The following is a 144,179-nucleotide window of genomic DNA, read 5'->3' on the forward strand; positions in this document are numbered from 1 at the left end:
GTGATCATCAGCTCCGGAACTGTGCTGGTCTTTGTTCTTTGATGTCATTCGTGGATGGAAGGTGATGAAGAAAGCAAGATGACGATAAGTTTGATAAGTACAGTCCGTAAAAAGGGAAAAGGGATGTTTTAGTATTTGACAAAATACAATCGTGACAGAAAATAGTGCACTCGGGAGCTTTGAAGCTTCAAGACTTTGCCTGGTTAAAGACGGCCTATGTCTTTTTGGGTGCAGACACCCTTAAACTCCTTCAGCGCCCAGTGCAGGAGTCGCGACAGCTCAGCAGTATCAGCATCCGAGATTCCGAGGGCCACTCCACTCCCTCACCCCACCCCACCCCACCTTTCCATCAACAGTTCAGTGCAGGACATTGTTTTTTATTTATTTCTTCTCAAAACACAAAGGTTTCATTTATGAAATTATCAAATTTCATCCCAGAGTGCCCCTTGTGCAAAACTGCCGCAGGGAAGCAACTCCCTTCTTGACGGGCGGGATTGTCTTCCTTGGTGCGCTTTGTGTTGTCTGCGGGTCCGGGTACAACAAAGTGTATACTTCAGTCTGTGCTGCCTGTGTCAGGGGGCTGCTTGACTTGGGGACTTGAGCGGTGCGTGAGAGAGACGGAAAAGCTCAGAACACTCGGTGCAATGGCCTCGAGGATGGAAACATACGAAGGGGGAAAGAACAGAGAGGACTGAGAGAGAGAGAGGGAGGGAATGTACCTGCTTGTCTGATTACGTGTTTGAGTGTTCGTGTGTTTGTGACTGCAAGACGAAATGTTGGGTGATTAAATGATAATTTCACAATGGATAATTTAAAGTCACACACGTGCTCTACTTACTTTACCGGTTCACATGTTTATATAGTCTCTCTTGAAACAAGAGCCTCGGGCTGTAGATAAGAATACAAGAAACAGGCAGACATGATTATGATGTGTACGACGGTGATTGATATATATATATGACGATGATGACCTTTATTTGTGTAAATATTTATCACACAAGCTGTACAGAACATTCTGGTAAAAGTAAAAATGCTTGAAGAGTTTTTTTTAAATATAAACTGTAACTAAAAATAAACGAGTTATAAAACGAATAGTAACGTACAAAAATCTAAGAGACATTAAATGATCTTTTCAAATTTTATCACAAATTAGACATTGCTAATGACTTTTTACTCCCTCCGAAAAAGACAACATGTAATTTCTAAGGTAATGACTCCATAATTTGCTCTTCCCCTCTCTGTAAACTACTGACTTCTCTGTCAGCTATTTCGCTGTTCATTCCTCACAACAAGTCTGCAGGGAGAGAGATGGAGGGGGAAGATAAAAGACTGACCGCCCAGGTGCAATGGGGGAAGACTATGAGACAGCACTCATAAACTATCAAAGTATTGCACACAGCAAACTTGTCAACAGTTGGAGATTCAACTTAAAGGCACACGAGGGACATCTCATGGTATGAGCAAGTGACAGACATCAGTAGCTCTGACCACTAAGACTGGCTCATGTCGGGTCTGTGACTGTTACAATTCTTACAAGAGAGACAACCATGAAAGTTTAATGAGTCCAGGCATGTATGGCATCTAGTTGCAAGACTTCTGGAAAAAAAAGTCCTCGGTTGTGTGGCACTTCGGCGATGTCTCACCAAGCCAGTGCGTACTCACCCACCTGGCTCCACCTCTCTCTTCACAGTCAGAGAAGAAGGCGGCCAGGTCTCAAGGTCCTTGTTATCGTTATCAAGCTGCTTTCTTTGGCTGGCAGAACGTGCGAGTTGCCTCTCGCAGGCTCCCTGTCTTCAAAAGAGTGCTGCCCCCTGGAGGCAAGCTCCTGCGCTCACTTGCTGTTGACTTTTGGCTGGTCTCTGTGTCGGCGGCGTAACAAAAGTTGTTGTGTTAGTTCCCTGCCCTGCAGGTGTTTGGCTAGCTGCGGTCTCCACCGGCGAACCTATGTATCCACCCTGGCTGGCAGGCTGCTGTCGTCAACTTAGAAGCTTACCTGATACTTATTTCATGCTCGAGTAGTCATATTTATTTTATTCACACATCGTACATGCATCACGTTTATTCAATACATCTTTCTGAGTTAAAATAATTTGTATTAAAACACAATATGTTTCCACGTTTGCGCACAGATGACAGCAAATATATATATACTATGTAAATACTAAATACTTTAGTTGTGTTTGCATGCCACTGTTCTGACAGTTTTCCCGAGTTTGTGGCCCGTTGTTATCTTCTTTGTCATCTAACGGTCGCAAACGTCGTATCTGCGTCATTTCTTTTTTTCCTCTTTGCTAGATTAACCGTCCAGTTCCCTGCAGGTGTTCAACGTTTTCTGCTCTACAGTTCGTTTTCCTGGCCGACATTTTCCCCACTGCTTTAGATTCTGGATTTATGTAAGTCAACAAGCATAGACTTGACCCTCTGACCTCTTGTAATAATCCTAATAATCCTGCCGCCTGCTTCTTCATTGTCACTGCGTTGATGCGACCTCCATGAGTCACGTGTGGGCCAAAAATGGACAATTATACAAGTTGTCACCACCACCACCACCACCACCACCACCACCACCACCACCACCACCACCACCACACCACCACCACCACCACCACCACCACCACCACCAATATTACTACTACTACAAATCACAGCCACAAGTCAAAAGACTGTCAGAGAAGAAGAAAATGCTAGAAATGGATATTTTGGTGGTAATACTCAGCAGTAGTGACTGCAGCAACACTGATGGCGTTCAACTTTTCAGCATAAGAACACAATGAGCTTTTAGTTTTGAGATGACGACGACGACAACAACGAGACGATGATGATTATCTGCGTGTTTATTTATTTATTTTTGTATAGCGCTTTGAGCTAGCCTTTGAAGGTGGGGTATGGCTATAAAAGAACATACCCTTCCTATCACAGGAAACAATAAACTTCAATGTACTTCCTGTCCTTTCCTCACATGTAACCACATCATAGAGGTAAATTGAGCTATATATAATAAATACAATATATAGGTATATACAGCACCTAAAAGAGGTTAATCAATATAAAGGGCAGGTAAGAACAATGACACAGACAAAGAAATGTAGAGAAAATAATATAAACGTGAAAAAAATTTGTAAAATTTTAAAAAATACATAAAATTAAAATAAAAATAAAATAAAAGGACAAAACAAAAGCTTTTAAAACGAGACATTAAAAGTTTCACGAGAAGAGGACAGAAAGCTATCGGACCAATCAGTTTGATAATAAACTCGACGACTAAACGATCTCTGACGAAAACTGAAGGATGCATGGAAAGGGAGATTTGCAAGAAAAAAAAAAAGAAAAGAAAAGAAAAAGATGGGGAGAACAAGAAGAAAGAAATTTCATTCACAAAAAATCTTGCTCAATGATCTTTATGAAAGTTCTAACCCTGATTTTTATCAGCCAGAAAGGTGAGTGCGCACTGGAAAGCTGGCCAGGCGCTTCCACACGAAAACAGCAGCAGCACCTCTCTTCCTTTGTCGCATCCTGCCCATCTCTTTGATGTCGCGCCGCGCACGCCAAGGTGCAGCCTCCTTCCTTCTTTCGCAGGAGTTTGCTCTTCATCCCCAAACAGATCGCCATCGCAATGATGAAAAGACTGGTCCAGACCGCAACAGCTACGATTGACAGTTACTGCCAGAGTACTCCTTCATCGAAAATAACCCAAGTAGTGCTCTTACCTACAAGATGCTTGTTAACCTTTCACTTCAGAGGACTTTGAAATTTTTAGTTTTAAAATTAAATATAGCAAACTGCTGTAACACAATGTTGATGTCTTTATTTATTTTTAAATCATTAATTAATTGATTCATTGACTGCGTAGTGACTGCGCTATGTTTCCACCGGCTGTCACTCCAATCAGTTGGTCTCCCATCTTTCTATCTGGGGTATTTTTTTATTTTATTTTATTTTTTTGATGTCTCCAAACCGCTTTTTCTTGGACCACTTTTTCTGACTGCTTTTGTTTTTACTGATTTTTCTCGAAATATGTTTTGCTTTCCAGCCTCCCTGCTCCATGTCTTCCTGTTCCATACTTGATGACATCTTCGATGGCATGAGACCCAAGCAAATCATCCAGTTGTTCATATTTGCCTAGATTATCTAATCACTCACATGTAACAGCTTAACGATGAATGGCTCATCTTCTAAAATACAGCCTAGCATGTGATGCAAAAAAAAAAAAAAAGAAAAAAAAAAGAAATAATAGTGCACCACGTATATTAAATGTTAAAGGACTAGTGGGGTGCAATTTTTTTTCGAAGGATTATGTAAAGATCAGTGCAAGATACTATTCTTTCAAATCATGAGGACACGTTTAGCTACAGATACATCTAATTAGCATGTATTTCCAGCTCTCTTATTGGTTGAATCCTTCACCACGTATAATTTTCGTGTTGTTGCCATTGACCATATGCACGGTGTTGTAAAAAACAGAACAGTTTTCTTTAATCACAGCAAAGAATGACTAACAATTTCAAGCAATATGGAGATAAATGGGGAGCAGGCCGAGCGATTAATTACAGTCTGATAAAATATTAAAGCTCTTTGCTTCTGCTCAGTTCAGATAAATTACCAGAAAACAATGTTCAATTTGGCGACAATACTTTTACAGGACATCGCCCGCATAGCCCATCACGTGAACGGGGGGAGGCCGGGGGAGCCCGCACGCTGTCTGCCCGTGTTAGTATGGTAAGCACTGGCGCCAGAACACAGCCAACATTTATAAACACACTCGCCTGAACCGGAAGTCGAAAAGTGCGGAAGTGACGTTCAAGATCCGGGAACCCGGATGATACACGCAGACATGCAGGGCAATCGCCTTTGAAGATTACCGCATCTCATATTTAATACTGTACACGTGTGTGAGTGATGAGTGGCTCGTCTGAAACATCGGGGATTCATTCCATCTCTGAAGTTCACACACGGTGAAGGGTAGGAGGGTGGCTGTGGGGGGAGAGGTTGGGGGCCGGGGTGAATTCGAGAGGTCTCCGACTGCAGGCGAGTGTTGGCAGCGCGCGCCAGAGAGAGAGAGGAGCCTCCCGATCTCCGTGGGTCTGTGAGTGTTGCGTGTGGGCCCGCAGCCCGTGTATTAGTTCTTTATGTGTTTTTTAATAGTTAATGACTTAAACCTGGCCCTGCACGAGATTCTGACTTCCCTCACTCCGCCACGCCAGACACGCTCTCGCCTGACTTCCAGCCTCAAGGGGAGACTACGCTGGGCAACATGTAAAGAAAAGACAAACCCAGATGAAGAAAGATAACAAAAAGATAACGTACATTGAGACAATGACCACCTGCTTCATGTTACCTCCCTCTCTCGCATGCTGACAGAACTAAGACGCACTGTTTACATCACAACGAAGCATTTGCAACTGGCGGTTTATGTTCTAATTAGCTCAAGATGAAACTGTTTTTCGGAATTAATAATAGCAAGAATATCAAGAAAACGGGATGTCATACAGCGGAATTTCAGAAATACAGTGAAAATGACAAAAGAACGGTAAGAACTAAAAAGAATGAAAATAAAGAATCATGTAAGAAGGTAAATGACAGCGCGAGCACGCACTCCCCAAGGGAGAAACAATACATGAAGAGTGACGCTGATTTGAAATACTCCAACAATGAAACAAAAGGAATGAACAGAAACAACAAACAAACAAATAAACAGCCCAGCAAATTTTTTTTCTACCTGTCAAAGCACAGAACAGCAGGAAGTAGTCTGCCCATGCTCTGCTCGTGGCAGATGGACACACGTCATCACAGCAACCGGAAGTCACCAGCATTTAAATGTTTTATTATGTACACGAGTACGCATGCGCGCAAACACACGTATTCAGGTACTTACACTTCCACGTCCCGCCCATTCCTTAGCATTCTGTGATGTTTTTAAGAATGACAGAACCAGTGACAAACCTGGAAATTAATTTAACCTCTTTAATAATTAACAAATTAATAATTAATTATTGTATATGAATGAAAATAAAATAAATAAAATTTACAATAAATGTTTTTTTTTTTTAAAAATTCATTTAAAAAGCTATTTTACGGTCCGCTGAAAGCCGACATTTTGTCTTCTTTTTTTATCGTCACTCTGTTTTGACGTCACCTTATTTTGACGTCACCTTATTTTGGCGTCATACCACCTTCTATCTTTTGTGAAGTGCCTTGAGCTGTCCACGTGCCAGGATAAGGTGCTGTACAAGAAGAACACATTATTATTATTATTATTATTATTATTATTATTATTATTATTATTATTATTATTATTATTATTATTATAATATTACAAAAGTTGACACAAGAGTATCTCTGAGCAGAAAAGTTTGAAAAGAAAAGTCTATTCAAACACTCGTGTGAGATGAGATTACAATCAACTAGTGGTCTCTGTCGTGGCTGAAACACAAAAACTGTTGTGATTGATGTTTAGCTGCGATGCTTGCTGGGAAAACATGTGAATTTCTTTCTGCTTTACTTGTAAGTGTGATGTTCACTGGCAGGACACATGAACAGCTGTGGCTGCTTTTCGCTAGAGCTGTCAATGAGAAATCATCATTTTTATCTTCACTGTCCTCGGCAGCTGTCTGCAGGACTGGCTGTTGTTTTCGTCATTACACAACCTGAGTTCCTGGTTCACAATAAAGGACCAACCACTGTCGCTCTCCCCCTAAGCCACACCAGCAAACACATAATTTATAATCATTTTTTTTATTCATGTGTGAATTCCTCTTTCAGCTGCATACTCACAATCGTCTTTCTTTATTTACTACAAAAATATTAATGGACTATAAAAATTACATAATGACATTAATTTACAGTCTTTTTAGTTTCTTCCTATCAGATGTGGCTCCTTTTTTGTGCTCACTTCTTTACTGCGAGGAAACATAAACATTAGATTGATTTAGTGCATTCTATCTCATAGAAAGAAAAATACGAGCACAAAAAAATAAATCTTTGTAAACAGTTGGATATGCTGATAAAGAAAAGAAAAGCAAAAGAAAAAGAAAAGAAAAAGACTGATGTTTGCATTTTTCGTTTCGACACTAAGTACACATAAGATTCGAAAATATGAAGACTGTCAACATTCTCAATTCATTTGACACAGACATACTATGCTGTTAAAAACAAATGGGAAAAAAATGAGAAGAGTAAAATGTCATAAGAAAGTTAATTTCGCAAAATTTATTTCAAAACTGGAGAAAAAATATCAGACATCGCGATGGATATAGTAAGAGAGTGATACTCAATATTTCAAAGAATGTTACAAAGGGTTACACAGAGAAGACTATCAAAGAATGTTAGTGAAAGCGTTACACGAAAAAAAAAAAAAAAAAATCAAGATGGGTACAGTGAGATAGCACACCCCGGGTGCTGGAAGCTCGGGAAGTATCTACTTTCAGCTTGGGGTGCGCAGTGGTATCTTGTTGCTTTTACAGCAAGATCAGATGCGGCCCTCGATACTTCTTGCCCCTCCGTTGCTGTGCCTCCTACTAACGTCCTTCGTGAAAGGTTTCCGCTCGAGTGTTTGCCCGGCGAGTCCACTCCCTTCACCACCAGGTGTCGCCAGCGGTTGCAGCCAACACGCGCGCCTTCTATCGCGCAAATCAAAGGGAAGTATGCAAGCCTGTTCACTTTGCCCATTGTGTCGCTTTAGATGGCCTCTCGATAATTGCCTTCCTCCCCTCCACATCAAAAAGTCCCGCCCCCCTCTCGCGAGGTTTTGTCTCGTGATGGCGACGTTAAAGGGGCGGTGAAGACAACTGGGCGGCGTCAACATCCCCTTTACTCACCAGCTTATTAGACAGCAAGTATGAATTAATATCCAGCGAATTAAACACATTACATGGTGAAACGTAAGAAATGGTGACATAATAACAGTTGCTGCCCTTAGAGTGAGATATTTACCTGCCGCGGGATCCAATGAGAATCGAACCCACTCATTTGTAAGCAGAGTCTTATACAGCAATTACATGTAATAGAAATACAGTGAGTGTATGAGTGTCGGTTTATGATTTTTGACATTTCTGCATATTTTTCTAGATTGTATATTGAGGAAAACACGAGAAAGAGGGGATGATGCATGTTATTCTTGTATGTTTATTTACTGGACTGATGGAAAGGCTGATGAGGGGTTATGTATTTATATCTTTTGCATAAATTCCAGAACAAAAAGGACCAATTAATCGCCCAAATCTAAGGGCCGAATTCGGAAAATTGTCAACCTTATTTATCAGTAAAATTTTTTACAGCTTTTTCTGGAGTAGAAAGCGTGTGGGAATAGGTTAAAATATTTTACAATAAATAACTGAACAACATTGGGTCAGCATGACGCATCTTAAACGTTTCCCGATTCCATCAGTTGAACTGTCATTGGGTAGACCGGCTATTTCACAAAAATGATGTGCAGCCAGAATGTTCGCAGCTGTTCTTTCAAATATGCTAAATCCTTCCTACCTCAGGCCATGAATTAAGGTAAAGAACATCAGGCCGGCCATTCAACCAGCCACCAACATGGCGACTCGGGCAGTCTCGCCTACTCCATGCGCCATGGTCTGGGTAAGTAAACAGTCTTGGAAATGAGAGCCCTTCGTTAAAAATATTCAACAATATCGCAAAACACCTGCTGACAATCAGCGACAGAAGGATGCGCATGAATACTTAACTGGCTGTGATGCCGCCTGACCACTCACAGCTACTTACCTACAGACACAGTGCAACCCTCGTGTTGGAGCCATCGCTCTCAGTGCCAGCCAAGACCAAGGAATCAGAAAGATATGAGAGAATTTTGTGCCCTTTGTAAAACCCTCACAAGGTTCTCGTTTTTTTCAAATGTCCTTGTCGTTGATCAATTCCAAACAACTGGCAGATGTTTGTTCAGCGGTGAACTTTCATCAAAAGTCACTCTCAGCAGAAGTGGAAAAAAGTCCAAGCGACCAAATGAAAAAAAAAACAAAACCTGCTGAATATTATTTGATTAAGAAATAGTTTTACAGAAGCAGCTTTGCATTGTACATCGAATTTTTTTCAGCATCACTTAATTGTTTCTCTGGACTTTGATAAAACAGAAACAGTACTTGGAGCCTGACATGGATCACTGATGATCCGCAACTGTCGTATTTTCTGATTCACAGAAAAGTTCAGATGGTTATGTGGGTAAAAATAATGAACATTTATTTCCTACTTTTCCGACGATTTGCTCAAAGAGCGTTACAGAAATGATATACAGACGAAAGCTGAATCACCAGCACTCGCCCATGTTCACACATAACAGACACGTTCACTTCTACAACAGAAATACCCGTTCATACACGAAGTGAACACACGTTAGGTATGCTAACGGTCAAGACAAGACCCTAGTAAAGTCGCTGTTCTGAAAAGATGGATAATTAGATAAACTTGCCGAGACTCCAGTTATTCATGCATAAACAAACTTGCAAACACGTGAGTGATGCAGTCATCAGTGTTCGCTTCCACTGATTTATTGTCATCGAACGAATTGAGTTACTTCAACCATTCCTTCCTTCTTTGTCACAATAACACTGCGTCCTTCTCCTCCCCCATATCTATCAAACATGGTTCACGAAGTCATGGCCGATTAGCCCCTCCGCTGCTTTTGTTTTTCTTTGTGACTGACTTTCCAGTAGCACCATAAACAAGCCCTGAGAGATGTCTTTCTCGGTCTCTGCCGTGCTCCCAATTAAGAGAGGGTACAAGGCAACAAGCTCGTACATTAATCTGATCATTAGAGGTGAGGGAGGGGAACAGGGGCCACCACAGCTCCACAGGCGTTAGACTTCATGACGTCACGACCGCTGAGCTGTGACGGTGATCAAAGAGAGGCTAAGTTAGTGAAGCGGACAGAAAAGGAGGAAAGAGGGTCTGTGAAATGTTTCAGCTGTTAGCCGCACTTCTGTGTGAAGAGAATGTGGGAGGTGACGAACCGAGACGAAGGAAAATCTCTGCTGACACCGGTCTCGAACAGCAGGCAGTCACGAAACAAGGACCAATCAAATCTTCAATGTGCTAATTTTATTCGTTCGTTCCATGCTGCTCCTTGAGTAATTTGCAAGTATAAAAGGGACACGAAGTAATGTAAACCACTCCGAGGGCAAAGATAACTACTTTTTCACTTGTCTTCTAAAAGCTTTGTTGACAGTAATGTGAGATTTATGCCTTGCGCATCGTCGAATATTAAAAGAACCTTACCGCGTGACATCACAGATTGTATTGTACTTGCCTTGGATACAGGACATGACATGATACCGTTATTGAAAAGTAGATGATGATGATGATGATGACGATGATGATAACGACGACGACGATAACAATAACAACACTAGCACGTCTTGGTTGAGTTTTGATCAGAGCACTAAGAGAGTTTCAGTTATAATCAGGTCTGACTTAACATTTTTTAACCCTCACCGTTCAACAAATCGGCAGAGAAACGTACATCCGGGCTCCTGGCACACTTTTGTGACGATGCGATTGTTCTTCGGGCCACGTACACGATGCTTTTAAATGTGCAGCACAGTCGTGGTGATAGTGAACTGATTGGCTTGTTACACTTGGCGCACGCGCCTGCTATACAAACATGACGTAGCTGACGGAAGCAGGCATGTGAAGGACACGTGACGACTAGAATAGTGAGTGTGGATTGGAGTACGGATGGGACTGGGACATTACCAACATAGTAGCTTGAGGCAGGAAAAACAGATTGTATATGCAGATCACCATTTTGCTGTCGTTCGTTTAATACATTTCATATTTCTTTTTCCAGAGAACTAGCTTTTCCCAGTTGGTCTCGCTTTCCAACAGCTCTCTTTCGGCTGGGAGGATCAACTACATATAAGAAATCTGAGGCGTTCTGAGAAGATAATAACCAATCCTGATCCTGATCCAAAGATTCACCAATCAGAGACCATCCATCCTGGATCCTGATCGAACGATTAACCAATCAGATACAAGGTGGATAGTGGATTAGTGGACAACAATACTTCATCCCTCTTACCTAGTCTCATACCCTCCAACTCAACAACTGTTCGTTCTTGTGGACTAAAATGACTTCGTAAGATGAAATACATTTTGCTCCATCTTTAAGCTTTCATCCAGTCGAAAATAAAGCAACAGACTGTAAACAATGTTTTAGTCTGCAATGGTAAAAGAACTTAACATAGACTTGGACTTAGGGCCTGCTATAGGTCACCGAGTTCTGTAACTGTGAGTCCTGTCGTCGAGTGGACACGCAAGTTGCTCCACTCGCAGGGAACTCGTGCTGTGCAGGTGTTTCAGACGACCATGCCTCGAGACACATTAATATTTCACCAGCCACTGATTGCGGCCAACCTCGTCGATGGCTGGAACAGAGGGTCGGGGACGGGGAGGCAAGGAGCTAGTCGTCCATGTTGGCATGGGCTGCAGACAAGAGGCTGCTTGCAAAACTGTCTTCACACTTTTCTCATCGGCTCTGCGCATGGTCGCCCGTGCTCTGATTACCAACATCGGACGACAACTAATGCGATAATAATACGTCACAAGCGACCGTTCAGCGCAGGCTCAACACAAGGCGGCGATGTTTCATCAACTGTCTTCGCAATAATTAAAACACGAGTCAATATTTTAGCACAGAATCTTCTGAAGGGCGTTATTTACCGATTTGCAGCAAGGTGTAATCAAAGTCGAGGGAATTAGGGGGAAGGCACATGAAAGTTTGTTCATCAATTGATGCTGGGTGAAGAGGTCAGCAAACCAAGAAAGAAAAAAAAAATAAATAAAAGGAAAACGAACCAAATAGATGTTAAATTAAAAAAATTACTGAAATGATGACGAGGAACAATTGGTTCAGCCTACAAAACTAATGGAAGGAGGGAATAAATTAATTATTTAAAAACAAAAGAGAGTTTGCAAGGATTTTGAAAGGGAAATGTAAAAATAACAAGACAGACTGAGTGATTTCATGCCAACCAGTAATTTTGACGATAGAAATATTCTGGAGAGCAGCTTATTATTGTAACTCATTTGAGTCCCTTACTTAAAATTCCTTACAACTTGATTTTCTTCTATAATCAACCTCTGACATCGTCAACCTGACCTCACGGAGAGGTAGTGAGGGAGACTTGCATAAGGCAGGTAGCGAATGGAATACATACACAAGATACACAAGATACTTCATATAGGCAACGGTCACCATTCTTAACAGTAAACATGATTCCTAGAAATTTGTATTCTTAAAATATTTTATATTATTAACATTATTACATAGGGTGTGTATGTATATGTGCGATTAACTTGCGACATATCGACTTCATTTTGCTTCAATATTATTGCGTGAGCCAAAGATATTTTGTTATGGATTTTTACCCATACAGTCCATCACCAACCTTAAGTCTAAATTATCAAAAAGACGACAATCACTGGAAATAAATCAGGAACCCAAAAATTGTCAGAAATGCTTTATCTGATGACAGGGGACTAAAAAGAATGTAACTAGGCGCGAGTACAAAGATTTAGGGGACGAGAATGAACATCTATGCAACCATTCTGCTTATTTGAAAGTTGCTAAATTATTAGAAATTTTGACGGCCACGACGACCCTCTAATAATTTTACAAAAAACTGTTTTAATTACATAACAGTCCATATTTTAGTTCATGAGTTTGAATCATGAGTTTTACTTCACACTTGTTGGTCCTAGTGATGAAGTTCACCAGGCTTTTAGGCTCAGTACAAATCTGTTTTTATTTATTTTTAGTTTTGTTTATTTCTCATCTGCATCAATCACTTGCTCCAAATACTGCATCCTCCATGTCACGCATGCTAATCACTCGTGAAAACTGCTCACGCCTCACAGGACTTTTCCATATCATGGTTGTTTGTCTCATTGTCTGCTAATGTTCAGCTGTTACCTCCAGTCTCTTAGAGATGTATCTCAATCTTACAGTACTTTCAGTTCGTCAAACGAGCCGAACAGCATTACCACCTGCAGTACCGACATTGTTAAAATGAGAAGAGCGGGAGCGAATCCAAGAAGGATTAAGGTGAATAAGACCCTCGAGAACACATCTATCTTTATTTCATTAGGGCAAGGAACACACAACTAGGATGGGATTGCATCAAAGTCTTTCTCCTCTGACAAGAGCGGAACAGAAAAAATAATTTTATTGTTATAAACGTGTCCACTGTAAGTACTTAGGTGGACTGGAAATAGTTTCTCCTCGACCTGCGACTAAGTAATCGCAAGGTCCGTCGCCATGCCACACTGAAATACAACCGCCCGCTAAATACCCGAGTGCGGAAGAGGGTGCATTGTGAGATGGCATTAATTGTCACAAGACACCATCAAATATTCATGCCAAACGTTTAGTTTGCTGAGCTGCCCTTCTTGCCACCATTGCAAGGACCGGATGTCGTAAAGGGGAGCGAACCCCGCTGTCTGTTAGAACTGCGCGAGAAGAGGCGCCCCGGAAATGAACCGATGAAAGTTTCATTACCGGGATGGCGACTATCCAGAGGAAGGACAAACTCCTTACAGACAAAAGTGATCATCTGGATTCACACTGCCGCGGTCAATTTACAGATCGACGACATCTTGGTGCGTTTGGTTGCCGTGGTTACGTCAGCGACATCTTTATCGCAAGAAATCGCGCACTGACACACAGATGTGTCAAGCCGTCTTGTGGATGGGGATGGGCTTATCACTTATTTCATTTCTTGTGCGAAGATTAACAATGGGTTGGCTATAAACCCAGCGGGAATATTAAATATTAGCGTATACGTGTGTTTTTGTTTTAACCAAGACAGAAAAAACAATAAAATGCTGTTGAGGCTCATATCAAGGAACGTTCGTGGATTCTTTTACTGCAACGTAGACATAGGGAGAAGAAAACAATGACAAACAATAACAAAATAAAATAAGAAATGCCGCTTCTATTGTGCCTGAGCAGCTGTCGTCATATGACTATGTGTGTATGTGTGGGAGGGAGTGGAGGGAAGCGGAGGATATTAAAGATTGTTTTCGGATGTATACGGGATTTATGCTACTTACCATCATTTTAGTTTCATTTAAAGACCAGTACAAGCGTTCCGAGGTGTTAATAGATTCTGGTAGAGACAATATAAATATATAATGTAAATTTCAGCACCTTAAACACAACGGTTTATTTATTATCTAACTTAAAAGTTGGCGATCTACACCTGTAATCAGGAAGTGTGAAAAATCTCGTTCCTGCGCGTGAATAACGTGCTACGTCATAACTGGTCCCGATCCCCTATAAACATGTAAACCAGGGGTGGACAACATCCGGTCCCATGGCTGTATAAGGACCGCGAAATCAGTTGGAAAAAGCAGCCACAGGTGGGACTCGAAATTCAGTAAATATCAGAGCTTTTTTCATAGCAACATACATTTATATTTATATATCAGTGTAAACTAAGTGAATCATAATAACGTAAATTGTGAGGGAGAAGCAAGAAACAGATTATGGGGTAGACAGGACACATGGCAGCTCACGACAGGACAGACAGGGAGGTTCTTTACGGGGTAGACAGGACACATGGCAGCTCGTCATTAATTTTGCTGTAGCAGTGTGCATAGTCTTGAACTTGAGGAATAAAGGGGTTCAGACACCCAAATACCAGATAAAAATGTAGAAGTAGCAGTCGACAAAGAACATTTTGAAACCTGATAGCTAACCTGCATGCCCCTCAACGCCGACATTTGAGGACAACCGTGGTACCACCGAAAGTGAAATTTCATTACATTTTTTTTTCTGCTGAATTTCCATCCATCATAACTAACTGCCACCCCAGTGTGTCCACGAGCATTGAAGGGTGAGAAAACTGACCGCTTACTTTTCTCATTGACTCCTAATATTCCGCCAGGTGGCGAGGCGACCTGGCCACACACACGACGACACGTGCAGCCCACCTGACCACGTGAGCAGAGCATCAAACGATTCTCATGGATCGGCAGCAGACACCAAAATGTCGCCTGATTTTATACAAAAAATAAACAGAAAGAGAAGAACAAATTCTGAAAAGAGAGGGAGAAAGATATGAATACAAGCAGACGTGTTTGCACGCGCAACCGGGAAAAGGTTATAGCCCCTGATATAAAGATAGGGTCGGGTGAAATCAAAGGTATTGTCAGCATGGACAGATCCAGCATCCAGCATCACCCTCCCCACAAACCCTCAGCGCACGCTTCTGGAAGTAGGAGCAGGGCAGAGGATGGAAGAGGAAAGAGAGGATGAGAAAACAGAAAACAAACAAAAGAAAAAAAAAAGACAAAGGCGTAAATCAGCGAACGAATAAAAAAAATGAGGAAGAAAGAAGTAAGAAGGAAAGAAAGATAAGAATAAAAAAAAATATATGAAGCAATAAGAAAGAAAGAGTTGTTATTGGGTTAGCAGAAATAAATACCTTTCACGTATTAATTCAGCTACCAATAGCTACTGTCTACAATTTTCTAGTCACCGATCCCAGCGAGAATGGAACCGGCGCTCTCTCAACTCTTGCTGACATTAAAGTAAGTTTACAACTGCTAAGAGCTCAGAGAACGAACAGACGACCAGCAAGTGAGTCAGTCTTCTCATTGTCCTGCCTGCCCCGGAAACGCTCGGAAGAATTGCACCTCTAATAGAACTGGCCAAAATGGAAACGGGCTTTCCATCATGACCTGGGGACCTGGACCAAACAGCACTTTTCTCAGAGATTTGCATGCAGAATGCGGGTGGGTTCGCCTTTTTATCCCACCTCGCACCAAACGACAAACTGCTTCTGGACAGTGTGAACCATGCAAGCAGCACTAACCAGCATCTCTAACTGGGAATGAAAACAATGCACTAAGAGACATCAGGTAAGCATACATACATACTAGCGGCCGAGATGGAGGCGGGGGAGGGACGGGAGGGATGCGAGGGCGGGGGATAGGGAGAGAGAAAAAGCAAGCGAGTGGAGGAGAAGTCAGCAATGTGGTTGCCATTTGGTCCTTGAGATGCTTGTTCCCACTTTGCAATGCGCGGGGCCCTGTAGCCTTTTCTCCTCCTTGTTGACTTGGCTTTGTTACGCTGAGCGCCGTGTTTACTTTGTTTAACCCTAATTCGAATAAACCCTGTCACCTACACACACTTCCACATCACTCTCCACTTTCGTCTCTCGGGTACCTGTGTGACTCGCTTTCTGTTGGCAGTTAGTCCATTTGACCTGGTAGTCACCTGTCACATGATTACTTACTGTTCCACCTTACCTTCACCATTCTTCATTCATCCTTTCTCGTTCCCCCTCTCACTAGACTTAGTATATTTTTTCTCATTTTCGCAAACTGACTTTTCATATTTATTTTTACTTGTTTTAAAGATGGAAATATTTTGGTACTCCGTTTTTTATTTTACCTTTTAATAAAATTTTGACTGCACAATATTTCAATGCTTTAATCCAATGGGAACAGAAAATGGAACACAAGTAAATGTTATTATATGTAATCTGTAGAATGCATTTTAATTTTATTTAATTACAAATATAACTATAAAAGTAGAATAGTGCACTCAATATACAGTTTATTTCAGAATTGCAAGACGAGTCTTGACATTGTCAAGATTTCAGTCAAACATATTGTGATTTAGACACTGCATCGATGGGTTTACTGTTTTGAAGTAGAAGTTTATGTCTATTACAGCTTAACAAAGATTATAGAAGCAGGGTAAAATTAAATGTAAAGATAATTGCACTGCAAAATGGCTTTACAAGATAAGTCTCATGATCCCTATCACAACTTTCCGATTATTTTTAAAGAAAAGACTAGAGAGAGAAAAATATTTAAAACTATATTTACGGGTAAGTTTTGTTTTAAGGAAAATTATCATTTTAACAGGATGTTGAACTTGCTGATATCTGACCAAAACTTCAAATTATTTAAATATAGACTGTGCAGCATTTACAAGAGCATTTTGCGTGGGGAGTGAGTGACGACGACGACGATGATGATGAAAGAGAAACACTCTAAGTTCTTATGCAAGTGTCGCGTTTGAAGGTAAACTATGATTAAACTCAGGGGACATGTCAGGGCAACCTAGAATACTCTCCAACAGGATACCCTGATGTGAGTTTTGTGAGGCCCCTGAAATTTTAATGAATGTACAATAATTGGAGATACAAAAGGTACTAAATTCATGAGACACGCTAGTAAACACCTTCTAGGTAAATCATATTTTTAAAACCGTAACTGATATACTCATTGCTTAAGCTACTGATTCCGGTGAAACATATTTGATACACATTCGAAGGAAGTAAACCTCTTCTTCTTTATCATTTTTATGGAATCAAAAGCAGCTAACAACTTTTAATTATCAATAGTATTAATAGCATTTTAAAGTAGGTGTATGTAAGAAACATGGGTTTGTTTCAAATATGTTTCATTGACCATTAATCAATGCAGATTAATCATTGTAGTAGTAGATTTTAAAAGCAATTTTATAAAGTTAGAATTTTACTGTTTTACTTCTTGTTTGCATCAGCTATTTTATTGACATCTTTATGTTTCAGTATTGTCGATATGGTCGACTTAACCATGCCATACTAACTCAGACACACGTGTATCCTTCTCATACTTGGCAATTTTCTTTTTCTAATTTCAATTTCTGTTATCATTGCTTTCTTCTTTCATGCACTGTTAGACTTTTATAAAGTTCTTGGGTGTCACGATGACCGCATGGAATACTTACTTACATACATCTAAGAAAAGTTTCATGAAATCGGGAACGCTTCCCCTCCCTTTTGTTTCACCCCAGAGCATCAGGGGTACGGGTGGCCCCTCCTACAAGGTTCCCCCCAGCAGGAGGGCGAGCAGCGAAGTAGAATTCTCTCGAAAATATTGGTCGGGGAGCGAAAAGTTGGAGCATGTTGCAGTTTGACTTCCAGGATACTGTTGTATGTATAATTCTTATCTACAATGAATGTTGGCTTATTTAATCACTGTCACAAATATCTAGACTCCTGATATAGTCACATTGAATTCTTTAGAAACTGACTAAACTAATTCATTAATAAACAGAACCTGTAATTAAAATACTTCAAAGTGATCACACATCAAATGTCTGCCAGAAGTCACACGTGAATTTAAAGCTGAAGCTAAATTTGTTTTCATAAAACCAATTTTACTTTGGGGAAACACACGTGACATACTTGTGAAACTTTCTACACAAGGTATATATGAAGGTATTTGGTTCATGTTAATTGTAATTACCTAGCACACCAGTGATTTCAGCAAAAAACCTCAATACAAACTTGTTAACAGTTCAAAGGAGTTATCAAAGCAACTAAGCACGAGCCACAAGAAAAAACTACTTTTATTAGTAAAAAAATATTACTTTGCAAACTAACTTTTATTTTATTTTTCTTAAAACTGTAAACACCGCGTGTGGTCTTCAGGAAGATATAGAAAATGTGGTGTGAAGACTTCATCCTTTTATTCGCAGACTATAGTATATAGCAATTAAAATAAGAGCAGAGGGCATAGAAAATTTTCATTTTCATATATATGACTAATATATAATTACACTCGTGTTTGTAATGGTAAAAATCTACATGAACTCGAGTGATATCCCTGTAACAAATAACAAAGATAGACCTGCTCTGTTATACAAATCATAGACTGAGCTAATGTTGTGGACTCACTTGGTTTCAGTGAAGATGGGATCATCTCTCTTTATCTCCTCTTTCTTGTCCTAAACCCTGATACCTCCATCTCTCTCTCTTCTCTAACCATTTCCTCCTCCATGTCGACAAGAGTGCAAGACGAACAAAGGAATGTGCGACTGGTGGATTTAGACAGGTAGATGCATAAAAGTTAGCCGTTGGTAGCATTAAGCAAGTATTTGTGGACGAAAGACGAAATTCAGGTTTCTCGAGTCATATCCGGGTGGGTGGTGGTGGTGTGTGGGAGGGAGGACAGAAAGTGAGTGAGAGAAATGGAGGAAGATTATGCTACCAGCAGGTTATTCCAGCTCTCGGGTTATTCAGCGACAGATTCACCCAGCCATACGCCTAATAAATATTAATCTTCCTCAGGCCCGTAAAAAGGAAAGAAAAAAAAAAAAAAAAGCTTCTGTCGCTCGCGCAGACCCTCTTCCCTCATTTGTCGACAGAATCAGCCAATCAGCAAGAAGCTAGCGTCCCAGCTGATCTGGCTAACGGTTCTAACCGTTATGTAACGGTTACCCTATGCTAGGATAGTCTTTGTCCTCAGTTTTTCTACTGAATTGACTGAAAAGTGAAAAAACTGATAAAATAAGTCTATGTTTGGAAGAATGGTGATAGAATAATGAAGAGATATCGAAAAGGTATGAATCAAAGGGAAATAACGTGGATGTTTCAAGAAGGGACGCAACTGGGATAGATAGAAAGGAAGGGGGGTGAGGACGAAGGGGACGGAGGATAGAGAGAAAGGCGCGGAAGGGGAAGGATGGAGGCTGGGGAAGCCACCGGAGAGAAGGAGGAGAGTGGGTGAGGTGGAGGAGGGGTAGGAAGAAGCCGGGCCGCGAATAGGATACAAGCTCGCCTCCGTCATTCACGCAGCTTATAGCGCACGGAAATGAAAGATATTCCGCAGACCGGAAAGCCGCAGCATCAGCAGCAGTCCCCTGGCCGCCACAGCACCTACACCGCCACCGGCGCCGTCCCACGACACCAGCAGCAGCGACTGTGACGAGCGACATCCTCCTCCTCGTCGTCGTCTTCTTCGTCTTCAAGGAAACGGAAACACTTTCGTCGCGTGGACTGCACGGGGACATGGGGGTATCCTCACCCACCCGAGGCACGGGAGTCAGGCGCGTGGTCTGACACGATCGTCATCACAAGGGGGGTGGGGCGAGAAGACAGGACGAGACGAGAGCAGGAAGCCAGGACTCGCGGAAAGATGCTGACAGACCGGCAACAGGAAAACGGACGGAAGAGCGGAAACGAGAGGTTTGTGAAAACAAAGGAATTGGTGTTGAGAGATTGTTTTGCTGTGGGCTTAAGGCTTTAGTGGAGGAGAGGTAGTCGTGGTCATGGTACCTGCGGTTTGTTCACGGTGCAACCATGCATTCAAAATGGAAATCGACTTCTTGTGGCCGCCACACCTGGCTGCATTTATTTCACTTGTTTGAACTCATGATAAATTAATCCACAGCAAGGAGAAAGTTTAAGTCTTTACTTCTGTAGCTGTGATTTCAAACCGGATTTTTTTCTGAGACATTTTCTTGTGGAGAAAAAAAAAAGCGTTGGAAAAACTTTCCGGAATAAAAAATTGTGTCCAAAGAAGAAAAAAAGTTAATTACTTATAGTTTATGTTTCTGAAACTTTAAGTGTTTGACATTGTAAGGGAGGAGAGAGAAAAAGGAAAACAAAAGAGCACAGTAACAGTGAACTAAAAAGAAAAATTTGCTCAGACATTTGTCTGCGTCATCCCCTCCCCTGTTTTTCAACTGACCTAGACCTGCTTTGGGCAGCTGTTATTTTTTTCTAGTTCTTTCGTCCATGTTTGCCGCAAGGCATCTTTGTCAGAAGGAATGATTCACTCGAGATGAGGAAAAAATAGAAAAATGTTGTACAGCAAAAAAACGGATAGAATTAATGATTGGTGCGGTATGTGCAGAGTAGCATCAACCTTTCTCTGAAAAAAAAAAATAAAACATTATTTAAAAAAACATTGGTGAGAAAACAATTAAGGCCACGCACCTCGATACGAATGAGGTCCTTCTCCCCGTACAGACGGGTCAAGATGGAGCCGGAGGCAAACATCACGATGATGGGAGGGGGCGCCACGGCAGGCTGGGGCTGGGGGCTCTGCCAAACCTCCAGCTGCCGTTGGATGGTCACGGAGTCTACAGTCTGATGACAGCGTCACTGCGCATGCGGCCTTTACAGCTTCCGGTGCCGGGGCCACTTTACACTCCCAGGCAGGTGCAAACAGCACACGCGGACTGTCGCCGCATGCGGAGGGTCACTTGGAAAAGGGGGAAGGGTTGGCCGCCATCACCAACGCGAGACATCCTGCCGGGTTCCGGGGATTTTTTCCTGCTGCTGCTGCAGCATCTGCCGCATCCATGCCCACTGCACACATTCGCTTTCATCCGGCTCACGCCATCCCCAGCAGAGACAGCCTCAACCACCGACTAGTGTTGTACCCTTCGCAAGACGTTAACGGCGGTGGCGAGCGGGACTCCGAAATCGCCGGAAGTGACGTGCGAAAGCCCAGCTCCGGTGACGCCAACCACAGAGCTCACGCCTCCTCCGCTACGTCACTTCATCGCCCCAATGACATCATGTGTGGTCTGACGTCATCGCAGGCGTGCGGTCAGCCCGTTCCGTCTCACTGTCCCCGGGAGTCCCCCAACTCGACCTCTGGTCTGCAGCACCTAAGCACCGCCCACTCGCACCCTGCTATGGTCGTCGGCGCTTTCTCTGGCGTGGGAGCTGGACTTAGCTTAGACTGTGGCGGCGTCGGCGCTGGAGACAATGGTGGAGGCAGTGAGAGCTCCAGCAGCGGCGGCGGTGGTGGTGTGAATGGATACGACAACACTAGAGGCGCTTTTCTGATTCCCTCAGGTAAGCTTACACCTGGGTGTTCGTGTTGACCTCTCACCTCGTTTAATTTTTCAAAAATTTAAATTCCGACAACACTCGGATTTTATCGAAACGTTGTTGAGCTGGACATCATAGCAGCTCGTGAGAAATATTGTCACATGTAATAAAGTAAAATTGTAATATTGTGATAACATGTAAGTAGGAAAAAACATACTAACAACAAAACAAAAAACATTTTTTAATTCTAAAGTTTTATGACCCACCGATAGACGCCGGTTGTTATAATATCGTCCTGAACATGGTTAGCTTGAGACACAGAGGTCTACTCCCACTGTGATTTCCCGAGTCTTTAAAGTCAATTAAAATTATCTGATGAAGTACGACTCAATAAAATATTTTATTACAATAAGATTTTAAGATCAAAAAAAACGCAAATCGTTATAATTTCAATCTGTAAAGATGACAGGAAAAATACTTCAGGATTTCTTGAGAAAAGACAATGACATGGAGTCAGTCTTCATGGTTGTTACAGACCAAGACTGTCCGAGCGAAACAGCAAAGGAGGGCATTAAAGTGAGAGATGAAGTAATTAGTTTACTTTGAAGGGATTACAGACGAGGGCGGGTGATCGCTACAATAATCGGTTCTTTTACGAAGAGAATGACTACACTCTTAACGAGAGATAGAATGAATCGGAGACTGAACAATTAACACAAAGACAACAACGATAAGCCTAAAGCAGAAGAAAGTTGAAATTTATTCAGGATAAATGAAATTATGAAGCAGTTATGAGTTAAGGAGAATAATAAGATACACATAACAATGCGTGAAAGTTCTTTATCATTATAAACCTGAACTGTAATACAGTGACGATTTAGTGAAGATTAAAACTCGGCCTCATATATAATGACAGTAAATGGACAGTAAATATAATCCATTAATAATACTTTAATTTATAATACGTTAGTGATGCACCCCTATACAATAATACGATGATAATTTAAACGATGATTAGTGATAATCCCAGCAACAGAAACAGTGGGGAAATATGTCAGGATCACATCCTGTTTTTAAAATTTCAAATCCAATCTGTAAAGAATACTGTCCTGTCAATAAATGATTCTATCTTTTAATGAATAATGTCTATAAAGTCAATAAATATTTTTGCGATTTTACAATAATAAATATAGTAATTGAGTTCGGTATCTCACAGAAAATTTCACAAAGGGACTTACATGAAGTAGATTGCTATATCACCTTAATAATTATCATTTAATATCATCACCAAATTTGCTAAAAATGGTAGCTAATATTTTGTACCACCGACACAGTTGATATCCGTTGACATCGGTGATGGAATAAAAATAAAAATTGGCAAATAAACGATGAAACGTGGCATGACAGTTTGTCCCGGTCTTTCTCAGCTGAAATCTTTCCAGAATCTCCATTTTATTTCGTAAATTTCCAAAACAATTATTTAGCTCCAAGAATGATAGAAAAGCTTTTTAATGTCTCACATGAACGTTTGATCCTTCGGCTTTGTCATCGTCGTGTTTTTCTCCTACCTTTCTGTCCTTCTGTCTTCATTCTTGGTTGTAACTAACAGTATCATTATTATATCACACTAATCAGCATCACTATAATAATGTCACATAAAAGTATTAATAATATTTCAACGATGATCTCGGAACAATACTTAATAAATTTTCTGATTATCTATACTCAATCTAATTAATATTGAACTGCTTTTCATTTGTTATAAAAGTCACGCAGCGAAATCCACTACAGTTATTTTATATTTCTATTACGAATTTCATCTTTAAGGAGAGAAAGTATCCAGTGGAAAATGTCGGTAAGGCTGTCATATTGTGTTTAAGATTTGGTTAATATTTCGTGTAATGCCACACTTCCTCAGGATATCGCTCCTGCGAAAGTTGATTGTCTGTACAGTCTGTCTTTCCGGTTGAACCTCATCTGTAAACACAAACACACCTGCACTCTTCCTCTATCTCCTTCTTTCATTCTCCTCACGCACGCACACACAGACAGATATATTCACGCATGTCAAGAAACTCTCTCCATATGAAAATCTTATTGAATATTTTACAAAATCTTGTGAGGCAGATGAACACGCCTCCTCTTGAGGTCTTGTGTAGAGCTTCACGTGCAAGACCTCATTATCTCACTCGTGGGAAAATAGCGAGATTAGTCAACAAAGGTGTGACACCTGCAGCATGCTCGCTGTCGCAGTGGTAAAGAAAACGCTTCATCTCCGACGTGCATTGTTTTCAGCGAGAACGCTCCCACGAGCGTTAGTCACTCATTGTGGAACTGAAATATTTTATTAGCTCTTTTCAATCTTTACTTCGATTTTACAATCAGAAGACTTAGCAGAGCTTTCTCTGTGTACAGACAGAGTTAACACACAGTGATGGCTGCATAATAAATTTGAGAACACACACAAACACACAAACACACACAGAGTTCAGAAAAAAGAGACACTACTATTGGAGTAGCCGTCACCATGACTACCAGTCATTATCGTCAGGTTGACTCAAACTCCAAAAATATGTGGAATAAGGAGTTTATATTAGTTTTAAGCTGTGTGTGTTCTCAAAACAAGTTCTACTTTCGTTAAATTAAACAAGATGAAAAAACTTTACTACTCCTCCTACTCCTCCTCCTCATCATCATCATCATCATCATCATCAGCAGCAGCAGCAGCTAAATAAAATTGTAATTTCCCAGGTGTTGGTTGTAAAGACACCCAGTGTTGACGGGTGTGTAAAGGGACGGGTGGACTCACTGTACTCCACTAAAGTACCCCGCATCAGAGATTGATGCTGTTACCCTCTAAATGTGTACGATGAGTTACAGACAAGTTTTAGGAAATTCAGGAACGGAAGGACGAAAAGAGGTTTTAGGTACGGGGAATGCTTACGTGTCTATCTGAAACATGTTTAAAAAATAATAATCTCAGTCAGAATAATAGCCTTGAAGCAAACGATGACAGGTGAAAAAAGTACATGCTAGTAATAACAATAACAATAGTCAACATTTATAATGCTTCTAACCTTAGGATCGTTCTATCGCTACACACACACACAAACAGTAAATTAATCATACGATGAGCAGTAACCATGAACCAACGGACGAGAGTTAATGAGAACAATACTCGAGGGACAGAAAACTAATTTTTAATGTAAAAAACAAAAGAGAATTCAAGGACCGAGGACCGTAAACACGGAATAACCCAACCTCTGGACAGACAGACAGGCAGAAAGAAAGACAGACAGACGGACAGACGGACGGACAGAAACAGCGCGCGCACAGACAGACAAGGAGAGAAGTGAAGGTGAAGAAAACAGGTGACATGTCATGATTATGTTTTGATAATTGTCACACCAGGGGCAGGGTTGGCGGGAAGCAGCCCGCTAGGGGGCGCGGTGTGATGAGGTTCAAACAACATTGTCGTTAGTTGATGTGGCGGCGAGGAGCAGGCGTGGGGGGGGGGGAGGTTCGTGTCCACTTGTGGTGCTGGGCGGAGCGGCTTTGCCACCGCGTAGGTCTGAACAGTGCCCGAGTGACTGCATGCAAAGGTAAAAGTTCACCTCGGCCGCGGAAATATAAACAATCCGCTGTTGGGAGCAGAGCACCGCGAGAACGAGCGAGCGTTAGATGAGATCCACATTTGCCTCCCTTTACTTCTTCAAGGAGCCAGCGGCTAACCCCGGTATACCTTTGTCCAAAACTGGCAACTTTTCATCCAAGTTATGGCGATTACTAACAGTTTTCCCTCTTTAACATGTCCGTTAATATTTCGGACCCGGAGTCTCAACGGTAGGCGTTCCGAAGCTGGGTGGTTTGGAGGGAAAAGTTGATTAATTAAATTTCGTTTCACCGAGAGATGTCTGTCTTGGCCCCCGTACTTACAACCTGAATTAAACCAAAAGTTTAACCATATAAAATATGTCGTGTGATTCGAGTGCCAAAAGGAGAAAGAAGACTGACCCCACTGCCACTGACCGACTGGCTCCAATGTCTCTTGCCTCAGTTCTACTGTATCACGTGACCAGTCTACCCGTCCTTTGTCTCCCATCTCTGCTGACCCACTGTTCCCAATCTCCTTTTATCAAGTAAGATATCGATGAATATGAACGGACACAGTCGCTGATTAAAATTCAAAAGTGTAACGAATTTTAGCCGTGAAGAAATTAGGAGCGATGGAATGTTGACCCTCAAATAATGAAAAAAGTGGCTGAGAAGCTTTCTTTACAGCTGTAAACCTTGCCAGCGGGCAACAATGTCAGTACATGTTTACAATCAAGTCTCATTTGTCATTAAAGTGTGCTTTTCTTGTTTATCTAATTTTGCCGACCACACTTCCACACCCGCTGCACATGAAGAGGACTGTAGGTGGTCCAACGGCCAACATTTCCAACAGACATCGTAGACGATGGCCACAACTGTGCCAACCTGGTTGAGGGCGTTGTGAATGTTAAATAGCATAACATTCGAGAACGCTCGGTACAAGATGGTGGTAAATGTTAAATAGGAAAACATTAGAAAACACAAAGTACAAGTTGGTGGTAAATAGTAGGTAGGCAAACTTTCGAGAAAGCGACCTGGGAGGGAAAAAAACCCTACAAAGGGGATTCTCTAGGGCGGGCAGAGTTGATGGGTTTGCTGGACAGATGAACAGTGAGAAGGGAACACTTTGGGATGAAAGTATTTCAGTTTACCTACAAGGTAAACAATGTAAGCCTCGTGTGCATTACCTTTCTGTCTGAAGTTCTTCACTTGTAAGTGTTTGACATAAGGAATACATCTCTTGACTATGTGTAAACACTGTTCATTGTTCACTCGTTTTCCTGAACTAGACGATCACGTGACATGTTAGCCGCTTTATTTACTTTCAGCGTCAGTGAATAAAACTGTAGGGCAAGGGAAGACAATTATAAGTTGTGTAGACAACTGTAGAGTTAGGGAAGACAATTATAAGTTCACCATGACCGAGAAAAAAGTACCAGAAAAGAGAAAAGTACCAGTAAGAAAACCTTTTCTTAGCGCGGAAACAAATCAGACATCTCAGAACAGGTTTGAAGAAGTAAGATGCTAAATACAAAAAGTAAATTTTTTCAAAAAATTTAACGAATTTTTTTCTAAAAGAACAAGAGCACTTGGCTGACAAACTCCACAAAAAAAAAAAAAAAAAACAAACAAAACAAAACAAAACAAAAAAACTATCAAAAAACAAAAACAAAAAAAAAAACAAAAAAAAAAAAAAAAACAAAACAAAAAAAAAAAAAAAAGCAAAAAACAAAACAAAGAAAAACTTCTTCTCCAGACTTTTTACTCCGTCAATCATAACCTGTACCGCCTCCGTTGGCGGGGGGAGAGCTTTGTGACAGTTTGTGTAGAGGAAGTATCCCCCGCCCCTTCCACCCGTGAGAGCTTGCCTGGGTGTTGGTGGTCTGTGACCTTACTTCATGTGTCTCCCATCAAATGAACAGGAAAAATTTGCACACCTCCAGCAAAATGTTTTTTGAGCGTTAAGTTCAGAGAGAGGCTGTGACGTGCAGCGCCTTGTACTTCCGGTGTGGAGGATCTACTCATTACACAAAAACTACTTGTCTCCTGAGTAACTTCAGTCCCATGCAAAGGAACATATAGGAAGGTGCAGATGGTGAAAGAAAACCTAATGGAAATGAAAAAAAAAAAATTAAAATAAATAATTAAAAAAATAAAATAAAAAACAGAATACATACAAGACTGGAAAGAAGACGAAAGAATTCCCCACTCCCAACCAAAAAAAGTTGACTGACCTTACTAAATTATTTTCCTTTCTGTTTATATTGTTATATCTTTCTTATCACTTACTGCATCGTCGAATATTTTCATTACTGATAGTAATTATTTCTCTAAGTATAAACCTTGCTTGCTTTTAATAAAAAATATGGCGAATATGAAATATTAATATCATTAGGACTGTTATTTTCAAATATGAATTGTATGTATGGTCAGTGTACTTAACATCTGATGTGAAATGAATTAATTAGTCGTCAACGTTTATTAACTGTTTTCGAAATACCTGAAGAAAACAGAAGTAAAGAAGAGAGAGCGAGGAAGTGTTTAAAAAAAGGAAGAAGACATGAAGGACACATAAAATCGACAAGAAAACCACAGAATGAAGGAATAAAAAAGCTCGACCAGTGTAAAGGAAAAGTCAACCCCAGGACAAGAGTAATTACTCAAGAAATGTGATTTGACCAGATTGCAGTCAGTGATCGAGGACAGACATTTTGTTCTGACGTCACAGCAGTCGTTAGCCTCCTTCCTTTTCATTGTCTTCTCTTCCTCCTCTCGCCAGTCTCATGCCCTCGTCTCGTGCCCTTTGTCAACTTTTCAAGCCTTCTCATATCTTAGAAGATCCGATTGTTTTTCCCTGTCTCTTGCATCTGTTTCGATCAGAGAAATGATTGTTCTGCACGGAAATATTTGGGAAAGATAATGAGAATTTAATGTGGTCTATTGCTGCGCACGTTGACGGAAAGGGCGAGTGACGTCATTTCCTGTTGTGTGGGGGCCTACTGCCCGTCTGGAGATCGTTGTGCTTCGTTATGTTTATGGACGACCTAACAGAGAAACGCACTGCAAAAAAGAGAGAGGAAAATAAACAAGTGGTTTGCTGTCCTTTTCTCCCCGCCAGAGATGAGGTGCATTCAGTTTTCTCCTGATGTGTGGAGGGAGGGGCAGGTGCGTGCGCGCGCACATTAAATATCAGGATATTATGCATGCGTTTATGCATACACTCGAACATATACACACACACACACACACAACACACACACTCACCAACACACACACACACACACCCCTACACACACATAGAAAAATAAAGATTATTTCAGAGAAACAAGTGACCTTATAGAATGACACGCTGAGTCGATATTAAGCTCTTGAGATGTGCAATCCTCCTCCTCCTTCTCCTCCTCCTCCTCCTCCTCCTCATCATCATCATCATCATCATCATCATCATCAATCTTGTATTGGCTTACATGGTCACACACTACACAGACAGTACACAACAAGGTCTCACATCACTATCATCGCACATCACTACATCGCCTGAAGCAACACAATCAATTCCCATCGTCTCTCTTTCTCTCTGTCTCTCATTCTCTTCTGTTCCTCCAAACTGCTGTGTGTCCCGAGCCTGGAACCCTGTCAGCTTGTCCTCCATTACTCCGTGGGATCCGCCAGACGAGGAGTAAAGGCGGCTCCAATCAGGGGAGGTAACGCGCCCGGAGGAGGCAGGTGGTGAGTAGCCCCGCCCCGTCCCTTACGTCACGGAAATCGCCAGTTGCTGCATCCGAGATGGCACATCGCCGGGGGCCAAAGATGTCTCCCTCCGTCAACAACCACCACCTTGAGAAATTAAACCCAGTGGAGTTTTGACGACGATACTGGGAGGATCGGTTTTCGTGTCCGTCTCATCGCCATTTTTTTAAAGTGCGCCATCACTCTGTAGACAAGAAGGCGGGTAAGGTGTGGGTGGAGGTGGGGAACTCACCCTTTGACCTCCCGCTGTGTGATGACGATGTAATATTCTCCCCTGCTGGGCGTTTGTCGTTCAGATGCGAGACATTTTCCTGTCATTTCATCACGGACTAATCATCACCGGCTTTCTAAACCTGCTAATGATTTTAAAATAGCTCTGTCTCGTGAAACAAGGAAATTTACAATGAAATGAAGAGACAATTACAAAATTAATTTTTTAGCACGTGATAATTGCAGGTGTTGGCCAAGTGCTGCCCGTTAACTACAGACAAGGGGAGAGAACTGATTACTTTTCACGGAGTAGACATTTTGTGTGACAGTTTGAAATGTTGATAACATAAAATAATCGCTGGCGTTGGAGGAGGAATAAACACTTTATTTCTTCACCTGGCGAATTTTTAGTCAGAATTCTGTCACGGTCGTGACTTTTGTTATCCGACTCAGATCACTTCTTGTCAAGTCCGGCTGAAGCCACGTGACCTGTGTTCTTTATAAATATTCTTCCTGGACAGTGACCGGCTTCTCAACTAAGGAACTGTTCCCTTCTATTTGTTCCTCTGTTATCGTTGGTATTAATCAGTGAGAAAGGTTCGCTAGGGTTAATATTTGTTTTCACAAACCTTAAAGGGTTAGGGGTTGAAGAAGAAACTACTTTTCCTCGCCATCAATAAGAAGACTATATCACTGAAAAGCAGTCATCCCTGAAAGGTTAAATAGGTGTCACACGCAGAGAGCGAACAGCATGTCCTCGACAGGATCTGAACCTCGGACACTCGCTTGTTCTGGCGACAACAACAACAACCCTGCAGGGTATGAGGAGGTCCGAGTGTCTGACTCCATGTGCATCTTGGCGACCCCCTCCTTCCATCTCTCTCTCTCGCTCTGTGTGCAGATCCCAGCCTCTGGAGCGTGTTGCACGTGCAAAGGTGGCTGGAGCTGGTGTCACGTGAGCAAGGGCTGCGCGCACTCGACCCCTCGGGCTTGCGGCATCTCGATGGGCGGGGCCTGTGCCGCATGAGCCGGGAGGAGCTGCAGCAGCTGGGGGTGGGGCCGTACGAGGCCGATGTGCTGCTGACCAGCTTGACCTACATGCGACGAGGTCAGTGCTTGACACGTGCCCCTCCCCACCTCCTCCCCACCTCCTCCCCTCCTCTCTGTTGTGTGCTTCACTTTGTTTGGTCAGAGATTTGTGGCGAGAAGGTTAAGCATCTTCGCATGTTTCCAGCCGGGGCTGTACTGCGCATGTCACACCGGCTCCGTGCATTACTCACTTCCGTTGACAGCGTTTTCAGTGTCTGGGAGCTCTACTTCATCTCTTGTTGTGCTTTCTGATCTACCACAGTGTCTACAGAAAGAAAACACTTATTTCTTCCACATCCTGCAATCAGAATCAATTAAATAAAAGAGCAAAATCAGCGTAAAGGATTGCTCACAAGAAATAAGGGACTGCTCATCTTTAGCGTTTCTAAAGAGTAATGCGATTTTAATACCACAGCAGGGGAATGTCTTGTGAGAAAAGTCCTCGGAAACCGAGTTATTTGTGTTGGCCTGTTTTGAATCTGTGCTGAAAAACACTGACAACACAAAACTATGCAAATAATCAAACAGGACAGCGAACACATTTACTGTTACAGTTTGCAACGTTCGCCATGAACACTATAACAGTTGTATTTAAGTGTTATCAAGTGTTTGCCAGTGTTACAGCTAATATGACTACTTACTGACATATTGTATTAACAATCATCTACTTGTGTCCCACCCGCTCATTCTTGCTGTGTCCCACCCTCTCTGTATTAATAATGATCCGCGTGTGTAAGAGTTTGTGTGTTCTTCACTCATTTCTCAGTCCACTAGCAAGCGGCAATGGGGAAAAGCAACTGAAATTTTCTAAAATAGAAGTAAAGCGAGAGATGAAAGTAAGATCGGTTAAACAGATGTACTCTGGTAGATTTTCCTCTTGTTAGTTTGTTGATGTCGGCTAAAACATTGTCAAGAAAGGACGGAATGACAGGTAAACTATGCTTCAGTTGGAGGCTGGATCCAGACACGAGAAACGGATACGAAAGGGAGAAGGAAGTAAGAGGGAAGAGACTCCTTAAACACTCATTGTTTACAGAGCTGTTAGAAGCGCTGTGGCATTGCTGACTAGAATATTCTGCCTTCACTATTAACAGGGAAAAATACACTTTCTAAATTACGAAGACAGTAAGAACCATACAGGTGAATAACTTAGAAAATAATGGAGAAAAGATCAGAAAAGACAACGTATTTGTGTGTATATAAAATGTGACCAGACAAACACTAAAATGTCACTATAATAAATCAAGTTGATTCTTAAATATTTGGCTGGAAAACTTTCCCCTTCTCTGTCAACTCTCTTTGTACATAATGAAAATCTCAAAGCTCTAATGCACTCGTAGGTAATATATTTTGAATTTGTTGTCTTCTCTGTGCAGCTTGTGTAAGTCCTATGTCACCGGAAACTGTTGGAGCGCCCACCGGCCGTCACTGGGCATGCGCACCATCACCTGCACACGACCCGCTTGTGTCAGTGACCAGACCAGGTATGTCAATCAGTGTGAGCGAGTGTACATACCATCACAACAAAGTATTTTGATGTTCCTTAAAGTGAGTTTTACACTTTAAACACAACATGGCTACCAGCAGCCCGTTGACTAGTGGAGGTGCACGTGCAGAATACATAAATTCTAGTCCACGAAGACACGCAGCCCAACAGGTAAATCAACTCTAGGTGGGAGGCTGCATGACAAATGAGTGGCGGACGCAAGGCACTGAGAACATACAGCATGAATACTCAACACTGTTTAGAGAGTAAAATAAACAACTTTTGTGGTAATGTGAATAACATTTTTGGAAGGGTTAGACATATGTTCATATTTTATCTGCAGATATGGAGTTTTCAAAATACTCGTGGCTAGCAAATACACCATCTGGCCCACGCTCAATTGGTAAGTGCTTTGTCAAAACATTTTTCTCTGATTTAAATGCTTGACTATAATTGTCTTGTGCGTAGGGCGATGTTGATTGAAATACTGCACTATACAGGTGAACTTTTATTATATTATTATTATTATTCAAAAATTACTGGGTGAGCAGAATTACTTCAAGAAGGTAAGAGAGGATAACACATATAGTGTATATGACACGAAGCTGTAATGCCTGTAATGCCTGTAATGCCTCGCTGTTACAGCCTATGGTCAGCCCACGTTTGGAGGAGCGTGTCAGGGGAAAGCCTACGCAGACCCCCCCAGTCCAACATGGCGGATGAGAGGTTGGTCCTGCAGCTGACCTCTGACCCAGACTGGACAGACGGACATGGTGGACCGACGAACTCATGACACGAGTGAAGAAGCAGACATTAAATCTTAAACTCATTTGAGTTCATGACTTTCACGATTTAACCACACGTGTGTGTGTGTGTGTGTGCGCTCGCGATTTAATGTGGAGATGGATAGATGATTGTGTTGTATTAATAATTATTGTAATGAGTAACACTTATGGTGTTTGTAAGAAGAGCTTTGCTGGTGACTCGTTTAAAATTGAAGTCAAGATAATTTTTGTGATTATTTCAGATCCCTACAAGCTGTTCAGCCAACTGACCAGTCGTTTATGCACTACAGGTACAGATGATGACTGATAAAGAATGATGGTGATAACAAAGAGCACAATACATATATTAAAACAGTAGCGACATAGGAACAACGAGAAAACTAAACTTTTGATAGGGTGATCTTGGAAGAACTGATTAAAAAACTTAGGACATTCTGATAATTAGTGAAGCATGTGATGCAACTAATAAATAATAAAATTTGGGGTAAATAATAAACATGGAAAAGTGAAAGGTAACATGTGTGGGATGATGGTGAAAATGGGGACGACAGTCAAAAAAAAAGAAAAAAAGATCGACGATGATGATAATGATGACAATGATGCCGACGATGGTGATGGTGATGATGACGACGACGGTGATGATGACATGAAAACTGTTTTTACTTTTGAAAATCTGCTTCCTGCTGCAGGGTCGGGCCAGATCCAGCTGTGGCAGTTCCTGCTGGAGCTGTTGTCTGACAACCGCAACGCCGGCTGCATCGCCTGGGAAGGGACCAACGGCGAGTTCAAGGTTGTTCTCTCCATCCATTCAGCGAACTTTACAAACTATTCCAACATCAAGTCCGATGGACGCCACAAAATAGCTGTTAGTCTGTGTGGTAAATAACTCGCACAGTCTCAGGCCTGGACATTTTGTGGGAAATGTTCTTTGACAGTCTTTTCGAGAAGACTAAATCAGAATATCTATATCTCAATAGCAGTTGTCTTTCCTAGCTACATCTGGGTTCCTTTACCTTCGTAGATGAATAGTGAATGGACAATCAGCCACGACTCTTCTGGGGTCAACTAATCTGATAGTCCTTTTCTACTCGAGAGTTGATGACATCTCACATTAACATTGACTCAGACACGACACAGACTAATGCACACGTGACACAGGCTAAGACTAAATAATGCAAATGATAGGGTAAATATAGAAGACTGATAGAGACATTATACAGGATAATATGGACAGGATCAGGATTGATACAGGCATGATACATAATAATACAGACACCATACAGAATTGATGACCATGATAAGGTGGTACAGGACTGATACAGGCATCCCTGTCCCTCCGTCCAGTCGTCATGTACTGGCTTTGTTCCACTTAGTGGGCAGGTAAATAAATGCTCAACAGGTATAACGGTTGGTCACAATAACTGTAGAAATAATGAGGATCAAGTCTCTGATGTCAGTTTTCTAGTAATGTTATTTGTTTTTACCGCAGCTCGTAGACCCGGATGAAGTTGCCCGCCGATGGGGCGAGCGCAAGTCCAAGCCCAACATGAACTACGACAAACTCAGCCGCGCACTGCGCTACTACTACGACAAGAACATCATGACCAAGGTGCACGGCAAACGCTACGCTTACAGGTAGGACAGGTAACAACTGGGCATGCGCAGAGACAGGCTTGTGATTGCAGCCAGGAACAAAGACTGTCTCTGGACAGCAGGTGTCATACACAAAGAAAGAATAGCTTTCCACAAGCGACATGTTATCTCAGCACAGATATAGATATAGAACAGTGTACACAGTGTTCATGCGATGAGATATGCTGACGGGTGGGACTGTAACACGTGTAAACAAGAAGTACCTACAGGTGAGAGTATGGAAGGATACACAGAAACAGTTATACAGAGATAGATGCATAGAGAGACAGAGGAAGATACATAGACAGGTACAGAGGTAGAGATAGATACATAGGTACAGATACAGAGGCAGATACAGAAACACAGACCCAGCCTCCTCGGGAAGCGACTGATGGGTGCAGGGTGTTGAAAGGGAGGCCACTCATTGGCGGGAAAGCTGGGACACGCGGTGGCGCAGAGGATGCCCTCACTTGTCTCTACAGAGAGAATCATAGGGTCCAGATGTTTCTAGCCACACTCTCTTTGTAAGGATACCTTCACATAGGATGCCGTCGGGTTGTTACTGTGGTTCCTCCCCCACCAACTTTATTATTCGCCTCAATTCGTTTGCGAAATCCCCTCTAGGGACAAGTAATCTGTCCTCCCACGGCAAAGAATAGACAACTCAACCGGGATATAGTGAACTCAAAAAGAAATTTTTCTAATTCACCATAGAAATATAACACAAACCATTGTTTTTCCAGAGATAACGATTATGCCTACAGAAGAAAATGCAATGCTTTTGTAACAGTTTTGCTGATTTATGTTCAGACTTTCGAATATATTTATATTTATGTACACGTAGGATTACTAATGTTAAAGCAGGTGAAGCTGATGCAAAGGTTGAAATCCTAACATTACAATTCTTTTTGTTTGTTATTCACTTGTGTCGGAAAGAGCAATTACACAAGAGCACTAAGTCGACAAAGTGTGGTTAGTTCGAAAATAGGGTTGACTGTCACCTGGCGTGTCATGGATGTCTGTCCCTCTGTGTGTCTGTGTGTAGGGGTAAGGTGTGTGTGTATGTGTAGGGAAAGTTGTCTGTGAGTGTGTGAGAGAGAGGTCAATGTCCTATGGTCAGATAATCTTCTGTGAGCTAAGTCACTTTAAATTATAAATATAGCATTTAAGAAAAACACATTGGTTTAAATTATAAAGTATGATAAACCTTTTTTTAAAAATCAGTTTAAAAAAAATGTTCCAAAAACATGTATTCGGATTTTTTTTTGTCTCGACGCCTGCAGATTCGACTTCGCTGGCTTGGCACAGGCCATCCAGCCGGCACCCCCCGCGGACGCCTCCCCACCCTACCGCCCCCCGGACTGGATGCTAGGTGCTGCCTCCACATACGGAGCACCTCCCAAACCTCATCTTCCTCCGTACGCCACTTCTGCTCCCCAGATGAACCCGGGACTTCTTGGCCCAGGCCACGCCTACTGGGCGGGACATCAACATCCAGCACACCACCACCATCACCATCACCACCACCACCCAGGAGCCATGTACCCGGGGTTGCAGGCACCCGGCATCAGCGGGCCCTCAGCACCACTCACGTCCCATCTGAGTTCTTGCTACGCCTGAGTGATCTTCTGTGACATCCAATGACTGTCACCTTTGTCCGAGGATTCTCAGCCTCGGTGACTGCATGTCTGTATTTCTCTTTTAGAGCTGTGAGTGACTCCACGACTCTACCTGACAGACAAACATGAAGAAGCTAAAGGGTTTGCATGTAGTCTAAATGTTACAAAAGACATCGTCACATAAATAAAATACAAACTGAAAAACTCGCATAAAAATACAAATATACAAGTGAAAGACATCGCATATAAAAATACAGCTCGAAAGCTCGTATTTGACTTTCTATTGTACCCAGGGTGTGCAGTGATGTCGTGCATGACTTGGTTTAACCCTGACAAGCAGCAGGCAGTGTGGTGGACCTGTGGTCCTTCCCATTGCAATGAACTGCGAGTGACCTTTGATAACAGACCTCGAAACGCTGTCAGCACAGCCATGAGACTAGAGAGTACCACGTGATCTCTGGAGGAACTGGAAGTCCACGGATCATTTGATGAGAAAGCGAGAAGAGTGGAAATGACTTTGTTAATAGTAACCCGACTCGACCTTCATTTGTATACAGAAGCTCATCACCTTTATCTATCACAAAACTGCATATACGGATTTCTTTTTTGCTACCGATGAAAGGATATATTAAGGTTTGGAAAATTATCAATCGAGAGATGTACTGTGGACACTAGGTTCTCAGGTGTATTGTCAGCTTGTCTTTACTAGCAATACCATGCAGCAACGACTGTGTGCCACAAGGTGGTGACATTGGTCCATCATTGGTCCATCCTTTGCCTGTGTGCATGACAATATTCATCAATTAACATTAACTCATTAAGAACACAAGTTGTCTCCTCAACAGGCTGAGCTCACAGGTCTGGTTTTCTCGGAGGATTTTTGAAAGCAGCCTTAGTTTTCTGCTGATCGGGACCCTGGCCAGAAAAATATTAACTACGGAAGTTTTTCATGTCTCGAGCAACATGTACAGGGCTTCACAGGACATGTTTCAACTGCCTTGGACTGATATTGCATAATAGCAACAAATACTACAGTTAGCAACAATTAATGTATTTCTTTAAAAAAACTCCTTGAAATCTTCGTTTATCTGCAGTGAAAAATCACGTTTGTAATACAATCAGTCATTCAATAACACCAGTTTGTGTACCTTATTTTTAAATATGCAAAAATAAGAAATACATGTCCATTTCTTAATTCTCCAGAAAACCACGGCTTTGCAGGACTCGAGTACCCTGGTAACACTGGTAACACTGCAACACACCCAGAGGCTAAGAAAATCCGTGCTCCTTGTAATGGCTCTGATCACAAGGCTTGTGTCATTTAGCTACTAAGATCAGTGTGTTTGAAGATATTTTTGTTTTGTCTTAACCAGAATGTATTTAAAATGCTACAGATGAACATGAAAATACATCGTTTTAATGAAAATACAAGTTTACAAAGAGAGCTGACGACATTACAAGTGTGTATGTAATTACAACATATGTAATATCATACTAGGGGTAAAATAAATATCAGTAAGTTGACCTGATTAGCCACAGCGACAACCTCTGACTTGCAAGTGGTATGAAAGCAAACACAATGTCCTAACACTGCATTTGCCGTTACTAACGGCCAAACAATGTAAAACTTTGTCAGTTGGACGTTTCATTGATATCTGACCGCGGGCTGGACAGGAAGAAACAGCCATAACGGTAAACAAAGAAAATGAGAGGAAGGTATTGGAGGTTTTCTTAGTCTTGCTGGACAGAATTGAGTTAAAAACTAAAGTTGTCTAATTGTTTACTGTTAATCCCTCTGGCTACATTTCAGTTCCCCCAAAAGAATGCTTATCGAAACACATGATATTTCTCACTAGACATGATGTTCATCGGACCACCAAATGTCATGCTCTCAAAAATTATTATCTCGCTTGACAGTGAGCTCAATTATTTTGAACAAAAGAACGGCACGTGAAGCAAGCCACCTGCACAGAAATTGTGTTTGGGGAGAGAGGAGAGGGACTGAGATGTGAGACAATGAAAAAGCCGATGAGCTACTGGGGGTCTTGTCGAATGAGATGGCTTATAAAATTATCTTACAAATACAGTACTAACCTCCACAAAACATGCATCTTTCCACCTGAATACGACTCAGCCTCCACAGGATGGTAAAGAAAAGACAGAGAGCTCGGAAGAAACAACTCAGTTCACATCGTTCTCCTTGATACAAACTACAAACGACACTCATTGTGCGATATAATGGACAGTGAACATGCTCACACCATTTGAGTTGCCTAACATTAACATCATCATTATCATCAGCATAAAACCAGTTTAAGATCCGAAAAAAACCTGTTATCTAATCAATCCCATAAAGATAATGTCACCTGTGTTAAAAATCTTGCGAAATCTCCACTCACCTTTCTACTGTTTACCTTTCCTGTTCTACTGACACATTCACATGTTGAAGTCGATGTTTTGACCTTTCACCTTCTGTTTCAAAAGCAGAGATCGCCTGATGTGTCCTCGAGTGTTGTGTTGAGCTTTTCTGTCTTTGCCGAGGTTTGCTTCGTGGAGACAGTGGCATGCACACCATTGAGGTTTGTGAGTCTGGTGAGCGTGTGATTCGCTTCTTGTCCATTCATTTATTCGCTAGCTAATAAAAATTATGCGGGAGAGGGAGAACTTTATTGTCGGTACCTGTAGTATTTTCTTACTTTCTGTGCCCTGTTTTAATGTGTACAACACACGCACATCAGGAAAAATGCATTTTAAACAGCCATTAAAAATCACTTTTGTGCTGGAGGCTGTGAACCCCAGAGGTCTCACATGAAATGTCCCCTGGCTAGTGTCACCTGTACAGTGACATTTACACAAACACAGGGTTGAAAACTGGATGTAGGTGTTTGTGTTTAGCCTTGTGATCCTCATGAACGGGAATACAGTTGTCATTATGTACCTGAGGTCAGTTTAGCTCCTTAACAGCACCATGAGAAGAAGGGGACAAGGGTCTGCATTTAAGTTTTGGGGAGACACGAGTCCTGATAGGAGGATGAGGACATTAGTGTGTGCATTGTGGGACACATTAGTACAGTTTCTACAAGTAGCGCAGAGTTGAAAGTTGACAAAAGTGTAAAAATGTTTCTCCGAAAAGGAATGGAAAAGTTCGGACATGACCCTTTACCATTTGATTTTCAAAAGACCTTTTTGACACAAGAGGCCAATCAGGTATTATTCTGAAAAGGTGGAGGCGACATTGCACCCCCTGCTCCTGTCTTACTGTAATAATGACGATCAAGAACCTTCCCCACCTTGACGATTTCGCAATATATACATGAGTTGTCCATCAGGAATAAGGGCACAAGTACTAAACTAAAGATAATATTTCTATTTTCGTCCCTGTCCCATAATCAGAGGTCAGCTCGTGGTCTTTTCAGTTGTAGAGCTGCGCTGCAATGAGTCGTTCGATGACAGATAACGAAGGTGACAGCATTCCTCGGGTGACAAGCACAGCTCGAGACAGATGTTTGTAAACACAAATTAATTTTTTTAAGTGCGTCTGAACGAGATACCTGTAAAACCGGATATACCACAAAGTTCATTTGGTGACTACGACTAATTACGAACAAACTGTGGTCGGGGTGGCGACATGTTTATCACTGCGCCTTTCCTGCTGACAACACGCTGATGCGCATGCGCGCTCACCTGGACGCGGCGTTGTTACCTGTTTACTTGTCACGCACAGGAGAGCAAGCGACAGTTGGAGAAGGACGAACTGTGTTTTGCATCTGCTAAACCACTTACAGGTTAAGTAGGTGAACGTAGTTACCTGGATTGTTAACATTTCACTCACCAAGCCATCCACGGGAACACCTGGCAGAGGGGATAACACACAAGGTAGGTGTGTGGTTACAAGTTGACACCTGCAACCTTTACCTGCTCGGTTAGAGCCAAATACAGAGTTACTGTTGTATCTGTAAACAAGAGTTGTCAAGTATCCTAAACTCGTCCTTTGTTGTTTGATGAGCTTTCTCTTTCTCTTCTCTCCCCATCCCTTAGATGTCTGTATCGCCCTCTTTCTCACAACAATCAATCAAACAAACAAATAAACAAACAAACAAACAAACAAACAAACAAACAAACAAACAAAAGGGTCACAGTAAAAAAATATAGTCTTTTGGCTTGATTGACTGCTTTGTCGGCTGTTTGAGCCGCCATTCCGCTCTGATAAACCTCGAAAACAACAATTATTTTCGACCAGGGTGTCCATGTTTTAATGCGCTGCTTACACCTTATCGCAATTTGAAACCGGAACTGCCCGTTGTTCCACGGTACAGCAGAAGAAAATAATATTTGTGTGACAAGAATGGAAAACTGAATTGAAACTGGGAGGTAGTGGAGGAGAGGGAAGTAAAACAACACACCTTTCAAGATATCGACACATCTCGCAGTCTTTGTCAGTTTGCTGTTGCCAGGACTAAAATCATGGCCCGGGGTAGATAAGGTTATCGCAAAGCTTGTGGTACACAGACAGGCCACCCCGATAGTTGCTACACCTGAGGTCCTTGTAGAAGGGACGCCAGATACGGTAGACACGAGACAAAGGGGTTTACGATACGAATCTTAGTGGTTCAGAGCCAAAAAAAAAAAAAAAAAAAAGGTTTTGAGAGAATTACGAACAACTCATATTTTAACTCTGTCAGTCCTAATCAGCTTTTACTATTCAAACTATACGTACAACACATATAAAATCGTTTGCATGTGTTTGTGTGAGTGTGGACATGTGCGTGTGTGTGTGGACATGTGCGTGTGTGTGTGTGGACATGTATGTGTGAATGTGGACATGTGCTTGTGTGTATTGACATGAAACAATTTATTTTGTTGTTAAATTCCCATCATAAGGTGTTTAGATATTGATTAATTCATAATTACAGGGTCCGCAGGAACAAACAAGTGAGTATCATTCACAGTTCTCCAACAAACAGTCCCAAACAGTCCACGGGTCTCACACTCCAGGAAGTAATAGTCTGATTCTAACCAAGAAGACGACCCGGTCGCCATGGCGACCAATGAGCCACAAGGACCGTCTCGGCGGATCACGTTTTACCCGAGCGCGACTTCATCTAACGGTGAGCCGTCGGTGAATAAACCGTACATGCATGGTCTGACAGAGAGGGACAGAGCTCCACAGCGTCCTCCAGCCGGCCCCAGACCCATTCCCTCCGTGTCTGGGAGCCAAGAAAAGCTCTACCCAACTTTTTCGCGAGTACCCGAGCCTCAGCCTCCGCCACAGCGTTTTCCACGACAGGGTCACCAAAATTCAAGCGCCGAGGAAAGGTCTGCAGTGGGGCTGTACCCTACTTTGCATGGCCCATCTGTGAGCTCTGTAACACCGCAAAACTTGGCTGACACCCGACCTCAGACGGTTCCTCTGGTTTACGGAAGTTCGTTCAAAGTTCCAGATGAGGGTCCAGTGGTTTCGCCACCGCCGCAGACGACAGGTGGAAACACCAACCAAGCGTTTGTCGGAGAGACGAAAGGTCCTGGTCCACGATATCAGAACGTCCCCTCCATCACAACGAACAATACCGGCAGAAAATACATGGAAAAGCCAAGCTACACAGAAGGTCAGAGACAGGCTCAGGACAGAGTGACACCAGAGCAGAAGTCTAGTCATTACGATGTCATCGGCGTCGTCATGGACAACAGCATCGAGGAGGATCGCGGCGGAACAAAGGGAAAACCTGCGGACTACCGACGCAATCAAAGCGCAGGTCGCGCGACATCCTCCACAAGTTTTGATGACATCGTAAGACATTAGTTTGGCTTTTTTTCCTTTTTTATGCTTTCTTCTTCTGCTTCAAGATATTAAAATGTTTTCAAGACATTAAACAAACATTAGCAACAAAAATTCTTTATTAGTACCAATTGTATACACCATTGCGGGATATTCTATTCCTTAGTGTCAATTTTGCTATTGAGCTACCGATTATTAGCTACAAGTGGCTAGATGTTCTATTGTCTGAAACGGAGAGCGCCCCGGTTCAATACCTGTGTGCCGCAGTAATCTACCCCTTGTTGACCCCGCTATCGGCAATGAGTACCGAACTGGAAGATTGGAAAATGTAGGACAGGATGGGAGAACATTTTGACACCATCCAGAGACAAAGTTGTGCTTCTAACATCCCACTATCTAACGACCTACAGAGGTCAGGGGACAGCCTGTACCTTACAGCTAGCGAGAGACAAGTGAAGGCTGATAAGGGTTGAATCGCTCATGTTTATAAAGAAAAAGATGATAGAAGCTAATGTTAAACCTGTCAGAGGATACAAAATTTCAACCATGACTGAATTAAGTGACCTTACACTCGTAAACAACAGAAAACCGGGTATTTGTATAGCTAAGCAGTAATTTAATTTAACGACGCATTAAAGACTTAGACTTTCTTTCTTTTCCTTATTGGTAATGTGACTATGTCTTGCCTTAGATCCTCGAGATGTCACAATATTCCAAAGGTAGTCACATATTTGACAATAATGTTGTCAATAACATATGTCTAGCTCAGAAGGACCGTTAACCGATAGCTACGGTTACTCTTTCTAGGCTTCTTCAAGGAAAAATCGTCAAGGGGCGGGCACTCCCAGGTTTGGTCTTTGGCTTGCCCTTGCTGTCTTCGCCTTCTTCTTAATGGGGTGGATTCCTGGCGGTATGGCTGTGATGTTTATCTGGCGGGTAAGTCTTTCAGATGTTCTAGTTTGTTAGTTTTGCGGACATTTGTAACATGAACTTTAATCTGTCGACTAGCCATTGTCTTCTTTAGCAGTCTTTGTTGCTGGGCGCGCAGGTTCGATACCCGTGTAGCACCACACTTCCCCCAGTCGATCCAACCTGACTCCAGAGAGGACTGGGGAAGGTAAGGGGAGGGAGAGGAGATGGGCCCTGCTATCACGTAAAGCTGACCCCGAGATCCCTAACAGTTACACCTCAATCGCTAACGACCTGAAAAAGGTAATGGGACGGCTTTTACCTTACCTCAGTTGATAACCAATTGGTAAAACAAAAACAAACAAACAAACAAACCAACAAACCAACAAACCAACCAAACAAACAAACCCTGACAATATTAATGACAATGAGGATGATCGTGAGTCTACGGGACGTCTGGTGGAAAGGCCAAGATGGACCAAGTCCTTAACATTAAGTTCAACCAGTGCTTTGACCTGTGAAGTCTTTTCGCTTAGCGTGACCTTTTAAAGGTAATTACGAGGCCAACCTTGTAGGACGAGTTGTACTGAAGTGCGCATATCTCTTACACAGGCCCGCTTTCAGTGGGACAAAGGTCACAAGGACGATGCCAGGCGCTCGCTGAGAATTGGTCAAGTCTGCTTGCTTGTGTCCCTGGTTGTGGGCATCGCGTGCTGGGCGGCCATCGGGTATGTCATCCACAGGCAGACAGTCCTGACGACAGACACCACAGTGTCCGACGGTAGACCAAAGCTTCAGTATGGCGATCTCCTGACCGAAGAGAGGAAATCTAACTTCTTCTTGGCTGGACAGCAAAGTCCAGTTTAAGTAACAGACCAAAATAACCAAGTGACAAATAGTTTCTACATACGATTTTAAAAGTTGTATAATACATCGTCTTAACATTTAGAAAATATTCTAATGTTGCTGAGTTGAACAAATATTATTGTTTATGTTGATTTTAGGAGGGGAAAAAAGTACTTCGACCTAAAGGTGATTCCGAACTGTTTTAAGAACAAACATAACCCATGCATATCTAGCAAATTATATGTTTATAGAGATAGATGAAGGTGTGCAGTATAAGGGAGGCTAATCTAGAAACAAACAGTCTCAAGGTAACCGAGTTGTCCCCCTTTATAAATATTCTGGCTCTACGCTCGCTGAAGCCGCCTGTGGAAAAGGCTATTATCTTCACGATGTTCATTGTTTCGTTTTTGAAGCTACTACATTACTTTATTCATGCACATCTTAATTAACTCAATCAGTAACTCCATTCTCACTCTAGTCCCGTGTTTGTGTGTGTGTGTTAGTGGGGATGTGAAGGTTGTGTGTGTGTACTATTATTCAGAATCTTTCCTCTATTAAACAGTTGTATTGCATGCTCTTAACAAGAATTACAGAGATTCCAGCCATATAATTGAAATTAGCGCCACACAAATTATTATTATTATTATTATATTATTATTATTATTATTATTATTATATAATAATAATAATAATAATAATAATAATAATAAAATAATAATAATAATAATAATAATAATAATAATAATAATAATAATATTGTCATCGACATAGTTTATCTGATGTATTATGTCTCGCACGAGGGTCTCTCTAACAAAAAGTGATAATGGATGTAGGTCCCAAACGGGCCTGTACCATCACTTGCTGACCGCTGTATCGAGTTATAGAAGGTTTTTTTTTCAAAAATCAAAGCAAAATTGTAAAAAAATATCTTGATATCCTTTTAACTCAATTAAAAAATTGGTAAGCTAACTTTCACATTTTAACGCTACTTTTTCGACATGTACTTCGAAATTTTTATTTACAAAAATATAACATTAACACATCACACGATGTTTGACTATGCAAGCCATGCAGAAAGAGTTTGATAGTGAGAAAGAGAAAGAAAGAAGCGGATGTATTTGCTGGACAGCTGGGCGAAAGCTGGGCAGGGGAGGTAAGTAGAATGATGCAGCTTTGGTACAAACAGAACTGTCTCCCCTGCATTATTTGGTCGTGTGAGAATGATCACCCACTTCATCATCTAATGCGTAAGTGAATAAAGATTGTGTTATTTTTATTATTATCACCAGAGGGAAAGAAATAATTTTGAATAGGTTTGACAAGGACCATTCAAAGTTATACTATTTGCTACAGTTTGAAATGAATTATTTCTTGATACATTTTATTAGGAATGGCTTGGACGAGCAATTTCTGTTAAAATTCGCAAACGACGAAGATACCTCTGCTAGCTGTGTATGAAATGAAGGTCAATGATCATCGCAAATCTATGCTCTCTCATCTCACCCTCCATGGAACTGCCGTTCTCGTGTGCACTCATGTGGAGCGTTGTCACGTGATGTTGATGTAGGCATTCTAAGACCTTTCTGAGTTGTGCTCGGTGCAAAGGAGTACAAAATCACAATTCCTTTGCAGAAACTGAGCAAAAGATTACAACAAAAGATCCTTTCACCATAGCTATGTACGGATTGAAAGTGATCAGGACACACAGATAAACGGGCAAAGATTCCCAAACAAAACCGCAGTTAAAAAAAAAAGGACCCCCGCCCTATAATGGAGATATTTAGAATAAACACTAAAAAAACTTCCAGTTCTATAAGAAATTAAAAAATCGATAAAGTTGGCTTAGAAGATTGATCCTTAGAAGATAAAATTAACACGTCTATGAAATTATTTGAATGACAGTGAGAGATAAAAAAAAAAGGAGATATGTAAAATTTGAAATAGGGAATGGGGGTGGGATGAAAGAAACAGGTTTAACATGGTAAAAGATGCTGTGTGTGGAGGGAGAGGGAATATGTAGCCCGAGGACAACATTAAAAAACAAACAAAGAAGAATAAAGTCAGTTCCATGTAGCATAGTCCCAAAACAAGAAAAGGAAGCCCAATAGCATTTCTTCAATGTCCCCCTCTAAAATAGATGCGGTGAACGACATTGAAAAAACTCAGTCACTTGTCTGTACCCCTCGGTACTAAGTTCAGAAGAGGAGGAGAGTACCCGTTAGAGGGTGGCTAGACGGCTAGGCACCCTGAACATGCCTAGCTAATCAAGTTAGGTCTGCCAGGGGAAGGAACCTGGATCCTTCAGCCCACAGACTTCTATGTGTTCCTTCCTTCAAAAGTTAACGTGCCGGTCATCGGTCATTTCCGGAGAGGGGTCAACTGTCATTTCCGGCGACCACTTGGGTGCCGCGCGGGTACTCGGGGCAGTAAATCTGCCACAGGCCTCGCAGGCAGGATCGCGCTTGTCAGGGTGCGCGTGTACTTGTCAAGGAATCTGCGTATCCGCACGTGCGGCCAGCCACTGCACGCTCTTATCCCCCAGCGCCGAGTGCCGTATTTTTTGTTCTCCATCTCTCGTCAAGGGATCAGGACGTGCACGTGGGGGCAGTGGAGGCGAGCACTGACAGAAGCGGGTTATGTTCTGGCCGTGAGAAGGGGAGCGAACTGCAGGCATCTTTAAGGTAAACAACACCGGCGGTGCTCCTCCACTTCAGGCCTCAGCCACAGCTTTTATTCCCCGTCCCATGGAAGCCCAGTGCATCATCCCCCTTCCTCCCATATCCTCCCATCAAGACCACTCACTATTATTTCCTTCCTCAGCCACCTCCAGCTCCCAACACCTTTCCTTTCAGTTTGGAAGAGAAACTTTAGAATCACTTTAAAGCATGGCGATTTTAATCGTGAGAAAACTTTATTATATAGTAATTAATCATGCTTCAACTCTACGATAAGCCAAAAGGGAGGCGCAGTCTAACCAACTAACCATATAAGCAAAGTAGAAAGTGGCCTCCTCTAGAGTTTATGACAAACCATATAAAGTTCAGGACAAATGATAGTGGCGAACACCGTATAACAAAAGGAAATGGGAAGCTACCCATAAGCTACACAAATCACAATAAACCGGGTAGCTCGCAGAAAACGAAGCTTGATGCATCTTATAGAGAAACATCTCGAGCTGATGATCAGACCTCTACACAGGTTGCAAAGCTCCAAGTGAGATGTTTGAATAATTTACTGCTTGCGCTATATAACAAGTAGTTGCAATAAGCCTACATCTTACATTTGTCACAGAGAGCTCTTTAAAAAAAATTTCTTTGCTCAGATATATGAATGATGAGTTTTTCTCTAAAACGCGCACACACACACACACACACAGATGAAGGGATATTTGAACTGCGTGACTGATCCCGTGTTAAATGGATCAATAACATAAAAAAATACTCAATTTTGTAATAACATAATTTGTCACATCTTCCGTGTCAACCAACGCTGCTGAAATGTGAGAAATTATTGTAAGAAAACATTGAGCTCCTGCATTCATGTCTCAAGTCACGACTTCATACAAGATAACAGCCCACAACTTCACTTACCTGGGAGAGAGGATCCCTGGTATGTTAATAATGAACCAAAGATTAAAAGCAATCCTAGAAAACTTTTAAAAAAGACAGTTTTAATGAACCTGGCAAAAGGTCGCTTCACGAGGGAATAATTTAATAACCAGCGTGTAATCCTGTTTGTCTGCTTGTTCTACGCAGAACGAGAATATGGTAAAGACAGAAAAAAGAAGTAGAAGAGGAAAAGTGGAGAAAAGGGGCGATATGGGTGAGCCAGAGGAAATGAACGAAGAAAGTAGATTCAAACAGATACACGATCCAGATTCATTCTCAGAAGCGGCCACAAGAAAGCACAAGAGAGCGGGTGAGCATACCCGACTGCGGCTTTCAGCCGACTTTTGTTTTCACCGAGCATGCGCACTCCACACTCTACTCGCCTCCTGTGCCACTCGCACATCTTGTGTTCTGCGTCTGTCAGAGGAATTCAGGGTCTGGAATACTGGCAGGCACCGGTACCTCCAGCTCTGTGCCCACCATGATGACACCACTTATCGACGATCACCATGACAATACAAATTTATAATTTGCATGCTTGAACGAATGGACGGACGAAAGAACAAAGGAAAGGATAGAGAGAGACTAAACTGCAGGTCAGTCATCAGAATTCAGACAAATATTCACGATGAAAAGTTTTCATCAATGTCACCCTTCACCCACACACAATGATAGAATATTTTGATCATTGAATAGCTTCTGTCCGTCCCACTTATTATCATAGATATTTTTTCTTAGAAAAGGAAGGAATAAAAGGTTATACTCGTCTTTGTACAGACTTTGCATGATGAGTTCGTGTAGATGCTAACCTTGGCACATTGAAGTGATTTGGTTTTAGGGCTGAATGATTCTTTTTCTGACTTGTGCATAGTATAAATGCAAGGGACCTGAATCAAACTACTTTTCCTTTCGAGAGTAAATTTTGCTGCCATGTACTCGTAATATCTGGAACTGTCCTCGACTGGATGGTGGAGCTTTCTCGGGGGATGGGGAGGAGGATGTGGGGCCGATTGTCTGCTAATTGTTGCAAAAATAAAGAAAACTATTCATGTTTTGAGGAAGAAGACAAATTTAAAAAGATGAATAAATATGGATAAATCATAAATAGCTTCCGTAAAGTGTTGTTGTAAAAGGCAAAAAGTTTACAGTCTGTGTCCAAGTGATAGGTTCACTATTCTTTATTTGTTCCTCTGACAGGAGCACGATTGAATATTTGTCACTGACATACACACATTTCTTTATTACACTCTCCGATTGTCGTTCTTCAGTAATCGAATGTCACTCATATTCGAAAGTGTTTGAAATAAAAAATGATACTAAACATAGGTCATTTTATCCTAAGATGAAAGACCACAGTTTCCATTTATTATTTCATTTTTTTAAAATATATACACTCGCTCTCACACACACACACTCACACATTCACACACACACTCACACGATGGACAACTGGTAGGTTAAATGTTGATTGTGAACGTGTCGAAGGACAACTTATATTGGGTTAAATGGATAATGAAGGCCCTCATTAACTCGTATAAAAACAATGGAAATTAGCTTTCTTTGAGACTGCTGTAGGTTCACTCCAGGGTCTGATGACATCACCGTGTTTTGTGAAGAACTTGGATCATGGACATGTATGGGTGGACTGCTGTCTGTCTGCCAAGACCAACGCTTAGCCTCTTGCGAAGTTCTATGACACACTTACCTCCCGTCTGACAGCTCCCCATGACACACAGCGGTGATCCGTGACACACCTTCCCAGTCAACATATTTCTTCTAATAACACACACCGCCCCTCTGACACATGACACACATCTACGAGATTGAAGTCTCCTTCAGCCCAGTGTTACTCAGTGAAGTCCCGGTGCAGTACATTTTTTTATACCAAAAAAGTGAATAACAAATTTGTTCTTCCTCTTTCGTGACAGCCTTCCCACAATTCTTCTTGGGATGAAAGCTACATTTGAGTAATAGCTCCTGTTATTCGAGCTCCCTGAAAGAAAACGATTTCTTTTCTTCATTACCTTTCTGTCAAGACGGGGAAGGGGAACACTCGCTGGTGTAACACGCGCGCCGACAAATGTAAACCACAAATGTGAGCAGCAACACTAATTACAGCCATTCACGGGTACATCGTCTCACCCCACATCGCCTCACACAAAACTCGCCAACATATCGCTCTCCCTCGTTTGTTTGTCTTCCTAGGAGAACGGGTAAGTGAGGACTCTGCATCTCATCTTTGTATCCGCATCTCTATATAGCTATATAGACAGGTCAATACCACTAGATAGAGACATAGACAGGTCAACATCACTAGATAGCTATATTGTCAGGTCAATGTCACTATATACCTATATTCTTCTTCTTCTTGTTCCTATTCGCGCCCAGTGGAGCATAGGGCCGCAAAACTATGTATATAGAGAGACTATCGGTATACCTATATTTATTGTCAATTACCCCTACATACTTCTACGTATATATAGATAATTTCCAAATAACTATTTATCTTGACAATGGACCCATATAAATATATATAGAGAGATATATTACTATCGACACACACACACTTATGTACACACACACCAGCATGTTCAAGCCACTATCGTTATAATATAAGGACTTGATCATGAGGGTTAGTGAGAGTATTTCCTGTGTCACACTAATATTGAATGTTTGTATGCAACACTAAAATTGCATGTTCCTGTGTCATACTAATATTATGTGTTTGTGTGGAACACTAATATTGAATTTTCATAAGAAAATGACAGACACCTGGCGTCTTACGCCTTTAGCGTAACACGACTAAACATACACTACGCCCAAACAGCTGGCCCTGTAAACATTAGTAATTTGTATATAAAATGAGTAATAGATTATATTTTTTAACATTGCATGTGGAGTGTTCGTGGACGTGATTTCTGGCATTGAAATTCTATGCTCTAAATTCTAGAATGTTTTTGTCGCCGCCTGCTGGCCTCATGTATGGCAACATGTCACATGTCAGAGAAAAGGAATCCTATTACAATTTCTATCTGTTTCCGCCCCATCCTACCCCACAACCCTCAAACTAACCAGAACTTCAATCTTGAATAACCAAAAACTCCGCTTCGTTTCTATAATATCGCATTCTTCGTCCGTCCGTCCGTCCGTCCGTCCGTCCGTCCGTCCGTCCGTCCGTCCGCCCACACACCCGTGTTATGGTGAGGGTCCGGACACCAAACCCCGGGGTCACGTGGCAGAAAACTTTGGCGCTCAGAGAATCAAGACCTGCTGACAGGTACGACAGGTAGGTCATGCTGGTCTCCTGTCAAAACATCGCAAGGTGCAGTTCCGCCAAGCTCAGGGGCGGCAACACACAAGTGAGATGACGGACCTGTCTCCCCTTGCTGGACGTTCCTCGCTCTTCACTGGCGGCCTTTGGGCTACGCGCCTTGCTACACCCTGTGACTAGACTGCAAGGTTTGGAGGCAAATAAGTGGCGGTTTCATTAGCATCCGGTTTGTCACAAATTTCTCATACATACCATAGATTTTTCAGTCTCAATAGGAAGTGACATCCGAAATTTTTCCTTCGAAAGAAAGAAAAGACAAGAATGAAAAAGAAGCGAAGACAGAATGATAGAAAACATATAAAAAGATAAATAAAAACAATTACTGATTAAAGGCAAAAAGGAAGATTTATTCACAGGCAAACAATGAAAAAGGAAAGATTAGTTGATAAAAGAAAGAAAATGAGAAATAAATAATTGGAAAACAAAAATACAAAAATAATAAATAAATAAAAGCAATAGACCACTTGAAACGGGAGCTTACTCCTATTGTTGTGTCAAATTAAACTTGGAAATTACTTTCCAATAGTTTATAAACTTATTTCAGGTAAGACCAAAAACATTTCGCTGTTGTTCACTTATGTAAACTACAATGGGCAGCCTGCCTTGTGGAAGAAAATGTCTAGACTGTGCGACCAGCAAACCGCCAAACTACTCGTGGCTTGGATAGAACTAAACGGAAGACACAGACACATAGGGGTACTCCTCACTTTTTTTTAGGTGTCTTTTGTGGTTATTTATCTGCAGTTCAACAGTTCACCCGATTATGAGGTTCAAAGCACATGTAAGCTTGAGAGAAAACACTTAACTATTTTATGAAATGTTGACCAGAGCACCATGATTCTAGCTACTCAGGGAAAATAAATAAATAAATAAATAAATAAATAGCACTAGCAACCATGCTAACAGACATAGGCACTAGTGAGAAAGAAAGCTCTCAGGTCAAAATGATTATTATCACAATCTCTGCCATAAATTAAATGTCATAATCAGGCCAGTGAAATAGAGAAGTATGGGCAACAAGAAGTGCAGCTCATCTGCTGAAGACACCCAAAGACAAACTAATATTTTTTAAAGAAAAAAATCTTAAACATGAGCATGATATATTTTTGCTTCATAGTAGTTATTTTAGCTATACAACACTAAACAAACATTACAACATTTCTGGTATATGCAGTAAGCAGCAGACTGCAATGAGAAAATTCTCTGAGCATCTTTTCATCCCCACCCCCTTTAGTTCGTCTACTTCATCTTCGGATGGAAGCGTATGTAAATCCCTCTGTGGGTGCTGGTACTTTACTTAGCTGTACTTCATGGCTTATTCCTGTAACTACTCAACTTCCACATCCTGCCATCCTAACCCACCTTTCATAAAATCCAACAATCACTCCTCCGTATGCCAAACTCTTTCTGTTCCAAATCTCGCGGCTACGACGAGGCTCGAGTTGCAGCCGCTGATGACTAGCAGACACAAGAAAACAAAAAGAACACCAAAATATCACACAGAAAGAATACACCCGCTCCAGTCCACCCGAGACGTGGTGCTGTCTGGACACGGATGGAAGGGGGAGGGGTTCAACGAGAAAGACGAGCAGAAAGGGGAGATAAACAACTTGGTGTCGGAAGACGATAGTCACAAACATAATATTTTATTTTGCTATTATATGTAATGTGTTGCAGTCGAACAAATCCTTTTCCAGTTCCTCCCTCAGCAAAAGGAAAGATGATTCACGTTATAAACCAAGAAGAACGGCGATGAGTAGGAACTCATGGCAGATCACGGAAGGAGAGGGGAGGAGGGAAGGGGAGAGAAAAGGGAAGAAAAAAGTGAGAGTGGGTCGGGTAGGGGGAATGAAGTTTGCGGTGGAGGAAGAGAGAGTCGGGATGTAATCCTTATCATTTACAGAGACAATAAACAGCCCGACTTCTCCTCGGCGAAGTCCAGCGAGCTTCGTGGGCGATATCGTGTCTCGGGTCTCGCACGCGCCGGCTTCACTGAGGGTTGCCTCCTCGCCTGGCGTCTCGCTTCCGGTGGAGTGTTCATCGTCGACGAGTCCTGGTCAAGCTGCCGATCACCCCTGGGGTGGGGGAGGGGTAAGGAGAATAAAAACTTTTTTTCGAAGACTTCCTTCCCCTCGCGATTGTTCACTGCTGATGCTAATTCTGTAAAATCTGTTATTTCAGGGTGTAAAGTCAACGGTCTGTACTTCGATTCCAAATCCACAATTTAAAGGTAAAATTCAGAAAAGGAAAAAATAACAAATAAATAAAACAAAAAAAATTTAAAAACTAAGTTTTCAAAATCTCTACACTAGAAGCTTCGGGAAATTGAACTTTATGCCCAGATTTAGTTTAGAAGAATTTATCTTCTGGTGGAATATTTTCGAGGTTTATTTTAATAAACAAATAATACAGGCTCTCCTGTTAGAATTGTGATACAAAAATAAATCCTTGGCCTAACATAATCTGAAAAGCAACTGAGATATTATTTAATTATTATTTTCCAATGTTATTGTTTCTCCAGTTATTTGTAGCTGTTACTTTTGAAGCCTACAACAAAGTATGATCACACGGTCAACAAGGAGCTGTACAGACAGAAGACCTCGTGTCAGTCTCCTCGCCTTTCATAAACCCCGGTCTGGGATCGTCTTCCTCTCTGGAACCCGCCGCTGCGATTGGCTGAGGGGCCTGCCAGACATCTTGAAGGCGTGCTCAGGCCGCAGGCAGGTTTGCAGATGGGCGGCGATAAGACGCCTGGAGCAAGTGCCAGAACCTTGACAGGCACCAGGCCACGCCCCCTTGGATTCTTGGCACTCCGCGCGGCTCTGCGAGTCCAAGTCGGTGGCCAATGCTGAGACGCAGAAGCTGGTTCCGCGAAGCAGCCCGTGTGAAATGGCGCATAAAGTGAGAGAGGGCTAATGAAGAGCTCCATTTTCTTAACGGTCCCCTCTGATACGGCTTGTCAGCCTCGTTATAGCTTGCAGTCAGCTCCTGTGTGTCCTTCTGCTCTCTCTCCCCCTCCACCCTGCACCTCCTTCCCCGACGCTACCTCCATCATCGTTACCACCACCACCACTTCCACTACCACCACCACTACCACTACAACCTCCTCCTCGTCTTCGGCTTCCACTCCTTCGCTATCAGCTCTCGCTTGCCAGGCGGGGAGCTCTTGTCGACTGCTTGCGAATACTTACTATCTTTCGCCGTCGCGGGCCGCTTATCAGCCAGTGCCTCTTACTCCGCCAAACCGTTCTGACGGTGACTAAAAAGCTGGAAACAGAAAGTCGATTGTGCACGTCAGACCAGTCACAGCGAGGCTGTGCTAAGTGGATGCTACTTTGGTTTCGCTCGCGTTGATCGAATTTCGGGGACTCACGCCTCCCTGATTAACGTCTGACGGGTGGCGGTTGCACCGACGTGCCTTCGATACCCTTGGCAAGCGCTCGGCCACCTGACTCTCCCGGGCGAGAAATCTAATTCTGGACTGGCGAGTGTTTATAGGGCTGTGACATCAAGAACGCTTGTTTGAGGAAGTGCTTAGTGTGGGTCAGATTTTTTTCTCTCACCTCTACCGGAGGCATCGGGTCACTCGAGACTGGCTTCATCCGCGTTAACATTTGTTCAGTGACTACAAGAGAAGATGTCGAGGGTTAGAATGGCAAGATGTCTTTGAGAACTGTTTGTGACCAGTCTTTAGTCGACTGATCTAACTGGCTAGAGAAAAAAAAAAAAAACAGTAGTTTTTCTGGTGTTTGTTTTCTTCTTGGAAGTGAAAAGAACAGTGATGACAACAACCAGTAGGTAAACAACAAACTCGTCGGTTTTTCTCATCTCGCGACCTTTCGCGATGGATTGCGATCTGGACAGGAAGCCATTCGACGGGTCGACTGTGCTCATGGCACAACCTCCCCCTCCTCACCACTCCTTACCTCTTACTCTTCCTCATACCAGCTCCCATTCGCACCCGTACCCGATCCATCACCACCAGCAGCAGACTATACCCCAGTCCCATCAGCATTCCCACTCGGATCCAGAGCTCGAAGCCTTGCAAAGGATGCAGCAGCAACAACAACAGCAGCAGCAACAGCAGCAGCAACAACAACAGACAGTCGGTGACCCAGGTCGAAAGTCCATCGAGCCCAAATTGGAACCTGAGGACCCGGACAGCGGAGGAGAGTCTCCCAGCACGACGACCAACAACCCAGAGTCGCCGTCTGATGGCTCCGAGTCCAAATCTCCCAACGGAAGCAGCAACGCAGCGGGCAAAGAAGTCCGGGGTAGGGGTACGGAGGTCGGAGAAACCACCCTATTCCTACATCGCCCTCATCGTTATGGCCATCCAGGCCTCGCCCACCAAGCGATGTACGCTCAGTGAGATCTACCAGTTCCTCCAGCAACGCTTCCCTTCTTCCGAGGGACGTATCAGGGCTGGAAGAACTCTGTGCGGCACAACCTCTCCCTCAATGAGTGCTTCATCAAGCTGCCCAAAGGCATTGGCCGACCAGGGAAGGGACACTACTGGACCATCGACCCTGCTGCTGAGTTCATGTTCGAGGAGGGCTCGTTCCGCAGACGACCCCGAGGGTTCCGCCGGAAGTGTCAGGCTTTGAAGCCACTGGGCATGCTCAATGGAATGGCCGGGGCGGGTGCAATGACAGGCGGCTATTACGACTTCCTGCATTCGCCCAACACCGCAGCGGCCATGTCGCAACAGTCAGCAATGGCGTATTCCGGTTCCGGTGGTGCCATGAGCATGGGTGTGGGCGGAGGAGTTGGAGGAGGAAGCGGCGGTCACCCTTTGTACCACCACCACCACCATCACCAAAGCGCCTACGACACGTCTCAGATGATGATGTCCGGCATGGGGGCCCCGCCTCATCACTCGCACCCTCACCACCACCATCACCACGCCGCCATGCAGCAGCACATGCAGGCTGCCGCCGCTGCCGCCAACTGCAGCAACTACGCACCCTCCCTGCCCACCATCAACTCCACCATCAGCTCCGCCATCAACAACCGCTACGCACAGTCCTGCGCCATGGCAGCAGCCGGCATCGCTAACGGCGCGACGGGGGGCGACTTCACCTCCCACCTGGCCACGGCAACCGCCACCGCCAGCGCGGCTATCCACAACGGCGTCTACGACCGCGACACGGCCTCCACCACGCCCTCTTCTTCGGCAGCTTCTTCTTCCTCCTCAGCCATGTACGCCTCGTCGGCGGCCAGCATGATGGGGATGGGGATGGGCGGCCAGTGGTCAGCCGGCGCCCACGTGACTCAGTCGGCGGGACGGTACTGTAAGCAGCAGCCGCTGTCGCCGACGGGCAGCACGGGGTCGCTGCAGAGCATGTCCCCGCCATCCAGCTCGGACGCTAGTCCCTACACCGGTCTGACGTCAGCCACGGGGGGAGAACCCGTCGACCTGGCCCTGGCGGGTAAGTCACGTGTGCCATGGCTTGTTTTTCTCGCATCATCATCACCATTATCATCATCATGCTAATTTATTATTAAGATTATTATGACACAACGACAGCAATATTTCAAAGGTCCATGGACCATCATCATCATCATCATCCTTATCATTATCATCATCACGCCTAATTATTATTATTACTACACAACAACAGCAATACTTCAATGGTCCATGGACACATTTTTTCGTTTATTTTCCAAATTATATAATGATATACACCTATTGTTTACAATCACGACAGTCCAAAAGCTCGATGGTTGCTATACGAAACTCTATTTTAAAAAGAGTATTCCTTCAATGTATATATTATTTATATTTTATACGTGATGTCCACGTTATATACACGTAGTTGTATCATAGTTATATCCTTCCGTGCTACATACATTACATAAGCAAGATCTTTTTACAATTTAAAACGGAATTTAATGGATATAAAATGTTCTATACAGTGAAGCCACCTGAATGATTAGTTTGTGACCATTAGTTTGAATTCTTGTTTAAACTTAAAGAAGTTCATTTAAGGATTTTTTTGAGGATAAGATATCTTTATGACAGTGTGATGGAGTATTAATTGCACAATACTATTCAATAACTGGTCTTTCGTTGATATGATATGGTGTGAAGGTGGCTTGATTATTTTTTCCATGTCAGACACAACCGCATTCTTGTTGTGTTCTTTTTATTATCTGAAGAAATATCTTCAGTTTAAAAAAAAAAACAAAACCAAAACACATAAATTACCTCAAATATTTGACAGAAGAAAGATCACAAAAATAAGTCAAGAGGTTACTAAAATTAATCTGACATTGCAATAAACATTTCTTAAGGCAGCTTCTAGAGAAAAGTTTCCACCCAACAATTAAAAAAAAAAGGCGGTAGGTGATCAGAAGATGGCGCAGACAAGGGTGGTCCGTGTTTTCTCGCCAAACACCAGCCATGTTTAAAGAAACAACCAGCATTCAGCAGGCAGACCTGTCAGCTCGCTCCCCACCCCAGCTGTTACCCCACCACCGTTATTTCGGACTTTCCCCTGTTTTCCGCTCATATTCTTGGGAAATCCGCGAGGCGCGTTGCTCTCGGGTAGTTTACACACGGGTAGGTTGTTGCAGTGTTTGTCGAAGGAACCGGAAGACATATCAGCATCAACAAGTACACGAAAAAACATCCCCACTTAATCCGATTGGCTGTAAAACATTCAAAATATTTCTCTTTTGGTTTTAGAACCTGATTCAACGACTGCTTGATGCCAAAGAAATAAAAATAGTTTTTTTCCTTTCTGTAGGTCATGCAGCAAACACCTAATTGTTATTTTTTCATTAAGTAACGGCAAATGGGAAAAAGACATTTAAAAGAAATAAACATTAAAAAAAATTAACGTTGATAAAATTTTTCTCAAAAGCTCACTGTTAGAAGCAAAAATATGGCCTTGCCGTGAATAATTCTTGGTTTAAAATGCATAGTGTGAAAAGCAAAACTATTAAATAATAAATAAAATAAAATAAAAATAATATGCAAATAAATAATACAAAATAGATAATAAACTCGAAAATAATTTAAAAGAAGCATAAATAGTCATAAAACGTTTAATGCCGGGTATACCAGACACAAATAGGAAATAATTAGTGTTTCATTTATTTTGGGCTTCAATATGTTTTATCTATAATTCATTGTGTGTATGTAGTGTGTGGTGTGTGTGAGAGGTGTGTGACGTGTATGTGTGTGATCTGTTTCACGTGAACTCAAGGCTTGTAAAATGCATGATAACCTCTCTCTGTGTGTGTGTATATATATATACCCAATGTTATTTATTGTTGTTGTAGCTAAAGAACTGGGCTGAAGGTGCCCTTCATCAACTTCTGTGGTTTGTTATCGTTTCTCGGCTCTTGATTTGAGGAACTTCTAAAAAAAAAAAAAGAAAACAAACTTATAATTTCTTTGCAGTCTCTAAAACATCTCGTTTGATCTTTTGTATGTGGAAATGAGTTTTCTTAAAAAAATAATTCTGGAAATATGTTTACCTTAAAAACATGCGATTAAATTATTCGTGCAGCATTAACCACTTCAACCCTCGCCTAGTATGTATTGTAGTCTGTATAAAGTCATTGAGGCCTTGTTATTGTCCTACAAGATACATCTCTGTAAACTCTCTCTGCCTCTATAGACTTCAGGAGGAAATTAAACTGTCCACACTGCAGTGGGAGCTCATTAAATAAAGCTAATACTGACATTCCCTGTTGGGAAATTCTATGTAAACACATCTTTGCGTTTTCAAAAAGTGAAGAAGGTATACACAATAAAACTACTCAAAGGGCATCTTGCTAACGGTCGGAGGAGGGTCAAACTTTCCGTTTTGCGGGGAAAGGCGCGGCTAACATTCCCCAGTGTGGCATGTGTCCAGCTTCCACTCCTCCAGTCTGATGTATATCTAGCTTACAGTCTCATTCAATGTTTCTCTTTAGCTTCTGTGGTCTGCAAATCCTACCCATGTATGACTGCAACACCCAACTGAACAGTTTTTGTAATGGTCTATTCACGATAGGTTTATGTCTAGAAACAAAAGCAAACATAGCTATTTTGAGGCTCTGTTCTATTGGAGGGGATACTAAAATTGTGTTAAAGTACATAGATGTTCAAGTTTAAGATCTTTTACCAGAGAAATTGGACAGAAACTGGCATTGCAACTAGCCCATGAACCCCTCTTCGCTTTGTATTCTTTCTCTGTCATTTTTCTACTCAACTTTTGATGTGTTTGAGTCAAGCTCATTCAAGCTCGGCATCAGTACAGGGAAACACTTGTACTCTGTGTCCCTTTCCTAACTTGACAGATCATGTTCAGCAAGAGGAACACGAGGTTTCCAGTGAAGTCGTCATGTGACTTTCTCTTTCTTCACCTCCATCTCTCTCTTTTTGTCTTTTACTTTCTTTTCTCTCTATTCGGTGTCTCAGACTATGGCGCTGTCCACGTTTCCTCTGCGTGGTACAGGTCAATCACAATTTCTTCTGTCTGGTATCTTGTTTCATTTGCCACAAGCACATAGAGGACAGAAACAAATTTAAGATCACTACGTATTATTCAGTATTCAAAAAATCTATTCATAACCAACTGGGGCACTGAGAAAAAATAAAAACAATGAATAAAATGCATGATAAAGAGTGAGGGACATAATACCATCGAGGAAGCATGTATTGAATTCACAGTAAAAACTAGTTTAGATTTTAATTCTTTTTTTCCTTTAAAGTTATCACATACAAGTGATTTATTAGCCTGTCCTTCATAGAACTGCCAAACAGATTAATTTTTGATAAATTCATTTTCAAGTGTTTTATTTTCAACAGAATTGAGGCAATCGACATTTTCAGATCTTAGATTATCCTTACAGAAAAAAAAAACAGTTTTGAACCATTTTGTGATCGCTGTGAACATACAAAGGTTCATTACAAGTTTGTGGCTGTGTCGAACACTCACGGTTAAACTATTTTATAACATCTATGAACACACCCCCGTTAGAGACAATGGATGTGATTGACTCGAGTACACAGCGCCTGTAAAAAAGTTTGCGGTCAAACCGCGGATAGAAGCTCGTTGGTGATCGTTACTAACAAACCGCGGATACAAACAAGCTGCGATTATCTCCCGTCGCGGCAGCAACTGGATAAATAGTCGCATGGTGGCAGTTCAGGACTTGACATTCCACCTTCCACCACAAAATACGAGCGCAGAGAAAGAGCTTGTTCCGAGCTGTCAGCGTGAGAAGGCGCTGTCGACTGATTACATACCGCGCATGCTCCACGCCGACGCCCTCTCGGGATTTCTCGCGTCTCCTAGGATCGACGAGATCACGTTTTCGTGGATTTATACACGTGTCCTTCCCTTCCAGAACCGATATCGGAGAAAATACAGCCACCACACGGAGCTTTCCTTCTAGCGATTGTTTTTCTATGTTCTTCGGCTTTTAATTTGAAGTGTGGATAAGACTCCAGAAAGCAGGAGAGTAAACAGAGGGCATCGCGGTTTGTCGAGGGTCTGTCCCGACACCCGCTAACTCGATGTTCTGTTCACATGCCTCGTCCATGCTCTCCACGCTAATGTGCAGGTGAAGGCAATTTAAAACTTGGCATGTACGATGCAGGATAAATAGCGGATACATTCAAGATTTAATTTTGCTTCCAGGAAAAAAGAAGAGAAAGATTTCCGAAAAAAAAGCCTGTTACCCGTCTTGCTTCCATTTAATTGGCTCCTTTGTATTAATCGCCATTTTGTTTTGAAAGACTCACCCTGAATGTTCAGACCTTACTCTTAGATAGCAGAATCGGTTATTTAACCGACTTCACCCATATTGCTTTGTAATTTTTTTTTCGATGAATTTAGTTTGTTATGCGATGCACAATTTTATTCCATTAAATATAAGAGGTTTGCTGTGGCACTGATAAATCTTCAAATATGGCGTCGTTCCGGAATCTTTGTTTGGTCTTGATTGTCTGAACTGAACTGTTTCCTGCTCTCCTATATTCAAGTCTGTATTCTTGTCTCCTTCAACGGTATGACATTTAATAAATGTAAAGATAGGATGCTATACACAATAAAATAGAACATAGGTTGCTGGTCACGTGCACTCAAAGGGACCTCACTGCCACACACAGTCTGATGCTCATGGTGTTTATCTGGCAACAGGGCGCCGTCACGTGACACCGTGTCGTTTGGTCTGTGCACGCCATGTTTTGAGGGATTTCTCTACAAGACAAATATTGTCGCAATGAGTTTGTCAAATGTTTGTTTGACCTTTCAGTGGACATGACAGAGAGTGCGGGGCGAGGACTGTCTACCTCAGTCACTGATCCTCAGAAAGCTCTTATCTGATGTTATCATCGCGAATAATTTCTGACTTCTGAGGCGAGGCCACTGAGATTTCCCCAACTCTTTAATTTTTGTCTCGAATAAAAAAAAACTGTAACAAAAATATTATTTTCTTTAAAGAGACAAATCAAACGTTTGCAAAATTTTTACAAACTATTCAAACCAACATATTGATATACAGTATATTCTCTCTCTCCAGATACACACAGTAACAACTTTCTTCTCTTCCTCTGCGAACAACGCAATGTTTGAATATTCCAAAGATTTGCCGAATGCCAGACTTTACCACTTGTCCGTTACTTGGATACTGTGCAGCTTTCCCATGCTAAGAAAGAGATTTGATATTTATATATACAGAGGGTGTCTGTCAGTCCTCACCTGATGTATGTAAAGACGAGTGGCGATGGATGGTTAAAAAAAAAGGCGAATCGAATTTCAGTTAACTCTGAAAAGGTTCATATTAAAGCTTTGTTACTCAATGTTGTAAAAATGTGACTGGAGTTAGTTTAGTTTAATCTGTCCACACTACGTTTGCCGCCTATTGGCAAGTTTTTTAAAAACCCAACAGTCCGTATGAGAATTGTTTAAATTTGGCATGGTAAGACACAGAAACTTAACATTGCAGTTTTGGCAAGTATTTTCTTCATTAAGCAGTAAAAATTGCTATTTCTTTTAGTGGTTGGCAATAAGTGAGAGAAGAAGGCTGTTTCAGCCAAGACTGGAACACATCACATTACAGAATACAATTCAAAATATTGTTTAGATAACAAAAACAGAATCATTAGACAGTATTTTAATTTACAAAGCCTCAAGTCTGGTGGAAAAGACCTTTCGTATGTACTTACCATTAGTAGGAAAATCTAATGTACAGATGATGATGGCCACAGGAACGACAGCAAATTAATTAAATTATAGCAAATTAATTAAACTGAGAAATTACAACATAGGCTGCAGCAAGACAGTGCGGTCTTAGATGATGCAGTAGGTCTGGCTGCTGAGACCAGTAATGATGAGGATCATCTCAAGTCTTCAACAGGAACAAAATATTCATAATATTTTAATTAAAAAATATTTTATAGAGGGTAAAAAGTTACCTTTGGTAAAGTAAGCTGTGTGTAGGTTATGAATGTTGTGGTCAAGTAGGGTTAGGTTAGTTGACCATGATAGGGGATAATAAGCCAAATGAACAGTAGAGAGCCGAGGACGCAAAATTTCAGACGAAATAAACCTCATCTGGTGTTAAGCCCCGGCAGAAAGTCAACATGGGACACAAACTAATTGAAGAAAGAGAATCCATGTACGAACACACACACATACGCACATTCAGCTCCTGCTTCACAAACACACATCCTTCCCTGTTCCTCGTGCATGAATGTCTGTTTACCGCTTGCCTGTGCCAGGTATTTGCTTTTTCCCGAGCTTTATTCTGTGACGAGTTGGCTGCTTGCTGTCAGCGATACCCGCTTGTACAGTGTGGTTTGGCTCGTCAACCCACTCAGGACGAGAAGCATCGCCCAGAGAATAAAACTGTCCCCATGGGTTTGACACGCCACCTGGCGGACTATGTATTGGTGTGAACAGTAACTGGCGCCGTTTGTGTCCCTGTGAACAGTAACTGACGAAACGACAGAAGTGACCGAGGCTGCTGACGGGAGGGCTGCTGAGCCAGCCGGGGTGATACACCCAAGGACGCCATTAAGCTCCGCGGCAAATAGTTGCTGTTGCTGATGTCATTAACTGCCTGCTAAACGACGTCTGTAAAAACCTCATTAGTGGCTGTCTTCAGGCGCTCCTCCACTCTGATTTTTTTTCTTTACCACGCTCACTCAGGACAATATTGAGAAAGAAAGAGAAAAATAGACCATTCAGGAAATATAAGTGAACAGATTTATCTACGAGGTTACATTTTCAAGAAATTAATGAAGAGTAGACTTTTTATGTTTAATGGGAAAACTAATAGTTTTGTTAAAGTTTTTAATGTTTTAAGAAAAAATGTCAAAGAAAAAGAAAAAAGATTTTTAAAATACAAGGAAGAGAGAGAGAGAGAAGAGAGAATTATTCAATGTTAGCATAACAATCCGAGAGTCAGAAGACTTGCTGATATCTTCTAGATAGGTTTACAGAAGTAATCTTACAAACATATTGTTGTACAAACAGATGACCTGTAGACATTTGCTTAAGAGATGCATCTATGCCTAGGTCACAACGGCCACATAGTTACGATTCTAACAACCATGTTTAGGTGTGTCCATGTACAAATATCAAAATATATTTCAATAATACCGATCGTTCGTATTAAATTGTTTTCACCAACATGAGACAATCTCCAGACAGTGAACCGAGTGACCCTTCTACACACTCACACCTACATCAGCTGAGCAAAATAACTTATTAATAAAATACAAATATATAATAACACACCTCACCCGTTAAATATAATAATACACATAATCTGACCATCTTGTGTGTTGTTATCTTGTTTAGAGTTTGAGATTATTTTGATACAATCTTCTTGAAGCATGATGGTAGGGGTTGGAGCACAAGTAAGAAAAAGCAATGACCCAGAACCTCTTTCAAAGAGAAATTGCAAAAATACATTATTTCAAAAGAAAATGCAGTAATACATTATTTGTCACAATACACCATTTTGACAAAGTCCCGAGAACAGTGTGACAAGCTGTTTACAACACAACAAATCACTGTGTTGTTGAATAAATAAGGTCCCTGCCATTTCTTTAACAGTTAAGTCCTGGTCAGGTCATGTGACCACGCTGTTTTATCTCGGTCTTCCTGCCCCAGATAGCTGTCGGCTGCTGGCCACTGTCCTAATTGTTTGAGCATCCCCTTTTTTTTCTTTTTCTTTTTTTTTTCGCCGTCCGTACCACACCCTCGTTTAACTCGCTATTGAAAGCCGTCAGCCCACCCTGGTGGCGAGGGGCCGCACGTGCAATTGTGCGAATCCAGGCGAGAGATTCCCTCATCAGCGGCGTGCGCATCAGCAGCAACCGCCGCGTGGGCCACCCAGCCTCCAGCGCTTGGCAATGGCGGTCCCCTACTGGGGGCCGGAGTGTAAAACTTTTACATCTCTCCACGCCTGACTTTCACTGGGGTTGGGCGCAAATAAAGAAGCGGCGGGGGCGCGACGAGGGGCTGCGGGGTTTTTCTTGACTCCGTTGACCCTGCCACGACCTTGCGCGCCCTCTGACCCCGGCGATTAGCGTACGGGATGCGGCGCCTTTGCGGATGTGGGTGATTTACTGCGAAACCTTAGATAAGGCGTGGACACGGACACACGCACAGACACAAGCACACAGTCTCCAAACAACACACACAAACATTCGTTTACACGAAGACGAGACAGGAACAAATGCACATGCATTCACGCGCAGTAGTAACCTTGGCAACGCACTGACGGCGAGCGTGGGTTCCTCTTGGGAGCAGACGAACTCGCAGAGAGGGATGATGATCTAAGATGCGTGTAACACGAGGCCCAGGGTTCACACAAACTTCTCGCCACACCTTCCAGACCAGGTTGGGGCGAGCTATCGGTCGTGTCGGCAGATAAGACGGCCACGAAATAATGGATCTCGCGAGGTCTGGCACGCAGCTAAAAGCCGAGTACACAGTCTGCTAGCCCCAACATTCTCTACCTAGCTCATCTTCACCTTCCACCCCACCCCAATGAAATTTCTCTCTTCAATCTTTTTCTAATTTTTTTTTTAAGTTTCTTCTTTTCATTTTCGGTTGCAGCCGCGCGGGTTAGAAGAGTTGGGAAGAACTTTCTAGACAGGATTAACCCCCTCCTCCTTCTCCACAAATGTGGGACATCCTTGATAAAATGCAGTAGGGAAAGAGGAAAAGGAGGATAGCAACCATTTTTAAGATGCCGGGCGACGTTTGTGGCACGGCACACCCACAGCGTGACAGTAGTAAACTGGGCGCACGAGCACAGGGAGGCAACTGTTACGATCCGCAACTCGCAAAACACTCCGTGCACGCTCGGCAACAGCCGGGATAACTCGTCCTACCCCGGTCTCAGACCCCGAACACTCTTGAGCTAGCTTAGGTTTATCTATGCTATGAATATTAAAAAACTTGAAAATATTTTCAGCTGTGATTTATATGTGCATGTGATGATGACGACGACGACGACGATGATGTGATGATTTCGTAGTTATCACTGTTCATACTGAAAAGAACTTCAGGTCAAGATAAATCCAATTTCTTGGCATTCATATGGTTAGCGGACTTGCCTCTGTACCTACCAGTTCCCCATCCCCCACCCCGAATATCCCACACTTACCCCACCACCCCGATGCCAATCTCCAGGCTCCCGTTCACCTCCCAACTCACCCCACCCCCGCGCTTGTGAGAAGAGGGCGCCACTTGTCGGCCACTCAAGACGCGAACCCTGAAGGGCTGCTGCCTGTGGGTGGTACACACCGGCCAACCGTCAGACCTCGAGTCTGGCACAGCAACTCTTTTGGTCCGTCAGATCTCGTAACCGTCTGACGCTCGGCGGTCTACGTGTGGAGGACGTAGTCACGTCACCAGTCCTTGCGAGCTTCTAGAGGCACGTGCTTCTCCCTGCCTTTCCCTTCCCTCATCCAATCTTTAAATCAACATACACTGCAGCTCTTCTACACACTATTTACACATTGAATGCTATTTTAAAACTGTTTTAATTAATCGGAAAAACGGAAAAAGAACGGCTTTTAACAAGCGTGGTCAATGACAACTCAAACACGCCTTCACGGATTTCTCTCCCTTGCTTATTTGCCCCGTTGTTCTTATCGCGGCAACAAATTAACTGCCAAAATATAAAAATGGAATTTAAAAAATCTCCTATAAAGATAGCCTAAACTTTGGGAGTAGAAGTGTTGTCAACAAACTGTGGGGCAGTTGTGATGTAGCTCTCTCGGAACGGCCCGGGTAGGACTTCCATAAATTACCCGCCCTTCATCTGTACAGAATCTTGTCAAGAGGAGTAAGAGAGTTACGCCCCTGCCCTCCTCTCTGTGTGTTTGCTTTGTGTGTCGCTTGGTGATAGGACTTCTCTGACATCTGTGTTAGACAGGTGTTCATCCCCAACTCCTGTAGACTTTCCCCACTCCCCATCTGTGACTTTGTGTGTAACCTGAGGACATTCTCGTCTGCGACTGTATCTGTGGCATCCGGGAACAGAAACATTCCACAAGACAGGGGATAACTCTGTCGTGACCTTTGACAAATTATTTTCAAATGATCTTTAAATATGTTGACATTGGTTTATCTGAGGTCTTGTGACAGATTGTTACTGCCATCTCCCATGTTGTATTTATGTATAAGAGAGAAACTTTTTTCTTATTCAGTCAGTACTGAAAGGGTTAATGAAATATCCTAAGGATCCAAACATCGCAGTATAAAAGATTCCTTTTTAAAAAATGCAGCGTGTGAGGTCCGATGTTCACTTTTATCTCTGACAGTGGTTGGCGTGGGTTTTATTACAGGTTCTATTTGCTTTCCATACAAAAACATGCCCATAAATTTATTTATGTATGAGAAAATAAGAACGCTGTAGGAGGTGAGGAGTGGGGTGTGGTGTACCCACTGGGTACTATATTCTTTGTGGTCCACACTGATGTGTCTGTACACGTGTTTGTATCCATATAATGTCTGTGCTTATTAGAAAACCTACTTCTAGTTTTAATGAATTTCTGTATGGACAATGTCTTTGTGCCTCTTGCTTTCGTGGTTTGCTGTCTTCAAGTCTTTGTGTCTACCTGTGGCTAATAGATGTTTCTGTCTTCATGTCTTTGTGTCCAGCTCTGGATTTTCGCTTGTTTGTTTTTTTGTGTTTGATTTTGTGTGTGTGTGCTCACGCTTTTGCGAACCGGCTTACATGTTTTTATTATACTGTTTATTATGCTGTTAATATTTACAGCTAATGTTGTAAGAGTTGCGATGTTTTCAGTTGTTACTGAAGATGGCGACGTTGAAGACGAAAAGCACGTTCCTCAGTTAGCGACTGGTCTGTGCTGCTAATCTCTGTTGGCGGCCATTTTATGTCAGAATGAGTGCATGCACGTGCTGTGAATACATGCACGGCCGTCTGAATATCACATTGTATATTTATCAGATCTCCGCTAACTACCATCCATGTTAAAAAAAATGTTTTCGTTTGTTTCTCAAACTGTGTGGCACGTGAATTTCTCCTGTGTGCCCCACCAGGTCATGGAAGTTTTCATTTAAAAAAATCGTTTCGTTGGTGTGGTAAGACTAGGACCGCTAGCTCCTCCTTCCTCGCGAGTGTGTAAAACCACCGACCAAAGGTTTATTTTGCTTCCAGTTATCCTCCTCTGTGAAGCTGGCGCCGATGTTTAATATAACGTTTCGTGAGTCAACAAAGCAAGAATGGAGGGTCGTTACACAAGAGTAAATATCTCGACACCCTTGGTATAGACACACACACACATTCACACACACACTCACACTCCGAGGTCTGGCATAATGTTGTGAGGGAGGGGGAGGCCCAGTTTACAAAACACTCTCCAGCAGTTTATTTGCTTCTCCCTCTCTCCGTCGTCCTCTTACGCCCTACAGTGAGGTCCTCTGCTCTCAAACCGCCATGGCAATAGGTGATTGGTGCTTCCATGCCTAGCAGACACGAGGTTCGGCAACAGCAATAAATAGCTGTACCCCTATGTTCCCCTCTGTACCCCTCTGTACCCCTTTGTACCCTCTGTGTACCCTGTACACGCCGTCAGCTCGCCAAGCGTCTGTACCAGCTGAGCCACCGTGCGCACAGTGTTAGCACTCCCAGCATGCTCCGCGCGTTGGATGGGAAGGTATTGGCGTAAAAACTTTGCATTTATGGGTTATAGCGGTCTATTTATGGCCTCAATTAGCGACACTCTAGATTCCTTTCCCGTTCTCTTTCATGCTTGTGGGCCCTGCCCTGCCCCGCGCTTATCTCCCCACCTTCCTTCAAACTCGGGGGGATAAAAGGACCGAAACTTTTATCGATGCTAAAAGCAATGGGGAGTGTTGAAAATTTTCTGTCATTAATTGTTGTTGTTGCCTTTGCTGGAGTAAGGTGAAACCTGTCTCCATCTTGCTCTCTCTGGAGGGTATTGTTGTTTTTTTGGCATTTTAGCATCAGTAACTTTTTTTCTTGTTTATTTATTGTTTTTTAAGGGAGACGGGAGGGGATATGAGAAAGAAGAAAATGGCCACCTAATCATTTCTCAATGTTCTGAACACTCTTTATTTCAGAAATTGTTTAATCTGTAGACAAATGTTTCATTTATACTCTAACAGTAAAATAAAAGCCGATACAAAAGAGATTTTCCGAGTACAGTTTTAAAATACTGGCATAACTAGAGTTCAGGCGAGATATATAGAAGAGGAGGATATAAGTGCAGTCTATGCCAGAGTGAATCAGTTATCAACAATTTTTACAGATTATTTTGGGGTTAGGATTTGGCGTCGCTGAGCTTTGCCTTGTGTAAGGTGTTAGTCATCTGCTGACAAAATTTAAAAAAAAAGATAAAATTCAGGATTTTAGCCTCTTGGAGAAGAAAGTGTTAACTAGACCCTCGACTATCAAGTTTCTCCGCACACATTGACTGCAGCGTGTGAACACATTACTCATTGTACACTGAGTCAACACCTGAGTTGGCAGAATAGCAGCGACTGCAGTAGTCTCCCCTTGCTGCTGACTCACTTGGCGGAGAACATGTTTCGCACTGGCAACATGGAGGGCAACGGAAGCCGCCTGATCGCTGATGAGTCGTAATTAGTTTCATTAATCAGTCGTCGCTACAAGCGAGATGAGCTGCGTTCACACTTGCCGAGGTTTGCTGCTCGCGGCGGGCGAGTGGAACGGCGAACACAGGCGAACGGAAACGCCGCACGGGGGCGCGGAGATAGCTAGCCTTATCATGACTAAGTAAGAATTTGCATGGAGAATAATGGCACCAGCATCTCATTCGTTTATAAAATGATTTCGAAGAAGTTCTTGTCCAAACCGTGCAGAACAAAACTCTCTATAAGCTGGTGAGCGCCGTGTGATCCTTGACATCAGTGAACTTGAGGTCAAAGGTACTGACCATAGAATCACTTCTCTTATTGCATGAAAATACAGTAGATATTAGTATGACAATCGCATGTCTTTAACTGACTTTTAAAAAAATAATTCCATCTAGTCAACTATGGCTTCCACTTCGGTCTCACCTCTCCAACCCAAAGCATTAGTGAAGCAACGATTAATGTTCAGATGTTACCTTTGCCAAGTGTTGGCTTTTTATGTCCATTGCAATGCATTGAGATGTCCAGGCAAGACATGGACAGTTGCATCACATGTGCACAATCACACACACACATCCTGGTGCATCCTAGTGCACGAGGACTGGGTGTAGAAGAACGTGAAGCATGCAGACAGGAGTGAGACAGTGAGCAGCACTCACACCCGCTGAAAGGTAGCTCTGAAAGAAACCCTGTGTGGCTGCCGCCTCCGTGTTTGGCTACGAGGCCAAGGTTCTGTTTTTTTCCGGCGTACACGTTTGCTTCTGTTTCCCTCCAACCATCTCCCTTTCACAATCTTCTTTCACTGTTGGAGAGAGAGAGGGGGAGAAAGAGAGAGAATATGTATTAAAAATGGAAGCTTCCTCAGTGAGAAGCAAGATAAACTTGCATCACACCACTGCGGAGTAAACATTAAAGGAAAACAGCGAGGTAAAATACACGTTAGTGTGTATGTGTGTGTGTGCGCTTGTGCATACGGACGTGCAACTGTCCATGTCTTCATTGAACATCAAGAATTGCAACGGACACAGAAAAACGAACATTTTGCGAAAGTAATATTCGTCTCCGGGTCGAAGCTTTATTGAAACTTAAGCTTGGGGATGTGAGTCTCAAAGTCCTCTAACGGGGTGAGGGCTAGAGAAGAGAGAAAGAGTGAAGAGATGTGGAAACAAAGGGAGTAAAAGAGAGAAAGAGGGAGATATAGCAGAAAGCAAATTCTCACAATATTAAAGGCGAATGAAGACAATCGTGCAGACTAAGAGGCCCTGAAAGAACTGGAGCTACCCTCTGTAAACTACTTTACGATGTACGCGGATGCTCGGGTAGGTCTGGTGGTGGATGGGGATGAAGGTGGCGAGACTTTAGCCCGAGGCTTGGCGAGAACGGAAGTGCATAACAAGGGGAAGGGGCCCACGCAGCAGACGCTGTCTGGTCTCAAGAAGGACTTGCGTCCGCACTCTGGAGTCAGACTTCTGTAATGCCTTCCAGCAACTTCTGCCATTTTGGTCTTCTTTTTATGCTCTGCAATTCTCAGTTTTGTGGAATTAACAACTGCTTGTCCTAGATTTCATTTGCTGACTGTTTTCATTCTGCCAAACCTTGCTCCTCAACTGTTTGATGAGTAGTTCAGACTTAACATTCAGTTTCAAGATTTTAACTGAAACAAAACAGTTTTCGCTCGACGGAATATCGCTAGAAAATGGCTTCAGCACATGAAGGGGTTTTTGTGGAAGGAGGGATAGCATCCCATATAATTTCAGTTCTGTTTATATATTTGTTGTTGCAAAGTTTATTCAAATATTTAAGGACAGATGTTTCCACTACGCCTCACTTTCTGATCAGTAAGACATTATTTTTGTTAAATTGCAGTTTTCCTGTGATTAAAACTTGTTAATGGTGTGTGACCTTTCAACTGCTTATCATATGACACACCCATAGCAAAATGGGAATACCTGACAGATACAATTTGCACATTCTTCTTTGTTTGAAATCTTTGAGGGCGGTCGGCATGAGTGTTCTATCTGCTCAATTCATTAAAGTGACCGTACATTTCAAAGAAAATCGGGCAATCATAATTATATAATTGAAAACTATATGGACAGCCAGATAAGAATGTAGATGCAAATGGTGTTTGTTTCTGTGTTATCACTACACAATAATGCAGATAACATGGACAGAAAATGCAGCAGCGGAATTGTATCTTCGTGTTTTTGCCTCCCCTTCTTTGGTTTTCCGCCCTTGCTTTGTGTGCATTGTCTGCGGATATAGTGCAAGCTTGCACGAGTCACATCCCATTCCTCATCATCACTACCGGTCGTCAGTCACTGTCTTGTGACGTAGTACGCACATGCCATCACGTGCAGCACGGCCTGGTCTCGCCACACTTTGCTCGCACTTTTTTCGCGCAGTGCCGAGGACATGTTGCTGCTGCCACCAGCCTTCAAGCTACCCCCGACTGGTAAACTGCTTTCAAACGAGTGGCTTTCGTTTGTAAATTTTATTTCAGAATATTTCAAATAGTTTTTTTTTAAAGTATTTATTTTAACAAGTCTCAAAACCTATATCCCAATCATGACATACCAACCCCTGATGTCCAGCTCTTAACTGGGTTTTGGAAAAAGGTCAAACTTTCAGTTACGTCACGTTACCTCAACATGAACCGGAAGCTTTCGCATTGCCTGGGGCATTCGATGACAATAGACTATGGTACAATTAAATTGATATATAAAACAACTTATATTTTCGCAACAAACTAATGACACCTCTATTTCCTGTGAATTTGTAGAAAAGTCTTCGTATTGAAGTCAGTCTCGCTTTCAGTACGAAAGGCCAGTCTCACGAGTTCTCGAAAGGACAAGACACTGTTTAATGTGGAAAGTGTCTTACAGTCTGGCTTGCAGTCAGTATGGCACCTGATCAAAAGTATACTCACATGCTGAAGTTAGTATATGTGGGGAGCAGAGGGAAAGAGAGAGGAGAGAGAAAGGGCTGGAGGGTAGAGATACTAATGAGCATCTCATAAACATTATATGGCTACTCCCATACAAAGATTCCATTTAAGTGTTTGCTCAGACCTGTTTTCGTACAGAAAGCGGTGCCAAATATTTCCGGTCTAGCCCGGAAGCTGGTTTTTTGAGGGGCGGCGAGGATCCGACACGTATTCGAACATAAAATTCGTTCAACTGTCTGTCGGAGCTGGGTCTGAGTTATTATGACATATATAGAGTTCCACAACACCTCCAGCGAAGACAGAAGACTCACTAAGACGAGAAGTATTGGATCTGTTATGACAATCTCCGACTTCCGTACGTTTTCCTTCTAGTCTCCCCCTGACGCACTCTCGGAACACCTCCCTGCTCCCCGCAGGCCGTGCTTGCGCAAGATGGAAGCTTCTGGAAGCTCACGCGACGCCAGCAAATATTTGGGCTATCAAGTACAGTTGGGAAGTCTCACCGACCATGTTATTGCAACTCGCTGGACAGCCGCGGGACCCACGATGAGCATTACCTCCCTTGGATGCTGACAGGAAGTCAATGGAGACAGTGTCTATTCGCGCATGCGCCGAGCTGTCCGCGAAGACCCTCTGTCAGGTTTTCACGACTCGACTGACTGTTTAGTCAGACAACAATGTCAAGAGTTTGGGAAAACCCGTTTAAAAGTACTTAAAGTCTGGCCACAAGGGAGTCTTCTGTTCCTGGAGGATCCCGTTACCATGGTGAAGGAACGGGGAGTAGTTGTGGATGTTGTGGATGCCGTTAAATTAACTGCTTGTGATTGAGCCTAAACTACAACAACGTTCTCACTTTCACATCTCTAATAACTAATTTATTATTACCTTTTGTTTGAAAGACGAGATGAGAGGGAACATTTCTCAAAAGGCGCATGATTATATTTCTCACAGCTTTGAAGTCTTGTCATCTTGAAAAAAAAAATCCTTCTGATGATAGCTTCCTTTGGGAAGGACAGGGATACGAATTCGATGGTCTGTCTGCTGGTGAATGTGCCCAGTGTCCTTTTCAATGTTTCTCTCATTCTTTTCAGTTCTTGATCATAAAAGAATATGGACACGGTCAATATATTGATATATATATATCTCACACACACTGCCTTACATATTATATATACACAGACACGTACTGTCACAAAGGAGATTCTACACCCAATTTAATAAGTAGGTATATATGACATAAAAAGTAGATATTATGACATTTGTCTGCTTGCCACTTTCTGAAAAAAAATGTCCACTGCAAGGCTAGACATTCTAATTTTCAAGTACAATAAAACTCTAGATGTCATCTGCTTCTCTGAACAACATTAGAAGTGTATTAGTTGTGTCAGTAAAATGTACAGTGCATTGCTAGACACTATTGTAGTCACGTGACCCAGACCAGAGCCCATCCATAACATCTTCAAACGTTTCTAAAGTGGACATCCTCAACCGCACCCGCCATCCGCCGAACTCTTCTGGTCTCAACTGTGATTGAAAACCGGAATGTTTTTTTTTCTGAAAATAAAACATCTAAGTATTACCGAAACGACTGCCAAAAAAACTTTCATGGTTTGTGGGGTTAGGTGGGGTGGATGCAGTGGAAGGGGGCGCTGCAGTTTGACGCACCTCGGCGCGAATGCGGGCCACATGCTAGCAGCTTCTTCCTCCGCAGCATGGGAGGTAATCGGAACACTGAATCCTAACGTAATCAACAACAGCTCGCACCCGACGCGCGGAGGAAAGGTGACAAATGAAACGATGCCTCCAACAAAGAGCAGATGCAGTTAATTGTGCGCATGCCCAGTGGCTTGCCGGCAGATGCGCGCCCTCTCGTGGTGTTGGGCGCTTGTTGCCTTTGTGGGCCTTTTTGTTGTCTTGGTGATACACCGGGGTAGGAATGTTTTCGGGTATGTATACTAGATGGGTACACAGAAGCACCACCTTCTCTCTCTCTCCATCCGCTCATTTCCTTCTTCTGCTCCTCCCTCGCTAGGAGCTCCACACACATTTTCTGTCCACAATATTTCTAAATAAAGATCATCATGAGGACAAGTCAACTTCCACCATCTCACCCCCCAGTCAATGGTCCTCTAGTCGCCGAAACTTATATAAATATTTTTGAAACCTAAGGGAATGTTGGTTCGCGACATCTTTATTGTGGGACTGCGACGCCAAGTGCAACCTTTCGTACAGCCCGCCATGTTCCCCCCTCAACCTGAAAACGAGGCTGAGTGTCAGGATGAGCCCCGGACGTTGGAGGGATGTGACCAGCACAGCTTGCGTCCGTGAAGCTATGAGTATTTCGGTCATGCCCGCACGTGCGACAATACCTGCCTGCTCCGTGCCCAGGCGCACCACGTGGTGGGCAGGTGAGACAAACCCGAGCAGCGCGCGATCTGCGGTGCACGTGCTGTACACGTGACCACACAAGACGACTGTTTTCGCGCACGCGCTGTGATGACTCGCCTTGCTATGTACCCACACCTAGGTGTATCCATCGACTTTCGGACACCTGGGGACTCGACAAAGGTAGAGCAGACAAAGAAATTACATCTCACATTCCTATTCCGACCTGGCAGGTGACATTGCGATGGGTCCAATCTATTTTCTTTTCCCAAATCATTTATTTTCGAGTCTTTCTTATCATGTTGTGATTCAGTACAAACATGAAATACAGTCTTATGAACGACAGAAATCAATTTTAATGTTAAAGTCAGTGACCGCGATGGTTGTCCGTTTCCTTGGTTACAGAACATCACTTCCTAATTAGTACTCGTTAATGTTTGCGCTCCATCAACCTTTAGAAGGTCAGAGGTCGGGAGTTTTCCATACACCATTTTACTCTTTTCACCAATTTTATAAACTTTTTCGGACACGTGCAGTATCGACTTGGGTGTAAGAACGGACAAACTTATAAACACCAAGAATAAAAGCATCAAAAACGTTGGTGAGGTCGAATTACAACACGCACGGACTTGCGAGCAGTGTTATATCAGCGGAAGAAAAGCAGTAAATGGAATACGCGTAGTAATATCTTTGCCTTTTGTGATTACGGAGTGAAATAATGGAGTTGGAGTAAAACAACGGAGGGTCTGCATCGCGCCACGTGTGTCTTGTGGGAATTCCTCCCGCCTCGCCAGGTCCCACGGCAGCCCCGCGCCCCACATGGTGTACATTGACGGTCTTGTCGGAAATAGGGAATGGGAAATAGAGTGGCGACGACTTTCCAGATTGTCAGAGAATGTCGGAAGGCAGTTGAAGGACGGGTAACGCGGGTTTTAACTTCTCTTTCTTCGCTTCCCACTCACTCATTCTTGCACACACCTCCACAACACAGGAACTAAGAAGTAGGAACCGTACTGCTTGCCTTGACCATATGTCAAACTACATTTTAAATGCTACATTTTTTTAATTTCTTATTAAAGTTACAATAGTGGGTTCGTTTTGTCGGTTACTTTTCTGTTGCCGTGAATGTGTCATTGCACACAGACCCAAGCTTCGTTAGTGCATGCAGCCTTTCAGTTGTTTATAATCAACAGGGGAAAAAACAATTGTGTAAGTTTATTTTACAAATAATAATTACTGGCGAACAGAAAGAATTTACGGCAAGCGCACTTAATAAAATTAATTAAAGTCATAAAAATCTTCAAACCTCTCTCACAGTGTATTTATATTAATTGTCGCACAGTCATCCACCACCTCCCCACACACAAACAAACAAACAAACAAACAAACAAACAAACAAACAAACAAACAAACAAACAAACAAACAAACAAACAAACAAACTCGAAAGTCAAAGTTTCACAAAGTGTTAACAAATTCCTATAAAAACAATTAAAACACTCTTCAAGTAGCAAAATGCATAATTTAAACAGCATTTTAACAACCAATAAATAAAATAAAGCTTATAATCTCTTGCTAGAAAAGTACGGCTTTCAATTTTCCACCCGTATCACCTGACCATGACACGAGTCAGCATCTCAATTATATGTCTTTCTGGGATTTAGAAAAAGAGGAGGATGCGTAATTGAAGAGAAAATTCTTGGTCAAAAGGTGGAGTTGACTTAAATCCCACATACATATATATATAATACTCGTCATTTAACTGAAAGAGTCGAACGATGTCTCCCTTGACTGACAGAAGAAGATGAGGAAACCCACAAAACGTTTGAAGCGGAGCTGGTGAACGACAGTTGAGAAAGAAAACAGACTTCCTCCACTTCTTCCCTCATTTCTGTGGGAGCGTGGGAGACGAGGGTGGAGAGACAGAGGATAATGGGTGCACGAGTAACCGAGGAAGTTTCTATGGCTCGGGTGCAGGTTTGATTCCTTAGGGCCTTTCTCATCATCAAGGAAATAGCTCCTAAGAGACCATGGCGCCACCTAGGAGAGGCAGAGCTTGCTGAGCATCCTGTCGCTACACAGCCATGCAACGCCTCTTCTCGCAAACCTGGGTGTCAAACCGTTCAAACACTTTTCTTGTGTGCACATAACATATTTCTTGCCAGTCAAGTCAAGTTGTGGAGCTAATTGCCATTAAGGACCGTCCCACGTCTCACATATTTCATTAAGAGAAGGGCAAAGGTTAAACATAGTCTTTGGCAGTCTTTTCTTTCTCTGTACTTGGCTCCATGTGATGAGCGTCTTTGTTACAAAGTCGTTTCCAACGGGCATGAAGCTTTGTTTCAATTTAGCATGACTCCATGTTTTGTTTTCCAGGACAACGTTCGTTAATAACTGCAGACATCGCGTCTAAACATTAGAAATGTCAGTTCACAAACAATACTAACCCATAATTAAAGCAAAAAGGTTTAAATTCCAAACCCTTTGTTAAATTTGTCGCGTCTGGGACAGAAACAAAATCGGATTTGTTTGGTTGATTCCATGATTATAAAACTAATTAAAATTCCGCCATTATGAAGTCTCTAGCCCTCGAAAACGTTCGTATCGATGTTAGATAAGTAAAATAGAGTTTTGGATCATTGGTGTCATTTGATAACAAGAATAGAAGTTGAACTATAAATATCAAAATGAAATAGATTGAATATTTTTTGTTAGTCCAAAATTATTTTATTTGAGAACTTCACGAGCAACGAAATAATTGTTTCATAGCTGTTAGTTCACTTTACTTTGTACAGGGGTCAGTTCCGGAAATACTCCCTCATTCATTTCTCAGGTAGCCTGTTCTCAACAGGGGTCAAGACCGGAAGTACATGTTGCATCGATAAGGTAGCTCGGGTTTACAAGGTGGGAGAGGGGTCAGTACAAGAAAGGTAAGTCTCGGAGAACCCACGGCGGCTATCTTTAATTCCAGGCTGTTCCTTCAGCGCTCTTAACAGCCCATCAACACCACTTAAAAGAAGGAAGAGAAGACAAGAGCAGACAATGCATGTATTCTCGACAGAAATCGTCTTCCCCCCCCCCCCCCCCCCTGCGATATGGCACCCGGAGTTGGGGGAAGCAGAAGGTTGGGCGCACAGCTTTTGCCAGCATAGGGTTTCGCGCCATCCATCCTGCATGTAGACTGAAAAAACACGTGCAAGTGACGGCGAGAGACCACCAAGGGAGGCCACTCTCGCGGTCTTTAGTCGATTGCCACTTACCTCCCCGTGGGGGTTGAGACGATGGCTACCATCTTGCGATAGCCAGCGCAGGCTGCGAGAGAAATGGGATCGCTGGCTGCTGTGACACTGCGATACGGGTGGAGTTCTTCTTCTTTTTCGTCTTCATCTTTTCTTCTTTTTCCTTGTCGTTCTCGTTTTCTCTCCCTTCTCCTCTTCGTCTTCGCAAACCCTTCTCGTTCTCCTTCGTTGTGAAACTTTGTCATGTTTTTGCAGGGAACTACAACTTCCACGATGTCAGCCTCTTTCAACTGTTGTTTTCACAGCCGGTGTGTTTCAAGCTATTCACCCGGAATCGAAATCAAGCCTCTTATGTTTCGCATGCGTCAAGACGGCGAAAGGGGTGGTAGTCAAATTTGGGGAGAGTTTCGCTCGGCAAAAATGTTCTCAGTCTCTGGGACCAATGACTGCTTCTTTCTTGCCTCCTAGAAGTAGGTACTTCTAGGAAAACTTATGTACAATGATATTCCTCCCGCTTTAAAACATTTTTTTTCATAAATTTTACACGCAGGTTCAATGAACTGACGTCTACTAATTTAGCTAAAATTATTTTCCGTACGATCAGGAGATTAATATTTAGCTAAAACAATCATCATGATAAGTAAATACTTTCTTGTATTGTCTTTTTTTTCTTCCTTTCTTTCTTTTCCAATCTCTTGTTTTTGCGATGACTTAAAGGCGGTAGTAGGAGTAAACAAATCTCTAAGGAGCATCTGTTACTTACCTGTAACATATTCTGGTCATTTGTACCCATGTAACATTTAGAAAAAAAAAATGTTCAAATCAAGATTGTCGTGCATTTTTGTCTTGCTCTTCTGTTCAAACCTTCCGCCCTCTAAACCATCCATCGACACATTTTTCGGAGCGTTTTTTTTTTTACGAGATATTGTTATCGGGTTCAGGATAATAAGTAGATAAAGTGCAGCAGGACTGATGATGCTCAATAGCTAACAATGGACGGACAACTCTCGTGTAAACCCACCCAAAGACGGGGCTCAGTCCATCAGAGGAAACAAGACTTGCAGGCTTTCTGTCTATGCCAGGCATCCCAGATTACAGGATGGTGTTGGAAAGTTGTTATAAAGCCCAAGATACCCTGTGGCCTGTCTTGCCGGGAGGGAACAGCCTCCAGAAGCTGAGATGTTGATACCGTCCACCTTGGAAACCCGAGGCATTCAGCGAGAAGGTCAGCCAGCGGTCTGCCAAGTGATTCATCCAACTGGTGGCACCAGGCCCGGACACGAACTTACAGCCTCCAGACTTACAGTACCTGTTACCTGAAGACGAAATTGGACTTGGAGGAGCATGTGAATCATGCAGATAAACATAGAATCAGACAGAAACATTAAAAAAAATGTTTGAATCGAGGGGTTAACAAACAGGTTGAAAACCAATTTTAAAAAATTTTAAAAGCTAGTAAAAATTCCAAAACTAGACAAAACCTCTAAGACATCGAAACAAACACAGACAGCAAAACCAATTTCCCAATGTAAATAAGTAGTTCTCAAACAACACAGCGACAAAACTTTCCATTTTCTTCCTTCGAGCAAAAGGAAAAAAAGTCTGTGTTTTTTTAAAATTAATATTTACCACGGATTTTGTGCTCAAGCAAACTCCCTATCAAATTAATTGAAGCATTAATGGTATTGATAAGAGTAAGCTTGTAGTATATAGGGTACAAAGTTTATTCCATGTCAACAAAACTGTGTCAGTGACGTGGTTACCTTGAATACAGAAATAACATTTGTAATTGTAATATTTTTCTACATCAGCACACCAAGCTGCTAGTTACAGAGAGTAGAAAGGAAAGAATAAACTTTTGTGTCTACAAAATCGTCTCAGTGAAGATTGTCAGTGGTAAGAAGGAACTATCTCAAGTTTACTGATTTAGGCGATGGACAACTTAAAAAGAAAGATTGCACACATATTTATTCAGCAGCCTTGGTATTCACAGAAACACTTTGTCTACTTTCTTGTTATTGTGTCTTGTTATGGTGTAAAGGCTTCACATACAGAGACAAGCTTTACTTCACACTTCCACTAAAGAATTTATAGATAAAATAGTTTTAGTAAAATCACAGAAATTTCTTACAGGTTAATCCTTTACAGTAAAAAAAAAAAATAAATAAAGAATAGTGACTTACATAAATTGTCAATATATATATATATTAAATGAACGTATATATATATTAAATGTACTGATTCATTTATATAATAAATGAAGTAAAAGAAAGATCTTAATTTTTTTTCTGATGATGATGATTTAAATCTGAGATTGTTTTATTTTTATATCTGAAATTATTTCTTGTAACATAACCAAAATTACAGTCAAACCGTTCTGCTCTATAATCTTTTATTTCATTAATTCATTTCCACATGTTCATTAAAGAATGACAGTCGAGAGAAATTTTGTTGACTGTCCAATAAAACTCCAAATATATAACATGCAATTAAATGTATATTATACTGCATTTAAATGTATTTTATTTATTTATTTTAAACTCCTTCCAAAGCCCTCTGTCTTCCACTGTTTCGCCTGAGCTGTCAACCACCTACAAAGCTTATTTAGTTGTATTAAAGATAGATGATTATTCAGATAGGTTTATATCATACGATGCACACGATTCGCAGACAAGTGTTAATGCTCATTAGTTTTTACCTACCCGACTACAATAACCGTCGGGTATACATGCCGCTACCTTCCTTGCTCGCACACCTATGCCACCCCTCCTGCACCCGTCTGATTGCAAGTCTCCCACCCGTGGTTTGTTTTATAGAAATTCCCAGTCCATGGCGCCCTGTATCAACTTGCTGCGGACCCCGCAGTCGTCGTTGGGCGCGTGCATAGTTGCTGATTTGCCGCCATCCGCATCAAACCATATTGCGCGGTCTGTCACCAACAAAGGGCAAAATACCACGGGGTTAGCAAAACCCACAGGAATGGGAGGCACCTGCGCATCGGCGGGAGGGGTCGGGTCTGTGGGAATAGGCGCGGAATGAGGAGGGCGGGTGTACGAGCGCTGGACTCGGCAACTCTCGCGGCTTCCGTCCCGACTAGTGCCAGCTTCCCGTCCTCTCCCATCACTGAATGCCGCTCCACCATCTTGTCGGCAGCCTGCGCTCGTTGACGCGTCTTGTGCCACTGATTGGAACCGGGGGAACGCACCCCACTGGCTGACAGAGGGGTGTGTGTGTGGGTGGGTAGGGGAGACAGAAGGAGGGGGTGGAGTACAGTACAGAGCGGCCTGACGGATGGTTGGGGGTGACTGTGAGGAACTGGATGAGAGAGATGAGAGAAGGTACGGAGAAGACAAACTGGGCTGATGGAGAAGGATGGGGTGGGGGACGTAGTGTGCAAACAAACCGGGTGGTGGGTGAGTAGGTGGCGGTTTACACCAAACTAGTAATTCAGACCACATCACATCCACGCACCCGGTCTGTTTGTGGGAGAGAGAAGGTAGCTGTGGGGTTATGTAGGTATGAGTGCACGAGCTGAACGCAACCAAGTACATAAATATAGTAAACACATACACGAGCATAACAGCACCAACCACTTTGGAAAAGACAGCAAAAAAACACAAAAAAACAAAACAAAACAAAAACAAAAACAAAAACAAAAAACAACAAAAAACAAAAACAAAAAAACAAAAACATTCCCGCTACCACCTTTTCCTTCTAAGCCTTTAAGTCTACTGAATACTACGTCATCGAGACTAAACATGTACAAAGAGTGAAAGATGGAGTGACAGGGGGGAAGAATGAATGTTTATGTAAAGAGTGTGTGCGAGCGCTCGCTCGCGTGTGTGTGTTGTTACGCGGGACATTTGCTACACTCCAACACTCTCATCAAAAAAGATAAACATTACAGTATGTGTCAGTTATTCAAAAGTATGATGAGAACTAGAGAAGAGACAGATAAAATATTGAAGAATATCATCATTATCAGTGAAGGGTTTATTATAAAGTAACGACAGGAATTGTACATGGATATATGTTTACCGACATTGGGATTGTCACTGATGTCTCATATAATAGAATATATAATATTATGATGATATCATACCGATGTTTCATACCGGTATTTCACTGGTGAAGCGCCTGACTGCAGCTTTCAGCGATGCTTCTGCAGTTTAGAATGTTCTGGAGGGGTGAGGCATGTTCCAGAAATACCGATGCTAACGACTTTATTCTGAATCCGCCGCATCTTCTAGACCCTCGCTACATATCAGCATTTCAGCGATGAAAGTAGACTGATAAGTGCTGTCGATGATAAGCTTGTTGACAGTATCACGTGACATCATTCAGGGGACCCATGTGACCCGTGATGAGCTCCCCCTCCCTGGCCCATTTCTCATGTAATACTGTCTACAACATCATGCTGTTTGAGAGAGAGAGAGATGAATAAATACATAGTCTCATGTTTGCACACCAGACACACATTTTCAAACAAGAAAGGGGCCGGAAACTTTATTCTGTTTTAGACTATCGTCGTTACAAACCTGACGGCCGCCATTTTCTGCAAATTCTATACACTTCCTCCCATCCCTTCTTGGCGAAAACCTCCCATTTTTCTTTCATAATTTATCTGCTTGAAAACACTCTTCGTCTAATAAAACTTTCTGTACATCTTGACGATAAAGAGGTGCCCACTACCGTTGTAAGGCACGTGACTAAGATATAAGAAAGTTTATGATATTCTAGTTTCCTTGACAAGATGAACGACTAAAATATTATTTCTTTGTCCTTCTGTTCCAGGCATGCGTTTGCAGACGCAGGCTTTCCAGCAGAGCGGGTCGTGCGACCGGAAGTCCTACTTTCCCTACTCTTCAAACGGGATGGCATCAGCTGTGCATGCCTCGTCCTATTATGACAAATGTTCCATGTGAGAATCGTGCTTTTTGTGGACGGAAGCCGTAGCATCAGGTCGTTGTGTGTGCTCAATGCCGATATTTCACTTGTCGCGAAGTTTCTAGAGCTCCTGTCACAAGTGTCGTGTGGAAGAGGTCACCGTCGGTGCTGACCTCTTCAGTGAGATTGCTCGTCCTTGGCTGCATGGATGGTGCTGTGCCTACTGTCTTACAGACTCTAATAACTCCAGAATGTTCGGAGAAGATAGTGGAGACTGGACGTCTAGTGACTAATATATTCTGTCATACTCCGTGTGGCCAAACATTGACTGGCGCATTGTGTGTGGACTTTGAATACTCTACTGAGTGATGAACTTGCTTCGTACTCTCATGACCCTGTGTGCCAAAATACTGTTCCTTACCTGCACTGATGACGTCACCATAATGAAGAAGCAGACCCGTATGTCGGAGAATATCCTGCTTGCAGGATGGACGGTCTTTGAAGCGTTCAAAGAAGACATGTTCGCTGCCTAGCAACGAGGGTGGGACAAGATTAATATTTGCTTATCGTAAAGTTTCTTACATAGATCATTGTTGGTCTGTGTTCGGGGTGGACATGCTACAACAGCGGGCCCACCACAGACAATCTTTAATGTGGATGAACAGTTGCGTTTGTGAAGGCTGTCGACATGGAACCTTTGAAAGTTTTATTCTCAGCGAGACTGATTTCTGCAATTTTGCTGCGAATCTTATATTTCAGATGAAGAAGCTAGCGCCAACATAAATTATAGAATGCTAAGTTTGTCTCCCCCTCCCTCATGTTTGTTGCCAGTCTACTGTCTACATCAACATGTGCTTTGATGCTGTTTACCGAGAGGAACCTGCTTGCAAGGCAAGAGCCGCCTTCATTTGAATATCCACTAGTGCCTACCTACGATTTACTTATGACTAGGAATAAGTGGACTTGAGATCACAGTCACGTGACCGTCCTGACGAAGCTAACGGATAATGAATTACTTAAATGTGGGGACACGTGTGCATGCTTTGCTTCACCTGTAAGTGATGATAAACTGCGCATGCGCGGGTGTGTATGCGTGCGTGCGTGTGTAAGCAAGAGCATGTGTTTACTTTTTTGTCATGAGAAAAAATTATGTAACATTAATGTTTGCTAATTTTTATGACCTTGTGGGTTTCTTTTCAACCCTTTTGAAGTGCCTATATTTTCTATGAAAAAAAATGTGCTTGCGCTGCTCGATAGTCACGAATGATCGCGCGGTCCTCGCGAGGACGAACTCTCTCGAAGCCATGGCGATGAGTTTTAATTTAAACTTGCTGCGAACAGGTGTTGTGACTTGAGCTCCTCATACACGCCATGAACTTGTGAGAAAAACTCAGTTAATCTTCGGTCGACTGCTTTACCACAACAAAGATCCAGTGCCCGCATCACCAAAGATACATTTATTTTTAATACCGACACTAAAAAAGAGAATATATTCAGAAAAGAGGATAAATCTTAAAATAATATGAATTTGCATACTGTAATAATAATAATAATAATAATAATAAAAAAAACTAATAAAACTAAAATGAATTTTATCCTCAATATTTTCAATTCATCTTACACACTAAATTCAGCTACCCCTCATATACCCGTATTTCACCACGTTTTTACTGTGCCTTAAAATCCTGATCACCCGCATTTTTTTTAAGGAAACAAAAGAACGAAATTGAAGAAATAAAAACAAACACTTTCATTATTTTATTCCGTAGTTTAGAACTCTTTGTTTTCCTTACCATGAATTCCGATGATGGTATTTTAACATTGTGTTTCATCGCTCGCTCGGATACAAATTTCAGACAGTTTTGTGTATCATCCTCTCTCTCTCATTTCACAAGCCGCAAACAGGTCTGTTATTGACCTTAAGTTACAACATGTCTTGAAAATAAAAACAAAGTGAGTAATTTTTAATGGACAAATTTCCAGTTCACATCCCTCCATATTCATCAAACCAATGCCAAATTTCTGAAATTTATTTCTAGACATAAAAAATCGGCTCACCTGTATTTATTTCGATTTCGTGCCTCGTGTTTACAAGCCGGATAATGATCGCAGCTTAATGGTAGCTCTTTAAAAAACAGTTTTTTGGGTGATAGCTAGCAAAAAAAATTTATAGCCTTTTTTTTTAATTCGAACGTACCTTTGTAAAACTCGTCAATAAATAAATAAAATGTTATAAAATTAAAAACAGCATGCTTATTGCCTGCACTGCAAGATTCTGATTTTTAAATGTTTACACAAGTGAAGTCCTGGAAAAAAATCCACGAACTAATTTTTAAATTCCCCATTTTCTCCTTTGGACAAAATCAACAATATTAATAGCCTCTACAAATCTACGATCAAAAATGTTTAAAAAAAAAATTGGTCCTTTCTAAACTAACCAAAAGACTAGCGCTGGTGTCTTGTATTCACCGAACGCGTCCGTCCATCCGTCCGTCCGTCGTTTTTACCTGCAGCAGCAAATAATCCCAGCAAACGTGTGCAAACTTAGAGTTATTTATCTATTTATTTATAGTTCTACTTTTTACAAATTTATCAATAAATTTCTATATATTAATTTTTATTTTTTTGCGAATGATGAATATATTCTTACAATGATGGGTATGTTGACAGAGCAGCGGAGACAATTTTCTTGAATAGCTAGGATGATAATACAAAATTATATCCATGGTTTTTGATTGTTTCTTTTAGGAAGATTTTATTCAATTATCCTCCCCGACTGAGAGGCCTTACCTGAATTATGCAAGTTACAATCACATCAAATCTCTTACCAAAGGTGCTTTGTGGATGCGGGTGGAATGTTGTGTGTACATAGATGGCGTTTGAGCTTCTGTGTTCCTTGCTATAAACACGTGGTTTGCTTCGTTAACGAAATGGCTATTTTCATAAATGAAACATTTAGATTATTGTCACGTGATGTCTTCCAACGTGTCTTGTCCACGGCTGACATGCCGGTTCATTTCTCACACTATCGTCGAGAAGAAAAGTTGTTTATTAAACAAAACACTTTGTTTTTTCAAGCACACATGTCGACTCCTTTCATTATTTGTATACGTGCGGCTTTCATTGTGAGAATGAAGGACTGTTGTTCACCTGATTATCACCATAGCAACAAGTTAACTAGCCATTCACCTTCTTAGCCTTGGGCAGTCTAACCAGGGAACCTGAGAGCAAGAGAAAGACAAATAGGACGAGAGGGAGAGAAAGAGAGAGAGAAAGAGAGAGTGTGAGAGAGAATGTGTGTGTCGATGGAGAGAAGGCTTAAACAAACATGGAAATATGATTGGGCTGCTCGTATTCCCCCCAATATTTGTTTTTTGAGTTTCCGCCTTTTGTGATTCCTAAGGGTCAGCCTCTCTGTTTCTAGACACTGTCTATGTAGGGTAGTGAATTATGTAATAAATCTTTTCCTGAAGAAACGCTTAAGAATATTTATCAGACAAATTACATCATTGTTGTTAATATTTCACAAAAGTATTTTAATACTGCCACAGAGGTGTTAGCACAGCACTTACACCACCTTCCGACATGGAATATTTGACTTTATGAATAGTGTATGTGTTTCAGGACAATATTGACTGGAATTGACTGGAAAAATTTTCGAAGCTTCCTCTAAAGTTTTCGGAGACCTAAATGCTAGAACATCAGATAAAACTCGTATTTGAGACCTAACTAGGGGCTAGGTGGTCCGCTAGGTAAACATACATATCTGCACACTAAGATTAAATAACTTCAGGACCGTGCCGTGAACGGTTATGTGAATGGTACTAGAGCTATGAGCAGTGTTTGGTCTTTATAGTTTAAAGGTACAATGTAAGAGTAATTAAAAAGTCTATTTTACATATATACAATACAGCACCAATGTTGTAAACTTTTTCACCTTTTCTGACTAAATTTTCCACAAACATCAACAAAACAGTTAAAATCCCAACATACATCATCGGTAAGCATTTTATCCTCTGAATCACATGACCCATGAGACAATGAATTTTGCACTTAGAATATATCTAAGATTTAAAATTTTCATTTATGTCAAGCTTGCATTCACCTGATGTTTTAAAAAAAGGGATTTTGCTAGGTAATTGCTAATCAGAGCCAGTGTCGTGAGTGGTTCACTGTGAAAGCGCCTGTGAACATGTTCGCTACTACTAAGTCTAGTGCCATGACAAAGCTTCAACTACCTGGACCTTCAACTAATAGTGAGAGGTTTGACAGTGAGTGTGATAGAATGATGTTGCTAATCGGGCACTAAGCTATTTTAGAAAGTTTTGAGCAGATACTAATCTAGAACTCCATGTTAAAAGAGAAGATTTGTACAAAAAAGCTTATTGCACACAAACAATAAAGATTTTAGAGCAAAAGCCCGTAAAAAGATTGAAAGCTGATCCATGATTCAGTCAAAATCTTCAAACCATCATAATGAATGTAAAATAGCATATTTACGGGAAATAGTATCAACATTTCCAAAAGGTTTTATAGGTGTACATGACAAATATACTCCTCTGAAACATATAGACTACAAAAGTAAGATGTCATTAATTAAGTTTCTCCTGATAGATATGTTACACCCGAATAAGTCATCTGTCATTCGTGCATGTAAACACCTTGGTGGCTGGAGAAAAGTGATGACAGTATTCTTCTCCTCGAGGTCGAGCTGTTTGACTATATATTTTCTTCATGGAAGTTTTCAGAATCGTAAACAAAAGCTGCAACAGAGTCGACTACCCTGACAACTTTACAGTTATCTGTAAACTTCACATCACAGGTTAATAATAAATAACCGTCTATCTTGTAAGGGTGGGAGAGACCAATGTAGCTGGTGACATACGGGTAAGGTTCCGCAAAGACTACTCCACGACTGATCACATCTATACACTATCCGACCCTCTTTCAGCAACTTTTATAAACAAAAAAAAATATTTGTAACTTTTACAGATTTTCAGAGAATCTTTGACTTTGTCTCTATGGCAATTTTTTTTAAAAGTAGGGGAATTTAGAGAAATTACTCCATTCTTGTAAGTCTGTAAAAGCAGGGGTGCGCTACAAGGTGAGTTTCTCAGATAACTTTCATTGACGAAATGGCTGATAACAAGAGGAGACAATTCCTGTATTGTTTCGCGTGTTTATACACGAGTTAAGTATAAGCACAGTAGTAATTTACGAAAATATCAGTTCCAAGACCCCAAATGACAAGGTCTTTAGTGAAAAAAAAAATCCTCTTTACGCATGTCAGGACTTCATGCACAGGATGCTGGGTACAGGTGACGAGACTTCACTGGAGCAGACTTCCTAGTAAAGCAGAGAATATTTTCAGCTTCATAAGCTGATATCAACATTTCCAACAGTTTTCAATGTATACATGACAAATAGACTCATCAAAAACATTTAGACTGCAAAAGAAAAGAAGACTTCATCAATTAAGATTCTCTTGATAGAGATGAGATATCCCACCTGAACAAGGGAAAGTGGGTACCCGAAGTTAGTGAAGCGCTCTACGAGTAAAGTCTGGAACCTGTTGGAGAAGCAGCGATGGCAAAGAGACTAGAATTTCTCTGTGATTTTAAACAGTGTCTTGTCGATGGTTGTGAGAAAGACTTACATGGCCATGTCCCTGACAGCTTGAACTTCAATACAAGCTTTAAATCCTAGCTTCCAGTGAAACATCACCTGCACTACGCTAATAAAAGTATCGAAGACATTGTTTTCCAAAATATATTGTACTCTGGGACTGTTATCAGCTTAAAGCTTCAACTTAAAAGTTCCTGTCAACAAAATACATCACTCATTCATCAAACCTCATCATCAAACCTCATCATCTCACCTCAGTGAAACAGTTCATGTGCACGGGAAAGTTTTGGGAACTCGTGACCAGTTGGATATCAATGATTTCCTGTTTTTTTACCTGTTTAAAATATTTAGGCTATTCTATAAAGCTCGTTTAATAGAAAAAAACAGTGCATTGCAACATCATTTTACTTTATTTCGCAACAGCCAGACAAGCGATGAAGCAGCCTGAAGAAGCCTCGGGACCTCCCACAAATTCTCGAAGAGAAGATCTCGAAATACATGCACGACTTACAGGATGTTTGCGCTCAATCCAACATTTGATGTTAACAAAAGTCAATCACTTTTTTTCCCGCAGACCCTCAGCAAATGAAGCATAGTTTTGAATACTGGAGAAATGTGCCCGAAGAAATCTACTGATGTCCAATATATAAAACATTTCATATTTATTCAGTGACCATGACTGACTTCTACAAATGAGCCAACATGTGAGTACTCTCAGGGTGGTCCAGAATAATTGGCAATGTTTGTACATTACTACGATAGACCCTTCATGAATTATTTGTGTGATTGTCGGTTTTAAAACGGGAAAACCGAATAAGAAGTTTGAAAGAAACAATGGATGTAGTTAATAACCGGTTAATCATAGCCTGGATGGACTTCACCGTTCTTTTTGTGTCTTCCCTTCTGCTACTACCCTGTACTGTTCCCATCTGGATTGTCTTTGTGAGTCTTCAATATTTTCGTCCTCCTCCCAATTCAGTATTAAAAGTCCAGGTCTTTTCCACCAGTCCAGTTATTTTCATGATTCTATTGTCCGTTCTCATACATAAAAGCTCAAGTAAAAGAGTCAAGCAGACTAGAGTCAGTGAAAGTAAGTGGTTCACAGTGACTAAGGTACAAAAGAGACCAAGCTTCTCCTTCCTCTGTCTTTACCTTTCATGATAAATCACGTACCCTCTCCTTCCTCTCTCTTCATTTCCCATGATGCATCTCGACTTCTGCACCACAGTCAAGTGCGCTAAAGGAATGTCGACCTTGTATAGAGAATTAGAAAAATCTCTACCACATTTTTGAAAAGAAAACAAAAGTTTAATCTGTAAGACTGCGGGTTGAACAGAGAGGATAGACAGAACACAGGAATGGCTAAACGTTTACCTGCGGTCCTCGACTTCTACACATCCTGGCATTTTGCAGAGACTCACACAGAGACAGTGGCTACCCTCCACATGGACACCGCAATTTTGGAGAAAAACTAAAAAAAAAAAAAATTGGAAAGGACAACAAAGGTGACTTAGACCAGAGACAAACTACCGACTTCACGTTCCAAAAAGACAGGAAGAGGGAAGCTGGAGTGAGGAGAGAAGAGATTCGGGTCAATTCATGATTTACTTGCTCGAGGAAAACTCCTCTCAATTGTGTAATCAGTCACATCAAACACTTACTGACAAATTGCCCGGGTACGTAAATCTACCACCCACTTTCTGTCAGTCTTCGAGGTGTATCGCAGACAGCCCGTAGCCGCCAGTTTTAAACTAACTGTCGCCGTGGCAGGACGAGATTTGGTTCTGTTTATCTCGGGCCCATCTCTGCATCGCACACTGGGCAATGTCAGATGTGAGATGAGTAATGGAATATAGGCCGAGCAGGCAAACCCTGCAGGGGGTCAAGAGCTGGCATGTAAAAGGGGTGGAGGGAAGTGGAAAGATATGATAGAGGGAAGAAAAAAAAACAAAAAAAAAAACAAAAAGAAAGAGAGAGTACTAGGGAAGCCAATGAAAGCATTAAAGTATGAACCACAATAATTACGAAAAGGACTTTGTTAAAATCCATCAGGATAAACAGGAGCAAAATGAACAGAAGAATAGACACCATATCCTTTAATAACGAGGTCCTCGGCATGGACTAGTAAGTCAAGATCAAAACTGACCCCAGCGCTGACCCCCAGCGTGACCGACACATTCACAACTCCATCGCCGACCTCGAGAAAATCCGATGGAATGTTCTTCACCGTCCCCAAGATTGACTCGCCAGACAAACCCACATCTTGAACATTTTGAAGAGAGGCTATGATGACATTTAAACATCCCAGCCTCTCGCCTGTTTCCGCTCGTCCCATTTGGGATTCGCTGAGGTCCATGCGAAGCCTCGTTCTCGAGGACACTTGAAACGGACTTTGAAATCTGGCTCCTGCCGTCCGACCTGCCATCTGCGGGCCCTTAGCTTCTTGTTTATCATTCTGCATGACGAATCGTGTAGCTCTTTCATTGTCTTCCTCGAGATGATCAATCTGCATAGACAATTTGGAAAACAAGTCTGTCTCTCCTCTCCTCGCCGCTCCACTGACTCCAGCTTGCTACTATCTGGCTTCCATCACGTGATGTCTTGTTCCGACTCCGCCTGCTCCTTGCACACCAAAGATTCTTTTGCTTTTCAAAAAAAAAAAAAAAATCCTTACTTATTAATTTGCTGTAGAGTAGGTTCGTCACCGCTTGACAATGAAATAATTTGACTGGTCACTCGGTAGCCTACAAAAGGGAGATAAGACCATGAAACTGTCACCTCCCTACCCCCCTCACACAGACTGAGAAATAATTTAATGACAGTGATTACATTCCAGTCTAACTTGCGATAGATAGTAAGCATCAGTAGAGACAGCTAATGAGACAGATTTTTAAAAGTGTGTTGGATTACCTGCTCATTCTTGCCTTAAAAGTGATGAACTACAATAAATAATGCGCAATAAACTACAATAAATAATACGCAATACACAATAAATGACAATAAATTACAATAAATAAAATACAAAAAATGATAAGTAATAAACTGCAATAAATAAGGAGTAAACAACAATACAGTAATAAACCAAATCACGTTTCTGGCAAAGAACGAGACGAAGAACAAATAACTAAAAAGGTATTTAGCTTTAAAAGAACCAATATAAAATGAATAAATAAATACATGATTAATAGATTGCAGAAACTTACCTGACTTAGAAAAGAAGAGAATGAAATTAAATGATTTTGCGTATTAGACTGAGGAAAAGAACATGTTAACATGTGTGTAAATAAATTAAATATAACAATTCAAATTTTAATAGAAACCTGAGTGTTCTGTATTTTTACCTAATATTTTTGGAACTCAATAGAAAAAAATCAGTTTTTATAACAATGCATATTTACTTTTGTTATGTCAACAAAAAGTGAACATGTAAATAGACATTTGTAGTTCTTTTCGTTAATAATGTTTGCTATCACAGACATTTATAAATTGTGTATTTGTAATTTCCATCAAACAGAAAACAACGTGCATCACATCAACGGTCTTATGTCATCCGGCATATTGAATCCCAGCATTATTCTGCACAGTACAATTAATTTAGCTGTGGACTGAATTACAGGAGACTCAGGTTACATACCAGGCTCCTAGAAATAATTCATGCAGAGCACTGGGCAAACACCACTAAGGTTCTTGGAAATTACAACAAAATTCCGTCTTTTCTCGGCTGCCATACACTGGAAACTCAAATCAGGAGGAGGGAAGTGATACCGAAGGACCATCGATACATAAATATATCAACAATACATTCTCCAAATGTAAAAAGGTGGACCACAGCAGCAAGATAATGAAGGACATTGTAGTCATGGTGTGAATTATGTTCACCCGAGATTAACAATGAGTCAGATGAATAAATACCTCTCACTCGCTCACTGACACTTCTCTCAGTTTCACAGTACTTGATAAATTTAATTAATAAAAGGAAGGTGAGAAATTCACATCAAACGAAAATGTGAATTCTAATTTTAGAGCTGTTTATTATACCATATACAGTCATCGAACTTATGCATTTTTTCCACTTTTGATGTTAGACAATATTTTTTAAATCAGGAACTGTCAGCTTGTATACTGAAAATTTTATGTTTTTAACTCTTGCTCCTCTTTGTTTTATGTACACTTACATTTCTTTCGGCTATGTAGATATTGTGAAACATTTGCGCATGTGAACAAGAACAAGAGACAATGACTTACTCCTTGTGTTGTCACAGTCTCCATCCTTCTTCCATTGCAGGCGAGCAGTCGTCAAGACAAATGGATTTAGGCAAACAGTTTGAGTTTACCTGTTTCAGTAATGCAGTTTACCTTGAAATCAGGTGACTAATCTCTCCATTTCTCTGTCACACACACACACACAATTCTACAAAAAAATTGTTGATTACTTGAAAAGACAAATTCCACCAATTTATTTAATAGATTCGACCATATTTATTATTTAAGAAAAGCTTCTCAGTTTCGCATGACCCTCAGCTTACTAATAAATTTTAGGATTTGGTCTTGAAGGTTAGGAAATGTTGAGCCAATATTTAAAGTGGAGATGATGAAACATTCCACATGAGGGAAGCACCTGGTAGTGAACACTCGCTTGTTACCACTGCAGTGAAAGGCTCGAGGTTCAGATCTCACATTGGGGCACTCTGTATGTGTTAGCAGGGATGGCAGTTTTCTCCAGGTACCCCAGTTTCCTCCCATTCTTTCTCTCCACTCATCACCTCTAGGTGTCACCACTTTCCTGCCAAAGCGAGACAGAAGCCAGCTATTCCTCATCAAGAGAGAGAGAAGCGACCTTTCTTCCCATTCTCAATGGTAAAAACCCCTTATAGACTAATTTTAGCTTTGGAAAGATATTTTCATTTGTTTGTGAAGCATTCGTTAAGTTTTGGAAAATAGAACAGATTCTAGCTTCAACAACGTCTAACACTTGAGCTGGTTTAAAGAAGTGTAATGGAAAGTATCTTGAAGGTCTATAGTCTCGACACGAGGACGAATCCAGAAAGCTCGGATTTGGGAGTCAGTGTGTCTTCAGCTGACACAAACACAAAAGAATTTAATTCATCCAACATTCAAAGCTTTCTTTTGTAGCTCCTTCCACTGTCTTGATAAAAAGTGAACTCGTTCACGGCAGGAAGGACAGGCAATAATGAGCATCAACAACATGCCCACGCCCACACCCACGCATGCGCGCTGGGACACACACACATACACAGAGGTATGCAGGTGCACGCAGCCAGACGCACAGGCTAACATACCCGACAGTATGCCAACCCGTTTACCGTTACCGGAAATGAAATGAAGTCGCCGCTTCTTCCTCTGCCGCGCATGTCAGGTCTGAACCGCCTTCGAAGATCAGTTTCCGCTCAAAAATGATAACCATAACAAGATAAAATTGTACTCGACGGGGGCTGGCATCAGCGCGCTGCCAGAGAGCACTTTGTCCATTGCCAGCCCACGTGAGCTACTTGCATTCTATTAGTTTGATGGGTCTGACAAGGGAGTGAAGTCTGCATGAAGCCCCTTGCTTCCCCCTCCATTCCTACCCTCTACCCAGGAACATGCTGACGTGTGAGGAGAGAAGCTATTAGATGAAAATGTCTTTCATTTAGGAATCGAATTCCTTCTTGACCACAAAACTTCCTTCGCGACCATTAGAGCCATCTCGACCATGAGATTTTCTTCTGTTTATATTTCTTTCTGCAAGTCTGAGAGTGTATGTTCTGTCTCTCTCTCTCATATACAGTTTCTCTCTCTCACACACAGACTGAAGAGGCTCTAACACACACACGTACACACTCTACGCACGCGATGTGTCACATGATTCACGCCGCCATGTAAAACCCTTTCGACCTCACGGGGCAAGGACGGCCGACCTGTTGGAGTCGTTATCACAGATTACCGCGCATTTCCTCCCTGACCGCCGCCATCTTGCTCGCACTGGTAATCTTCATCTCCACTATCCTCACTCACCCTGCGATAAATCTTCCGATCGTCACGTGACAGCGCGGGATGCGACGAGGGGCTGACTGGTTCCCAAGCTGCCAACATCGCCGACACACGATTCGCGATCAAGATCATCTGGTCTGGCGTTCTTCGCCCCGAGCTAGCAGCCAGCCTACCAGTCGGCTCCTACCACGGAGGTGCATTCCCAGTAAATTACTTGCCCTCTAGAGCAAAGTTCGTTCTGCCTTCACTTAGGGAAACGCTAGGCGCCCTGTCCGCAGATGATCGGAGGTGGAAAAAAAGTGTCTTACACCCTCGCAAGTTTTAAGTATGTCTTCGAGGACAACCCGTGTCCATGCATGATACCCAGCCGGATAAGCTTCCATCAAAAATCAAAGCATTTAATTTTTACCATTGGAAATTTTGTGTGCCTTTAAAGCTAGAATTCAATTAGCATGCATAAGGGGAAAAAAAGCGGAAATGGTCGGTCCACTTAGCGCCAGGCCTCGAAACTTGCTAGAGCACGTGACCTGATTGAACATTCCAACAGGAATTTAAGTTTATTTTTGGTCTCCTCAGCGATTTGATGCAGAATGTTGCCATCCCATTCGCCGATCTCTCCAATCGGTGTCAGCAGCTGATGTGATAGCTACAAAGTTGATTAATTAGCTAAATCGTAAACATCTTTTATATGCTCGCTCAGAGTTCAGAGGTAACCGCTTTCAAGACCAACCTCCGGGCTGCTGTTTATTTATCTTTAGGTCGTCCACCAGGAGATCAACTGCCCTGGTCAGCCTTTAGTGGAGCAGGAGACAGGGCCATGATGGTGAATGTGTCCCTTGGAGACACTTCATCAGGAAGATGTCGACCGGTGGCCAGCTACGTCCATCATCGCCGCTGCTCCACCGCACCCACCCGAAGAGCAGACACACAAGCAAATGTGAACATGTTTTCTCTCTCTTCCATCTCTGTCTGACCCCCTCTCTCAGAGCACGCACTCACACACACTGAGTGCCGTCTTATAACCGGGTACGATGACGTCACTGTTATCTACCCAATCGCGGTTTGGCCGCACTTTAAAATTTTACACCCGTCTGCAGCTTTTCTACGTTTATTTGGGCTTTTACGCAGCAAATGCGAAAAAAGTAATTTTTGATACGATGTTGTCTACATGTACACAGCTTTTTCTCCATAAACCGCGCGCAGACTGCGCAGTTCACAACACCCATCATCTCCTCCTGTATATCCCCAAACTGTGAGAAGATGCCAGCTACGAAACTAAACGTCTGCCTGACTCTGTCACCGGTCACGTGACGATGCCTATCTGAACACCGATCGCAACGGCCGCCTTTCGGAAAACAATTTCTCGCTGTCATCCCGCGATCGCACTTATCATGTCAACGCCATCCCGGGTGCACGGCGGCATGAATGGACTCATCTCCGCTATCGCCGGGTCCCTCCCTGCTTGCAGCTCACAGTTCCTCCGGCACCTTGCTCCTCCCGACTGGCACTCTGTGTGGTCCCGTGATGCAATAAAACATGGCGAGAGCGACTGTAAAGCCCGAGTCTCGGGTGGCAAGGAAAACATGGCAAGTCAGCTGATTAGTGGCGAGATGGGCCCAGAAAGCCGGGCCGCCAGCGGGCCGCCAGCGGGCCCCTCCGATAACAATGTGTTGCCCCTGAACGCCGAAGTCGAGGGGAGTGGCGCCGACTCGCCCCTGCGATAACATGCAGGTTCCTTGATTCGCTCCCGACAGATTCCATATTTTTTTGTTTGTTTCTTTTTAACCAGGGAGAAAAGTACGGAATAGCTTGGTTTGGGTTTTATCTTGGAAGGACACTGGCCATGGTGTGAGTGGATGTTAACAGCGTGTGGCACGGCATCGACTTGTTCTCACAGGCTCTCCGGGACATCGGCTTGCCACTCAGTATATTCTGGAATCTTACCTACGGTAGCCTGGAGACCTAAAGAATACCTCACCGAGTACATAATTCTGAACGCCTTACTTTCTAACACGAGCTCTTGTTTGACGAGACTTGTTCCTGCACGATTATCATTCCGAAAAGTAAAATCAACTATTACAAAAAGAAAACAACTGAAGCAGGAGTTTGTCACCGCAGTAACCTAATACACCCCGGGTACACCGAAAGAAAACTTTACCGTAACGTGCGAGTGGAAACGGATGAACAGACTACAGACCGGACAGCAGAGTTTATGAGAAAAATAAAACAGAATGGTCAGGAATGCATGTCCCTTCATCTCGCCTTGATAAGTATTAACTATATCTCTGTAATGCAACCTCAATTTTAGTTTCCATTACATATGTTTTCTCGGAAAATTTATACGACTCCTCCTGAACAGCTGTCACAACTTGTGTGGGCTTCTTTGTGTTTTTGCTTTTTCTTTCAAATATTTCAGATTTCCAATATTCAGAAAGGACATATTTCTGATTGAATATTATGTGCACATCAGCTGCTAGGCAACTGGTCGCCCTTTCAACTGGTAAACAAAACTATTTGCCTAAGCTAGTAAACATAACTATTCGCCTAAGCTAATAAACATAACTATTCGCCTAAGCTAGTAAACAAAACTATTTGCCTAAGCTAGTAAACAAAACTATTTGCCTAAGCTGGTAAACAAAACTATTTGCCTAAGCTAGTAAACGGAATTATATTCATAGAAACCAAAGACTGTCTACCTAAGTTGGAATTTAAAAATATCTGCATCCACCTAACACGGTAAACAAAGTCTACCCATCTAAGTTGGCAGGCAAGACTCTATCCACCTAATCTGATAGACAAACCTGGTTATCTTCATCTAAGCTGGTAGATAAATCTCTCTACCCAAGCAGGTAAAAGAAAACTATTTCCATATCAGTTTCTAAAATCCAACAACAATGCGTTGAGATCGACAAATGTAAATTCATGGACGAAAGAACTTCAGAAAGTCAAAAAAAAAAAAAAAAAAAAAAAAAAAAAAAGAGAGAGACAGAAATAGGTTTCAGGTGAATAGGTTTTGTAAAACATGCTTCAGATAGGTGTGAGACAGGTAATTTGCCCTGGTAGTGCGATACGCTTGACAGCACAAAAATCAAAGGTGGAGGCTGGGTGGCGAGGGCTGCTGGTCTGACGTTAACATCCTCGGGAGGATCGGAAAATAAAGATAATCACCGTGCGACTTGTGAAGCGGTTCTTTTCAAGATCGAGACGGACGTTAAAGATGTCTCCCCTAACATAAAGATGTGAGTCTGCGGTAATGTTCTCGCCGACACATAAAGATCAGATAACGAATTCCACAGCAGTAGTCTTCTTCATCCTGCGTCACTCCTTTCTCACGTTCTTCGGTTACTCCGAGGGCAACAGTCGATAACGTATTCTTTTAAACTTTGAAAGAGAATTTCTCAATAATAAAGCTTTCAATAATAAATGATTTATTTATAGAACATTTACAAAAGAATTTTTGAGATTTAATTTTCTTGTTTTTCTTTGATAATGTTCCTGCCCACAGCGTTGTTCGTGCCTTTCTTAACAGCCATCAGGTAAATAGGAAATTAATGATTTTTTTTTAAATGAAAAAAATGACAACCTGCGTGAATGTTTGTAAGACTACAGAAATAATATATTTTTTTTTATTTTAGTAATTTATTTTCAGATATTTTTAGTGAGCCTCAAATAAAAAAAAATGTAAGGCATTCCCTTCGCATTTCTTATTTACAGATATGCACGCATATGTACTTTCATGCGATCCATGTGGGCAATACAAGCTCAAAGTAAACTATTTAGAGAAATACAACATTGACATATTTCCTGGAACATATCGAGAGAAAGAGAAAAGCTTGTGTATCCATCCCTGCCTAATTCACTCCTTCACTCCTTCCCTCCAATATCACATCTGCTGGCTCCATCGCACTTTTCGTATGGTTCATCTGCAAACTGTCAACAAAAATGCGGGCAGTCCCATCTGTTTTCTCGATTAAACTCTTCCTATGGTTCATTTCCGAATTGTTCAATAAAAAGAACGGAATCAACTCCAGTTCTGAATCAGCTTCAGAATTGTGCCAAACTGCAGGAAAACAGCGGGTCTCATCTCAGGTGTGTGTTCTTCTCATTACCTTTGTTTATTATTTCTTCTTGCTTCTCATTCTGTTGTCAGCAAAGTGGAAAAACACCTCTCAAGTCGCAGATGGCAGCAAGAGTTACCAGCCGGCCACTGGAAAAGCCAGCGTGCAGTGTCTCCATGAAAGACAGAACAAACAAACGAACGAACACCCTTCGATCTCTTGCCGCTACCCCTTCCCTGAAAACACGGATGTACGAGACACCCGACTTATCATAATCCACAAATTTGGTTAGTCGTACCCAGTCCTGAAACAAAACTGACATTTCGAGAATATTCTAATCCTCATCAACAATGGAGAAACAATAACAGTTGTCACAACAAAAAATCCACGATTATTTTTAATTAATTCACTCTCAGCTTTAAATGTTGCTGGCGCCTTGTGTACCGGGGTAGATGTCAGGAGGCGAGTGGCAGGCGAGTGACGTGGCGCTGAGAGACTGGGTTCCCTGACTGGAGGAGGTGGCGCCTCCTAGCGGGATAACTCGCTCTCCGTTGTCAGCAGCAAGGAAACAGGTGACCGCGGCCTGACTGGCGTAACTCCGCATCTGCTCCCCGTTTCCAGGGTGCTTGTGTATGTGTTTTTCAGATTTGTTGTCCATTGGCCATGATGAAGACAGTCTTTATTTTCTCCTTCGCCAAGTGATGAACAATTTCCCCTCCACAGCTGACCTTAATATCAGAGGTCGGGCGAAGAAACGATACTCGCATAACTTGCACCGGAAGGCCCGGAAGTGGCCATGTCGCTTAGTGCATTGTGAGTCGCTTAGGAAAAGGAAAATACAGGACGACAAAGGGACCGAGTGTAGTGTTCTCGTCAGCCACGGGGCATGCTGGGTACGCTGGAGCACGTCGTTTGTTGAATCACGTGAGGTGCTGACAGAGACCCTCTTGTGACGACGTGTATGATTGGCCCAACCGCCAGCGCGTGGTGAGAGAAATTGTTCGGGAAATGATCCTCCATCGCACTCACCCCATCACTGTAATATTCCCACATTATCTGACAACTGTCAGAAGAAGAAAGGACCTGGGTGTTGGGCGGAGAAATCGGCAGAAACGATGATCTGAATGACAGCGGCAATAAAAAAAAAAAAACTGTAGTAAAACTTCATCAATAATAATTATTAATATTTGTAGAGCGCATGTGTGGAAGCCAACTGAATTGCTGAGGATTAAAGACCATGCAACGAATAAACAACAACAGATGGATGGCGAACATAAGCAATGGATGTACAAAGACTGGGAATTGAGGTGTAACCGAAAGAGCTCCTTGAATTCCTCAAAGGTATTTCAGAAAGGGGTGGGGTTCAAGACTGAAGGGGTAAACAGTTTTAAGAGAAGAGGGGATGAGAATTTAAACGGTGGGGTCGGGGAAGTAGACAGAGCGTCTGCCACATACAAAACTTGTCGAGTATTCAGTCTCATCCATAATGATCGTCTTAACAGTCATTGAAGATATTTTACAAGGTATTCAAGAATTTAAAGTTTATTACATAATTTTCACATCCTAGTAACGAGAAGATTCGTGCAAAGAACGTTATGGTGACGAGTAAGGTGCCATAACTCAAAGATTCTGTAATCCGAGCAGTTGGGTCAGGACAAGCAGATCGCTTCTATTGGTCTTGTTCTGCGCCATTGTCACAAAACATTGAAAGGACTGAGAGGACGAGTGGTTTTTATGGTTTAAAAGCCATCGCAGATTTCCCTGAATGTCCTTTAGTCAACTACAGACAATCACAGGCCTCGGTAAAAAAAAATGTCATTCCTGCAATTTGACTCGCTGACTGGCATAATCTCTTAAACTTTCCGAGATAATAATCTCTTTTACACAATGAGCATTCGAAGAGAAGATGATAGATAACCTGTAAATGGCTACAACATACTCACACAATTATGTTAACAGATTTGTCGGCAGTCAAATTAAGCTTTAATTTTAAACTATTTAAATATTGTTGTTAACACTGTTTCAAACACTACTAATAATTTCAATAGCAATCATACATAATGTTAATTAATAACAATAATTTTGCTTAAATTAGTCATCACGAAATGTTTAGCAAGTAACACACATCAGTTTTAATCTCTCCGGTGTTTAGCAAGAAAAATTTGTTTTGCTGTGGATACACTGAGAAAGCAAACCGTTCACAGCCAACGATTGGCGCCTGCGATCATGTGACCATTGACAAAGCAGATGATTGGGTCTCTGTAGTCTGTACACGATGTTATTTGTTATCCTTGCTGGGCCCCACTTTTGTGGAAATGTTTGTCATTCTCCCTTCGTGTTGGCTCTTTGTTAACAAACATATTCGTGTGCTTCTGGATGTTTCCGCTCTCTCATCCTTTCCTGTTCCCTGCTAACCCCAACACACCGCCATGTTTAGGTTGTCTCGTCGATTTTCCGTTTTTGACTTCTTATCTTTGTTGTTCTTTGCTATTATACTGGTCTGCAAGCTTAACTGCACGTAGAAAGTTTTGATATCGAGTAGTGTGCAGTGGGTAAATAAGTCTTTTGGAACCGAACCGCGCCATGCAGCATCCAATGATGCTCGTGAAAACAAACAGTATTAGCTGATAAATGGACTCGTCTGCTGATCTGTCTGTCAGTTGGCCGACGTGCATTAACGACACTAGTACAGAGGTATTAATGTCATTTACATGCTTTGTATCAATAATTTTATGTAGCCATAATGCATTAGCGGTAGCTGATAGTGAATCGCTGGTGTCTGAACCCAGAGGTGCAGCGGTTCGATACTCGTGTGGCGCAGCCCTAGTCAAATCACCTGTACCCGACTCCTCAGGGATATAAAGCTTGCCCCGGGAAAAGCGAGGCCTCTAACACCTCTCTCCTCAGAAAATGAAAAAAAAAAAACTTAGGTGAGGACGTTTTATTTGCCGTATTTGTATCGAGATATTCTCTGGACAAGCAACATTTACCATGAATAAATAGGTTTCCACTCAGAGGTAAGCGAAATTGGAAAAATCCAGGTTGATAAATAAGCAAAAACATGGAATACAGAAGAAAAACATCAGTCGGAAGAACACATTTCCATTAACCTTCAACCTTTGAGAGAGAGAGAGAAAGGGGGAGGTATTGAGAGAGAGTTTGTCTGCTACTCCCGAAGCACCCTGACTCGACTCCCACGAGACGCAAGACTAGATATATCACATTCATCAGCAACATATCGCCATTTTCCACACTTCCGCCCCCAGACGGATGATGGTGTGGGCGATAACTCTCCTTCCTTGTATCCCATTCTCATCTCTTTCCCTGCCATTTCCAAGATGGCGTCTGTCAACAAAGCGATGACGGCCATTGCTGACAAGTCGTCTCCCTTACAGCTTATCTCCCCCTTGCCATACTTAAAATGGTTCTTGTGTCATTCTGGGCCCTGCGTTAAAACAACAACAGACAGAAGCTCGCTGCAGCCTCGCCAGTCTCTCTAGTCGACGGCCTTTCTTGGCGGACTGGTGGCGACATCTTGTCCTCCTGCCTCCTCCCTCTCTCCTCCCGTCAGTGCGTGCGTGCGCGCACCTGTGCGTACGCACGTGAGTGAGAATAAAAGGGCAGAGGAAAACAGGAAAAAATTAACAGAAGAGATAAACATAGTTTGGAACCGCAAAGAAGAAGACCAAGAAACGAAAGGGAAACAAGAAAAACAGGTTTGCTTTAGATTTATTGAAAAAATTATCTTTTGTATTTATTAAAGTATTACACACACAGCGTCAGATACAATAAATCTGTTAAAAGAATATATTCACTAAAATCCCTAACAAAAGTCTATCAGTTTTTTTTTTAAATTAACAAATATCGTTTAACATTTTTTAAAACACTAAATGATGAAAATAAGTTTCTTGCAGTGTAAAGGTGGAATTCTGTCTGTAATATTTTGAAAAGTATTGAAGGCTGAAGAACAAACAGTAAGCTGCAATGGTGACAAACTAAAAGATAGCAAATATTGACAGTGTCTTCAGGGCCGGTGCTTTAGGTGCCAGACAAGTGCTGCGCCCCACTCCTCCTCCTTCTGCCCACAGAAAGATCAGTCTTCCAATAAATTTATTTGTTTTCATCAAATGCCTTAAAGCCTTTGTTTTACACTGAGTTATTGTCCATCTAGCAAAGTTTCCTAGTTGTGCTCGGTGGATGTGTATGTTGGCAACTAAATCTTGCACCAATATTCCCCTATGGCAATTTTCAATCAATTTTCATCTTTATGAAATTTTGTTTTTCAGAAACCGACAGGCCAGTAACATTCTGATCGACAATACAACCTGTGATATTGTATTTAATAATTTATATCTAACGATGAAGATTAGAACTTTTTAGAAATTCATTTTAAGCTTGGAAAACCTCAGTTCTGTGTGCTCACGAGTCAAACAGTAGCAATCAGCACTTTATCATTCAAGTCTTTATAATATTGCTTTAAAAAAAAATTTCCTAGTTTTTAAATGTCAGTTTATCTCAGCTATGAAAAGACAGCTAAGCCGAAACATAATTTTCGTAATTATCGTCGATACATAAGTAGCAGGTATATATATGAGTGGCCAGCAACTGAAAACCATAATTATTTTCCCCTTTTACAAATTAGAAACCTCGTCAATTATTCCTTCTATTAAGTAAATTGACAATCGAGCCAAACGCACAAAATAAATTAATGTGTTTTTCTTTACATAAAAACCAGTACAAACTCACGATGAAATGTGGAGATTCAGATGGTGCTGGGAACTTCTCTGTCATCCCCTGGTGTCATCAATGTACGAACAGTGGAAAGTTTTACTGTAACACCTTAACAATTAGTTCCTCCCGAACATCATTCGTCACTTAAACAATAAAAAAAAAAAAAAACCCGAAAACCATCTCTGCACCTCACTGAATGCTTGCACCCGCATATTTAGAAAAAATATATTCCAACATTATTATGCTTACGTGTAAAATAATGAGGTTCAGCTAGACGACAGAACAAAAGTTTTGAAGAAAAATTCTTTGATTCTTGTTAAGGTCATCGTTAGCAACGAAGGCAGGAGTGGACAGGGGATGAGGACCTGACTACATCAATGTACTTAAAATTTTGAACGGAATTTTCTCTAAACAAGTATCGGCGGTCACGTGGCAGTGTGGGCTAATAACTAGTATCGTGATGCAGTGGTACTAGAGAATTCGTTGTTGGACACAAGGAGCAGTCGAGAAAATCAGGAAAACCGAAGACTTTGCGAGAGACAACATAAATAATAACATCATCAGGTGGGCTGATGGCACAGAAACCGTCCAGAAGAGGCCGTTGACGTTGGTTCTGTAGTTATTGAATTTTCAAACAGAAAATATTCTTTTTAAAGTCATTATTTCCAATATACTCATGTCTGAAACTGAGAAAATTGAAATTGAGATGAACAGACCTGGTAGATAATAACATCTTTTTTTTCAAAGCGATTACATCTGTAAGTAAATAAAGTTACGGTGTTTTGATTGTTTTGGTGTCATTGTAAGTGGAAGAAAATACTTATTTCTTACTGTAAAACTTTTCATTAAATTTGTTTTTCTCAAAATAGGCGATACTACATCAGTGCTGTTTGGTAAGAAAAACAGTTCTTACATACTACACAACCACATCTTGGCAGGCTTGTGTGTAACTAAGTGAAAAGTAGTAAATAGCAAAATTTAGTTTAATGACTACCTGTTTATGTTTAATGCTTTGGCTTTGTCGCCCTCTCATTTCACTTCGCTTTTGAGAAAATGTCTACGAAAACGCAGCCATCGCATGTCAAACATATCAAACTTTGATGGTATTGACAAAACAATAACTCACCACTCAAGGTATTAATATAGATCTTTACATTTTTGCCAATATTACATTTCTTGTATTTTTAATTCATAAAATTACAATCTTTTCACTCAGAAAAAAACCAAGATAAATACATAAAAGACCCTAACTGTCCTCTAACAGAAAAGGTTGACAAAAATCATTTTCCCGCGAACTATAAATTTGGATAATGAACTAAATTTTTAGGTTTCACGTTGGTCACTAGAGAGAAAACACTGATCATGAAGGCTCATTGAATGTTGTGATTAGGGATGATTTTGAAAACTTTTCGCTGGCAATAATGTGGTTTGGATGTAACTTTTGTGTAACGGAAACTAAAAGAAATCAAGAAGCTGGACACAGTCTGCCAGGAACATGAACGCGTTCACTTCAGTGAGTGTGGACTCAAGTAAATCCTGACTGGCCCTTCGGAAACTCCCAGCCAGCTTGAGTTTGAACATCAGTCTACTATGTCTAGTCCTTCACGAAATTCCAGTATAATCTGACTAGTCCCTAGCTAGATGACAGTCAAACCACTTTGGGAAAGGTTTTGACTGTGAACATTGCTGTGTAAAGTACCAACCGATAACAACTCACACACGACTGAAACAGCATGAAATAAAAATAACAACCAATAAAGCTGTGAGATTAATGTTAAAACTCACACTCGCTATACAGACACCTTATTTACTAAAGCATTGTGCAATGACAAGGTTACAAAACATTGTAAACAAATCCATACATGCACGCGCGCGCACACACACTCAGTGGTCTGCACAAGTCGTTACCAACCATACGTCATCCCTACCCCCCTCTCTCCCCCACCCTTCACCTCCCCGACTCACAAACACGGACTACCCACTGGTGTACATGTTCCATTCTATCAATGATCTGCAAGGCACGGTCTCCCTCCCTTTAATCACATAAATTATTTGCAGCAAGCAGTTGGCAAGTCTGTCCGCCTTGTCTCTCTCAACATCTTGTCCTCCAATCGGAGGACTGGGAGTAAAAGGGACAACGCCTCTGGCTAGGGTAGCATCAGTCAGATGTAGTAGTCTATCCCAGGGACTATCTCGATGTAATCACTAAGCCTTCCCTTCAACTTCTAATCCTTAAAAAAATCTTGCAGGCTGCCCACCATTGGCCAGCAACCAAAACTGCAAGAAGCGAGGACGTTAGAGTGTCACTAGTTCCAACATAAATTTATTAAATTACAATTTTCCCTTGGGAAAAGGGTAAAAACACTTCAAAGGGGACGATTCCAATTGGGAATATCAACCCTCAGATCTGCTATAACCAGCAAATGAAAAAAACTTGAGTGACGAAAACCAGAAATTGTGGGGAGAAGGCAAGGTACTTGATCCCTCCCTGCAGTGGAATCTTGCCTCTTTCTTCACACAAGTGTTGCGACCGCAGCCTGGTCTGAAAGTCAGCAATTGAAGTTATCAAGGAGGGGGACGACATGCGGGGGGCTCGTGGAAGGGCTGGGAGGGAAATGCAGCCATGGCGTCTGGAGGTGGTAATGTATACTTTCAACGGTTTAAAAAGTGGCAAGCTGTGGGCGGTGTTTCGTTAGTTTTGGTTCTGGGTTTTACAGGACCGCCACGAGCATAAACTTCTTCCAGAATATTTAAGGCTCTTTTTTCATCCGTATTTACTATTGTATATATTCCAGGTTCTTAGAGCATTGGCATCTTTCAGATAGTCTATATCCCACTGATGTGGATGTTGCCATGGAACCACAGAAGGTGACTTTGAATTCTCATGCAGATGGGTTTCGCCTGTCCTACTTCTAGACCTCACAAAACAAGCAAGGTCAGGCCACGAACTGGGTCACATGACCACACGGCTTTATTTTCTTGCCTCAAATAAAATATACATGATGTCCACACCTAATCAGACTTTGACAAAGACATGGCTTCGTGCAGATGTCTATTGTAGCACGGTCAAAAATAGCTCCTGGGTAGGCATCTGTCAGAAATAGTTCCCCATTCGACATTCCCTTTGTTGGATTGCAGCTTACATTAAAACTATTAATGTCCACATTGAAACAATCATGGCAGTTTCTTGGTGGTATTATTTTTTTTTATTGAATAATCATTGAAATTAAATCCTAATTTTGACATTTCTAGGTTCTTGAGAAGGAAACATACCCGTCTAAAGACACTAGCTGGCTTTGTCCGACAGGAACTTAACTTTCTGCTCCGAAAGTAGGAACTGACAAACTTAATTTTGTGACAACACGTATCTGCATATGATTCATTACAAACTGCCTGGAAGTACACGTGGACGTATATTAAAGAATGAAGAAGGAAAGAAATAGGTGACGGCGCGGGGGAAAAAACGAGAAAAGAGAAGTGGAGAAAGATTTATTGTCCTCACAAGCATGTAAACATGAAATCTCTACATTTTTTTGTCCGCTATGGTCTACAGGCAGCACTTTAACCTCGTCACGTGTGTGCTCAGAGCAGTTGTGTGGTCTACTCGACAGATGGCGCTGGCTAGTCCTTGAAAAGTATGGTGAGGTCAATGATTCTCAAGAGTAAAAAAATTAAAATTAAAACGCTTATTATTTACAGCAAAATTATATTAAACAAGACTGTGGTGTGAAAGGACAGAAGAAATAAATCATCGGAAGTCATGCAGGGGGAGAAAGAATGTTACAGGAACCCAACAACCATGCGCCGGCATACGGGTACTTTTATGTCCATGTACTTATTGTCCAGCGGAAGAAGGGTTTGGTCGTGTTGGATTCTTACCTATGTTTACAATATCTTTATAAAATTTGGGTCTGAAGTTGTACTGAACTTTTGCAAATGTTTAGATGAACCTGTGGCCAACCTGTAGGATGCAGACATGAAGACTGCAACTGTGGCAAAGCCAACTAAACAATACACGGGATGAAAAGATAGAATGAGAGATGGGAATCACATCTGAAGATTGGCAGAAGTTTCTAGATTGGTAAAAGATACTTATTAACCACACTCGCTAGTCAGACACATCAAACAGTCTCTTTAGCACTTCTCTTACATAACACTGAGCCCTTTCAGCCCTTAAGGGGCTTTTAAACCGTCAGCAAACGACACGTAGAACTTGAAGTTCAAAAAGTCAGTTGCCCAACCCACGAAAGTGTGACAGAATAGAAAAAAAATTTAAACAAAAGCTAGATAATCAGGTATGAGAATTAGAAAATAATCTTCCGTCGGTTTTTTTAAAAAACTAGATTCTCTTCCATGGTCCTCGGCATTAATTTTTTTAAAATCGTCGATTTTTTTTTCTTTCACTTCCAATGATAAATATTTCTTTTGAATGCAGTTTTTAAATCATAACGGTATAAGAGTCACTATTTTCGTCCATTCATTAATTAACGGACTATTTAGTCTCAACTATTTCTTAGTTTCAAAATTGGAGCAAAAAGGAAAGAATTTCAGTTAAGTGTTTGCTGATTGGTGCCGCGTGCACGTGGTCATGTCTGACGACGGATCATCATCGAGAATGTTGGCAATATTTATCGCGAGATATTGCAGCAGCGTCTGCTTGCCCCGGTATGCACGCCGCTGCTGTCTGAACACGGGAACCCACCCCTCGTGCGATGGCCGTCTTTGAACAGATGGCACCCGATAAGCCCGGCTTCTCCGCTCCCTCCGACACCATCCATCACGCGGAGGCAGCCCGCTCCCGACTTCAAAGCGCCGAGCCGCTTATCAGGGGAGGCCACGCCCATCAAGCCACGATTAATAAACGGGTGGCTCGGTTTCCAGATCCATCAAGGTAACGTTCATTTAGGCAGCAAAGGACTGACGCAAGCTGGCGTTAGGGGGGGACTACCGTGCTGTGCAGCGACTCCTTACCTCCTGCCAGCTACACCAGCAACACCAGCAACCAACTGCATGCGCCAGACTTGCGGTCTGAACGACTACACATCACTTGCCGGGCTCGGACGGGGTGACCGACTGGCTGGGAGGCTGGCTGCATCTGTAGGGTACTGCGCAGGACGTGCGTTCGTGAAGAGCACGTGCATCTTTGCATGGGTTGCAGCAACCGGTGACCGTTGTACTCCAGGCTGTCGTCAGCTTCTCCCGGTTTGGATGAAGCGCTTAAAACTGCTGATTAGATTCCACAGGCCGTTGAGCTGATGATGATTGCCAAACTGATTTGAGTCGTCAGGTCGAAAAGTGATGATAGGCGGGTAGAAAAAGGGGTGTGTGGGTGAGTGGGTGGGTAGGTAGGTTTCAGAACTAGATCGTTTGGTCTTATCCATAATTGTTCAGACCGTGAAATCCATCCCACTTACTTTAGTTTCATTCCTCTTACATCCCAATTCCCAACTCTTTTCTGTCTTCAGTGTGTTCCCCTACGTACTTTGACATTGCCGTCAAAACACTGACATTTCCTGGTTCGACATCCATGTAGACTAGAAAATGTACCCGAGTCCACCCAGTTTCCCAGCGATCTGAAGGTTGGAGAATACCTTTACCCATAAACTTGTATATTTGTTATAACCAACACCTGTGTTTGTGTGTTTAATGAAACATCAATACCGACATGATCCTCAGTAACTCATCAGAAACTCAGGTCTTTATTCTATCAGCTCTGTCATTCTCACTCGGTTCTCTCAGTCCTTTATTGGGAGTCTCGTCGCTTTTTCTTTTATTTCTTGGTTCCACAGCCTCTATCTGAGGAACAGGAACATTCTTGTCTCCCTTGTTAATAGTATCTGTTCCCGAACCAAGCCGAGGACATAGCAGCCATCAGCAAATCCTTAGGAAGGCCATTGCATGCGAGACTAAGGACCTCTGGGTATCCTGGCAATTAGCTTCCAGTACCACGTGATTGCTAGTGTCTGCAGTACCACGTGATTGCTAGTGTCTGCAGTACCACGTGATAACTAGTGTTTACACTATTCATACTATCCTGTTGTGGTCTTTGGCATGCTGTACGGAGACTGTTGGTTGTCGGCCATGACGACGATAACGTCGATGTTCAATGGTGACCGGACTGTACACGTGGAGATGACCGTTTACACCAAGGATGTACACAATATTATTTACCTCTATAACTAAGCTCCATTTACAGCTAACACCGACCTGCCCCAACCAACAGAGTCTGGCAGAGCAAACAGAAAGAAGGTTGGGATACTGTTTGCTAGTTTCTCGAAAAAGAAAGAGAGAGTTCAAAGGTCATTTTAATCTCGTTTCCTTGCTTTTGTCTCACGTAAACTGAACTAAATAAAAGTAAAAGAGAAAAATGAAGCTATTAACATTTTCTGTCAAGTGTTCTCTTCCACGTTATCGACTATCCTTTTTTTAACATTCCTGTCACGTGACAGAATCATGGCGTGGAGCGGCCTAAAAATAGATTTTATTCTCCGAGGCAGAGAGGTTTGCAGAAAATGCGGGGACAGACCCGACAACACCTCACCCCTGTCACAAAACGAGAAAGTCAGATCTTTCTTTTCTTATTTCGGAGGGGAAAAGCCTCTCCTCTTACTCTCCTGTCTTCAGTCTACCCTCCGTCAACATGACACTAAGTGCCCTCCTGACGGGGAAGGAATGACAGCCACTACCCCACTCCACCCATGCTGCGAACTATCTCCGCGGGCAGCAGGGTTCGAACGCTCCCCGACTGTACACGCAGTCGATTGGCTGTGATATCCTGGTTCATTTCGTGCGCGACATCGTACTAGAAGCTGAAGGAACCCCCCCAGCTGGGAGGAGAGGAAGGAGAGGGAGGAGGGAAGGGAGAGAACTGAGATGTCTGTGTGCGCGTTCCGGAGCAAATTTCTCCTCTTTCTTTTGCGCACGACACGCTGATAACTTCTGACACGCCGGTTTAAAAAGAAATTGTGGGAGATAATGTGAACGAAATTAAGAAATGAATGGGAGGGGGAGAGAGAACAGCTAGGAGATGACAGTAGGGGTGGGTAGGGAGGGGACCAGCTTTCATGCGCACGTGTAATCCTCACACTCGTGACGTCACTGCAAGCTAGTTTAGCTCCCCTTTCTTTCATCCCCCCTTCATTTCTCTCTCTCCCCACCTCCCACCTTCCACATCTTTTAGAAAACTGCCTCTTATCCACCCGGCATTCATTTGTTCATCTTTTTTCTTCCTTCGGTGGTTCGTCGAGGGCCAGTCAGCGCGGGCGGGCGCAGCAGACGATGAATTGAGGCTTTGAACGTGCGGGCCAGCACTTCGCCGAGTTCGGGGTGGTGGTGGGGTGGCGGGTGGTGTAGAGGGGAGCCGTCACGTGATCCCAATTTCCAGCTGGAACGGAGCCAGAGCATCACGATGGTGCGTGCACTCGCCCGCAGGCGTGCTCACGTCACAGAGTGCACGTGCACTTACGAACTCACGTGCAGTCTTTCTTTTTTTCTCTCCTCTGTATTTCTCCTATCTCCTTTTTTCTCTTGTTCATCTCTTTCTGTCTCCGTTGTCTAGTCCTTCTTTTTCTTATTTCCCTTCTATTCGTCTCTCCCTTTCTTCTTCTTTCCCTCTCTCGTCTCCATCGCCTTGACTTTCTGTTTCTCTTATCTCTGAGCTAAACTGAGCTTGACCCCCCCAAAAAAAAAATATGTTCACTCACGTTCATTGAGCATAAATTCCATGACGAACGTGGATCAGCCAGTGACCACAGCTCACTCACATCTTCTGTTCAGACCCTGTCCAAACCCTCATCCCCGCCCTCCCCCTCCTCCATACCAACATTCCGCCATCCTCCCCACCTGCCTGCTCACCGAGGGCTGCGAGTCTGTCTGTTGGCAGCGCATGTCCCCGTCGGCCCCCAAGGCGGGCCGGGGTCTCGGCGAACATGACAGGTAATTTGCTCGCAGTGGCCTCCCCTGCAGCGTGGCGGGGCCCGTTTAATTGATGTTCAATTTGCGGCAATTTGTCTGCTCGCTTCCCTCGGCATCTGCGTCCTCTACACCCTCCCCCCAGTCCCTTCCCTTCAAGCTTGTTCTCTCCCCCCACTCCTCTACCCGCTCACCCGCTTTCCACCCGCTCACATCCTGTCTGCCCGGAGCTGCGACAATTAACTTTTTTGCGCATCGGCTTGCTTATCTTTGCTGCTTTCAGATAACTGGGAGATGACGCAATGAGTGTGAGTATTACAAGGCTTGTGAGGCGCATGCGTGCACGCGGGTGTGTACACGCAAATTATGTTAGCCAATCGTCGTGCACACGGCGTGACAGTTTGAAAATAGGCGACAGCTTCACACACCTGCGTCTCAACATCCTGTCACGTGGGTGTTCGTGTCACGTGATTGATATGTCGTCTACCTTGCTTGTTTAGGTAGCATGATTTATGTAATGTACTGTGTACAGTGCTTGTTTATGTAACGAGAGGTGTATAATGTCACATACAGTGCGTGTTCCTGTCACGTGATTTATACAATGTCACATTCAGTGCGTGTTCGTGTGACAAATGATTTTAGATAATTTCATCTAGGGTGTTTGCTCATGTGTAAAGCATGATGATTTCATTTCCTTTGCTGAACAATAGGAAAGAACATACATAAGAAGAAAAAGCTTTTATGGTTTTATAAAAAAGTAATTTGTTTGTTTTTGACTTTGTTATACTTGTTTGTTTGTTGACGTCTGCAAGAAGACTGGAGATGCGAAAACAGAATGACTGAGGAAGTCAGAAAAATGAATGTCGCAATGCAAGATAAGAGACAGTCGTCGTTGTTGTCATTGATTTCATCATCAATCCTCACCTGCTTATAACTTATGGCACCAAGTTATCACAAACTCCCGCCATCTTTCAGGTCCCTGCAGACAGGAATGCATGAGCATAAAACAAGTTTCAAAAATGTGGAAGACTGGATGGAAAAAGACAGCACTGGGGGTCAACAGCTCCTAGTATACAAGGACAACCGAACAAAGAGAAATAATAAATAACAAAGCAGGAAAACACAGAACTCCAAGATGTATCAAGGGAAAAAAGGTATCAACGACTACAAACAGGGATGGAAGAGAGAAAACGAAGAAATAAATAAAAGAAACGGAAGAAGAAAGCAAGGAAGAGGAGAAGGGGAAAAAAAGGGAGAGAAGGCGGATGACAAGGAAGAAGAAGGAGAGAAGAAGGAGCACTTGAGTCTTTTGTGTAGACGGCAGGCCCCTACAGACCCTGCACATCACGTGGTGCGGTGGCAGGTTTCAGATAGAATCACAGACTCGCAGCCGGAAGCGTCGCTCGGGCGCCGGAGCTTTCGCCGCTGTGATATCGCCGGCCGTCCGGAGCAGCTTGTCTTCTCATTACAAATTATTTTTCTTCCCCTATTGAGATGTGCACCTATCACATGCCGTATGATATTTGTTATCTGCCCTGCTAATCGAGTCTTTTTCTCCCAACCATCCTCTCTGACTCTTTCTCACTCCATCTCTCTCAGCCTCGATCCCACGCTTCGCAAGTTCGAGCGCACCAACAGGTTTGCTCAGCTGAGTAAACATGAGATATTTAAAAACAAACCACTTTAACTCTTTGAGGCTATGCTGTTGCTTTGTCTTCAGCTTGTAAGAATAATAAAAATAATAATACAATAATCATAATAAAGTTTTATGAGTCATTGAATTTTTTCTAAACACGTTCCTATGGATCTGTATTTTTTAAAATTAAGAAAAGCATTTTTCACTATCAGAAGTATTTCAACTAGAAGACATCTTTTGAGTAGAAGACTTTTTAAAGAAACAGGTGCATTTTAAGAACCAACGTATACAACACGGAGGGGTGGGAATGGGGTGTGGAAGGACGAGGGAGCAGAAACAGTCTTACTCTCTCCTTTGTATCAATTTCTCTTTCTCTCCCATCTCTCTTCACTTCACACACACACCACACACGTACAGAATGAGAGAGAAAGAAAGATTTAGACGAGGGCCTTGAAGTAGGGTGGGTGAGTGAGGAGGTCTGGTGATAGTAAGCAGATGACTAGGCATGATGGCAGCATGGCGGATAGTAGCTCACTGTGTTTAACACTGGGCATCAAACGTGATCAGACCAGTTGCCGGGCCAATCTTCGTCTTCAGAAGTGTCCTAGCGAGGTGTTAGGTATCTCCTTTGCGCAGAAATGAGAAATAGTGACTTCCATCACATGAAAGAAGGAGCGTACATGAGCCCCGCGTAACCCCCAGTTTTTCATCTCAAGTGCTCATTTCTGTCGCGGCCGCCATATTGCACACGAACGTGAGGTTTGGGGCAGGAAGGGTGAAATCATTTAATTTCTCTCTCCCCCCATGCACACATTCATCTGAGATAACATGAAATCGCATTACATGTTTCATGATGTCGATCTCGACATCGACGACGATAATGACGAGGTTAGAATTAGTCCGACGAGGACAGATAACAAAGGTCAGCATCTGAGTATACTTGGTTAATGTTTTGTCGGTCTGTAAATATTCTTCTCTGAGAATGTGTCGACCTGGAAACTTGGGTGAAGAAAAATATGTCTTGTATAAAGCAGGGTTACTCTACTGTAACAAAGTGACCAAAACACTCGATTGAGAAATGAGTAAAACATCTAATTCATCATTTAACGAGGATAATTTCCAGATTAGGAAGACTAATCCTCTCCTCATCGCAGATATCCTGTTAAAATATTGTCTTTTAATCGGTTTCTGTTGCTGAGATTGTCCACCATGATCTGTTGTTACTACTTAGCTGCATATAAGGGAAATTTTAGAAACAAGAGATCAGCTTATTTATTCCTCTAGATATTTAAATAACAACACAGACCTACGGTCTTCAAAGAAGTAACCGTTACAAGAATGCAGTAGCACTCAGCTCGAAATTGAAACAAGAAACCTTTACAGATATCGTAACAATGTAACTATCAAGACATCAAACATGTAACACATTAGCATACATAAAGGCAGTCATTACTTAATGTTTTCTGCAAAAAAAAAAAAATCTTGGACAAATAAAAACAAAGGCAAGGGACCGTGACTGTGGAGGGTCAGCCAAGCAAAACATTGTCCTGAACATCAAAGAACATACAACAGAGACAGGGAACAGAACACACACACCTGCACACTAACGCATGCCATCGTTACATCGCTCCATCCTTCAAGACAATGTGACTTCAATGTCCTCGCAGCTTGGAAGTCGCTCGGAAGAGTGCGTCATCCGGTCGCGAGTTCTTCAGACACAGCAGGCGAGGGGTCAGGACGAGGCCGGGTCGCTGAGTGCACATCGCAGCATTGTTTCTTCATCCCCCCTTGTCCTCCCCTTCTCCTCGACTCCCGTCCCCTTCCTACACAGAGTCCCCCCGCCACCCAGCTTGTTGAAGACAAACAGTTTGGTCTTCGACTTTCGGAATCTGATTAAGAATCAGAAAAGTGAAGACTGCGTCACACGCGCCGACAACTTGACGTCAGGACAACTTTGTCCGCCCTCGGTCTATCTCGTCACGTGATGCTGCGCTGAGCGGTACACAAGCCCTCGGATTCCCTTTCCATCGCAAAATAATTTGATTTTTTTTTTTGTAACGGTGATGGTGGCAGAAGTAGTTTATGGGTGGTATTGTCGTTTTTCATACAATGAAGTATTCTTTAAGAAACTTGAAACACACACACACTCACAAACACATTGCGCACGCGCTGCCTCCCATCTTTCTTTCTTTCTTTTTTCTCCTTTCTTCCTCCTCCTCTCTCTTTTTCTCAGCCACTTTGGTTGACCGCATACATGGGCGGTGTTTACTGCTGACACAACTGCTACTTGTGTAGCCCTTCAGGGGGCGACGCCCACAGTTATATAGTGGCTGGCAATCTGTTGAATCTGCAGCATGTGCAAAGATGGCGAGCAGTTGTGTGTGCAGCTCCGGGGCAAAGGGGGGGATGGGTAGCCTCTACACATGCTTTGGCTGATACGCGAGTCACGTGTCCCCCCAGTCCCACCCCACCCGGCCCCACCCGGTGCGCCGTACATTATCGTTTAAACAAATACACACCGTTTTTCTGACGTCAGGCTTAGCAGACGACATATGGTAGACAAGCGACATTTACAATGAAGATGTCGGCGGACTTGCAGATTGCAATCTCTTTGCCAGGCTACGACTGCTTCCCACACAAGAAACTTTCGCTGCCAAGAAAACCGGGTTTAGAAAATTAAAGTCAGGTCTGCAAGTCAAAGGCTTCGACATGGAAATGTAGGCAAACATACAGTCGATATTGAGACCAGAATAGAAGAACATTTTCTGGTTTTATACACAACTGCAGGGGGGTTGGGGGGTTGGAGATGAGTCGGGGAGTAGATGATAGAGAAGTTGACTGAACATGAACACCGCAGTGAACGGCATCGTCCGTGAAAACAAAGAAAAAAGAATGTTTCAGGCTGGCAGGGGGCTGAGAAGTGTTTTAGACAGAGGGAACCAAGAGAAAAGATTTATTTCTCGAGGAAACTGCGACAAACACTGAGAAACAATGTGACCTGCCAGAGGTCAAGAAAAACATACACAGTGTAACAGCAAGACCCGCAACTCTGTCCCTCTGTAGCGGCTTCTAGAATTTCTTTCAGGTAAAGAATTTGTTCAAAACAGCAGCCTTGTACCTGTTCTTTCCTTTCTTTGTGGTGTTTTCATCCTGTTACTACACCTCAACTGGCCAGCGTTTGCCCACTCTCCACATCCAACCCTGTCTAATAGCGTTTATAGGATTTAAAAATGGGAAAGAAATAGGAAACTAAATTTCCTGAACAAATTTCGTTTATTTTGTTCATTTTTATTATATTAAAACACGTTTTCTCTTTAATAGGTATGATGACTACCAACATTTTTATAAAGAATAGTTTGTTTCATAAAACATTTTATATAACACTTTAAAATATTTGAAAATCGAATTCTTCTAAAGTTTTTTAAAAAAAAATAGCAGGTTTCCAATTTTTTGCATTTATAATTTAATTAATTTTTCGCATTACAAGACTCGAACACACAGAAGTAAAACTTCTACGAAAAGAGCGAATTTTCATTATGAAAGACTTTAACTTGTAAAAAAGGAAAGAAGAGTTATGATGAGAATAAATTATACATAAAAAGTCACTCGGATAGTTTGGCTTAACTTTTCCATTAAAAGTATTTCTGTCAGGAGGCGAAGATCGCCGTGTGATGTCACCTGAGGAAATCTGCTGTCATAAATTATTCTTCTTTGATAAACTGTACTACCTCTCCTATTTCAGATAATATACACCAACTCCTCTGTGTGGAATGTCGACCTTCACGTTTTTGAAAATAACCGAGTTGAGTTTCCCACGAGATAAACACATTCCCAACAGATAACTCCCTCGTGTTAACAAGATGAAAGCCTGTAAACACAGAACATGTCCAGTCCGTGACAACACGTTTAAGAAGCGGCCACACTTCGTTGGTCATGGACCATTGGTCACGGGAACTGTGATCACCATCTATTGTCATCTTCATCTGACCTTTCTGACCTTTTATTTCCCTTTAACATGCAGTCGGTGTGTGACTGTCGTGTTAAATGTTATTTCAACACTTCAGGGTGTTTTCCCTCTTCTTCGATGTCGCTTGAGCTACACTCACTACAACTGAATGGTTTGGGCAAACGTTTGTAACTGCTGACAGGCGGGTCAAACGAGTTCTTCTGGAATCAGGGAAAGGCATCGACAGGTCTACCTTTGCTTCCTGTGGTGGGCTACAGCCCTTCTACAATTTTGTGGTTTCATTCGCATTACTAATCAGTGTCAGCCCCTGTCAGGAGTTTTACGGGTCCAGCAGCATCAACACTTCGTAGCCTTATAAATCAAGGCCTATCTGACCACTCTGGAATTGTTGACCCAGACTGACAGGATTAATGAGTGGCAGAGAGGACCTGGAGGTCATGGGTCGGGACAAAACGAATAAATAGATGAGCATGATCTTAGTAGCCCCTTGACTGATGTTTCTTTTCGAGACTTCTGTAAACCTTTACAGATGGAGCAGTTTGCAATTTAATTGTTGCAACGGCTGATGAGGACGAGGAATACATCGACACTGCCAAGCGCCCATCTTTTACATCGTCATCAGTACATCCTCCGACTTGGTAATGCCTGCTCCATGGATGTACTCGTCAAACCAAATCATGAATAACAGTCTCGACATCCGGGCTCTTATACTACGTAGACAATGTTTCTACTATGTCTCACTAAATAAAAATCAGTTTAGAAGCTCCATTCAAAGAATTAGGGTTTGAGTTTTAATATACCTTTGCCTTGCAGAAAATCGTGAAAATTGTTCCTTTGAAAAGTTTGTTTAAAGCTCTGGGTAGCTTACATTTCTGTAGTCCGGCAGTGGTCGCTTCCCCTTGCTTTTTTCAGTCCATCAGAGGCAGGCGATGACAAGAAGTCGTCGTTCTCATGTCAATATTGACCCCGGGTATTTACAAAACGGTGAAAACGCAATAATCACACCAAAGATAGACCCAGACCTTGTCGTGGGATGGTGTGTTGACAAAACACCGCCTTCTCAAAGCAGCATTATCAAGATTTACACGCCGCCTCTCGGAAAGAGATACAAGACCTCGACGAAGAAGCCGGTCCCTTGCCTTTGGGCCAACAAGCCGTGGATTGCAAGAATGGCAGGACGAGTTTATTTCAACACGAATGGTTTACTAACACAGTTCCAGAAATGTTAGCGAAGCGTTCCGTCAGGGGCTGCCCAAGCTGATCTCGCAGCAGATGCAGCAGCAGCAACATCATCATCATCAGCAGCAGTGTAGCCGTAGGCATAGCACACGACCTTCTCTCTCTCTGTCTCTCGATGTCGGCTTCTCACTCTCTGGGGTCCTCGTGACGTCACGCGGTGAGAGGTCATCGCGACCTGGCCGCCAACGCCCAGCCTTTGAGATGATGGTGGGTGCCGAGTCGAGGGAGTTGTCCTCAGTCAGTTTTCTTTAGAACATAGACTATTTATTTATGGATGGGCAGATGGACGGATCTCAGTTTTCCGGAATTTTGTGAGTGAATGACGCGATACCCAGGTGAGTATAAACTCGATCAGTCTGACTGCAGCTGCTGCACAGCAACCACACGTCCAAACAGTTTCTTCAGCATTCTAAACAATACACATATGCAACTGCACGCACGCACATACACACACACATACAAACACACTCTCACACACGCACACACAGAATACTACATTCAAACATTACAGGGGGGGAGTGCAGATGACCAGTAACACGCTCTGCTGACCACAATGCAACAGTCAAAAGCCAGAAGTACTGTCGGAAGTCAGGTCCACGTCAGCAGCAAGGATGTTTGTCTCCTGATACAACAAAAACACAGAGAGACAGACAGACTAAACAAGAGAGGAGATGTGTCTCTCTACTGCTTGAAAACTGCTCATTGCTAGAATGTGAAGTAGCATGTGATGTTAAGGTTACTCGGGTGGGCAACATGGGGGTATCTGAAGCGGGTAGATATCTCGGGCCTTGTAAGGGCACTTGATGGGAAATCTGCCTAAAAATCTGAACATTTGCCCCATCTCAAGTTATATGAATATTATATTTATTACTGTCACCTGTAAAGCATTCATTTGAGAATATTTATTAACTTATTGTCCTCAATGTAAAACTCATGAAAATATTCCAAACCTTTGCCCATGCAAAATACAAGTACGCGCGCACGAACACACACGCACAAGAGAAGAAACACTTTTCTACCTGTTAGCTACCCCGAAGGGATTGAGGGAGGTGAGATAAAGTCTCATCACAACAAACACCAATCTCACACACCTAATTCCTCCGCTAATGGAGGAAGCGCGAGGTTCCGAGTCCCACCTTCATCCCTTTAAGTCTGCGACAAACAGCATCTTCCCCCCGAGGCGGAGGTAAAACTAACACCCGTTCTATCAAACGATGATCGGGAACGTTTCGTCCAAACTGTTTAAAAGCGCATTTCCTTGCTTGCAAACCCTTGCCTGTGTTCGTTTACCCTCCGCTTCAAATATTTTGAAGGCAGTGTACACTGTCAGCCGGCCTTTGTGGCTCGGAGTGGAAATCGTTGGGTGAATGTGTGTCGTGTGCTGCCTGAACAATGGAGCATGTGATGCAGCAACTGCAGCTGAGACGTTACATGCTGCTGGCAACGTCACAGCCGGGTACACGTCACGGTACGAGGGCAAGACTTCCGTTAGTCACACCTGTGGTCTGCAGGTGATGCGTCACACGCTCTCACCTGTGGACAATCAGGCTCAGGCATCTGACTTCCTGAAGACACAGAGTGAACAATGATCCACAAAGGACTATGTCAGAAATCACGTGACAGAGAAACAATATAAAGCCCTCGACACACAGAAACAATTGAACATAACGCACTCGATGGCTGGATTCTTAAATCTCAGATGGACTGTCGTAGACCACGTGACAGACTGACGGCAATGATGTTGTAAAGGTAAAGAAAGAATGTGTAAACAAAGCGTGTAAATTTTGTTTTCGAAATGAGTGAGCTTTAGTTCACTGCAAAGGTATTACTTTCCTCAATGAGTATGAGTGGTCGTGACGTGCCAAACGTCCAGGTGACGTCATATGCAGACAGAGAGAAGGTAGTCAAGATTTGTACACCTGAAACCTGGTCTTGATTACCTAATCACACTCTCTTGAGCCCTTTACTGAGCATTTGTCTTGAAACCTACTGTCAAAGGAATGAAACTACTTTCTTCAAGTTTGTGTCTGCATGCTCGAGTGCGCATGCGTGCGTGCGCCATTGTGAACACGAGAGACGCGCAGGTGCGCGAGATTCACACCGAGTAAACGAGAAAAAATGGGAATGGTTGATAAGCTGAGTTAATGAGCGCAAAATAGAGAGGAAATGTGTGTGGGCTTTCTGTCCCCGCAATGTAAAATGTGAAAGTATATCTAGACACTTATCAACCAGATCCAACGGTTGATACACCACCGGACCTGCGGCGGCGGAACTCAGTTTGCTAAAATGTAATTACGTGGTCGGGTGGGTTCATCAGCAGGTGGCTGTCGTCAGTCGCTTGAGGGGTGGGGTGGGAGGGTGGAGGGTGAGGATGGAGGGGTGAGTGCGAGAGAGGGACACGGTACAGCAGGCGATGATACACGGCCCCTCGCTGACAGATGACAGGTAAAGGTGAGGGGAGGGTGTAGGCGGAGGTGATGGTCCAAGTCCGCGAAGATGGAAGGATGTTGAGCTCGGTCTGGGTAGAGGTAAAACTGCAGCTACATGCCAAAAAGAGATGTTCCAGACATGTTGATTTGTTACCCTCTCTCTCTCAAGATTCCGAGGACCCTCGTTCACTCTCAGCCATGTTGTAGACAAAGAAAAACATACTCCAAATCATTTTGACATAATTTTTCCAAAATTGCTATCGTTACTCTGTCTCGAATTTAAATAAATCGTTTAACACATTTTCTGAGCGTTGTTATAACAAAACATTAAATGGAAAGTAAAACATGTAAATCAATTGAATGTGAATGTTGCGACTCTGATTATTAATCGTTACAAGAGATAGAAACTACATGATAAATAAAAGTCTGGTAAATAAAAAATATCAACTGTTATTATTAAATTACATTTAAATTATTTCAATATTTCTATTAACTTGTTTACTTACAGTAGAACAATTAAGTTCGATTAAAAACATTCAAGTGGTTAAGTGATGCTCAATCTTTTTACAACAAATTAAAACCTTGTAGATCATTATCCGCAATGCAATCACCTTTAATGATGTTCTTATCTGTAATTTATCTTGAGACTGAGCGAAATTAGTTTTATTTTTTTTAAACTGCTATCAATGAATCAAAGAAAATTCATTTAAATGTAAACAACAGAGCGAGGGGAATAATCCCTTCTGTCTCTTGCTCGAGACATTTTTAGCACCGATGTGATAAAAGAACAAAAGGCAGATGGTGGCTTTCCGGAAGCTGCGCTGGAGGAGAGCGGAAGTGAGGACTGGCAAACGTGACCAGTCTGTCATCGCCTCCTGCCGCTGGCTGGAGCTGTGGCACTGAGGTCAGATACAAAATGGTGGGAATCGCTCTCACCTCCTCCTTCTCCTCCACTTCATCTCCTGGTAGTCTGCAAGTGAAGTGCGCTGCCAGGTGTTTGTCTGCGTGCGCGCGCGTCTGTTTATGCGTGTGCGACTGCGTGCTTTCTTTTGTGTGTGCATGTAAGTGCTTATTCTAGTGTGCTTGTATGTGTGTCTATGCAGGTGATAAAAACCATGTATCGACTATATCTTAATTACTCTTCAAAAAATCTTGTTTCAATAAACATTCTACCACATCAAAAGGGGGAGATAATGCCTCCAAACTAAATTTCACCATTCGCAGCCATTTTGGCTGAGTGGTGGTGGTGGTGGTGGGGAGGAGGAATCTCACCTGTGAGGGCGGTCCGGTGGTGCAGTAGCCCAACATTGTTACCACTGCCGTGAAGATTTGGAGGTGTCAGGTTCATTTCTCATCTCGGCTCGAGGCCTCGCACATGACGCTATGTGACGCCTGTTTATTGGATTTTTATATTTTCTTCTCCCCCATCCTCTCTGGTAAGCATTGTTGGAAGTCTCTACAACCTGCAGACACGCTCCCAACACATACTTGCTGAAATTCATTAACAAGCCGACGCTGACACGACCTATGTTTAGATGCAAATGACTACAGAAATCACTATTGTAGCATCGTCTACCATAATGACTTGTCATCCATGTTCTGTTGCATCAATGACTAAAGTCATTCTTGTTCTGTTGCATCAATGACTAAAGTCATTCTTGTTTCTATCATCTATGGTGCACCACGATGATGATGATGATGATGACGACGACGACGACGACGACGATGATGGTGATGGTGATGATGACGACGACGATGGTGATGATGACGACGACGATGATGGTGATGATGTCCTTCTATACGACTTGTTGATCAACACACAGCCACCCACACCCAGAAGGAACTACTGTATAATTTTTAATTTTAAATATGAAATTGAAAAACCATGGCAGCGGGTTGCAGTTGTGTAATAATGTGTAAATAAATGATACAGATTAAGAAAACAAAACTCTTTCAGTGTTAGTAGCATCAGCCTCCACCAACTTGTGAAAAACGCTGAACACATCTTTGACACATCTCTGACACATCTGTCTTACCAAATCGTTTCTAATAAAATAAATAAATAAATAAAAATAAAAATATTAACAACATTCGATTGTCTTAAATAAATGTATGTATGCATGTATAATTTATGACTGGTCATTTAGTCTGTCAACTGTCTCATAGCCGTATGTTGACACAGTACAAGCTTTGTATAAGCTTTCTTAATGAAAGGGGAATGAACAAAGTAATTGTGGAATGTGTAGTACCTACTTCAATTACACAGATGAGAGAAGTCTCATTTAATTTTTCCAAACTCCTCTCCCCCTGTCTTCTGTAATTGAAGAGCATAAATATTCAAATAAATCTGTCAAAATATGTAATCATTTAATCTCTACAGTTGGTAGCTACTTTAAATAAAAGAAAATGAGATACTGGTTTCAATGATACCGATTATTGTAAATTATTTTACTTACTTTTATTCCAATAAATCATTGTCCGAAATTAAAACTTATTTTAATTGGTTATATGGATGGTAACAACAATAATAATTTTGATTTTTATCCGGTACATCAAAATATAAATGCAATGACACAAACAACATTATTCACATTTGATGATAAACAATTTATACATATAAACACCCGTACATATTCGTATAAAATTTTTTATTTAAAATTTTTCATTTTAATATTTACCTAATTTGTCTTTATTTTTTAAGTGCAGACTAATTTTCACCCTGATTCTATGTACATCAAGTATGTCATCAACTAGGCGATATCAATTTGTAAACTAAAATACAAAGTCTTGTTCAGTGTATTTTTTGTATAATCGCAGGGATACTTTTGTGAAATGTTTTGAGTAAATCCTCAGAACAAGGGAAGAATTCCGAGATGCGCTCCACCTACTCTTACCTTCTCACAACTTTGTTTACATTCTTTTTGCCGAGGCTCGCGCGAGCACAAAACTGGGGGAAAAAATGTGGAATATTTTGTGAGGCATGTGATACTGAACACTTGTAGGTAGACCTCTTATATTTTGATTGTTTATTTTGTAGGCACAACGCAGTTAGTAGAAGTGTGTCCACCTAATCGTCAACTCGTTTATCATCTTTCATCATCAACTATTCCATGCACGATTCTCTCAGACACCAAACAGCAGACACAAGTTTTCATGAGAGAAGGTTTCATTGTAGGGCAGACTAAGTCAATTAAAGTTTAGAGAATTTTTGTGTATAAAAAAGATTACAACAGAAACTTTACTTAGGAAGTGATAACACTGTGTATTATATACTTTGTAATCCATGTCCCTTTAGTATTATTTTATTTTAAAATAAATTCCCTACATTGAAATCAGACCATACAGCATTTTTTCCATCTTTTTATGGTTAATGGTACGTGTTACTGCTTCTCTCAAGGGACTAAAACATTAGTAACTGACAGCAATTTCTTGAAGAATCCTACAAAACCCATTTTCTACAACAGTTCTGGAACAGAAGAGGACAAGCAGCGAGCTCCGTGATCAACGATTTACTCACTGGAGTTCAAAATGTCTGTAGTTCTCAACATGTACAGATAAAACTAAGAACATATTTTGCATAACTCCTGTATTGTTTAATACTAAGAACTTCTTTCAAAATTTCACAACTAAAGCTTATAAGCAACATTTTGGGCAGTTAAACGCAAAAACTAGTGAAATGAATCCTTTTGTTGTTGTTGTTTTTGTTGTTGTTGTTGTTGTTGACGACAGAAGCTATTGCTTCATGGAAGGTTTAATAGTCACACAATATTAAACCTATAATCTAAGAAAATATTTAAAGTTGATGCGATGTCAAAATACAAATAAACACAAAGCTTTGTTTTTTCTTTCTCTCATTCCATACATGTACCGTTTACCGGAGGACAGCCAGATCATTTGTTTCACTTTCACAAAAGCTCTGCTTCATGTCAAATTCCATCGTGTCTCATTTTTACTTACAATTCATATTTTGTTTGTTAAATATATTCAGAACTTTATATTCTCTTATCAGTTACATGCAGAACTCCACTTTCTGTTGTGAATTTTGAACAGAGCTCCATGTTCTCTTGTCCACATCAAGCAGACTAGAGACAGAACAATATCAGACAGAACTCCAAACTCCATTATCAATCTCGAATTTTCTCAATATTCTCTCATTACTGTAGCAAGAAGACGATGGAACCTTCCAGTGTCCTTTGTCGATCCTTTGTTTAGACAACAACTAAGATCACGATTCACCTCCATGCTTAGAAAATTATTAAAAATGCTCGTTTCCTGATCAGTCAAAATCTGATTATTTTCCTTTTGATAGGAAAAACTGCTTTTTCATAAAAATAGAAAGATTTTCCCGAAGTGAATGCATGCAAGTCAACGGCTGCTTTCTCACTGGCACCAGGGTTGTTACGGGAGGTCTGTGTGGTCTCCACTTGTTTACTCGGGCCCGGCCTCACCAAGCGGTGGTGGCAGAAAGTCGGGCCCCGGTTAATTAATAACACCCTCCCTACACCCCCTTCTCCCCCCTATCTTTCTCTGCCGGTGACCGGGCATGCTTGGCCCTCACAAACTCAGGTCCTCCTGGGAACTCACCGGTCCACGAACATACACCAACGCACGTGCGAGATAAATGCGTTACACAAAACTCGAGCTTAGAAAAAAGTGTTTCTCATTTTGATCTGTCTTCAAAGTAGAGGAAGATAAGGTGGTGATAGACAAAAATATGTCTTTCAAATGATGGTGGTTACAAGGAAGGTTTTTAAGATCGGAAAACTTTCGGCGTGGTCATCTGTCACAATGAGAAAGTGTTTGGGAAGTGAAAGAATGCTGGTTGCATGAAATTTCTTACAAAATCGCTGTTGAGTGTCGAGTGCATGTCAACCGCTAAATTTAGTCTGAAAAGTCGACGAGACTGATGACCTTTAGTTTCCAAGACTTCGCATGCACAACATCTGACAATATTCCTGAAAACTTGAGCTCACATGTAACCCAGCCCCCGTCTGGAAATAGGACACATTTCATGTCAGCCATCATTATTTTTAATGTCAGACGAAAGAGAACCATAATTATTCTGAGATTTCTTGATAAGGTCTGCAGCAAAATGCTTCGTGGGACCTTTCAGCTGGAAGTCAGTGTTGCAGCCATGTTCTTGGGTCTGTGTTGTCCTCTACTGATGAATGTGGTTACAACGAGAAAAGTTGATGAGGGCTCGTCATTTAGAATTGTCTCATTCCTAATACTGGGACGAGCATCCTTACTTTGCCAACTTTACAACACTTCTTGACTGAACGTCACACCAGTCCCCCCCGAACGAACGTCACACCCTGTACCAGTATTTTCTGACTCAACCTGATGGCGGCCCTCAGACTCGGTCTGTTCTAAAAGCTCGTGGACACCGGTGCTGGTCCCTGGTGTCGTGAGGCAGTCCACCCTTCCCCCTTCCCAATCCCCATCCCCTGTGATGTACAGCACCGATGACATACACAGCGCAGGGCCGCAGGGTGGGAGCAGGCTGGCGGCGAGGGCCACGAACTGCACGAGTGGAGGTGGGGAGGGGATGGCTGGAGGGCGACAGCTGATAGGTTAGCCCAGGCTCCGAAAAATGTTCTGAGATGTGTGCATGCGCGCTCGTGCGTGTGACAGGAGAGAGAGAAGAGTCGCCTGCGACTTGAAGTGTTCCTGAGCGATGTTGTCTGGTCTCCACCCAGCGCTCGTCCGACGATTTCGCCGCCTCGCTCTGTCATTGCCGTCTACCGTCACCCCGGGTATCTGGTGGTCCACGGGCTGTAACTCTCAGCGGCAACCGGCAAATGTTCTCACATTAATCTCACACGAGTAAATCTCACATGTGCTGCGCGTATGTCTGCATCCGGACACACTTCCAGTGTGTTCCAGAGACGATGTTAACGATGATGAAGAGGACGAGGAGGATGATCCAAACATGAGGGCTGAAGTCTTCCGGCTGGCTGGTCGGGTACGCGAGGTCAGTGGCAGCGAGCTACTGTGACCTGACAACTTGCCTGTAGCCCTGTAGTCAGGGGCAGAGTATCGGCAGGTTGTCTCCCATGACATTGTATAGTAAACACGTCACTTCCGCCATGAGTGACTCCGCCTGACAGTGGATGGTAAGAATAGTCCACCGATCACATTTAAGTTGTGCTACATCTTGTATGTGTGTGTGTTCGGTGCTGACAGGGGGCGGGGTTTGGTGCGGAGGGGAAGAGGCAGGTATAGAAGGAGGGGGAGTCAGGGAGGCTGCAATTTCTGAACATGCAAAGACAATAAGGCAAGATTTACCCCCTCCATCGCCTAAACGTTTCAGTTTAGTGAATGTTTTTCCAGCAGGTTTTTCACCACTGAGTCTACCCCGACTCCCCTTGACCCCAGCCTGTCGAGGTTAAGCAAAGAAAGCGGCGCTAGGAAGGCGCTAACAGGGTGCACGATGCTCATGGTGAAAGCAGGCCTCACACCCCATCTTGTGAAACGACAACGACCCAGACAGTGAACCACCACCACGACTGTGTGCTGCAAAAACTACTTTGCAATCTTGATTTTTACAGGGTTTGACATAAAAATTAAAAAAAAATTTCTTCAAAAATATTAGGACATAGCCAAAAACATAAAAGTGTAAACTTTCTCTAATTTTTATGGGGGAAAAATTAAAACAAACGACATGAGAGAAAAACTCCGACAGTTAAGACATGTTAGAGAAAGTAAACACGGTTAATGCGACCATGACTTGTGTATATATATAAAACAGCATTCAGAAAGGAAGGAAGAAATATGGGATATGGAAGAAATTATCACAACATTAAATGTGCAGTAGGTATAAAACTGAAATCTTTTCCCAGAAGTTCTTATCGCATTAATTATATCATTCCTACCCCTATCCGCTCCCACAGTGTTTCTGCCACAACCTTTCCCTAGTTTTCATTTGAAAGGCAACCAAAAGAAGTTGGTACAACTTTGACAGCCGAAGAAATGCGTTCGCAAAGGAAAGATGTAGACCTATACATGATTTTCTTGTTGCGACTGGAAGCCGAGCTACTATGAAGGGTAATCATTCCGACAAAGAGAAGGCCTTCACAACACCATGAATATTCATTAATGCATTATTAAATAAATAAGTTTTTCTTTTTTGGTCTCCAGAGAGACGACATGAAGTGTTTACACAAAGCAAGTCTCAACAAAAATACTTAGTTTGAGATCGACAGAAAAGAAACTGGACGAAAACATGTAAGAGTGTACAAGTCCTGACATCCTTCAGCCAGAGAACAGACAATGAAAGAGTTCACTCCCCTCCGTCTGCCTGCTTCAACAAAGTACTGACGCAGTTGCGTCCCTTGGTAACTGGATGGTTGCCTCCATCCCTAAACAAAGTTGTTGCTGGCAGTGTCCATTATTGCAATGAATGTTTAGGTGGGTGTGATACTTAAAAGACTTTAATAAGAACAGGTTGTATGTTATTTGTTCATGGAAATGGCTGAGATGAGTTTGTGAGGGTTGAGTTCACGTGACAGGTGACTGTTGTCGTAGGCTTGTCGTTGTGTGACCGCGACTATATTTTTAAAAAGGATGTGCTTTATATGATGTCAAACAGCAAATACATGTGCACAGGTTTGCATTTATTGCAAAAATTTGTATTCATGAATATGATACTAGAAGTAAAAGAAATTACATGTCAATATAAACATGACAGAGTCAAGCTCATAATCAGAAGCTTTGCTCACATGTAGACCCTAGCATTCATCCAATTTTTTCCCCGTTAAAGTTTATTATTATTATTATTACATAGCGCATAATCACGATGACGAAGGACCATGTTCTCAGCGCTTGAGATGGACAGCTTAACAACGACGGGAGGAGAAACTACCGTACATACAAGTAAGAAAAGACAAAGAAGACGCAAGGTGAATCGGAACAAACAACAAGGATGGAGAGTGTCCTAAATCTGCTGAGGGAGATGAGCATGCTGTAAAAATTCAGATTATTCATTCTTGTAAGTATTAACCTCAACCTTTCAGTATGATCATTACAGTAATTATAATTCAAGGTGAGTAACAACCTCATTGTAACAGATGACTCTCAACTACAATACAATTAGCGCGAGTAATTTGAGAAGAAATACATCGCTAATTATCTCTCTTGCTCTCTAACATTAAGTAAGGGAAGGTAACTCTAACGGAAGATTTTCCTTTTCGGCTGAGAGTGAATACTCTCCCTATCTATGCTCTCTAATTCAACAGATCCCAGAGAATGCTGGTGAATTCCCGAGAAAAGGTTATTTCGAGATCCTCACTCTGTCAACAGAGTATGTACAATACATTGTTAACAGTCATCTTTTAAAAGAGGGTATGAATGTGGATTTCAACAGTTTTGAAGACCGTAAAAGAAAAAAAAAAACCGGAAAGTCAAAAATGGTAAAGTTATTTAACAAAACATCATGCGATTCCTTTAAGTCACTTCATTCTAGTATTAGTCTCGCACTCTGTGTGCATGCGCAGACTTTAATTATTAAAAACACAGATTATTTTTGTCTTAAAGCAAACTGTTTGGGATCACTTACTTGACTAGAATATCTATCACTAGATTCGTAAATCCGACTAGCATTTTGCGATAGAAAGTTCGTATCAGACACAGTGTGATGCTGCACTCACATCACCCAGGGTAGGAGAAACAGCCAACGACTTTCAAGACATGAGTCAGAGCCGAGACAGGATCCACTGACACTGAATTCTGATTTGTCCGTTTTTGTCGCTATGGCAACATACTCATTATTACTATGTCAATAGTACTTGACTGACCTGGAAATCTAGCTACGAGGTGGCGAGGATGCGGTTGTAAACTTCAACAAGAAGGATTGCTGATAGCTGTGGTAACAGGAGCTTGGTCTCTGTATCCGTGATAAAAGATGAGAACTAGATGTCGCGCGCTGCATCATGGGATTGCCCAGTTGAACACGTACTCCGCCACAGACAGCTGTGTGCGACAACCTTTATACAGCTGTGCGCAGGAATGCTCAGAAGATGGCAGACAGAAGACAAAAACAGTTAAATTTCTACTGAGTCTATTGAATCAGATACATCGCTCTCCAGTATATACCATTGTTGGTTCAGTTTCATCTTGGTGTTGTTTTTTTTAGTGTACTAAATATATATTAATAATAATTAATAAATAATGATATCAAAGCCTCTAATCCGATCATAACGATTTATTCTCAACAATCTTCAGCAGTCAGGTTCTTTTTAGGTGCGAGATGCGATCCTTGGACCAAACCTTCGAGAAGATGATGTCTTGGTGTTCGATGTGGACCGTGTGACGAGGGCGAAGAGCGTGAAGCCCCGCCCTTACCTTTTGCACCACCAGAGGGCAGGACGGGAAGACGTGGTGCCGCCGGAGGCCGAGTGTAATGGGCGCTACATCTGATTGCACCAGATGTGCCGAGCTTATCGCGTGTGGCCGCTGTCTCCATCCCCAGCTCGCCTTTCTCCTCCAAGACCGCAGCCTGGAATCTGGCCGCGCATCGGCGGCGTTTACGCGTGGGTCTGGCCATGTGTCGGGGCCGGTGTTTATGGCTGGCAGCCCTCCCCCCTCTGTTCCTCCGATTCCCAACTTCCAACCCCCCTTCACACGACTACCCTACTATACCAATGTAACCTGATTCCTCGACCTTCTCTTGCCAACCACTGTTCTCTCTCACATTACCCCCCTCTGTGTACCTCCGTCCAGCTACTTCTCCGCTCTATCAGCAAGCCTCTACGCCTACTTGTGTCTGTGGTTAACGTATTTACACATTGGTTAATGTCTCATATCTTTAGTTCATCTACCTTTGTCTGTATATCTCGTGTTCAACTATCTGCACCTACCTCGTGTCTTTGGCCAATATCTCATTCTAGTCCACACAATTTTTGTCTCTATATTTTTTCTTTGGTCCATGTATCTGTTCTTACCTCGTATCTTTCGTCAACATTTCATTTTGTATGTAATATATTGTATTTGAACAACTTACTTTTTGTCTTTGGTTAATATACGTGTACATCCAGTCTTTGGCGAATGGTTTTGTGTCTATGCTCAATGTACTTGATGTTATTTGTCAATGAAGTTTCGGGTCTCTTGCTCTCTTTTAAGATGATTACCTATAAAGCATCACCTGTTTGTATGCTTTTATCAAGTTTACAAAATATGTTAAACTACGGACCATTATATCTGTGTTAACAGCATTTCTGTAAATGACTAAAGGAAATTATTCTTTTCTTTGACATGCACGCACACGCCCCAAATAACTGTCATGCTGTCATTCAGTTCCGTGTTTTCGCCTTCTACCCAGGGTAGATTCAGAAACAAAGTTAAACCGTAGTTTTGTAGTCGATTCCATATTCTACAGAAGACGGAAGCATTACAGAGAGTTACAGCCTTTCCATTAGCAGTAGTAGTGTAGAGACACTTGAACCACGTGGTGTCCACTCTGTGACTGGCGATCCACCCCATATTGTTTGCCTCTTCGTAGTCATATCTTTACTGTCGCGGGATGTGATAAAGTTTCTCCATCACAATTTATCTATGATATTTATTGCTGTTACTCAGGTAGTAGTATCAAACCAAAAGACGAAATTTCTTTGGAGCATCCCTTTCCTCTCTCTCTCTGCAAGAAACGACCACCAGACCGTTCTTGGTTCCAAAACAAGATTTTCTTCAAAAGATTTTGAGCCAGGAGGTAGGACTACAGCAACCTCCGGAATTATCCTTGGGTACTCGGATGGAAAAGAGACTTTTGTAGTTCATTAGCCGGTGTACAGTGTAGGACCATTAAGCCACCGTCCAGTTATCCAAGAATTCGCTTAGCTCGCAAAATGCTTTGAACCCAATGTTTTCACACCTGGACATGGCTCTCAAACACTCTTCATTTGCATAGAAAGCGTTTTGAAGGCACCCACAATGGCATTGCTTTTTTAGAAAATTATGGAATTATCGTTATGCATCCTAGTGCGAAAGAATATCAAACAACATACAATTATTTGAATTTTATCCTCGTTAAAATATTAATTTTTTTGAAAATTACGATATTGAACTTTTGCTGTCAGAATTTGTGGGCATGAGAAAAATTAATAAACATCGGTTAGTAAAGGGCTTTGTTATTTCTGTCTCCATATTGTGATTCCGCCATTGTACTGAGTTACAACAGATGAAAACAGTGAGCCTGCTGCACCACTTCTCCTGAAGTCAATATGAATAAAAATTAAATGGACCTCTGGCTCATCAGACCTGGCATCTTTAAAAGCAGGAAGGGGAGAGCGGAAGATCGCATCTGTAATAAGTAATGTTAAATAAACCGCCAACGTGTTCCTGTCTCGAGGATGAATTCAGCTCCAGTGACCACTTATATGGCTAATCTATTTCGGCCAGAACAGCCAATTTCCTCTGAAATAGCTTCTGGAACTTCTGGAGCTTGCAAGTCCTTGAGCTTTCTAACGATACCCTCCACCCCTACTCTTAATGTAACGCGGGGCGCTGGCAGGACGGACGGTTGGCTCTCTACCCGTCATTCATTCTCTCCTCTTGCCTGGGGATACGCTAGCACCCGGGAAAATGGCTGAGTTGGAGCCTGACAGACCAGCACCAGACACCTCAAACGTAAACCATGTTGAAACAGGACCAAAAATCAAAATTCCACGATGATTTTTTTTTCTTCAACCATTTTGTGCCAGTGTCAGCTGTAGGACTGCCTGCAGGACCATTAATAGAGTCGCAGACCTTTTTAAGTAGAAGTAGCGGCGAGGGTGGAGTGGCACAGACGGATGCAGTGCAATTAAAAAAATGTTTCTAGAGGTACAGGCAATAAGACAAGTACACTAACCAGGGAAGGAGTCGTGAAGGCTCAGTCACCGGCTACAAAATACTGGGTATCATCAGCACCACACATCTTTATTAATCTTTTTATTTGTATGTTGGTTTCTCCATCCGTCTGTATTAGTTCTTTTGGTATCTATCCCACTGATAAAAGGGTTGAGTTGAAATCATTAGAAAATACTCACGTTCAAAACAACAGAAACAAGAAAAAGAAAGAAAACACTTTGTTTTAGAGGATACCACCCACTTTTTCTGCTTCACAATGTTTATGAGAACAACATTCTTTAACCAGTTGTTTATGACATTCCAACATAAGAGTTGTGTAAAGGACACCCGTGAGGACGTTAGTGTAGTCTGTACATCGTGAAACCAAATAATGACAGGAATTTAATTCATTATTGTAAAAGGATATCAGCTCTGTAATTGCAGCATGTCATAATTAGTCCAGAGCTGAATGTTTCGGTTTTACAACTTGTGTGTTGTGTGTTTGTTTGTTGTGTGTTTGTTTGTTGTGTTTGTCGTGTGTTGTGTGTTGTATGTCTTGTTCCTATTTTTATCCACGTCATGGAAGAACTGTGTTCGCCCTTGTCTGAAAGGACTTCCGAAGCAATAGACTTATTAACAAAATACAGCTTTCGAAAATTTTCACCCAAAAAATTTCTATCTACTTCCATTTCAAAAAATTTTTATATTGAAATTTATAGAACTAACCTAAATCATTTATATTGAAATTGAAAACAAGTACAATATGATTAAACTCGCACCTCCAATTAACACAAATTGTGAAGTGTTAGTACGGGTGATATTTCATCGAATAACTCAATAAATGCCTAAAATTGGACAAACATGATTTTTCATCTCAGTTTAACCTTCTCATCAATGCAATCATCAAATTGAATTCTTCACTTACTCATATCTACTCCGTAAATTTTTACTGGACGGAAAGGGGAAGCAGCAAATTGTGTGGGGACGGGAACGAGACTCATGACGAAGAAGGAAATGAATCACAGAGGTGAGAAAAGACATGATGGTGTGAAGGACGAAGAGACAAGGAAATTAAGCAGAAGGACAGGAGAGAGAGGAGGGTGGGAAGCAGATTGAGTCAGATGAATGTTCCCATTCTGTGATGTTTTGTTCTTGTTTTCTCGCAAGATTAGGCAGCTTTAGACTCAGTCCCGCCTGTCTGTGAAGATAATTTAATACCTGGCGCTACAGGTGCTGGCACTAATTATTCTCGTGTCTGTACAACCCCGGGTACAGCCCTCGGGTCTGTTGAGATGTGGCATTGCTTACTGGGTGGCCGTCACTCCTCACGTTCCACCCTGTTTGCTGAAACTAATTACTCTTTCTTTCAACTGCTAAAAGATCTCATAGTTATGTGCTCAAGTCAGAAGAAAACTTTTAGACCTAACCTCTGCTGGGTTAAGTGATGATGAAAACGACGACGATGCTGATGAGGAAACACCAGGTGCCTCAGTTATAAAGCGAGAGTAAATCGTTTTTCCAGGGCAAAATAGGAAACTCGGGGTAAAGCATGTTGCTTCCCAGTTTACAAGCGATGTCCAGACCCCGCAGATACTACTTCATATATTTTACCTCAGACACCTCTGCCACCCCTTAATAACTATGGTTCCGGGGATAAAACAACATCTGTGGGGTCTGGACACCACTTTATAATTTTAGAAACAAAAGGCTTGTCCTTGAGTTCCCCATGTTTCCCCAGGGAAAAGGATTACACTCTCTTCACAACTTCCCCGGAGGAATGCGAGAGAAGGACAAGAAATCAGTGAATTTAGCTAATTATGATTTAGCTCTGACTGTTCTCTATCTTTCTCCATTTTTTCCTTCCTTCTACTCTTCGTTTTCGTTTTCAGAAAGGTGGTGGTTGTAGGAAGGTGGTGGTTGTGTGATTGCCCTAGAGGCACAAAGGGATGTAACTACGGTAAACTCAAGTTCATTGATAATCATTTATTCTCTCCCTTTCTGTTTCTCACCCCTCCAACCCTGTCGTACACAGAGCTCTGTTGCACACTCGCAGACATACGTGTATAATACTAAGTACACAAAGATGACCGGTTAGTAATAATGATAATATGATGATAATAATAATAATACCGCGATTGACATAGCACTAAGGATGCTGGCACTAAGCAATCAGGCTCACTAAGGAGCATGCTCTCGGTGATTAAGACATGTAGGAGACATGAACAGAATACGAATAACGGAAGGAAAAACAGCTACGCAGACAAGTAATAAAAGACAAATATAGAAGAGTAAAGAAAATCTAGTAGTACAAAGAGGTAAGATTAAAAAAAATAGAAGAAAAAAGCAAGAAACCAGCAGAGGTTGGCAGAAAAAAAAAAAGAATAAACTGGCGCCATCTTTGTGGGTAAAAAAAGATAATCATGGAAAGAGAGTAACATTGTCTTTGCAGAAAGATAATTTCCGGACTAAAAGTTAATCCAGCATCTGCCCTCTGTTTGGTCCAGGAAACCAATTACAAAGTCTACATTTCATCCAGATTCCAGATTCCACACTTCCAGTTAACATCTGCCAGGCTAGATGTCGGGTACAGACCCTCACCCTTCATTACCGCTGTTGTGCAATTTTCATGAAGTATCAAAGTCGAGTGGTTCACATACAGCTGCCGTTAGATTGATTTTAGCATTAAAAAGCACGTGATAGACGAGAAGATTATTTTGCTAAAAATTTTTGAGAAATTTTTTATTGTGTTTTTTAAAGAAGCAGCAGTTCCAATCCGTGTAGCGCGGTGTACTTTTAATGTTGATCGAACTGTTGAATGTGTATCTGACCCCTGAGAGTATTGGTGATGAAAAGCAGCGTGATGGACATGTGGGCGCTACTCTCATAGACAGATAACCCCGAAGTAAGGGCAATCTCTGAGACCGTACTCCTCAACGACCAAAAGGTTCCGAGACTGCCCTTGTCTAGCCTTTTGTTGTTCTGTTTACTTTGTCAATGGTACCAGTTCTGTATCTGAAACTTGGATTGTTACTGTTAGTAGTCGCTCGTAAATGATATCGTCTGCTTTTTTAAGAAATAGAGGGAGAGCTGAAAAACATTGTGCATAAACCCCAGTTGTAAGCTTACTCATCCTCCGAACAAACACACACACACACACACAGTACAGTGTATGTTGGTTGTCCTGGGTTCACATCTCATCTCAGGCACGCTGTTCTTTCTCGGCATGTGACATCTGTTTACAGCAGTGATGCCCAACCTTTATCGGCCTGCGGGCCATATCCATTTCGGACAGCCCCTCCCTCCAGAAAACAAACAAACAAAAATCTCCAACAAAACAAAGCAAACAAAGAAAGAAAACAAACAAACAAAAACAAACAAACAAACAAACGCAAGCACAGGTAATTGGGAGCAGAGAGATAACTGCTCTCATAACTACTGTCTGCATATCGGGACAAATAGAGAACAGCACTGCTCTACATTCTGTGCGTGTGTGTATGCGTGTCCGTCCGTCCTTATTTAAATGTCACACAAATGAAGACAAGTACATGGTGAGGTCTACATGACGGAGTTTGTTCATCTTTCTGTGAATCATTCTCATGTAACAAGGACACATGGCCAACAAGTCACGTGAAGGGTTGGAGTGGTGGAAGCACTCGGTGTGCACGTGCTCATGACAAGCTTGTAAAAACTGTGGCTGCAGACGCTAATGTCAACAGAGACAACATTCCCTGAGCGTGCGCAGGTTGCAGCAGTGTCGCTGGTGGACATACACAACCTCTATCTTCCTGTTTGACTTTGCCTTGGCAATTGATTTTAGTCAAGTCAGCTCTTTGTTATGTGACTTCTCGATGTGTCATTACTTAAGATGAAAGATCGATGGGTGATCAAAGACGTTGACATCCCTCCCAACCACAGGTCTCCCTCTCCCCCCACATCCAGTCTTTCAGTTGTCCGACAGTATATTAGGCTTTAGTACTAGATTAACACATGTACTAGAGCTTAGTACTACTGGCTGAACTAGATTTTACCAGATGTACTATGTTTTAGTGTGTTTACATAAAGTCATTAACTTTACCGACCACTCCACGCATTGCCCAAGTGCTAATGTGATTTTTCCTAATGGACTTTTACTAGTTGCCTAATATACTGACAGTGTGGTTCTCGACCTGGTCTGGTCTGCAGGTCACATTCCATCTCATCCTCGTGTCCTAGTTCATCGTTCCTGCTTGCTGAACCCTCGAGCAAAGTGTTTACACAGATCCGCACCCGCACAGGTCGGGGCGAAATGCTGAGGTCAGCCCCTGGGGGCGAGTTGACGCCATTGTCCATTACTTTGGCTCTTTAACGGTTGACGCTGTCGACGATCGATGGCGAGGCTGTCGTCTGCGTCCACTAATGTAACTACGCCGTCCATTTCTGCCCAAACTGGTCGGGTGGCTGTAGGAACTGTGGGCTCGTGATCTTTTCTCACGGCACGTGTTTTCTGGTCACGTGTTTGGTGTGGCATGGTCGCAATTTTTGTATAACACAATCTGAATTTCATAAACTGAGATCTTCACAGCTTTAGCACTTCAGACAACTTTTCTCTGGCACAGAGCACACTCCAAGAAGCAACTAATTTTAAATAAATAGAAAGTGGTGTAGCCTGGAAGGACAGGTGAGAGAATCAAAGACAGAAAGTATCGAAGCTAGTCTGGTGGTGCGAGAGTACTGACCTAGTTTCAAATGTTATATAAGGAGTCTGGCATTATATAAGTTTAAAAAAAATAGACCATCAGAGCCCCCCTCCCTTCCTAAACAACTGCGACTGTCAACTGGTCGCATGGCAGCTGCTGGAATCATTCGCGAAGCACGAGGTCCGCGGCTATAAAACGTTCAGACGCACGTGACAAGACCAAACTGAGGTCCACAAATTGTAGAGACATGCAGACAGTATCGGGAGTCAGTGAGTCTGGACAAACTTCGAAGACAGAGATAAAAGAGGCGAATCAAATACTTGGAGAATCCATTCCAGTTTGGAAATCAACTCAGAAAATTCTACAACTGAACAGAACATGTGTTTATGTTTTCTTATCCAGTGAAACATAGGCGAGCGTTCGAAAACAGAACTTGTTTGTCTTTCCCATGCAAATCAGGACAGTTTTGAAATCTGAGAAGTGCAGTGGAAAAAATGTGTAGAGAAATCATAAAGGTGCTTCTTAACAAAATGAATACGAGGAACGTTTGTCAAGGTTTGCCAAGGTGTTTACGTGGCAGTTCTACAAAGTGTTCACATGAAAATTAGAGAAAAAAAATCGGTCAAAAGTGCTTGTCTATGCCGGCAAAAAGATCTTTAAAGGACTTGAAAGAGAAAACTTGTACTGGAACCATTTCTTTTCGGTCGAGCACCTGTGTACCAATCACCCCTTACACCAAGAGGAGGAGGCGTGTAGACGTCGCCATTGTGGACTTGAGGATAACATACTTGTCATGAAGATACTCATACCTTGTGTCATTATATGCACTGTGAAATTATCTGGAATGATCTGGAAGAAAATTCTCTCACAAGAAAGCGACTTAAGTACAGTGCACTAAATCACCTTTTTCCACCATACCGAGATGGCTGCAACCGCAGAAACTCCGCATTTCTACCTAGCTAACCCTGCGTACACCGAGATGGGTAGTAAGTCAGAAGCCCGGTCTAGTCCAGACTTTACTTACCCTGCCTATCACACTGACTCGGGGGTCGTGTTTAATGTGCTGTACTACGGGGTCGTCATACCCGTGAGCTATGTAGGAAACCTGTTCACCTACATCATCGTCTGCAAGATGCTGCGCTACCGCGACTCCACGGCCGACGTGTTGGTGGGCGGCTTGGCGCTCAACGACGTCCTCACGGCGGTCATCGTCTTCACACCGGTGAGTGGCCTACCTTTGCTTCATGGCTACTATTAGGTGACCTCCCTCTCCTCAACATCATTTCCTACCTTTGGATGTGTTTTGTTTGCGTGCTTGTGAGTGCGTTTATTCAATAGCAAACTGATAAACCTCAGTAAGCAGTAATAAAAGTCGTTGTCTAGTTATACCCCGGTCTTGTTTAGGCTCTCATTTCGGCCGTGAGAGGGCGCTACTTTGGCAGCCGCGTGATGTGCGAGTTCAGTGCTGTGACTACCACGTGGTACATCTACACTACCTTCGCCATCCTCGTCCTCATCAACGTGGAGCGCTGGGTGGCCATCACCAAGCCGTTCTTCTACAAGAGGCTGGGCGTGACCAGCTCCAAGCTCAAGTTCCTCATCGCCATGGAGGGTCTCTTCTGTCTGCTGCTCGCCTCCATGCCGCTGTTTAGGTATCTCCATTTGTTAATAAGCTAAGGATAGTGCTTTGTTGTTGTTTTTTGTTGTTGTTGTTGTTTGTGTGAGGTTTTTTGTTTGTTTGTTTGTTTGTTTGTTTTGGTTACCTTGTCACCTGGTTTAATTAAGTTTCAGAACGGTTAGACATTTTGAACTCTTTTCCTTTGGATCAAAAGTCGTGACCGATGTTTGTTAGAATTTTCTACACAAATCTCAACCTTTGAATATCTATCCTTCTACATTGTCTCGTCCCATTTCTCATTACTATTTTCTCACAGTACCTTTTTTGCAATATATCAGATATCCTGTCACCTTGAAAGCTGGCTGGTACTGCGCCTTAGTCAGCCCTCGCTACGTCACTTCCGTTCTCTTCGTGCACACAAACGACACAGTGAACAATACTTTCGTCGACCGTAACGACTTGACGATTGAATACAACGACTCTGCACAGGAGACCCTGGCCATCAAGGGGACCTTCCTTCTGTTCGGCATCGCTCTTCTCGTCGCCTGTAACGCCAGCATCGCCTTCGAGCTGCACAAGCGGCCATTTCGAGACGCCGCGTCACGTGAGATGGACCGGAAGTTTGCATGCATCATGGGGGTCGTGGCTGTCCTTTTTCTGCTCACGTGGTTTCCAAATCTCGTTAGTATTTTGCCTGGTTTGGAAATCTCTTGTGAATTTTATATGTAACGAGTGAAGGAGATAGTGGAGGGCTGAGAGGGCACATACCAGGGCACGTTGTGTGGTTAAGGTTGTTGTGAAAACACTCGTTAGCAGAAGTCGTTTTTATCTCTCAGTTACTTGTATTGTTAACCTGACAATGTTGTAAAGGTAGACAGACTTCCGGTATAGACTGGTGAGTTATTAACAGACTTCTGGACTGTCTTCTCGTATACTGTTGGTATTTATTACTAATGTCTAACCTGTCTACCTGTGTACGTTTGGCAGTGTTAACAGACGTTTATGTTTGTCAGGTGCATCGCTAACAAATGTCTACATTCTCATGTTGCAAAGATTTGACAGATTGTAAACTAGATATTTCTATTGTCTACCTGTACAGCTGTAATGAAACCTTTAGAAGATGTAGATATATCTGTGTGTTGCTAGTGTATTGTTAACATGTCTATATTGTTTACCTTACTATTTTTATCTTCACGACATGTTTACATTGCAGGCTGCCCATGTAGCGTGTCTTCACCAGTCCCAGGTGTGTGCGGAGTTCGAGTTCTGGGCCATGCGCATCGTAAACGTCGGGGTGGCTGTGAACCCGTTTGTGTACGGCGTGATGAAGACCACGTACAGACGCGGGTACCTGTACCTGGCGCGCATTACGCTCCATTACATCTCCTGCACCCTGATCCCCAAGCCACCCTGTGAGTGGAGCGGATGCACGGAAGTACACGTGGATCCACATTTGTGGTCTTGTTGCCTCCCCCTCCCACATCTCTCCTTTTCATATATATATATGTGTGTGTATATACAAGTGCTTGTGTGTGAGAGAGAGAGAGAGAAAGTGAGTTTTAAACTATTCCTCTCGACCCAGTTAAAAAAAATTCCCACAAAGCATTTAAAGAAAAGTTCGTTAACTGAGCAGCCAGATATAAAATATATATTTATGTATCAGACGGGGAAGAAATCTTCGACATGCGGCAGCGAATAGGACTGGACGGCGCCCAGAGTCGGAGTTCCAGCACACGTCAGCGTCAGGACGATATCACAGAGAGGCTCAAGATTAACAACGACGACAGCAGCAGCAGCAGCACGCAGCAGCCAAGTGGCGCCCCCTTACACGAGTCACGTCAGACGCCGCCACCCGGCACAACCTGCTCGCCGCCGCGGCAAAGCCCTCCGTCATGCGTCACGAGGTCTGCAAGGAACTTACCTCATGAACTCTGCCACGTGTAGGCGCACACCTGGCGTTGGACACTTTCCGCAGGCCTTGATGACGTCAGAATATGCTACAGGAGACTAGGGCTTGTTGTGCAACAGTGCAAGAGGGACCTACGTCAGAGTAACACAACATTACGTCATCGGGACGTCATCAACTGACGACCACACCGTGAAAAGAACAGTCTCCGAATCTTGGACTACGTCATTACAGTGTCGCAAATGGGGTATTTGACGTCATCAGTGAGCTCGTCCCGAATGGTCCCATGTTGCGAAGGGACTGACTCGTCTGGGATTACGTCATCAGACCGTCTCAAGATGGAAACTGTAACGCAGTGACGTATGAATAGGGGAAGGGGGACAAGATACTGATGTGACAAGAATGTGAACGACGTTCACTGTCAGCATGGAGTTCGCCCCATCCCACTCTCTAAAGCCGAGCATCTTCCTACGCCACTATGATGTCACCAGAAAAACTGTGTCGAGTCGGATACTATGATGTAATTTTTCAAAACCGTTTTCAGTTGGGGAACCATGACGTCATTCATCTGTATGCTGCTAAAGGTCACGTGGTCAGACAGCCTCAAGCTCGGAAAGCAGACTTCTCTTGCTTGGGACCATGTCATCCGACACGAGGGTCCACATGGACTGTAATGTTGTGTCGTCGGACTGTCTCCAGCTCAGGACTCAAACATCTCAAACATTCAAGTTTAGAGCAGGACATCATCAGATTGTAGATGAGCATAACAAAGTATTTCACATAGGATGGCAAATATGTTAATGATTCTATGATTATCACGAATCACCTCAGATATGACATTATAGATGTCATTACAACTTTTCCACTTACCATTATATCAAAGTATTTTTTTTAAAGTCACTCTTTCTACAAACTGCAGCTACTAAGTTAAATTTTACAAATGATTCAAGCCGCCATTGCACATTTTTTCCAACATTTTCACACTGTAATCAGGCACGCGCTGTTTTCTATTGTGAACTGAAGCTAACACTTTAAAAATTGTTATAGACAGCTGGAAATGGTCTGCTTTGCTACAGTTTTCTTTAAGTAAATCACTTTGATAGCTTAAATTACCACTTCTTCATTAAAAAATGAGTGATTCTGGTTAAGTAGCCAGCCAGCCAGCAAACGACAGTTTACTCTAAAAACTTTGCACGGGAAATTATTGCTACTGGTGGTATTCGTGTTCTCAAGACAAAGATTTCAAGGCATAACAAGTTTGAAGACATTTTCAGTTGGCTGAGTTGATTTCATGTTAACTCCACTCTTCTCGTGAAATGTAAGACTTTGAACTTAAGAATTCACTTGTTGTGGGAAAGGTCAAGAGATCAAGATCTCTTTGTAGCCTGCTGTCATGACGACGCCTCATAAATAAACAAACAAACAAACAAACAAACACAAAGCTTGTTCTTAACTTCCAGGACTACACGAAGTGCGAGTGTTTAGGAGGGTCAAAGGAGGATACTGGTTCTGCTCTCTTGCGTTAGAAACTAAACAAACAGCAAACCTCTCTCCTGGTGTTGACTCTGACGATGACTTCACTGGTTAAACATTGTAATGGTCCGGCGATTGGATTCTCACAGGCTATGACACTGATTTTAGCAGGCTCGCAGACTTCAATGCTATGAATGAACTGAGACAATTTATTATGAACATTGACAGTGAAGCTTTGCTCACATGCTCTAAAGCTGATCATTAAACTCACTCACATTTTAATATTCATAGGCTTGGAACGATAAGAATCAAATGTGCATCGGTATGTTCACACACAGTGAACACCCATGTCTGCAGGTTCACACGCTGTGAACAATGATATTCTGTGCATGTGGAGAATCCACCTCTAGCACAGTCTAAACACTCTAAATCCCTCACATAACCTTCCAAGTAACCCCCCCACACCAGTGACCCCAGACTAAAACACAGTGTAACAAACATATTCCTCAACACATAAATGGTTCCTATTGTTAGACACACACACACAAACGCACACACACACACACAAGGCGTGGGCCAAGCTGACAGTGTCGAGGTCACACGTACTCGGGGCTGTGCGGGTGGCAGGAATGATTTACGGGGGGCAGTGCTGACCACCAAGGGTCTGTCAGGACCAATTGCCGCGCGCCGCGTGTCAGCCGCTGCCGCCAGAGGACGAGGGCTGGAATCACTGACTTTAATTACTACTTGGATGCAGAGGGGAGAGAGGATCCACCTCCCCCTCCCGGTGGACAGTCGGTTCGTTGGCCACTCAGTGAACGAGGTGGACAGGACCTCAGGACGGACAAGTCTTGTCGCCAGTTAATGACCACGTGACTAGGAGACCTAGCATTGACACATTGTCTGTCAAACTTCCTGAAAGATTGACAACATTTTCTCCCAAGCTGTGAATTGTTCCTATTCGTTCTGGTAAGGGGGAAAGACACACAAACAAATAAATAAATGAACGAGGAAGATGTTGTTTAGGGCGAAGTCTGTGGCAGAATGTGAGTGCGCAGTGATGAAGGGTTTGGTTCTGTTTCCTCTGTCAGCAAGGTCAAATGTCTTCTTCACTACATCTCATCCTGTCAGTCTGGTGTCTGTGCACCCTGTGAACCCTGTGACGTTCACTGCCACTATCAGCGCCATGACACTTGGCGACGTTTATCGCATCAGGTCAAGGCTGACACAGGGTCAAATAAGTTCGCCGGGTTCAACTGCCACCTGCAATAGCTCTACCCCAGTCCTAAAACAACAGTAATGGGTGATCTGGGTTAACGCAGGCAACTGAAATGCCTGCTACTACAACAAAATCAACAACAGAAATAATGGTAATAATGGTGGTGACAGCGCTAAATGTATGATTATCGATAATGTTTCCATGATTAGTGATGAAAAGGCGGTAATACTATTAATATCAGTGATTTCCGATAATGGTTCCTAGACAATGTGCTTCAGGTGCCCTAGATTTCGGGTAAATTAGATGCTAACGGAAGAAACTAAAGCTGACCACAGAAGCAAACATAAGTCGTTGGTAGTATACACATCCTGTCTACCAACAGATAAGGTCCTTACCTTGACAGGCATGGCTGATTCCTCACTGTCCAGTGCCAGCTAACCTCTCTATCCCGCTAGCTCTCGTCAGTAAACAGCTGAAACAAATATATATATATAAATAAACATGTCTAAAGGGATCTCCACACTCTTTCCTCCCACACACATTAACAAAAATAATAACAGTATATAATGATCTCTATACTGTTTATTTTTCTACACCCCTACATACTTAATATTTCTAATGAAGTTACTCCTATCAAGTCTCTGCAGACAGACATGTGAGATGCTTATACAGCCACACTTGTCCAGCGATAAAAGAAGTTGCAGAATCTGTTACATAATGTTCGTGCAATGAAAACGCAGTTGGATCAAAGATGTAAATAAAAATATTATAGGTATTATGCTCCATCAGGAGTAAGGGATAATAAAACCATTTGTATCGCAATTTAAAGATTGTCTCACCTGTTGACATTGAGAAGTGGAAAACAGTGTCAAATATCATTAATAGGACTCGTCATTTAGCAATAATGTGCATCAAGAGAAATATTTGCTAGTTTTTTAACATCCAAGAACCATGAATTGTTTGCCAATGGAAGTGATTTGATCCTGATGACAATACAGTCTCTTCAGCCTTTAAAAAAACTGATGATGAAGATGAAGTTCCCTTTCTATAGTCTATACACTTGTCAGGCATACGAAACTATTTGTGAAAAACACAGGTCTTTTAAACGTCCCACAGAAAGATAGAATATGTTGACTCCAAAGAATAAATGATGATATCTCTGCAGCAAAATACATAGATATAACAATTAAGGCAAAACATTAGAGATGTCAAATTGAAAAGCTGATTTCCAAGGTTGTGCACTTAGTTTAGGGGTCTGTGTATATAAGAATATAATAATGGCAGCAAGAATATGTAAATTTAGGAGTATCTTACATGGCTCATTAATATATTTATTATGGATGTACAAACTGGCTAATGTAGTGTTATGATGTACAGATAGGTAAACTTAGAAGTATTATGAACGCAAGAATAGGCAAACAGAGGAGTATTATACATGGCTTTGTACATGCTAATTAGGGAATTACAGACATAATTTGTAAAAGTAGGACAGTTATTCGTGGCTCTGTAATACTTATTTGTCTATAAGATGGAACTGCTCTCTCTCTCTTTCAGTCCCTTCTTTCACTTATCTGCAATCATTGTTAGAAACAATTAAAAGATGATAATACATATTTGAATTAGCATGACATTTTTTTTTTATTAAAGGCTGAATGGTAAACAAATGTACATGTCTACAATAACCAAAGTTGTCAAGAACGGAACCATTGACTAAGGGAGACAGCCATAGTAGCAAATTTAGAGTTTATCCTGGATTTGCAGATTTATGTCCCATGAAAAGGGAAAAAACTCCCCAGAAAGTCAAGTTGTTGATCTGTTCGCTTTCTTGACGTGTTTCTACTTTCTATTTTAGTTTTATACCAATTCTTGTGTCCTTAATATTTGTCATATTAGATAATACTTATTAAATATTTCTCTGTTGTAAAATAATGAACATGACAGCATTGTTGGATCTGTGTGTTTGTGTGTGCATTTCATCTGACCTAACAATAGTGTTCTTTCTCCATTCTTTAGTTGTCAAGAGACTGGAATGAATTCGATATTCTCGTGTGTAAATCACGCGAGTACTTTGATAAACCCAAACAAATTATCC

The 144,179-nt window shown here is 42.3% G+C and overlaps 4 protein-coding genes across 5 annotated transcripts; all 4 read left to right on the top strand.

Moving 5' to 3' along the window:
- The first annotated feature begins 18,745 nt into the window (after positions 1–18,745).
- LOC112553305 (Friend leukemia integration 1 transcription factor-like) lies at positions 18,746–36,236 on the top strand. 2 transcript variants are annotated; one of them, XM_025220414.1, is made up of 9 exons: positions 18,746–21,605; positions 30,037–30,243; positions 31,601–31,708; positions 32,054–32,113; positions 32,356–32,436; positions 32,738–32,785; positions 33,185–33,285; positions 33,985–34,130; positions 35,411–36,236. In XM_025220414.1, exons 1-9 carry the CDS (start codon positions 21,104–21,106, stop codon positions 35,745–35,747), a joined length of 1,590 nt encoding a protein of 529 aa, XP_025076199.1. In that variant the 5' UTR covers positions 18,746–21,103; the 3' UTR covers positions 35,748–36,236. The 2 variants fall into 2 exon arrangements, with proteins under 2 accessions (XP_025076199.1, XP_025076200.1); XM_025220415.1 differs by lacking the exon at positions 30,037–30,243.
- A 2,937-nt stretch (positions 36,237–39,173) lies between these two features.
- LOC112553230 lies at positions 39,174–43,864 on the top strand. The gene is made up of 4 exons (XM_025220319.1): positions 39,174–39,622; positions 40,660–41,534; positions 42,330–42,458; positions 43,044–43,864. Exons 2-4 carry the CDS (start codon positions 40,785–40,787, stop codon positions 43,296–43,298), a joined length of 1,134 nt encoding a protein of 377 aa, XP_025076104.1. The 5' UTR covers positions 39,174–39,622; positions 40,660–40,784; the 3' UTR covers positions 43,299–43,864.
- Positions 43,865–51,586: 7,722 nt separating this feature from the next.
- On the top strand, positions 51,587–84,901 carry LOC112577213 (forkhead box protein F1-like). The gene is given in 5 exon segments (XM_025260225.1): positions 51,587–52,307; positions 52,398–52,446; positions 52,738–54,614; positions 54,617–55,648; positions 81,693–84,901. Coding segments are annotated over 3 exon segments (1,347 nt in total). The 5' UTR covers positions 51,587–52,307; positions 52,398–52,446; positions 52,738–54,430; the 3' UTR covers positions 81,824–84,901.
- A 51,892-nt stretch (positions 84,902–136,793) lies between these two features.
- LOC112577328 (prostaglandin E2 receptor EP4 subtype-like) lies at positions 136,794–139,453 on the top strand. The gene is made up of 5 exons (XM_025260384.1): positions 136,794–137,093; positions 137,276–137,523; positions 137,828–138,170; positions 138,703–138,901; positions 139,153–139,453. Exons 1-5 carry the CDS (start codon positions 136,794–136,796, stop codon positions 139,431–139,433), a joined length of 1,371 nt encoding a protein of 456 aa, XP_025116169.1. The 3' UTR covers positions 139,434–139,453.
- Positions 139,454–144,179: the final 4,726 nt, after the last annotated feature.

This window comes from Pomacea canaliculata, linkage group LG12 (genome assembly GCF_003073045.1).
Source record: "Pomacea canaliculata isolate SZHN2017 linkage group LG12, ASM307304v1, whole genome shotgun sequence".
NCBI lineage: Eukaryota > Metazoa > Mollusca > Gastropoda > Architaenioglossa > Ampullariidae > Pomacea > Pomacea canaliculata.

Bases quoted from the DNA above. Each gene is read 5' to 3' on its own strand.
- LOC112553230 (XM_025220319.1), top strand. From the start codon at position 40,785: ATGGCGACCAATGAGCCACAAGGACCGTCTCGGCGGATCACGTTTTAC. The intron at 41,535-42,329 runs GTAAGACATTAG...TACTCTTTCTAG, and splicing joins CCACAAGTTTTGATGACATC to GCTTCTTCAAGGAAAAATCG. The intron at 42,459-43,043 runs GTAAGTCTTTCA...TCTCTTACACAG, and splicing joins CTGTGATGTTTATCTGGCGG to GCCCGCTTTCAGTGGGACAA.
- LOC112553305 (XM_025220414.1), top strand. From the start codon at position 21,104: ATGCCCACTGCACACATTCGCTTTCATCCGGCTCACGCCATCCCCAGC. The intron at 32,437-32,737 runs GTTGGTCCTGCA...TGATTATTTCAG, and splicing joins TCCAACATGGCGGATGAGAG to ATCCCTACAAGCTGTTCAGC. The intron at 33,286-33,984 runs GTTGTTCTCTCC...TTTTTACCGCAG, and splicing joins GGACCAACGGCGAGTTCAAG to CTCGTAGACCCGGATGAAGT.
- LOC112577328 (XM_025260384.1), top strand. From the start codon at position 136,794: ATGGCTGCAACCGCAGAAACTCCGCATTTCTACCTAGCTAACCCTGCG. The intron at 137,094-137,275 runs GTGAGTGGCCTA...GGTCTTGTTTAG, and splicing joins CGGTCATCGTCTTCACACCG to GCTCTCATTTCGGCCGTGAG. The intron at 137,524-137,827 runs GTATCTCCATTT...GCAATATATCAG, and splicing joins GCCTCCATGCCGCTGTTTAG to ATATCCTGTCACCTTGAAAG.